The 121,896-nt window shown below is 44.0% G+C and overlaps 1 protein-coding gene across 3 annotated transcripts; it reads right to left on the bottom strand.

The window, feature by feature from the left end:
- Positions 1-540: 540 nt before the first annotated feature.
- Positions 541-102,133, bottom strand: DPYSL3 (dihydropyrimidinase like 3). Of its 3 annotated transcripts, XM_040976017.1 has the most exons (15): positions 101,875-102,052; positions 101,661-101,832; positions 27,640-27,728; positions 25,236-25,420; positions 21,868-22,032; positions 19,575-19,636; positions 18,647-18,727; positions 14,123-14,191; positions 11,018-11,138; positions 8,138-8,294; positions 7,337-7,478; positions 5,779-5,949; positions 4,585-4,764; positions 2,230-2,392; positions 1,164-1,282 (listed from the first exon to the last, which is right to left on the bottom strand). In XM_040976017.1, exons 1-15 carry the CDS (start codon positions 102,045-102,047, stop codon positions 1,194-1,196), a joined length of 2,019 nt encoding a protein of 672 aa, XP_040831951.1. In that variant the 5' UTR covers positions 102,048-102,052; the 3' UTR covers positions 1,164-1,193. The 3 variants fall into 3 exon arrangements, with proteins under 3 accessions (XP_040831959.1, XP_040831951.1, XP_040831941.1); XM_040976025.1 differs by lacking the exons at positions 101,661-101,832; positions 101,875-102,052 and adding an exon at positions 54,206-54,385 and having other exon boundaries at positions 541-1,282; XM_040976007.1 differs by having other exon boundaries at positions 101,661-102,133.
- Positions 102,134-121,896: the final 19,763 nt, after the last annotated feature.

The following is a 121,896-nucleotide window of genomic DNA, read 5'->3' as shown; positions in this document are numbered from 1 at the left end:
CGCACAACCTGCTCCCTCTGCTCCCCGGCTTTCCCCAGGCCCTGTCTCTCCCAGATGAGCCAAGATCGCCTTTTAATGCTACATTTAGGCAACACTCAAGCAAGCCAGCGTTCCCAGTTGATCCTGTACGTGCCCAGATCACCAGTGATCAAGAGGAGTGACACTCACCTCTGGTAAGAAGCCTTCCGTTGGGTTCTACCCCAGCTAAAACCCCAACGCGGGACGCCCGGCATGTTTGCGCCTCTTGCTTTGTAGCCGAGAATGTGCAGCTGGCCTCCCAATTACAGGAGGGCGTATTTAAGCCTGGGCTGCCCCACCTCAGGGCCTTGCGCTGTGTTCTCAGCTGTTGCCTTTTAAGAGCACCACCACGGGGCCAGGTTGGGCAAGGCGTGGCGGTGGGGGTGCAGTGGTAGAGAGAAGCGTGTCTCCTCCCTCCACGGGTCAGCCTTTCCAGCCCCAGAAAAGAGAACGACTGGAAAGCAACGCTGAGTAAGCCGCCCCAGTAAAAGTTGGTACCACCATGCAAGTAGGAAGACACGGTTGGGTTTGGCAATTTCACAAGTGTTCTGAGAAACAAAATCCACTGGTGGGAGACATAACAAGGGCCAAGACCCAGAAACTGCCTGCTTTGTCTGCAGGCAAGGGGGCCATGGTGAAAGGACAGTGACCCCCAAGTAAGTGGCTGTCCTCCGTGGACACACACAAGACACAACATCCCTTTTTGCTCATCCCACCCACCCGCCTCCCTTGCACAGGCCCCACCCCAGTCCCTTTTTACCCTCCACCTTGCTCTCGGTGCCCACCACCCCACTCGCCCCAAGTAACCTATGTTCATTTATTTCCCTGACATCCCAGCTTGTCAGTCCCCTTGTCGTACGACGCGGCACTACACACGCTCTCAATACTATAATATAGCAGACCCCATTACCTTAGCGGCCTGTCTGACTGCATGCATGTAAATGGGGAGAGGGGATCAAATGAATGAGGGTTATGCTTAAACAGAAAACAAAGCAATATGCGTAAAGCTAGGCAAGCGAGCTTAACATTGGAGAAACATAAGGCTTGAGGCTTATTGATTCTTTAGGTCGCAACTGTTTGGATTCATTTTCCTTCTTAAATATCGATGTACCATTTTGGCTTCGGAAAAAAATCTCTTCTTTCTTCTTCAGCCCCCCTGGTTGGCCAGGGGTGGTTTAACTCAGGGATGTGATATTAGAACGGCCTCCAGGGGGCGCCACGATGCGCTTGCTGGCAGAGCGGACCCCCTCATCCACTTGAGTGCCTGAGGTTTGGACACAAAGTCCCAGGGAGAGAAAAAGAGATGGGAAAGCGAGAGATGGGTTTTAACACTGTGAGAAGTCAAGTGCCTTCCTGGCCTCCTCTCCCAAGAAAGTCCCATTCCATTCAGGTCTTTTAGATTGTTCATACCCTACAATCCCCAAAACTCCCTGCTAACAGGAAGAACCAAGTTCCCACCTGGAGTTCACCTGACCCTTGGCACAATGGTGACAGTGGTATCTTACGTTCACTGTGACAGATCAAGTAGCGGTGGGGAAATTTTTTTCTGTCTAGGGCCATCTGGATATGCATAGTATCATTCGTGGGCCATGCTAAATAATCAGCTTAAACATTAGCCTGCTACAGGTACAGCGAAGTTCATGTCCTGCTGCAGTTGCCTTGGATGGGCCAGACCACATGATTTGATGGGCTTCACACAGCCTGCAGGTCAGCGGTCTCCCCACTCCCGTGTGCCAACTATGAGGCAGTGTCTTAACTTCTCTGTTCTGAGGTCACTTGCCCCAGGCATCGTAATTCCAAGTGTTGATATCAGAGCCCATGGCTGCTCCATGCCCGTGGCTAGCAGAAAGCAACCACAGAGCTTAATCATAAAGGTACCCAGGGAACAGCAAAAAAGCAGCAAAACACCAACAGAATGTCCTGCCACCAGTGCAATGCAACCTACCTCCTGCCCTCTTTTGCCAAGCAAGTCTGATCTGTAACTTAAGCCTGATCATTCCTGGCCGTTCATCCTAACAGCCTTGCCTTATCTGATCATTAGGACCCCTTGTTGATTCAGCAAGGCTTCCCATTTGCCCAGGGACTCCCCTCAAGATGCAGCCGGGATGGGCTGCAAAACACATTCTGGATCAGCAGCCGGAGTACCCAAGTTCACAGCCTCAGTCTGATCTTTCCACTTATTCGCTTACTGCAGGAGCTCACCCCACTCACCGGACAGGCTAAATCCTGACTGATGGAGATTCCTCACGGGTGGGGTCGGCCGCGTGGGAGAGCCGCGGGTAGAGCCTGCAGGGGTGCCCCCCTTGGGGGTAGTGGTCAGGTCAAACACAGGCCCATCATACATACCCCTCGGGACCGCATGCAGGTCTGCCATCTGCAACCAGAGAAACAGATTCATTTACTCATCAACATGGCATCTATGGCAGGTGACACATGACTGTGTGTGAATAGGGTGTCAGGAAATAACAATGAAGCTACTTCAAGGCAAGGTGGATGTCAAGATGGTAAGAATGGAGGTGGTCTGTGAAGGCCCCTCAAAACCTGAGCTTGGTTTGCAAGAACTGAGGGACCCTATTATGGGGTTGAGTGGGGAGAGAAAGAGCTGAGGAAAGCAGAGCAGTGGTGTGGATGGCAGCAGATCCAGTGGCACGAATGGCTAATGCAGACAGCCAAAACACTACAGACAGGAGAGCTGTCAGTGCGTGAACAGTCCTGGAGGGCAGCCGTCTGAGATGAGGCCGGGGTGCTGGCCAGGCTGAGATCGGGGGACCCACCCTCTTGACCTTTACAGATCCGGGTTGGCAGGATCTGAAGCAGGTGCCTGGAGTCTGACCCACTGACCTGTAACTGTGGCTGTGAACTTGTCCCAGCACTGTGGAGCCAGCCAGCTAGCCAGCAGCATTACATGTCAGATGAGTGTGTGCTCGGCCTCCTGCCCAGAGCTGGGGTTTGTGGTCATGTGAAATATGGTGCCTCCCACAAAGGGGCTTAGAGTCTCTTAGCTAGACCCTACAAGACCACCCAAGGAAGTGGCATACAATGTCCACCCATTGCTCCTGATCGGCCAGAGGCAAGACAACAAGGTCAGGGGCCTACCTGTGCAGTGCAGGGGGGTGCCTAGCTGTGCAGTGCAGGGGGGGCCTAGCTGTGCAGTGCAGGGGGGGCCTACCTGTGCAGTGCAGGGGGGGCCTAGCTGTGCAGTGCATGGGGGCCTAGCTGTGCAGTGCAGGGGGGGGGGGCTAGCTGTGCAGTGCATGGGGGCCTAGCTGTGCAGTGCAGGGGGGGGGGCTAGCTGTGCAGTGCATGGGGGCCTAGCTGTGCAGTGCAGGTGGGGGCCTAGCTGTGCAGTGCAGGGGGGCCTAGCAGTACAGTGCAGGATACATTATCACAAGACTCCAGGGCTGTTCTGCTACACAGCCTGCCTTCACTGTTAGTGACTTGGGCAAGGGCCCAAAAGCAAAGCTTCACAAATCTGCTGATGCTGCCGACACGGGGTATTAATCCTATCTCTACCCCTGCCCCCACCCCCAATCCCAAAACCCCCATATTGTCAATAGTTCTGGAGTGAGACTCCAAGTCCCAGTAGTGGAAATAAAGAAGTGATTCCAGGAAAGCTTCACTGTCATTTTGTCTTTATTAGGTCAAAAATGGGGCTTGCAGTTGAAATTCCACAATCTCAAGTCTGGTCTAAGTTTGCTGTGTGGAGTTTCAAGCTTAAGCAAAGGTGACTCCTATTGGTTAGTCAAAGAAGAAAAAGGACATGGAAAGAAAATTCTGGGCTTATTCTGGGCTTCATCCCTCAATCAACTACAGCTACTCCGTGTGTGTGTCTGTTTGGGGGGGGGTGTTATTAGGAATAAATATAGGGTTTTATTTGAATCTGAGGGACCAAAAGTTGTGTTTGCCTCCTGGAGAAAGAGCAGTCACATTGGGTACTTCTTAATTTAAGCCTTTAAGAGTGATTTATTTTTATAAAAATATACTGATACTATTTAGAATTACATTTGAAAGGATTTTAAATAAAGGCAGTGTAAAGTAGGGGCCCAGCACAATGGCTTGATTGGCTAATCCTCCCCCTAGAAGTGCCTGGATCCCGTATGGGTGGCGGTTGGTGTCCCAGCTGCTCCACTCCCCATCCAGCTCCCTCTGCTTGTGGCCTGGGAAAGCAGCGAAGAACGGCCTGAGGTCTTGGAACCCTGCACCTACATGGGAGACCCAGAAGAAGTTCCTGGATCCTGGCTTCGGATCGGCTTAGCTCCAGCTGCTGTGGCTGCTTGGGGAATAAACTAGCAAATGGAGAAGCTGTCTCACCTTCTCTCTATATCTTTCCAATAAAAATAAATCTTTTTTTTTTTTAAGGAAGCAGTATAAAATCATTTGGAAAAAAAAAAAAAGCTGGCTTTGGCTGCAAAGTTTTCAAACCCCCTTTGCACGGCATATGCAGTCCACAGTGCTGTCTGCCGGGGCATGAGTGCTGCTGCAAATTTCTCTGTGAGGGTCCAGAGAACCCAGCCCCCTCCTGAGTCTGAGTGGAACTTGAATGTCTCCTGCCACCCAGCTGCTCACCTTCCTCCTGGCTTTGATGCGCTTGTAGACATAGTCAGAGAACGGGCCGCAGGGGATGAAGCGGCCGGCCCCCTGCGTCACGTGCAGGTTGCCATCTTCCAGCATGATCTTGCCCTGGCAGATGACGACCAGAGGAGCCCCACGCAGCTCCATCCCTTCAAAGATGTTATACTCCGCCGCCTAGAGACAGGGTGGGAGCAGAGTCATCAGAGTGGGGCAAGGAGGCTGCTCTGCCTACTCAGGAAAGCCTGGACCTCCCAGCGAAGAGCTGTGTCCACAGATGAGAGGCAGTTGTGTGATTGGCACTATTCATGGCGAAGCTGACCAGCTATGAGGGATACATGGAATCTTGTATTGAGTGGATGGGAGGTCTCTGGAGTCTCCACTAGCTCAAAATTAAATAATGTGAGATAACTCTATGCCTAAGTAAAGGCCATTACACACAGAAATGGAATTCTGCCCCACCTCCCTTACTGAATAAGCAAAAGGCATGAATGCAAAGTGCTTAAGACATCAATGAGCAGACAGGTTGCTTCGCCTGCTACGAGAATTCTTAACTTTTCTGCTCTTCTGTTTCCTCGGCATGAGTGTAGTTACCTTGGGAAGACTGTCCTTCGAGTCAGTGAATTAAAGGCACAGTGCCTAAAACATCGATGTGTTAAGAACACTCACTATTCTTACTGCCAAGCATGAAGTCCTTTTGTGTAGGTTCTGGGCTTGGTGCTCATTCTCCACGTGAAACTCCTCATAAGGAAACGGACAGTGCTGTTCCCCAGCTATTTCCTGTTCTAGTTCTTTCTAAGCGCAAGGTTATCATTGTGTCTCTTGCCCCTCAACGTCAGGCATGGCTGCAGGACTGACTGGACAGGAAGTGTCAGGGAAGCTTCCAGAGCAAGGACATCACATCCTGTCCCCTGAGCCTCAGCTGTCCTGTGCAGAAAGCCCAGAAACCATGGGCACAGGCGGTGCCTCCTCCCGCCTCCAGACCTTAGAGAGCCAGGATGGGCAGAGCCTGACCACTGTCCCACCCACTCGAGAAAGTGGGAGAGAGAACCACTGACAGCGGGGCATGGACTGTTACTACAACCCATCCTAGTCTAACTACCCTGGCTCGCCAGCTGAACACACCTCTTCCGCCCCAGCACACTGCCCATGTTCTCCACTCAGCCCCACTGGCACCAGTGCAAGCCTTACCGACTGGTGGTTCTTGGCAGAGACGATCTTCACAGCATCTGGATCCCAGATGACCAGGTCGCTGTCAGAACCCACAGATATTCTTCCTTTGCGGGGATACAGGTTGAAGATCTTGGCAGCGTTTGTGCTTGTTACAGCCACAAACTGGTTTTCATCCATTTTCCCAGTGGCCTATTAAACACACACACACACACACATACACACAAAATCTGTAACTGTATCTTTAAATTTACTTTCAGCAATATTGATCAAAGTAGGACTTCTGAGCTCAGAAGGATCGTAAATACAGAGAGGGATCTAGGAAATGGTGGTGAGTAAAGACATGCACCTTGCTGGGTAAACGGGGCAATCAGCTGAGCTATCCTGGGTGCCCAGGCACTGGTTAAAGGCATGCCCTTCAGACAGACGCTGCTGTCGGGTCCCATGGCCCTTCTCCCTGGATAACCACATAGCTGCTCATCTATCCCTTCTAATTCCACAGGATGATCACAAGTTCATAGTAAATACAGATGTATTTAACATGATCCCATTCTTTAGACAGGTGTCTGTCCACATACATGGTTAAATTATGTGAAAACTTCACCCAAATGATAACAATGGTTATCCTTGGGCTGTGGAATTATAAGATATTTTTACTTGCTTTCATGTATGTGCTTGTCTGTGGTTTTTAAGTATTCTTTAGGGAGATGGTGTCACATTGATAATTTAAATTTTAAAGTAATTTCAGATAGTGCCAGTATAAATATATAACAAATTCATAAATATGGAGTGGTATAAAAAATGACAAATGCTAACCATGTGATAGCAGAGACTAAAACATAATTTTATACTTTTCTTCTTTTTAAAGTCAAAAGAAAAAAAAAATCACTAAATTTAAATTGTAGTTTTGAGTTCCCTGGGAGCCGAGAAGAAAAAGAAAAACAGAAAATTACAGTGCATATGTGAATGAAGAATTGATTCATATACATTCTTTTTGGCTCTAATGTGAATGTCCCTAAAGTTTTTAAGATGAAACTTTAGGAAGTAATAAACTTAATAATGAGTTTACTACTAATTTTACTAAAATAGCCATGGGTACATGGCTATATTTTTTCTATTGTTATTTTCCTTTCATGTGATCCCATGAAAATCAGGAAAATAAAACCAGGTGTCTCTGGCGGAAGACAGTGCCAGACAAGCACCGCTAAGACAAACACACTCTCTCCATGTCGGGCATCCCAGAGGAGCAAGCTGACTGTGGACTGTGTGTCATGTCCAAGGGTTCCATCTGGGCCCGTCAAAACAAATCACTGAACTCTCCAACCAAGAAGACTAGTTCACTGTTATTTTAAGCACAGGTCATTCTTGCCCTCCGAGATGAGGGAGCTGTCTGTGTGGAGCCCAGTCCTCGCAGCCCACATGAAGTTGCCTCTGGGAAATCAGACATCAGGGCTTACCACTCGAGGTGAATTCCTGAGCCACCAGAGTGGCCTCGGCAGGAGCAAGAGCTCTGATCTGCTTCCAAGGACCCTTAGGCCCCGACCACCCAGCCCACACCCCCATGCCCTCAATCCTTTACCACGGCCTTGTCCCAGATGACAGACATCCGCTCCTCCACGCCATTGGTGCCCTCTGGGATAGCTGTGAAGTTGTCTTTCCCAATGGCCTTCTGGGCAGTGCTGAAGGTGCAGTGGGCACTGCCTGAGAGTTGCAGATCCCCACTGGCAAAGCAGAAAAAGCACCGTTTGAACTGGGGAGGCGGCTGCAGGTCCAAGGGAGCCCCAAGCCCAGGTCTAGAGCGAGTGTCCGGAGTTGGACTCCTTGGGGCAAAACTTCCCTCTCCCTCTTCTAAACATTATGTATGAACTTGAGAGAGTTCTTGCCCCTCTGGGCTAAGTTATTGTACCTGGACAGTTGAGGAGCTGGGGTTAGACCAGACATTGTGTAGCAAAATCAAAGGGGTTCAAGAGAGGGAAGACATGATACTGCATGTCTGCAGTGACAATGAGTCGTGTCATTGTGACCAGTTCTTTGAACTCAGGTAAATGATTTGGCCTCTCTGGCACTCTGTTTCTTAATCTGTAAAATGGTGATAATAGTGCCTCATTCATAAAGTCGAGATTGGGCATGCCGTCTCACCATGGAGCTTGACACGTAATAGGTCTTAACTGTTATTACTATCATGAATATTCTTACTGTATTATCACTTAAAAGACAACAGAGAGAGCCTGTTCTCTGTGTTCAAAACTACAGGAAGATCCTCACTGTGTTCTCTGCACCCTGGTCTAGTTGGTGAATAGGACTGCTGCAGCCCTCCGGGATGCTGGTTCCAAAAGGTCTCCCGCAAACCCTGCTTACTGCTCGGCGTTCCAGCACCAACCTGGCCAGCAAGGAGTTGATGTAGTCAGGAGTAGTTGGATCAGGGCTCAGAGGTGGGGATGTCACAAATGCCGCTGCCTTGGCCCAGTTCTTGCTCCAGTAATGGGTTCCATCTATGCCAAGACTGGCAGTGATGGGCTCGCCAAAGACCACATTTCCTAGAAAGGGTAGGAATAGGTGACAAATCTGTGCAAATATATGCTGTACTATGTCCTGTATATTCAGTCACAGTTCCTAAGATTCTCCAGAACTATGGCTCTGAAGCCACGCAGATCGGGTTCAAGCCCATGGTGACATTTTTCCTAAGTCTGCTTTTCTATATGCTACCTATGGAAAATTCTATAGAAGGAACAGTTGTAAGATGCAGTATTAATTCTCAAATTCGGAGGCAAGGTAAAACTTTAAGCAAAAGAAAAACACCCGTTTATTCCAGGATGCATCCTTATTTCAGAAAGATTCAACTGTGAAATGTCCACCTCCTAGAATTGCTGAGACAAAAGGATGCGACCTCCTAGGCTTGTGAGAAGTAAAAAGATCTGGCACACAGCAGGTGCTTAGTAAAAACGTAGAAACAGTAGTTTGTCATTACACGGGCATGAGATATAGCCATGGTACTGGGGACTGCTAGGTCCTTAGAGGGCATGCTTTGCTCCCACAAAGCAAAATCTATTCCTGCAGATCTGAGGTACTTGTGAGTTTTTCCCTCTTTTAAGTTTTATTTATTTGTCTGAAGAACAAGAGACAAGTACACGAGAGTAGGAAAAAGAGAAAGAGATCTTCCCCATGCTGGTTTACTCTGCAAATGCTTGCAATGGCCAGGTTTTAGCAAGGCCAAAAACAGGAACTTGGAACTCCATCCTGGTCTCCCACATCTTCCATGGCCCTCCCAGGTGCGTCAGCAGGAAGTTGGATCAGAGGCAGAAGAGCTGGGACCCCCACCTGCCCTCTGATATGAGATGCCAGGTTGGGAAGGCACAGTTTCATTAGCAGTGCCACAGGTCAGCCCCTTTTGAATTCTTCATTATGTTTGTTACTTCTTAACCCAAAGCAACCCAGTGGGTAACCTAGGATACATCTGTTCCCACATTTAGGCTGTGTCAGGAATTGCGAGCTTAACTGCCCCAAACACAAAGTGCGAATGATACTGGAAAATACATAAGCTCCTGTTGCACTTCTTAAAAATGACAAAAAGAGTGACATGTAAAAAGGAAGTGCTGTCCCCAAAAAAGTCAGTTTGCACCAAATTTCTAAGTGCCAGCAACTTGGGCCGAAGGTACTCTGTTCTGCCCTGGGCTTCTTGAGTTCTGCCTTCTATCTTCCACACTGAAAGTTCCCTGAAGCAGGATAGATCAATAGGTTTTGCCTTGTTTCAAGCACAGTTCACTGCCAATGGTAACCTAGCATTCCATGTAGAAGACAATTCTAACCACATTCTTATCTCACTAGAAAAGACTCATCAGTTATTAGCAATGTATGTTATGAACCAAAGAAGGCAATGATCCACACAAGATAGGCTTGACCTTTTGAGGTGGCAATAGAAGGGATCCACATGTAACTGAGGAGAATTTCAGGGATGCTCCAGTATTCTGTTTGTTACTCCTTTACCCAAGACATGGACAGTGGGCTTGTTTGAACAGATGAGGTGGGCGATGTTCCTGAGCCCAAGCAGCCAGGAAGGCTCTGCATAGACAACTAAGAGAACTCTTTTGCAAACACAGGGTCACCACTGGTCAGTAGGCCAGGCAGCTGTACCCTCAGGTCAGCAGATTCGCCTGTGACTATTCGTAGCCACACAAGTCACTCTTGTGGTATTTTACAGACCAGTCGGGTAAATGAATCATCCATTGTGGGTCTCTCCCGAGCAGGAGGCCCCTGGTAGCAATGGTACAGCCGGGTCTCATAAATCTTCTTTTATGGCTATTCCCAGAGCCCAGTTTCTCAAGAACACTCTGCTCTTCAAAGCAACCTCACGACTGAACCCATGGGTCTGTCTTTGGGGACTAGAGCCAAGATGGAAATAGGACTCAACAGCAGCTAAGCACGAGGCAAGCAGATGAAGCCCAGCAGTGGGTAAAAGGAACAGGAGACAGCAGGGAGTGTGCCCTGTGCCAAGGCAGGGTCCCTTACCAGGTGGGCGGACACACTTTGGGGACCTACACAGCCCTTCCTAAAAACACTTGCGCTCACCTTTGCAGTCTGACTGCTGTGGCCATAACCTGCTTCCTGCCCTCCATCTTGCCCAGATCATACCATCACAGGGCAGGCACAAGGATGAGCACCTGACCCACCAATGACAGTGCTCCTGGACACTGCTGCTGCTGGAGTTCCTGCTGAAGACATATTCTATAGCCCTATGGTGCTCCTAAGAACTATGGACAATGGGACCCTCCTGGCATTTATTGTTGTCCATATCAAAATGAAATATAAGGCACCAGAGAGGAGAAGAGGCAAAAAAGGAATAACATTGTTGAAACTCCTGATCCAGCCATACTTGAAATACCCACAACCTATCATTTATTTTTGTTTGCGTGGGCTTTTTCCACTGACAATAATCTGGACTAATATGTTCACTCATTACTCACTTAATATATATGCTTATTATCACTTAGATGATGTGAGCTGAGAGCAACAGGTCAAAGGGAGCAAGGAAGAGGGCCTCCAAAACTCAGAAGAGTGAATCAAGCTGTGCCAGGGTGGGCAAAGCACCTATCCTTCATAAGCCTCAGTTCTAGTAAGTGGGAGAAAGTTCCAAGATCCTGGGTATTGAAAGGGGCTTCCTAGAGACCAAGGCAAGGCACCATCTGTATTTCATAGGATATCCATGGAGGAAAAGAGTCACATAGCCCATTGGGGGCACTGAGACCTTGGCAACACAAATCACCTTTCTTCCTGGCTTGTGAGATGAGGTCAGCTGCACTCTTGCTCATGACCTTTGTGATGTAGAGTGGGCAGTTGGTTTGACTGGCAATGGTGATGGCACGGAACACGGCCTCAGCTTCCAGCTGCAAGAAAGAGTTCCCAGGAAATATTACATACACAAGCCTCTCAAACCCATCATTCCCTCACCTGCACAAGCTGGTTCAAAGGCGACATCAGGACTGGTAAACCATTTTCACTGCTGAGGGCCATTTGGGTACTCACCACATTCGTCAGACATATAAAATTATCAACCTAAACATTGGCTTACAATAGACTTATCCAATTACAAGTCCTTCCTGTGGTTGCCCTGGCAGCATCAGACCCAATGGCCTACAGGGTGTAAAATCAGATAGTTTGAGTCTACATCCGAGATCCACGGGTTCTGAGCTGCATCGTTAGCTTCTCAGTTTGCTATCCCTCACCCACGAGATGGACATAAGAAGAGAGCCATGTCTGAGAGCCATAGTAAGCACACGTCCTTAAACACTGTCGGCTACAGGTTACCCCAGCCTTCCCCGAGGACTTTGTGCCCCAGTCTTCTCAGGGCAAGCCCAGTCACAGCACCACCTTGTCTAAGGCAGCTCTGACAGGTAGGCATCACAATCCCACAATGCTTGCCTGGAGCGACAGGTGACTAACAACAGCTGGCCTCCTAATGCCAGGAGGTGCCATCTTTGTAATTCTCAGGCTTTTCAGTACAATGACTTCTTATGCTATTGATCTTTTCCATCCCATCCTGATATAAAATGCCTATTTTCAAAATAATGCTAACGAACGCCATTGTATTTATTAAACAAGGACTGTGTTTTCCCTTATTTTGGTAGCACCGTGTAGGGTGAGGAACTCCAGGCCCTTTCACATGGCCTAGATCTGATTCCTGGTCCCACCCTTACAAGCTCCGTGACCTCAGGCACGTTATATAACTGCCCCCAAACCTCCTGCGGCTTTGTCTGTGAAGTGGAGCTGACACTAACAAGATGTGACACTTTGGGCTCTTGTGGGCATGAAATCAGTTAATCCTCCTAAAGCAGTCAGCCCCAAGCCTTCCCTGAAGGGTGGGCCCTGCTCTCATTTCTCAGGTTTGACAGCCGAGACCCTGGAGAGCCTGTGTTCCTAACCCAGGGCAGAACCAGCCCAGTGTAGCTCAGGGATCCTGGCACATTTCCACTCATTCAACAATGGTTCTGTTTTGTGTAGCTCTGACTTTCTGGTTAGTCTTTGCAGCCTGACACTTGAAAAAACAGCACAAATAGCTTGCAGATGCCCGAAGGTTGTATAATACAGTCACTGCCTGTGGCAGTGTGGCTCAGTGGACTGAATCTAAGAACTTGGACGGCTGAGTGCGCAGCCCTTTGTTCCGAGGAGGATGGCCCTGGAGGGGAAGGCAGCTGTGTGCCACCCCAAGACCTGTGCGCCCTGGACAGGCTCTCCTGGCCCTGAGCCTGGGCTGCCATCTCTCTACACAGCATCACTTGAGTGGTATCCGTGGATGCTTTGAACTGAAGAGGGGCTGGCTGCTCCCAGGCTCCCCTCCCCCTTCATACCTACACTGGCCACTTCAGCTTCCCCATGACCCCAATGCTCTACCTCCCTCCCTCGCACCCAGCACTACAGGTTTTTCAGCCCTTGGACAGTGTAACTATCTTTAGAAGGTTGTGTCAGCCTCTGGCCTCACCCAGAAGGGCTTCCAGGGTTGTGGCGGTCTGCAGCTTTATTATAATTTTTTTTTAACTAAAAAGGAGACAGGAACAAGGACTAGAGGCTGTGGTGGTTAGGGGTTGGTGAGCAGGGATGAAAAAACAAACCAAGGAACAAAAATAGACTTTGCTCTGAAATCCCCTGGCTGCTATTGAAGCCCTTGCTCCTGCCAGCACGTCTTTCCAGTGTACAGCATTTAAGACACTTTGTAAACAGGGCTGATCATCCTGGCTGGCTCTCACTGTGAGAACGGTTTTCCCCCATCATGCAATACAATCAGCAGCAGCCCCACCTGGCAGCAAACGCCGCTCACCCCAAGCAGCGGCTGGGACGAGCCGGATAATGCATGCTGTCGGTTGGCGTAGGGTTAGGTAAAAGCTTTACACAGAAAGGCTCCTGGCATCATTCAAGAGATGGACATTTCAGGAATGTACTGTGTAACCAGAACACCAATCCCCAAATTACTATTGCAAATGTTAACCCAACTCTAAAAGATGGGCAACAGTAATGTAACTTTTTCAATGCTAATGTGGTCTTCTACCTATTGGTAGAGGGTAGCATGTCACAACATTTACACACAGGCTCTACTTCATTGCCACCAAAGGCTGGGAACTTGCTTCAGCTGCCAGACCCAAGTTGCTCCCCCAAAGCCAACCCTGTTGTCAGCTCCATGGGCAGGCAGTGTCCAGCTTTGTGCCCCAGGTCAAGCTAATGATATCTGAGAGACCTGGGATAGCCACCAGCCACTTTTTCATCACGTTGTTAAGTCCAGTGGCATATTTGTTCTTCATTTCACACATAGAGAACTTCCACACCAGGAAAGCACCCACACTGAGGGGCATAACACCTATGCAAAACACATTCATCCTCCCATGGGAATGGATTATGTCTGTGGGACTCAGCACACTGGATGATGTGAGGGAGTTAGTGGAAATGTCTCCAAGACGCACAGATTAAGAAAGGAATGAGGAATGTTAACACTCGTACCAAACCACAAGTGCGCTCTAAAGTGTGCTATCTTTAGAGAGATTAGAAGTCAAAGGTGAACATGTACCTTACATTCCTTTTGGATGTTTCTCACGGGCCCTTGAGCCAGGGTCAGTCAGAAATAGTCCTTGAAAGAAATGACCCAGTTCCGCTGAAATGCATGGATTCTCACTACCTGTCAGCGAGGTTTATTTATATGTCTATCCTGTGTGCACAAAGCTTGTAACCCAGGCCAGACCCAAGTACCCCACGTGTGAATGAGCAGCATGCCACGGCGCACCTGCTGAGCTTGTATTAACAGGAGCCTTCTGGAAGGTTCTGGTGAGGAAAAGCCCCCACTGCTGCTGCTTGCCTCTCCCTGCCCCCACGCCCTGCAACTCACCTCCTCTGGTCTGCTCAGTACATGTCCTTCTGGGCCAGTTATTCCCATTTCCAACATCCGGGCTTGCTCCTAGAATGAGAAAAAAGGAACAAAGAATTGTTGGGTAAGCTGAACTGAGATCCGGGAAGGCAATACTGGCATGCTGTGTTCCAAACATGTGTTCAAGGGAGAAAAAAAAAGATGTATATTCTGGGGGCAGGTGTTTGACCTGGTGGTTAAGAAGCTGGGACACCCACATTTCATAGAGTGTGGCTGAGTCTAAATCCCCACTCACTTCTGCCTTCAGCTTCCTGCTGGTAATGTGCACCCTGGGGCTAGGTGATGAATAGTTGGTCTCTGCCTCTCGTATGGGAAACCCAGACTGGATGTTTTGGCTAAGCCTGGCTCTGCCCAGAACCCTAGCAAATGGAAGTTCTGTTTCTCAACTGAAATAAATTAACAACATTTTATTAAATGTGGATGTTGAAAAAATATGGTAATTTTGTATCTGCAGTTGTACTGTAGAGTAAGGTCTGAACTACAAGGAGGGATAAAAATATTCAAGAGTGGTTTTCTCTTATTCAAAAGAAGACAGTTCATTTTTTGGTCTATAGCATCCATCAAAAGCCAGGCCACTTATTCTTCTCGTTCATATTCAGCTGCCTCTGAAAGTACAAATAGCTTCATTTATTTGCATGTTCATTCATGTATTTTTTAACATATTCATTTAACTCAAAATATGGGTATTTGTTTCATGTAAGCCTCTGGATTAAGTACTTGACTTAAAGCAATGTGGTCCCTGATCCCAGAGCCTACAATTTAGGTGCTGCGTTCCCCAAAGTCTGTTCCATCCACTGCCTACATCAGAATCACATGAGCTACTTTTATAGGAATGCAGATTAGTGGTCCCCATCCTAGCCTCCCATATCAGAAGGTCTGACATGAAAGCCCAGGACTCTGCATTTCAATAACCTTCCAATAACCTCCTCCAGGGTTTTAGACTGTACATCTATGGCTTCGATGAAGAGATTCAGAGCTTATCTAGACAATATGTCTCTGAACAGCATCACCTGAACTAGCATTTGGTCAAATTCCATTTAACCATGTAGACATGGCAAAAGAACTGTCAATCTCTCCTGGATGGTGGCTAAATTCTTTTGATGGTTGGTCAGCTTTCTAGAAGAAGCAAGTGGCTGGGCCAGGGCACACATGGACTAATTGAGACTGGTAGAAATCCTAAAGCACTGTGTTTGAAATTTGGCTAGCACCTCTGACAGTGTGAAGACCAGTCCCTATGAACGTTTATACCCTTTAAGCCCAGCCTACTGGCTTGGCAAGACTCTGATGATAATGAGCTCCACTCTAAGCTATAAAAGTTCTTAAATTCTAAATGTATTGACACTCAATTTGAGAGACAGAGGAAATCACCTACTGTGTTTCCCCTCCAGACATTCCCAACCACCAGGGTTGGGCCAAGTCAAAGCTGTGAGCCCAGTACTCCATCCGGGGTTTCCACGTGGGGAGCAGCTACGAGGACTGCTGCTTTTCAGAATGCACATTGGCAAGAAACTGAATCAAAAGGGGAGGGGCCCGGACTCAAGCCAGGCACTCTGATAGGCGATGTGGCATCGCAAGTGCCAGCTAAGCAGCCGCACCAACCACCCACCCCTCACTTGGAAGCTAAGAAATACCGAGAAGCAAAACAGTCTCATCACCTATGCCACCTCTAATAATGCACTTTGAAAAGCACAAAGACTAAGAAGGAAAGCGCAAACATTATATGCAGCCACACAGGGTAAAATGGTCATTGTTTCCAACTCTACAAAGGTTCAGGAAAAGGTCAGAGACTGATTGTTCCAGCAAAGCGCCTCCACATTTCATCCTACTGTCCCCATGTATTCAAAGTTTGATCCTTTGAAATGTTTTCCCAACTGCCGTGAGCATCTATGCTAGGCTGCCTGAAGTCACCCAAGGTTAAGGTCTCCATGAAAGCATCTTCATGTGCATCAACTGTGCCAGAACAAAGCTGGATCCCTCTGTGGTTTCGGATCACATTCAACTCTCCAAGGCAACTTCTCTAAACACACTTGCCTGAACTCTATGACAAACCTAGTCAATCAGGACTGAAGCAAATCAGGCCAGGATGACAAGTCCTAACCTGAAATCCACCGAGTTCCTACAGCTGAAGATTAAGAACGGCTCAGAAGGATCCCAGGCAATGCCTTCCTGACACAGAGGGCAGTGGGCACTTTGAGGCCCTCATCGCGGCAGTGACAACATCCCAGGCTGGACCATGGCATCAGTACCATTAGTTCCCCAGTCCTTTTCTCCTCTCCTCGCCAAGGCTTACACAGGTGCTCAGGGAGTCTGTTAAATGACTGGCTGAGGATGTTCTTCTGTCAGACTAGCTTGCCAACTTGAAAAATTTGGAAAATGGATCTTGATTGAACCTAAAGGACAGGATATCTTCTTCTCTCTCTTCAGCAGGTTTTGTAAACAGTCTGGCAAGAAACTCAGGACAGCAGCTGCCTTCATTCAGAAAAGGTGATAAAAATCTTTCAGCTCAGGCTGAACCTAACAAACACAAGACACTCACCCAAGTGGAAAAATACCCTTATTCTTGTCCTGCCTGGGAACAGATCTTCTCCAAGTGGGAAAAGTGTACAGAGGAACCAGAGAAACGGTGCCGAGCACCCACAAGGGGAAGGGAGCTGCTCATAGGGGCTCCAGTCGGAACCCATCTGCCTCCCCAGAGGCTGGAGCACCAAAGCACAGCCTGACTTGCAGGCAGCTGCGTGGAGGGCTGGGGCCTCAGGCTGCTGCACTGAGAACCTGGGGGAGGAGGAGGGGAGAGTGAGAGTTCACAGGCGCCTAGGGTGTCCCCAGTCGGAGCAGGGCATGTGGGCCCTCCGTGGAGAATGACTTCATGTTCTGTAGGTGTGTGGGAGACATGGGTAAGGCAACATCAGCGGCCTAATTAGCTTCCCAGGAAGAAACTGCATGCTTCCTCCCACCTCTCTTCCACCAGTGAGACAACAGATTTTGAAGTCTCAACAGCTGAGGCCCCTGCAGCACTGGGAGGGCTGCCTCCCCAGGGCACTGTGGCTTGGTCCCTGATCCACCAATCCAGGGTGAAGAAGTCAGGATACAGAGCAGTATGCATCTTTTATTCCCAAATCAAAGATGAACTCCCAATGAAACTGTTAAATCTTGACAAGTGGATGCTGGACCTTCCACCACTGTCTATACCTACAATGTCAGGATACACTTTAATAGCAGAATGATGTACTTATGACTGTTGCTGAAGGACTATACTATTATAATAATATAGGGGAAATCAGTGAGGTGGGGGGAGGGTAGTTGAAGAGGATGGGAGGGGAAATCCCAGAACCTACGGAACCATATGATAAAAAAATATATATTAAATAAATAAACCTTTAAAAAAATAGATGAGCCCTGAGGCATAATCTTTGAGGACTGAGATATGGTTGCTCATGGCCAGTGACATGAGGCTTCAGAGCCTTGCTATTCTTGCCTACGAAATAGGAATGACGGTAGCCTGTCCAGACAGCTCAGAGACAACTGCATGAGAATACACCAGCACACAGTAGTATCTGTTTGCCAAGTGACACCTGCTACTGGCCATAGCAAGAGTCTGGGGTGAGGGCTGCCGGTCTCTCCAGAGTTCCCACGCCTGTCAGGCACACTGACCAAGGCCCGGACAATGGAACAGGGTGCAGGCACTTGCGAGGCACATGATGCATCTGTGTGGCTCACCGCTCTAGCCGAGCATCCAGCATGCAGTACCCCATCAGGCAATATGCCTTGGAAGCATGAATCATGGTGCTCACTTTTAACGTTATCAAATGGACCAGGCAAGCTGCCTCTTCTTCTCCGCCCGTCTCTTCCCAGCAGAGGTCTAGTCCTCAATATCCCTGAGATAAACAAAAGCCTTCTGGAAGACGCAGCTGTGCAACTCTTCCATTAAGGAGCCCAGGAGACAAAGAAAGAGCACTGCTCTCTGCTTCCCAGCAAATGATGCATCTGGGCCTTGGAGCCCTTGCTTTCATCACTCTTGCCTGGAGTTTCTCAATGTGATTTCTAGGAAGCCAGTAAGATGTCCGACCCCCTGGGGCCCACATTCTTTATTATCTAAGGCCGTGGCTTCTGCAAACTTGCTTCCAAAGCCTGGCTTCTGAGAAATGCTGCTTTAGGGTTTTTCTTGAGGACAGTGGATGGCACGTTGCTTTGATTAATTTCCAGAAGAAACTCAGCACTGCCCTCCCATGAAACGGCCCAAGCTTTAACCTCTTCTCACCTTGTCTGGGTCCCCAGAACAACCTGCCTAGGCCCATTCTACAGCATCTTCTCACTTCTCATGGCCCCTAGCTTATCCTTGTTTTCCTCACGCTTTATTCCTTCTAAGAGGTTCTGTTCTCAGCACTTACGACAGAGCCTATACAGATCATAAGTTCAAGACACAAACAAAATGGGAGACAGACCCAAACCCAAGCAGGGAGCACACTCCTGGAGGGCACCTGTTACCTGGGCAATGATATCCCCATTCTCAGCATGGACTTGAGCAATGGCCCCCAGTTCTCCGAGGCAAGTGAAGATTTCATAGAGCTGAAAGAGAGGTCAGTCTCTGTTAATGAGAGAAAAGCACTTTTAGCTATCCTACTTACTGTCAATTATAGCACAAGACTGGAAACAACAGAATAAACCACAGGAAAGAAGGGGACAGGGCAGAAACAGAGACTTAAATGTGCAAAACCAAACAGGAGCGTGAGTCCAAAGAAACAGCATCTGTCTGCACAAAGACCCCATCATGGCTTCCAGGCAGTCAGGGCAAATACATACGAGAGTGCTACCAACTCTTCTCCATGGCCTCTAGCATACATTTTTAATGAAATTATTCCCTGTGTACGTGACAGATGTGATTTGGGAATCCTTCTTCATGAGTGCTCCAGGAAGCTGGGATAACCCAACCAGAAGCCAGCACAGAAGCAGAAAGCCTCCTAACCAAGAGGCAGAGGAGATAGTTCCATATAGTTCCTCTGAAATCTTGAGATTTCTCTGACATAAACACATGCTGTATGCACCTCAGAGCACCAGGGGAAGGACAGTCTGCCAGGTCCACAAAGCTGAGGGCACCCCGGAACCTGGAAGCAGAAATCCTCGTGCTCCCACTGAACTGGCAAGGGGTTTTGCACGTTGGTAGGCGCAGACATCAACACACCCTTCCTCTCACCTAAGAAAGATGCTGCCAGGGAAACTAGCTCCCGGTCAGCCTGCTATGGGCACCCTACCCATTACCTTATTTAAAAGCTAGCACTGACAACAGGGCTTCAAGAAGGACTCTGGCCCAGTGGTTTCCCGCAGTGACTGCAGGGACTCATGTTACAAGAGCCAAGATCATCAGCAGCAGGAAAACCATCCAGCTCCCCAAACCACACAACAAATGGGTCATTACCTCTGTGTTGGACACTTGATACAAATCCTTATAGGCCATGTAAACCATGAAGGAGTTAACCCCTGCAGGAGAGGAAAGAAAGAAGACATGGTCATGACACCCTTGATCCTTTGTCTCCAGTTGTGTAGCCTTTGGAATGTGGCTGTATCACTCAGACTTCTGTGCAATAAGAACACTAAGACTTCACATTCTCCAAGATCGTTTTTCTATTCCTCCTCTACCCTGGGGATTCAACAAGTCCTGAGTGACATGACAACAGGATGGTCTCTTCTTAGGCACCTGTTTCTCACTTCCTCTCTGTAGCATCACCCAGCATGGAGTGATCATGCCTGAGGTGGTAGGGGCCCCCATGCCTTATCTGGAATCTACTAAAGTCACTGATCTGGGAGCCCTCAGCCTTCCTGAGCTGACACTCTTTCGACTTCCCAGCCTAGTTGTAAGCACCAGGCTTAGCACATATTCCATCTCCACTAATGAAACTCCTGGTGTCAGTTTATTTCACTCTTTGAAGAACTTCTGTTCTACCCCAGACTGCACAGAGTGTTGGACCTGAGAAGGGAACTAGCAATAACCCACTCTTCCCACTTCCAATCTCTACAATTTGTTTAAAGAATGAAGTCCAAAGTTAAATCTGGCCTTAATAGTCTAGACATGTTTCTGCCTCCTTTCAAATACTCAATATGACTTTGAGAATAAAAGTGTCTTGACTCTAAATAGAGTTTTAAGAATGGTGTATCGGGGTCAGAGCTGTGGGCTAGCACACTAAGCTTTTGCCTGTGATGCCAGCATCACATATGGTCACCAGTTCAAGTCCCAGCTGCTCTACATCTAATCTAGTGCCATGCTAATGTACCTGGGAAAGCAGCAGAGGATGGTTCAAGCTCTTGGGACCCTGTACCCCCAAAAGTGAGCTGGAGGAAACTCCTAGCCTCAGAGAGGCCCAGCTCTGGCCTTTGCAACTACTTAGGGACTGAATGGGTGGATGGAAGATATCTCTCATTCTTTTCCTCTCTCTTGCTCTATCGCTGCCACTCTTTCAAATAAATGAAATAAATCTTTTTTTAAAAAAAAATTATGTTAGTTTTATTGGAAAGTCAGATATACAGAGAGGAGGAGAGACAGCGAGGAAGATCTTTCATCTGTTGATTCACTCCCCAAATGGCCGCAATGGCCAGAGCTAAGCCGATCTGAAGCCAGGAATCAGAAGCCAGGAGCCTGGAGCCTCTTCTGGGTCTCCCATGCAGGTGCAGGATCCCAAGACTTTGGGTCATTCTCGACTGCTTTCGCAGCCACAAGCAGGGAGCTGAATGGGAAGCAGGGCCTCCGGGATTAGAACTGGCACCCATATGAGATCCTGGCACCTTCAAGGCGAGGACTTTAGCCACTAGGCTACCGTGCCAAGCTCTAAATAAATCTTAAAAAAAAAAAAAAACGAAGAAAGAAAAAGAAAAGAACTGTGTGTCAATTTAAATTTCAAATGTTAAAAAAAATGCATGGAACCTATTGTTGTGTAACTAACAGAGCTAACAGCCAAAAAACAAGTTATACCTTGTGCTTACCTATCTAAGCTGTAAAGAGTATAAGGAAAGAAATGTCTAATTTTCATCCAAAATAAATTATTAATGCATCAATCTACAGAAACACAAGTGGGACAGGGAACAGAATCATTTTCAGGAAAGGATAATTGTGGTCTGCAACCATTAGGGCCATCTCAGCCCATACTATTCCAGGCCAAAAGTGGGTTATAATTTGAGAACTTGCTTGCCCAGAGAGTGGTTCAACTCAGGGTAGTTCTTTCTAACACTACCATTCCCAAAAGTCTCTGGATTGACCAAGGCCCCTTGGCAAAGGCCATTCGATTTTCTATCCCAGTAAGCAAGCCCAGTCTCCAAAGAAACAGATACCAGGGCAGGGGTCCATCTCACATTCTGTGTGGGCAGGGCTTACGGAGTGAGGACAGGGACAGAAGCAAAAGCTCATCTCCTAAGAGGCCATCTTTGCCCTTCAGCTCAGGGCACATAGTCTCCCTGTGAACTCCAAACTTCCGTATGTGGACACTCAGCTGCCCACTCATTCCATGGTCCCAGGCCACCTGGACTGAGACTCGGTCTTTCCATTTGGTGGGACCCTCTGAGGAGTGTGTGAGGATGCACACAGTGCCTGGGGCACAGCAGCAGCCACGCCTCTAGCACTTGTGCTCCAGTGTATAGGCTCTAGACCGGAAAAAGGAACTCAGATGGAAGGACAGGCAAGGGAAGCTGCGGTTAGAAACAGGAGGATTTGCTTGACTCACCTTTATCCTTGATGAGGCTCTGCACCTCCTGCTTGACACTGTCATTCCAGTGGGTGATGTCCACGTGCAAGGCATAGTCACAGCAGCTCTTCCCGTCAGCCCACTCACGCCACTTCTCATAGGCCTCGGTCAGGCTGGACTCCGGCTCAGGCACCACGTGGTCAACTGAACAAAAGATCACCCCACCACCACAAAATGGGTTGACTCACTGGGCAGTTTTGCTCTCCTCTTCTCATGCCTGCCTCTACTTGCTCAGCTATGACTGCACAGCTATGACTTCCATTTCCTGATCATGGAACTCACCTAAGAAAATGTTGATTGGTAGTTTCGGGGATTTCAGTTTTACTTTGGTTCAGGATTTGGGGATTTGGGGTAAAGTGATTAGCTTCTCTAAACCTCCATTTACTTTCTTTAAAATGAGTGCCTTCCTTCTGAAGTTGTTGTAACATTAAACAGGAAAACACACATAAAGTACTTCATCTAGTTCCTGTCACATAGAAAGGTTCAATAAATGCTAGTTATCAATGAATGCCTGCATTACACTGTTATTACTAGGCTGTGGGGAAGACATTGCTAGGGAAAGTCAGATTTTCATCCAAGGACGGAAAGAAGAATACTAAAATTGTGTCAGGCACAAGAGATGAAGCAGCCCCCTCCTCGCCCTGCAACATTATTACATCCGGGAAGAGTTGGCACTAACATTAAGCAGATATAAAACTAAGTCTATAGTTTTTATTTCCATATAAGCTCTATTAAAAATCTGGTTACTTTTAGCCCCAAACCTACTTGCTACTTCATGTGCAATCATAAGAATAGAAGTATATATTTTTTTAATGATAGCAACAACATCTAGTGAAAAGAAGGCAAAAGTCATACTTTTTAAGAGAATCTAAGGCTAAGTGGACAGCTAAAGCAAAAGTAGGTTGAACTTCTCTGACAATGATTTCAAAATATGAGGGTATTTCAAAAAGCATGTGGAAAATGCAATCACAATAAATGTGGCTTGGCACACAAACTTTTTGAAATCGTGTGTACAAAAGACAGTCAAGAAGGTCATGCCAAGAACCCTTCCCTGTTGTTGTGTTGTCCTCACTTACAAACAGGCCAAGAGTAATGGCAGGATTGTCAGTCCCACTGTGCACTTGCACACTGCGGGCTCTCAGTATTTGTTAAACAAATAGATGCTGGAAAAGACAGGCCCTAGATGGCTCAGGATGGAATATTCTTTACTTTCTGTAGAAACCTCAGAGAAGCACTCATAAAATGATATGACTTTCAATGGTCTGTAGAAATTACATAATGAAATGCTTTTCAGATGGCTAATATGTTTTGTTTTTACAAAACCACAGTTGCTTAAATACAAATTAGAATGCAAGATCAGATTTAAAAATCATGAAAATACGCATCGTAAGAAAAGCAGGAATAGCTTTTACAAATATATTTGCATGAAGTAAGCATATCTTTCAATTCTACTTTCTATAAGTCATCATACATATGAAATACTGGGCATTTTTCATACTTTAACTCAATAATTTTTCTCACATCTAAGAATCCTTCTGAGAGAGATACATATGGCTGCTTGCAAAGCTTAGGTCTTAACACACACCAACGGACAACCCAAAACAAGTGAAGCCTTTAACAGCAGGGAGGTTTGGTTGAAAACATAAATCCTGATGTCCTCATAAAACAGATGACCAGGCACCCATTTTAAATGCTTTTTGTAGAATAAAAATAAGTAAATAGAAAGTTATCCTTCACATGCTATTTACAAAAAATTACACGGCAGGATACTGTGCATATACTATGACACTGTTTTTATTAAATAGGAAAAACATGTATAAAATACATGAGAACACTTCAAAAAGTTCATGGAAATGCAATTAAAACATAACTTTGTTTTGATGCAAAAAAATAATTCAAAATCCAGGGATGGTTTTTTTTATAGCACCCATTTCTCGTGAACTTCTTGAAGACTTCTCCTTATGTATGGAGTTTCAAAGATTTTTGCATTACATTTTTAAAAATTCTATTTCCCATAGACTTTTTGAAGAAATTGAGTACAGCTAAAGTTTAACAATGATAGTGGAATCACGAGGTGTCTTTTTTTTCGTCTTGCAAATCTAGATTATCAAAATGATCCACAAAGGACACAAACGCTCCTGTGGTATTCAGTGTGCTCGCCTCTCATGTCACATGCAACTCTGACCTTCCTGGGTCTTACTGAGGCAGATCAAGCAGCATGTGCATCTCCAAGCGCTAAGCAGTTCCAACTGCTCACCCAGATGGCAGACAGCCAAGCCAAGATCACCCATTTCCTCAGCCTTCTCTCCAACACAGCTCAAGTGCACTTATCGGAAATTAAACACACAGTTACATTACTAATGTCTGGAATGACACCAGGGCTTTTGTGAACAGGCGATTGCTGAGAAGTCAGCTGGATTCCTCCCTTCCTCCAGAAAAAGGCTTTGTTCTCCCTACATTGCACCTTTTAAGGCCTTGATGCTACTTTCCTGGGCTTCCACTCCCAGAAGCTGAAGCTGAACCCTGCTAAAAGCACTCCCATCCAAAGACGTAAAGGGTAGCGGATAACTCTCTGCCTGCTCCATGCTCTCCGGTGGACGTATACGGTGTTAAGATAAACAGTGTGCTGGCTGACCAAGTTTGGGACCAGGGTTGGAATGGAAACTGATCCATCAGGCTGCCTTTGGGACAGGAGGGACTGCCCTGGAATGCTATGGGTTTAGGAATCCAATGGCAGGCAACTCCCTAGGTTTCTTTAGAATTGCAATAGTTACCAGAAACAAAACAAAATAATCATAATAAGCAATGGAAACCACTCCCAGCACCTGTGTATTGTTAAAGCTATGAACTGGTCAGAATAGAGCAGAGACCAGCAGGCGCTAAAGGCTACCAGGCCCACTAATTCCCAGAGAAATGCGAGCTGGCATTGTCTATCATTCTGTGACACTTCTTAGCGACACCCATACTGCTCTGCTGGTGTTCTCTCTTCACATCTCTCTCACGGTCAACTTGGATTTCTGAAATTGCCTTGTAACCACCAGCCCCTTTTCCCAGTGCCTGGCCCAAAATTTCTGAATTCTCCATCCATTGCAGGAGCCCACCCCGGCTGCCCAGGCAGATGTGACAGGTTGGCTCCTCTGTGGCCGGAAGCCCCATGACTCTCCTCCTTGCAGTCAAGCTGAGCTGCCCATTCCCTTGGGACAGCCTTCTTTGCTCAGCTTCCACCAGGCACCAAGTCTGCAGACTGAACTACGGCAAGTACAAAAATTAGGAAATAGTGCAGCACTTGCTATATTCATTAAACATGTGCCTCTCGGGAAGAGGAATGTGTGAAAGCTAGTACTCACTGATCATGGTGGTGCCACCAGCTAAGGCTGCCTTCGTCCCCTGGAAGAAGTCATCCACGGTGGTCATCCCCTTGTATGGCATCTGGAAGTGAGTGTGGACATCGATGCCTCCAGGAATCACCATCTTCCCATTGGCTTCAATGGTCTTCACTCCCCCAGGGACAATCAGGTTGTCTCCAATTTGCCTGGGGAGACAGCAGGACAACTGGATGTTTAAAAGGGAAATTTCTAAGACAAGTATAGTACACCTGCACTTGGCAAATGGGGAAACTGAGGCACGGGGAGGTAGTCGAGACACTTGCTCAAGAACACTTGACAAGAATCTTGACCTGGGGGCCCAGCGTGGTGGCCTAGTGTCTAAAGTCCTTGCCTTGAACGCACCAGGATCCTATATGGGTGCTAGTTCTAATCCCGTGGCCCCACTTCCCATCCAGCTCCCTGCTCGAGGTCTGGGAAAGTAGTCAAGGACAGCCCAAAATCTTGGAATCCTGCACCCGCATGGGATACCCGGAGGAAGCTCCTGGCTCCTGCCTTCGGATCTGCACAGCCTCAGTCATTGTGGCCACTTGGGGAGTGAAACATCGGATGGAAGCTCTTCCTCGCTGTCCCTCCTCCTCTCTGTATATTTGACTTTCCAATTAAAAAAAAAAAAAAGGCCATGAGGTTACATCTAATTGTTGGGTAACTGGAACGGTGCAAATTTCAAACACAAAACAAACAAACAAAAAAACTTTATCTGCACCAAGGTTTCAAAGATAATAGCTCTCTTACAACTAGCATCATATAGCAGCCGTACTAGCTATAACAGTTGCACAGCAGGAAAACAAAACTGCATAAGGCCAGAGATAGCTAATAGGAGGGATTGCAGAGCTGAACAGAACATCTTAAAAAAAAAAAAAAAAAAAAACGTGTTGTAGATTGGATATTTGTTAACAGAAATGAATACGTGAAAGAAGAGCTTGGTAAATAAGGTGAGGCCCGAGGTGTAGACTGTAGACCACGGGAGAGGGAAGCAGGTTGTGAAGAAGACATGAGCAGTCTCTCGCACTCAGTGCTACTCCCGCGTGTGAATCCCCTGCTACTTGCAGATGCGTGACTCTCAACAACAGTTTCCCACACCCTCTTGCCAGTGTGTCAGTGTACCTCGCTTTCAAGGAGGAACAACAGTGTGCAGACAAATCCTCCTGGAAAATACACTGTGCAAGGAAGCCACACGCACGACCTGGCTGGGCAGCTTACACGCATCATCCAATAGCAAACCAGGCTACTGTAAATTATTACAAAGTAAAAAAAATATCATAAAGTAATTATACATCCCAAGTGAACCTGTTTGAGAATCTTGCTGGAAATCCATGTCCCATCTGTGCGTTGACAATCCAAGTCCTATCCTTTTGTAAAGAACCAGCTGAAATACCCTCTTTACCCCCAAACCTTATCTTTCAGTGGATTTCCTTTGTGTACCCATTTTTTTTAGTATCCATAAGAACTGTGGTCACACTGTTGTTAAAAAATTTTTTCAGGGCCTGGTGTAATGGCTCTGTGGCTAAATCCGTGCCTTGCACATGCTGGGATCCCGTATGGGTAGCAGTTCATGCTCCAGCTGCTCCACTTATCATTTAGCTTCCTGCTTGTGGTCTGGGAAAGCCTAATAGCCTAAAACCTTGGGACTCTGTGTCCGCGTGCGAGACCAAGAAGAAGGTCTGGCTTCCAATCAGCTCAGCTCTGATCATTTTGGCCACTTGGGGAGTGAACCAATAGATGGAAGATCTTTCTCTCTGGCTCTCTTTGTTAAGTCTGCCTTTCCAATAAAAATAAATAAATCTTTTTAAAAAATCTGTTTGCTTGTTTGAAAGTCAGAAAAGACCTAACTGGAAAAAGAGAATGAAAGGAAATGAGAAACAAAGTGAGAGCAGGAGAGAGAGCGAGGGGAGAAACAGATTTTCCATTTACTAGTTCACTCCCCAAATGGTTGCAACAGCCAAGTCTAGGCCAGGAGCCAAGGACTCCATTCTTGGTCCCACGTGGATGACAGCAGTCCATGTAATTGTACCCTCTTTCACTGCCACCCCAGCTGCGCTAGCAGAAATGTTGCATCTGAATCCGGAGAGCTGGGCCTAGACCCAACAGTCATGTGATATCTGTGTTGTAAGTAGTGGCTTAACCCGCTGCACCATCGAGCTGGTCCTAAAGAGTATATCTTCCAATTCTCCCATTATTCATAGAATGCCCCCTCAATACATTATCCCAAAGGCCCTTGGCAGGATTTTATTGATTTTAAACAATCAATGGATTGACTGCATGTTTGAAGGTTGTTCAGTTCCTTTACATCGTCCATGCTGCTTCAGGAGCATCTAGATGAAAAGAGGAAGTACACGAACCAGAAGGCAGGGCGCTGTATACGTACTTTATTAAGCCATCCTCCATGTAAATGTCAGCATAGAAGGACTGGTCATCGTTGACGATCCTGCCTCCCTTGATGAGGAGACGATCACTCTAGAAAAGGAGGAAAACAAGAGTCACTTTCACCGCACGACCGCAGAGAGCAGTCTGTTGAGGCCTCCCAATTCACAGCTTCGGCAAGCTGATAGGAGCACATTCACAAAGGCATCTACGCACTCAGAGCTTGAACTGGGTGTACGTGTTGCACATTCGGTTTTCTTGTTTTCCCCTAGTACAAACACAATTTTACCACTTGCTTCTGCGAGTTCTCCACAGTCTCTTGGAATTACATAACTGTTGAGCAGAGCTCTACAACCATCCTCTCTGGTGGGTAAAACACTCAACTTCTAACGTGAGATAACAGACGCCTCAGTGCCTGGTGTACTGCCTGGTGTTTCGCTGACACTCAATGATGACTCCTGAAAATGGAATTTAGATTAAGCACACGGCAAGAAAGGCTTTTAAAGTGACATAAGGCAGGGATCATGCTGTTTAAAATTCAGGACACTTAACGGTTGCATACACACATGGTTGGGAAATTTATACAGGTAAGGCAAAAAGGTCACGGGAAATGGGAGGGCAAGATGTTTATTTTAGGTTGAAAATTTAACAATCCAGGAGTTTTTTTCATAACAAGCATTTCCTCAAACTTTCTAAAGAGCCCTCATATGCATCACTTTCCAACTCCTTTTACACCAAAATAATTTAATTCCATTTCCCAAGAACTTTCAGGAATGCCCTTGCATAAGAAAAAAATACCAGATGACAGAAAGATGCAGAGTATTTAGAATTTAACTCAGGGTAAAGAAATTGTGTGGATTTATTCGTGATTCATTAACTCACTGCTTCTCACATTTCCCAAGTGTTATTTCTTTTCTGCTTTAATTATGAGAAAGATAAAGCCTTTTTTTAAAAAAATTATAGCTTAGATGAAATCTGAAACCAATCCAACTGTAATGAATGCAAACATACTCCAAGGTTAATTACAAAGTAAACATATATTACATATATGTCAGTGGAAAAAATCAGTGTCAGCTCCAGAGTCAGAATTCATTAAATGAATAGGGCTTAGATTGGAGTTTGAGAAAGGAATGCCACTTTGTTGGATTCATAGGGGAGAAAATAATTTGCAGAAGTCTGAGTGAGAGTTACAGCGTGAATAAGACAGTGAAAGGCTGGCTTGTGGAACACCAACCACACTTAGAGAATCCGTCTATCCGCCCATCAATCTGTCCATCCACCCAACCATCCGTCATTGCTCTACTCACTGAGCAAATAACTACTACATTATCATCAGTACAAAGGTAGAGAGGATACAGGTGTGAGCAGGGTACCCAGGCCATTCCTTCTTAAAGAGAAGTCTGGCGATAAAAGAAACACAGACAATCAATGAAACACATAAACAACATAAAACTGCATCAGGTGTTAGAGAGTACAGAGGAGTGGGGCTCTTTGGAAACTGGAAAGGGGACTCCTTAGGGAGAGGCATTTTACATTGTAGATGAAGAAGAGGTAGGGAACTGTCTGCCTTAAGAACTGGAACAGACACCTTGAGGTAGGACTGAGTTTCATTTTCAAAAACAACGAAGAAAGTAGTATCAGATGAGGAGTTGGAGTGGGCAGGGTAACCATGTTGGGATAGGTGAGAGTTGAGGGGTTTTTTTTTATTTATTGTTAATAACATTGTATTATGTGAAACAGTTTTATAGGTACTGGGATTCCCCCCACCCCTCCCACAACCCTCCATCCATGGTGGATTCCTCCACCTTGCTGCATAACCACAGTTCAAGTTCAGTTGAGATTCCTTTGTTGCAAGCATATACCCAGCATAGAGTCCAGCATCCTATTGTCCAGACAAGCCCCGTGGCCACTTGGGGCGACCCTCCCTGGTCTGAGGGCAGAGCTAACAGAGTAAAGTCCCGGTTAGTTAAAGTTCAGGTTTGAATGGCAATATCCTGACATACACGGAAAGACTGCAGCAGGGGAGTGAAAGCCTGCACAGCAAAGACAGTTCTGGAATGTTCCATATGGCCACTTGACCGTAGAGATTAGGGTCATTTATCAAAAAAGTCTAAGGCAAAAAGCACCCATCAAGGTTAACACACTCCACTTTCCCGTGGTGCTAATTCTGTGGACCCGGTTTGGGAACACCAGCTTCCCAAGAGATTATAGGTTTCCTGGAGAAGGAAGCCCCATAGGCCAGTCAACATCTGTCCTCAGAAACGAAAGCATGTGACCAAAGCCAGAAAATCAGAGTAGAGGGTGGAGTCCCCTGTGGGACATAGAAAATTAGCACTTAGCTTCTCTTGTTTGTAAGGTATCACAGGAGAACAGGAAATTTCATCATGTCCTATTATCAGGGAAAAGGATTTTTAAATAGACACAGCTCTGTGAGGTGTTTACAAAAGTACTACCTATGTGGCTAGGAAGATTTGCTACTGAGGTCAAATACAAACTCGTGCCGTACATCATCCACAGGCCTGCACAGCTGGTGTGGGCCAGTGCGTGCACTCTCAAGTCTCCCACATGTCATCCTGGATCTCACACAAAGAGGTATTGCTTCTCCGTATCAGGGTCTGGAGGCTGAGCCTTCCTGACAGCATTCTCTCTGCCTTCTCACGTGCTGGTCTGGCATCAAGCAACCATCTTCTCCTTTGTCAAGCCTCCTAACAAAGGGTTTCTCTCTCAGGATGCACTGCTAGACAGCCCAGTAAATGGCACCAGTATGATTAGAGTGTTCCACAATAGCTTCGGGTCACTTTTCCCTGGAGTACATCTGGCTCCTTTAGCCTTGGAATGATTTTCTTTTTGACTGTTTCTTACTTCCTGGAGCTCATCCTAAACAGGGCTGTGTAGGACAAGACATAGAAGCTATATTATACCAGGATGACAGGAAGGCATCTGTCAGAAAATTACGTAAAGTAATTTCACAAAATTGGACTTTCGGGATGGGTATTGCGGCACAGTGGGTTAAGCTCTTCTTAGGATGGCTGGAACATATAAAGGAGATCTGTTTTGAATTTTGGCTCCTCCACTACTTTCTTCTTTTATAATTTGCTTTTAATTTATTTTATTTATTTGATGGTGATTACAGGGTTGACCATGGTGGAAGGCTCGAGGAACAGGAAAAAGTGGTGAAACCATTGTTTCCTAATTCTCCATTTCTTCTTGTCTCTGGGGGAAGAGGAGAAATAAAGGGGGAAGGCAGACCCAGCCTTCCAAATATCCCAGTACCCAGGAATGGGGAACCGCCACCTGATATCAACCCAGAGTCTTGCTTTGTGATTTTTCTGAGGGATCTGATCAAGTGCTTTGCACAGTTCTGAAATGCTGTCAATTTTGCCAATCCAAGGGTAGCACACTTACAAAGAAAGAAGGAGAGAGGGCTTACATTTCTGGTTAACTCCCCGAACAGCCACAGTAGCTGGGAAGGCCCAGGTGAAAACCAGAAGAATGGTACTCCATCTGGGTCCTGACATGGGTAGCAGTGGGCTATGTTCTGCTGCTTTCCCATGCACATTAGCAGGGAATTGCATCAGCAATGGAGCAGGTGGGATCCAAAGCATCATTCTGATACGGAATTCAGTGTTGCAGACAACTTAACCCTGCGTACTACAAGGCTGGCCCTGGATTCTCTACTTCTGCCCTGGATTCCTAACATACTTGAGGTGCAGCAGAGGGTGGCTCAAGTGTTTGGGTTGCTGCTGATTTTGTGGGAAACCTGGATGAAGCTCCTAACGCCTGACTTTGGTTTGGCCCAGTCCACACTCCCTCGGGCATTTAGAAAGTGTCTCAATGAATGGAAGTGCCCTCTCTCTGTCTCTCTCCATTCTGCCACTCTGCCTTTCAAATAAATAAATAAACAAACGCCTAAATAAAATTAAGAAAAAGAACACAACAAGTTGGGCTTTTAAGGGAGAGAAAAAGGAATATCATTGAAATGTACAGTTCTAATAGGACTGTGGAGTTATTTAAGGCAATCCTTAGTGTGTGCTCCTCAACTGGTGCACACCCCAGGGAAAGACATGATCTGAAGCCCTGCTTTAGTCCATCAACTCTATAGGAATTAGTTCATTGGATAACTCTTACACAGCCATCAAGCTAGCACAGCAACCAGTGACAGACCAACGCAGGAAACAACTGCACCATACAGCATTCTGGGTGCTAAAGAACATCTCCAACAGGAGCTTCATAATTACATCATTTCGTTAACTGCAAGAGTTTCTTTTTGCATTGCAGGGCTACTATGGTGTTCTCTATCTTGCCAACAAAGAGATTATCCACACTGGTGTTTGGGAGGGGGCCAGTTATGAATTACGACCAGCATAAAGGCCACTCATCCTGCAAGCAGGCTGTGATCACCACTTCCTTCAGTAAGCAAAGTCAGCAAAGAAGCAAATGCTAACTCTAGCCTCTACATCCTTCAGGGAGATAGCAGGAGTTGGTCCAAGTTGAATTAACACCATGAGATGCTGTTGCTGGAAACTCATCAGATGATAATTAAATAAATCTTTTGGCTCCTTGATCAGGAATCTAAACAGAGTGCACAGATAAATGACAGGCCTATTATAGGCTTCAGAGGCAGCAGCAGCAAGGTTTCTGCCCCATGGACCATTCAAATCAGCTTGAGAACAGGCCTTGAGACACATCCGTTCTGAGCTCCACACTCAGAATCAATGCCATGTCTCCCAGGAAGAGACAAGAGACAAAAGTGGAAAACGAGTTTCCCAGCATCCAATGTTCCTTTGCCTTCATTCCAGTCACAGAGCCCAAAATCCAGAGAAAGGCACAGGTGGAGAGTCAAAATAAATTCCCACTTGGGTAACTACTTCTGACTTTCCAAACACACTCCCGCTGTTAGGAATACATTGGCGTGGGTGGACTGCAGGGGTGAAAGTGTAAATTTCCTCTCCCAAGCAGTGTCAGAGAAAATCAAGCTATGGTAGTCAAACTGATCAAAGGTGATATTCAGACAAGGGTTCCAAGTAAGCCCTGAGTAGACCAGAATTCTCATCTCAGCTTTGCTATTTATTATGCAATCTTGAACAGAACATACAGAACCCAGTTTAGATCCCAGTGTCGACACTACCTGTGTTCAGATAAGGATGTCACCTCTCTGAGGACAACAATGAGGATGATGGGCACACCATGCATAGAGTTGAACTCAGCCTGACCTGTCGTATGTGCCCCCACACATGTGAACCACCCTCATTTTTTTTTTAATTTCTCACCATTATAAGCAGCCACTGTAAAACTCCTTACAAATAAGAACTGAACTAACACTTTGTTCATCAAACTCCGGCAGGCCCTGCTATAAAGGGAACCCTCAGCAGCTGCTCAGCTTCTGCCACCAGTGGCCAGGCTCAGCCAAGACCTTCCCTTTGAAATCCACCCCCTCAGGTCAAGTTCCCATGGCCGTTCCAGGTCATTCCTCCTCTGAATATAAAGCCACTTGAGGAGATAGCAATCTGTTCTCTGGCATGGAGAATGCAAAGTGGGTGGTGGGGTCTTAAACCTCCCTTCCCCCAATCACAGGACCGCTCCATACTCATCCTTCCATCCATCCTTCGCTAGGACTTTCATGTTAAGTGTGCCACTCAAAGAGAAAGTAAAAGGTCCTGGAAAAGACATACATCTGAAGAAGCAATGCAGTTTCTTGCCCTTCGGTCTTTATTGAAACAGGACAGAATTTGAACAGCTGCTACAAACCCCTCAACTGCTACAGACTAAAGTCTCAGAGAAATTCTTGTTCTATTTCTCATCACTCCAACACATTAATGACCACCCAGAGGTGCTAGATAAAGGATAATTTGTGCTGCTTCCTTCAAAACACAGGCCTGTTAAATGGGATGTTTTTTTGCTTTGTTGTGTCTGCTTTGGCCCTGAAAACGGGAAAACACCAGACAAGAGGACTCAGTGGCCAAGGGCAACTGCCGGGTGTTCTGAACAGGAACATCAAAGCCAGAGGTCCACATTCTTCCCACCGCAGAAGCCCTCCTTGTCCATTTCAAGGATGTAATTATCACAGGGTCTGACATGGGATAGAGCCTGCCTTGGGTCACAACGGATGGGAGAATGAACTGTGGATGGCACCTTCCTCCCAGCCCCCTGATAAGCGTCTCTCACTTGTTGACAGGGTTCCAGACACAGATAAGCCCAAGTGGACAGCCCGGCTAGAAGCACGATGATGATGGGGATGGGGAAGCAGCCCAGCACTGGACAACAGAAACCACAGGCTCACTGCTTTGTCAAGCAGGGAAGTGCAGATCTCAAGCAAGATGCATGCAGCTCACAGCTCAGGCAGTTGCATCTCAATTTCATGGTATCCAACAAATCCTGCTGCAAGCTGTTGTTATTTGCCTAACATTATCTTTAAATAAGTGTATCGTAAAATTAAGCAGAATCTGATGTCCATAAATTCTAAGCCAGCACCACTTGCCAAAAAAAGACAGTAAAGTTTGGAATGAATACAATAAAAACATCACTAATGTTTGACTCCTTTCTGCTGCCTTCAAAAGGGTTCTAAAGGACAAGCTCAAATTTGCTGCTTTGTAAAGGAAGATCATCAAAGCATCCAGGCAGGTATTAATGAGAGTCTGGCATCAACCAAGACTTCTTCCTTGAACTACTCCAAATATTTAAAAAAGAATGAGGTGATAAAATTTCTTATTACATGATTCAACATTATTTAATGCTGTCTTCTGGAACTGCCTAAAATGATCTGATGTAACTACAGCAGCTGTGAGACCAGGCGCCTGCCAGAAGCACAAGTAAGACCCCAAGTGGAGTGCCAGGGACCTCCAAGATAGAGGGCAGCACAACAGACCAGGAGATAACTAAGAATCTTACTCAAGAGTCAGAAGAAAGAGCGGAAGTGTCAGGTGCGGGAACAAGCATGCCTCATCAGAAAATAGGGTATACCAGATCAGGGGAAGGGGTGAAATGTGGCATATCTTCATCTAAGTTTTTGGTTGGTAGAAATGGCAAAGTTGCTGCTTGGGACAGAAAGCACCACTGCGAGCAGTTTGCAGAACCTCAAGGAGCCCTCAACCAAGTAGGAAACTAGGGCTGAAGAGCAAATCTGCCGCAAGCCCTGTGAGCTTAGGCAAGGCACTTGATCCCTCCCAAGGCCTCAGCTTCCTCTGATGAGTGAGGTTATACCTCCCTAAAGAAAGGCCCTCTTACAGGTTAGGTCTATGGTGCAGGAAGCTAAGCTGCTGCTGGGGATGCCTGCTTCCCATTCCATGAGTTGGGCTGAAGTCCCAACCACTTTGCTTTCCACCCAGCTTCCTGCTAATGCTTCTGGAAGTAGTGGGTGAGGCTTGGGTTCCTGCCTCGGGGAGCTTTGAAATGGAGTTCTAGGCAGACTGGGCCAGCCCGCTGTTGCTACTACAGGCATGTGGGGAGTCAACCAGTAGATGGAATCAATCTCTTAATCTCTCTGTCTCTCTCTCTCTCTGTCTCTCTCTCTCTCTTTCTTTCCCTCTTCCTTTTAAGTAGAACAAAGAAAGAATTTTCAAAAGGCCTACATATTTCATATCACTACTACTGTGAGAATTAATGTCATGAAACAGAAACTTGCAAAAGGCTCCTAAGTAGCAGACATTACAAGTATGACAACAATTTCTGGGCTACAACTCCTATTTTATTGTTCTTATTACACAGATGTACAATGAAGGTCAAATCCCAATTATGGCACAAATGTGAGGCAGCTATTATTATTTTACATGAGCTGCCTGAGAAGCAAGGTACTTAGGACCAGAATAGAAAGCTGAGTATGGGCTAAAGGAAGGTCAGGGCTTCAGAGAGCTGAATCATGCCCATCTTTGGTCTGGATTTAAATGACCATTTTGTGTTTTATTGATGTTTTACTTTGTTTTGCAGTGTTTCCTTTCAGACTTCAACTCTGTGTGCCATGGGTATATCCTCTCTGTACTCAGGCAGACTAGAGAACTGGGATCCAGTTTCCATCAACCATGATCAAAGAGCATCCTCTGTCCCAGGAGCCCTCCAGCTTCTGCAGAAGTCACTGCTTATTCCAGCAGAACAGTGTGCCTGAAATTTCAGCCCAGGCCTTGATTCTAAGGATAAACCGCTTTAATAATTCACTCCTGAAACACACACAGTGCAGCTAATGGCTGTGGAGTTCTAGGTCAGATGTCCGTCCAGAGAAGCAAAAACGAAACAACAAGAAAAGCTAGGAACACACAGAAGAACATGAAGTAAAAAGAAAAAAGGGGGAAGACATCAGAAAGAGCAAAATGATGAGGGAGTGGGCAGCTGGGCAGGAGTGAGAAGGACCAGGGTGAGCACTGATGGATTTTAGGGCAGTGCAACTATGCAGACAAAAACCAAAATGGTAGACACATGACATTATGTTTGTGGAAACCACAGACCAAGGAACAGCATTGTGGTGTCGTTGGTAAAGCCCCTCCTTGCAACGTCAGCATCCCATATGGGTAGTTTGTGTCCTGAATGTGCCACTTCTGATCCAGCTCCCTGCTAAAGGCTTCAGTAAGCAGCAGATGATATGGGCCAAGTACCTGGTCCCCCGTACTCATGTTGGAGACCCAGAAGAAGTCTTGGATCCCAGCTTTGGACCCACCTATACTGGCAGCCATGGCTATAAGGGCAGTGAACCAGCAGATGGAAGAAACCCCTCTCGGTATACTGGAGCTTTCAGTGTGCGTTCTGCCCAGCTTTTCTGCAAAGTCAGAACTTTTCCAAGAATCAAAGGTCACTAACTGACAGAGAGAGGAGGCCAGACTGGAAAGAGGCAGTGGAGAAAGGGAAAAAGAGAAACAGAGAAAGGCAGGGAGGGAGGGATGGAGGGAGGAAGGGAGAAGTGAGAAAGAGAGAGAATAGAGGGGGAGGGGAGAAGAGGGATGAGGCATAGGGAGGAAGGGGGCAGAGGGAATGAGAGAGAGGGAGAAGGAAGAGGCAGGTCAGGAAGAGGAAGGATGGAATAGAGAAGGGAGAAGGTGGGAGAGGGTAGGGGAAGAGGGAGAGGACTGGTTCATTCCTTAAATGAGTTCTAGGTCTACATAGCCCTTGCCTGATGTAGGCATTGGGAATGAGGCTGACCTGGGCCACAGATATAACCAAAGTTCATTCTGACAGCAGAGAACAGTAATTCATAACTAACATTCACTCAACCTAAGTGTGCAAACTGTCAGCAGCTCAGTTAATCCTCGCACGTGGCTTTGAATGATCTGTTATGATCAGCCCTGTTGAACTGATAGAAACAGAATCTTAGGGAGGGTGGCTCGAGGTCCAACATCACGCCCATTCTCCTGGAGAGCCAATGATACCACCAGAAATGCATTTCAGCAGGACATGGAGGAGCTGAGGAAGCCTGGATGCTTGGGATACTGGGATGAGGGGCACAGGAAGCAGGGCTTAGGGAGTTTCACCTTTGTTCTTTGGGGGACTAGGGAGCTCCAGCATTTTGAGAAAATTAATGAAACTCAGAGTTAAAAAGAAAATTAAACTGCCCAAAAGGGCAGGCTGTAGATAAACGAAGAATGGTGCTGAAAACTAACAGCAAGTGCCAGGGGATACACACACACACACACACACACACACACACACCCCACAGCAACAAACTTTAGTACTCAGGATGCCAGCTGGGAGCAGACGGACCACTCAGACTGCATTATCAAAGAGGGTTTCTAAGGGGGGTTATTTGACCACGGTGGGCAGGGTTCTGGAAATTCAACGAATAAGCAGCCTGCAAGCCTTTCCAACAGAAGGGAGCCATTGCCACAGGGCCCTACAGAAGACAAGGTTCAGGAACTTGGAAGGGCAGTTATCAGGAGGGCTACCATGTGGACCATGATCTGCTATCCCTCAGCAACCTGGCAGGAAGGAAATGGAAAAAAAAATACTCTCACTTCACTGATTATACTGGGGTTCGTCTCACCGGTGCCACCTGATTAAAAGCAAGCAGAATCCCAGGGGCTCAAGAGTCCACCGATGTAGCACACACAGGTGGAGGGCATGGACAGACGTAGGAGAGGGGATTCGGGAGACTAGCGGAGAGCATCCTGCCCTGTCCCTACATCTCCAACCACGGGGCATGGTTTAGCAGCACGTGGTGCAGCCACGGTCCGGATGACTACAATGAATACTGTTGAAATGGGTTAAACCCAAATCTGGAACTGAAGAAGCATCTAAGTAAGCTGTAGACCAATATGTTAAATATGACCTGATTTTCTGCCAAACAGAACAAAAAACTGCAGGGAAACATGCTTATTATGATGTTTTTTGTGTGGAGAAGAAGGCTCTGAAAGGATGTATATCAAATTAATTAGTATGGTAGGAGGAAGAGGTGAAGGAGGAGGAGCTATGGGAATGATCTTTCAGAGATAACCTTACATATATGTATAGTTTATATTATTCATGAGTAAGTGTGTGCACACATGCATTATGTTTGATCTTAGAAAACAAAGGGAGAGGAATAAATAATAGACACACAGAAAAACCCCTCATCTGCTGGCTTATTCCCCAAATGCACAGCTGGAACCCAATCCGGCTCTCCCATTTGGGTGGCAGGGCCCTACCGACTTGAATTAACACCAGCTGCCGCACAAGGCTCACATTAGCAGGAAGCTGGAACTGGGAAGGAGGTAAACTTGAACTCAGGTACTCTGTATAGAATGTGAGCATCTCAACCAGACGTTCAACTGCCCACCCCTGGTGAACTCTTTCCACTTTATTCTTCCCCTTCTTCTATTTACTGATTTACATCATTTCTCTAGTTGCAGAACGCATATGGTATTCTATACGTTTGTAAAGATAATTATTAGGGGCCCAGGGCAGTAGCCTAGCGGCTTAAGTCTTTGCCTTGCACATGCTGGGATCCCATATGGGCACTGATTTGTGTCCTGACAGCCCTGCTTCCCATCCAGTTTCCTGCTTGTGGCTTGGCAGAGCAGTCGAGGATGGCCCAGAGCCTTGGGACCCTGCACCTGCATGAAAGACCCAAAAGAGGCTCCTGGCTCCTGGCTCCTGGCTTCAGATCAGTGCAGCTCTGACCACTGTGGCTGCTTGGGGAGTGAATCAATGGACAGGAAATCTTCCTCTTTCTCTCTCCTCTCTGTACATCTGACTTTGCAATAAAAATAAAATGTATCTTTTAAAAAGATAATTAATAAACAAAAATATTTAAAGGGAAAGGTAGATTGCCACAGTTCAGTGTGGCATCAAGCACATGGATTAGAAAACGCATGGCAAACAGCAGAGGAAAGCTTGAGTTAACTGAGCAACTAAAGCTGTGCTGGCCAAAGCCTGCTAAAATCTCAAAGCAAGATACCTCAGCAAGAGTCACTACCAGAAAAGGAGTAAAGAGAGAACAGCAAAGCCAAGGTGCACTGCAGGTAGTGGTGAGTGGTATAACCATGCTATATGGACGACTAGCTTGGAATTCAGAAGAGTCAGGTGTTGAAGGACAGACCCAACCCCCAACCCCCAAAAGGAGCCAGACCACCAAATGTCTGAGGACCCTGATTCTCAAATGTTCTTGGCAGTTTGAGAATGTTGCAGCAAGCAAATTTCCTGCTGAGATTCCTGCACCTTGCTGACCAAGTGTGCCTGAACAGGTGTGAGGTGTCTTCATTATCATCTTCCTCTTCCTAGTGTGGCCTGAACATATCTGAGCTCAAAGTTCTGTTAGATTCTTTTTCTAGTTAGATCTGTTGGTTGACCGGTATTGGTTTCTGTAACTCATGTTTACTTATCCTGTTACCTGAGACCTGACCTGGTGATTGTTTTCCAAATCCCTTGTGATTTATCATTGGAGTAACTTGTATGCTCTTGTTTAGTTAACTAGTAACTTTCATCTACCTGCTTGCCCTGCAAAAAAAAAACTGGTATAAGTTGCTCCAGAAAAAATTCAATAAAGTGTACACTGGTTCATCTCGCCTTTGCATTCCCTGTTCCCAAATTTCTTCTTGGCGTGGAAGTCACACCTCAAGTCCTGGTCCCCACTAGAGGGACCCCCGAGAGTCAGGTGCTAAGATAAATTTGATTGATACCACAATTTAAAATGTTGATGCCAATTGAAAGGCAACATGGGACACCAGAATGGATGCTGGCCATTCTGTGCCCATCAACAAGTCCCGTGGCTTCGGTTGGCTGCTGTGTGCCTGAAGCACCTACCTCCCTCTGAGGAAGCAGTTCTCGCTGATCAGGTCTACGTGACGGTTGGCTTTATCTAAGCCTTGACAGTGACAGGGGAGCCTAGTTAATTTCCAGCCTGTTGCTTCTCAGAAACAAGAAACCTTTTCACTCAGTTTGAAAGCCAGCCAAAATGTAATTCCCAGAAGAGGAATGTGGGCTCGGGCCTCGGAATGTGTGAGTGGCACCCTCAAATGACAAGCAATAGCTCCCATGAATCTGTGGGAGCCACAGGGACTCTTCCCCAAGTCTGATGCTGTACTTTTCGAGCTGGCGGAGCTTGCTTGGGGCTTGCGGTTTTAAGCACACAACCACTGACTTAGGCAACTTCCTAAAACCATCCTAGGATGGACACGCGTCAAAGGACTTCCTCTAGCTCCTGCTGCACTGCTATGCTAGGAGCCAATGGAGAGGGCATGTGGCAGGAAGGGGCTGTTTCAAAGACCAGAATCAGTTTGCTTGGGGTCCCTACAACAGGGTTAGGGCCTAGCATACAGATAAGCGAAGATGAGTTTTCATCACTCCCTTTGCAGTCCCAAAAGTCAAGTGCTGAGTCACAATCATGTTAGCTGATGGAATGGTAAAACAGAGAAGGGACATTGCATCCTGCCTGGAAAATGAGGAAAATGCTCTTGTCCTGAAAGAATTGTTATGAGCATTAAGTTCGGATAAGTTTTTCCTATACAGCAGGTGCTCAAAAAAGGCAGATTCCTCAAAGGGTAGAGTCCAAAGCTTCTCCGGTCACTGCCTGGCTCCTGGTTACCTCCACCTCCTTCCTGGGTCCCTGAAAAGCAGTTAGACTTTTCACTACTTCTTGGTTCGGTTTAGCTCACTTATCTACGACTTCAGTACCTTCCTACTGCGAGGATACACACTGCCTAAAAGTGTATTTTAGAGGACAGGAAGGAAGAGTTTGCTTTCCTTTTGTCTGGTTGTTTCTTCAGCGAAGAAGCAGATGACGCAGACGACCGAGTCTCCATCAATTTTTCATCTGCCGGGAAAGTTTATACACCCACAGCTTTGCTTTCATTTGACCATGATTATCAAAGCGGTGGCTGCTTTGGACTGTTAAGCACCAATATTCCCTAAATTACAGGGACAGGGAAGAGTGCTGGTGCCGTGAGTCAGGCAGACGCTGCTTAAGTGAATGCCTAAACTAAATACAAATAGTCACCACTTTACAGCTACCACACCTCAAAAAATAGTGTCAAATGGGAAGTTAATCCCCTAACAAAAGGTTTCTTCACCTTCAACAAAGATCTAAAATTTGACACATGGCAGGCACTTCCCGGGAGCTAACATTATAAGGACAGGTGTCTCTGCTTAAAGGCCTGCAGGCCTCCTCTCTACCTGTACAGCCGGGAACCTGAGCTCTTACCCATGACTACAATTCCACATGCTATGGTTTGAACACTAAGAAGATCACATTTTGCGGGGCTAGCTATGAAGCAGACTGCTCTTTGTGACACAGCTCTGCTTAGAATCGGCAGCACGCAGCTGCAGATGGAAGTCGTGGGTTGCAACATGGAGAAACTGATTGAGAACCGTTGCCAGTCACATCGGACACAGCACAGTTTTCACTCACACATGCTTCCTCTTCTCTTTATCTTATATCAACTTTCATGTGTCATTGCACTCAGCCGGGGGCAGTCTGAGCCAGGCCTTGGTGACATAGTGTGGGGATGGTCACAAATGTGGCCCCTTGTGCTATGGAGCTGATAGGCTGGCAGCTTTCTGATAACCTTGTCCCTTAACACCCACTCTCCCAAACCACATAACCCAGGAGAAGCACTTCAGAGTAAAGGAGCAATGTCCCTTTCCATTCTTGTATTTATCCATCCATTCTTCCATTCAATGTTTGCAAATCTCTGCTGATCACATACCAGTGTCTTAATGCTGAAAAAAATACATTCCCTGCCACTTCAGACACTGAAAAGGCAAAGGACAAATAAGCTACTAACAGAGTCATTTCAATATATCCCATCTAATTAATTAACTGGATTCCAGGCCATAAGAATTTTGGAGGATATTTGTTCTGTCTGTCTGTTTGTTCGTTTTAGATGAAGTTTACACAGTTGATCAGGCTGGGAAGGATCTAGGGAGAAGTGGATGTGATCATTGTTTCCAAACTTTCTATTTCTTCTTCCCATTTCTGGGGGAAGAGAGGAAACAAGCAGATAGGCCACACCCAAGCATCCCAACCATCCCAGTACCCAAGGATGACGAAAGGCCACCCAATATCAACTCAGGCTCACAATGTGGTGCCCACTCCGAGGGTTCTGTCCAGGTGAATGCAATAGTTCTGAAATGCTGTCGATCTCACTGATCTACGGATGAGGAATCCCTCCCAATGTGTATTGGCTGACACAGTCAACCTTATAGTCTCCATTCACCCAGATATTTGCTGTCATTGTTTGGCTGCAGTGGTTGTCCACATGTTCCATTCTCCATTCTCTGCTCTGGTACTAGATGTCCTCTGCAGGCCCCAGTGGATTGCCATGCCTCTGTGTGCGCCATGGCTTGCCATCCAGCACTCTCTCCTCTACACTGTTCCTCCTAGCTTTAAACAATACAACAAGCAATAGTTTCTAAACAGCTAGGATTAAATTCTTCATTTGGAAGTAGCACTGAGTAGTAAGGGTTTTAAAATCAAGAAGGTGATTTTGAGCCAGCTTACTAAATATGTAACCTGATGTGAGCCAATTTTCTGAGTCTGTGCAGTGAGGTTCACGGTAAATATAATCTAGTCAAGACTTGGAATGAAAGGAGATGTCACATACAACATTTTGACTGAAACTCAATGAGCATGGGCTCTGGCATGGCATAATTATAAGCAGTAATTATCTGAGTTTCCCTTTTCTGTTTGTTAACAACTTATCAAATTTAGAGTTTGGAAAACTTTAAATCTCAATTCTTAGCATTCCTTCATAAGATTTTGCTAACAAATACCACAGACTTGGTGGTGTCATTAATGAATTTATCTTCTTACACTCTAGGGGTTGGATATTTGAGGTCTCAGGGCAGGGGTGGCAGTGAAGAACAGGTTTCTTCTGGGGCTACTCTCTCCAGGGCAGATGGCTCTCCCCTCTGGCCTGTGCCTTCTCCTGGTCTTCCTTCTGTGTGTGCCTGTGTTCCAAAGTCTACTTGCTGGATATGAGTCACCCTGGAGTAGGATCCACTGAGACCCCATCTATTCAAATCATCTCTGAACACAGTCACATTCTCGGGAGCTAAGAGATTAGAACTGCATTATGAAACATCTGAGGGGGGGTCCTCCAGCCTAGAAAACCCCCTCTTCACCTACCCCAAAAATACGATTAAAAAACAAAACAAAAACTCACTTGACTAGAGCACAGGGAAACAAGTCCTATAATCACTTTTTTTTAAAATTGATCTGAAAAGCAGAGTGAGAGCAAGAGAGGGAGAGAAAGAGATCTTCCACCTGCTAATCCAATGCCCAAATACTTGCAACAGCCAGTACACCTGAAGTAGGCTGAAGCTAGGAGGTGGGGACTCAGTTTGGGTCTGTGATGTGAGTGGCAAGAACCAAAGTACCTGAGCCATCCCCTGTTTGCTGTCTCCCAAATAGTGCATCAGCTGGAAGCTGGATAAGAAGTGGAGCAGACTCAAAGCGAGGCATCCCCACACGCGATGCAGTTGCCCCAGGCAGCTTCCCCCTGTACCCCTTTCTTGGTCTCTATGCTGTATTTTTAAAATAAAAATTGAGCTTTCTTATATGAGCTCTAACAGGATTGCTCCTCTCTAACCCACACTGTCTTAATGAAGGGGTTGGAGTAACAGACCCCCTCATTTCTCTTCCTTTCCTTAACCAAGGCAAGTTAAGTTTTTCCCATGAGTTTCCCTAGCAAAGGGGATCAGGATGGAGCATGCCCTGAAGAGTTTGCCATAAAAACAAGACAAAACATATCCTCTTTGTGGAATCAACCCAGGATAAAGTCTCTTAGAAAGAGAGGATTTTACCCAATTGCCTAAAAACCTTTTAAGTTCCTAAAAAGCCCTTTCTCTCTGTAAGGCTGTAATTTAAACCAATTTAGTTGGATAAATTAGAGACCCTGTTCTGAACTGATCAATATCCCCAAACAAAGTAATCTCATCAAGATCTGGGGCACAGATTGGATTTGAGGGAAAGAGTGCATTTTTTCAAATAAAGGTCTCCTTGGAAGAATTAAGGGGAGCGGGAAGTTTTAAAAACAAACACAGACACACACAGAAAACATAAAATTAAAACCAGTTCCAGGCTTCTAGGTTAAGCCATTAAGGAGAGTGCGGGGAGGGGGAAAGAACTGGCCACGTTTCCTCTCCAGCTGCATGGCTTCAGGTCCCAAGTTCCCAAGACACTGCACCTCCACAAAAGTCAACGGGCTGCCCAAGACAGGAAGGCAACAAAGCCATGGTAAGGAAACACAGAGAAAAATTAGTGTGTCATGGAAAACGGCACGGCTGACAAAGGAACTGAGGTAGTGACAAGCACACAGGGCTAAGGGTGAAAACCTTGGGAATTTACTCTTCAGTCTGGGGCGGGCATTTGGCTCCAAGGTTAAGCAGCCTCTAAGAGCGCCCTCCTCTCTTAGCAGAGTACCACACTGCTCCAAATTCAAGTTTCCTATTAACATACACCCTGGGAGGAATGGCAGCCCGAGAACTGTGGTCCTTCCCACCCACACGGGAGATCATTATTGAGATCGGGGCTCCAGGTGTTGGTCTGATCCAGCTGCAGCTGCTGTGAGGATTTGGGGAATAAGTCAATGCATGGAAGATCTTGGTCTCTCTGCTTCTCTCTCCTCATCTCTCTGCCTTTTAAGTAAATAAAAATAAACAAATAAATCATCTTCAGTCTGATACTTGTCAGCTGAGTGAATCTGCACAAGTTACTGAACATTTCGTCTCAGGGTAGATTTTGATTTTCATTAAAAAAAAAAAAAAAACCTGCAATGGGAAGCAGAGAGGGGCAGCACTATGGCACCGCAGACAAAGACACTGCCTGCAATGCCGGTATCCCATATGGATGTGTTCCAATTCCAGCTGCTCCACTTCCAATCCAGCTCCCTGCTAATGATCTGGGAAAAGCAGTGAAAGATGGTCCAGCTGCTTGGGCCCCTGCAACCCACGTGGCAGATGGAAGAAGCTTCTGCCTCTCAGTTTTGGTCTGGCCCAGCCCAGGCCATTGCAGCCATCTGGGGGAGCGAACCAGTAGATGGTGATTTCTTTTTCTGTATCACCTGATCTTTCTGGCTTTTGGACAAAAAGCTGCATCATTAAAATAAATAGATAACTGCAACTGGAAAAATGAATCCGTAACTTAATTTTTGTTACTATAAAGATCTTAGAGACAACCAAAAATATGCCACCCCCAAATGGGATCCATTTAAATAGATTCCTTAAGCAAAGGGATAATACACAGCTAGTTAAAATTACGCTATAGAAGAATCTTTAAAATATAGAAAAGTGTCATAGTATACACTGGGATGAAAATCAAGACATGAAACAGCATAAATAATAAGTAGTACCATTTTAATAAATGCCTATACAGACAGAAGAAAAATATCCCAGATGGAATAATGATGAAACACACAATACTATTCCTGAGCAACCTGACTGTAGCTTATTAGGTTTTTATTGACATTATTACAACATTTTGTGTCAATTTTTCTGTTATTATTATATTTTTTTTCTTTTAGTAATAGAAAAAAATGTTAACTTTAAAACCTCAGTGCATCACAATAAATCACACAGAAGAAGCCACATTCATTTGGTGATGGGTGGGTCTCGTTTTTCTCATCTGAAGGGGGAGGTGTGCCTTCAACACAGAGCTCTCTCAGGATAATATGCTTAAATTCTGCACAACCACACCCAGCCAACCCTTACCGAATTATGCTTGGGATTTAGTTCAGAGTATGAGTGAGCACTGTTGGAAATGGAAAGAGAAGATGACATTTATGTCAAAAATTTTTCCCAATTTGATACAAAGTAGGTTTGGTGTTGAGTGTGGTGGGCACCATCCTGGCAAGCTGTGTACCCCATTGCGTGGCACGCTAGGAGGTACAGCCATTCCCGTGGGGGGAAGGCCAAAGAACTTTCTAATGCCAAGCGGAGTTGATGAGCCCAATCCCTGTGCAAAAGGCACCAAGTGGCTGGCTGGCCATCTCCAGAGCATAGCCTGTACCATTCAGGCCTTGTGCAAGCAGGTGCAGGGGAATTAACCCTGAGCATTGAGCAACTGTCTTGCTGTGACTCTGAAAGTGACAGAATTTAAGATAATACTGTGTGATGGTCTAAGAAAGGAGACTTTAAGATAAACTTTAGTATGAGTTTTAATTCTACCAATTTAAGACGCTGCTCAGACAAATTACTGAATTTCTCTAAATTTCCTTATCAATAAAATGGGAAGACCGCATTGGAGACTCATTTAATTGAGTTGTTTTGAAGCCTCAGATACTGACTTACAATATTTAACACAGGTTACAATGTCTGTTACATATGAGCAAGATTAGATGCTGTCTTCACATTGTCAGGTCAACAGCCGATGGTAAATAAATACTTCTTAGCCATTGAAAAAACAGTAAAATGCTTTTATTAAGCCCAATTGTGCGTGTGTGTGTGTGTGTGTTGTAAAACACCATTAACATACACATAGTATTTCAAATGCTGTCAAAACAAGGGTTTTAGGTTCCAGGAATGTACTTTAATTCTCTCATTTTCCTTTCTCTTAGAGTTGCTCCCTTTAAAAGAAACTAAAAACTTTTTCATGGAGACCCACCAAGGCCACAATCTGTACCATTTCTACCCAGACAAGAGCGTGATGAAATCTGCTCTAACTGACTGTACCCCTCAAAAAAAACAACAGCTCCAGCAGCAGGCATCCAGCTTAGTGGCTGAAGATGCACACTACATCAGTGTACCTGGATTCAAGTGGTGGGTCAGGCTCTGGGCTCCCACTTCCTGCCAATGCTGATCCTACAGGCAGCAGTGATGGCTCAGACAATGGGACCTTGCCACCCACAGGGCAGACCTGAATGGAGTGACTGGCTTCCAGTTGGCCCTAATCCTATCTCAGCCATTATGGGCATTTGAAGTGAAAATTGGAAAGTAGGAGTTGGATTTTTTTTCCTGTCTCTTTGCCTCTTAAATAAATTTATAATTATTTTTTAAAAGAGAATAGAACAAAATACAAGTCCTGAGAAAGCTGACGAGTACAGCAGAGTGACACACTGAACATCTGAGAGAATACACACATCAGTATAAAACATTCCATCTAAATAGCCAGTCCTCAAAGGCAAACAAAGAGTTATGAGCTGCTCCCTAACCCCCATTCCTAGAACGCTGAATTTGCTGCACAAATGAAGACTGCCCTGTCTAATTGCCGCTAATAACTTTAATGACTGTGGTTTCTGTGCAGAGGCAGAAAGAAGCTTCTGTGAAGATCTACGTTGCATCCTGGTTCAAACAGTGAGAATGGTAATTTCCTCTGTTTGGAAGAAGACATAATCCTACATTCATCCTCTTAAACCATTTGCAGTAAAAGAACTGATGTGTCTGCTTGCAGGCAAACATGAAGGTCTCTGATATAAGCTCAGAACGAGCCCCAGATGCAGGGTGGCCAGAGAAGAAAGAAGTAGAAATGATAGATGAGCACCCTGGCACATTTGCCTAGGTCAGGTCCCGGAAAACAATAACTTCCTTGTTCTGCTAATGTACTGCCATGCTTCTCTTGGCCCAGGGATCCCAGTGTCTTAGAGACAGGCTTTTAAGTCCTAAAAATTAATGTTCTAAAAAGTTGCAAATGGATGAGAGGAAGATATACAAGAACAAATCTGCATACTTTCAGATCATCTCTCTCTCAAATAATTGTTAAATATGCCCAATCATTCAACAAATATTTACAGAGGGCCTTATATGTGCTAGCCAAAGTGCTGGAGATTCAGTGGTAACAAAACAAAGACCAGTTTTATCTTCATGGAATAGCCATAGCATTATTAGGCCTCAAGGGGTACATCGTTATTTCCGTTGGATGTCAGCCATCACCTGTAACACTGGCAGGAAGCGTTGACGAGAACTTGGTGAGCACACAGAGACATGGAGTTGTCTACTGTGTCTTTGCCTGGTTGTTTGAGTGGTCTAGGTTTAGGACAATTGCTGCTTCTGTGCCCTTATCAAACGTAGCCGCATCCAAAACAGCGACTGAATATGACAGCAAGTGAATCACGGTGTTACTTTAACTAATATCCACTTTCATCAGCACTAAAGCTTTGCTAAGGAAAAGACTGATCAATCAACATTATTCCATTTCTCTTCTGCACAACTATACACAAAACCCATTCTGTGGATGAGAACAAGGCTGGAGTTTTTAGGGTAAAAATCAATGTAACTCTCTTCTTCCCAACACAGATGTTGGCCGTTCCTGCTGCACTGTAGGCAGCATGTGCTGCTACATCCCCTTTCTTCCAGCTCTCTCTGCCTTGGAAGAACTGCTTAGAACAGGGTTCCAGGCACTCGCAGCCACTTTGGGGATCATCTAGTTCAACATCTTTATTGTACTGATGTGAGTATGAGAGGGATCATAACAGCTTGCCCAGGATCTCGAGTAAATAAATGAGAGGTAAGGACAGGCCTGAACCACAACACGTTGGTGCTCCCTCCAGGGTTCTCTCCCTCACACTGCATGATAAAACACATGCAAGCTCCTTTGGCGTATTCACCAGAAGAACTCCTTTCTTTAAGAATCGTGCGTCAATTGATCCTTAGAGCTCCTGTCCAACACTTCCACAGGCAAGGGAGCAATGTGTCCTCAAATTTCAGCTGTGCAAACAATTTTCCCATCTGACTTAGGGTACTGGGTGTGTCCTGTAAACGCTTCTCTGCTTGGCTGACTGTTAAGAAGGGGCCTGGCACCTAGTTTCTGGGAAAGGGGTGTGGACAGAGTCAGAAATGGTGGTGGACCCAAATCTAAACTTAAGGCAGAAGAACAGCTTCTAGTTTTCTGCCCTGCATTCACACATTCTGGACAGAAGCCAGAAAAGTTAACTCAAGCGGCTGGCAGGAGCAATGCATGACTAACTGCTAGCAGGACATACACTCAGTTGTCCAGCAGGGGTATGGGAGGTTTGGCCAGACCACCCCCACTCCTTGTGAGCAATGACCACATGTGTGAACTAAGAAGTGTGGACAGCTGAAGAGGACAGGCCCCTGCACACATAAATCTGTGCATCCCAGAATCTGGCTTGATTAGCTGTCAAGTACTTTATTCTTTCTGAGCCTTTGGTTCTTCAGTCAAGTCACTTACGCCCCCAAACCTCTCTCCAAAAGGTAAAATGGTGATTCATTACAGCAAGAGGGTGGGTATTTGGTGCAATGGTTAAGGCACTGCTTGGGATGCCCATAACCCCTGCTGGAGTTCCATCCACTCACTTTTCACACATATTCCTGCTAAAATGTACACCCAGGGAGTGGCAGGTGACAGCCCAAGGACTTAGGCTTCTCCCATCCAAATGGGAGACTCACACTGAGTTCTGGGTTCCTGATTTCATTCTGATTTAGTCCTGGGTGCTGTGGGTATTTGGGGGTAAACAAGAGGATGGCAGATTGATTCTGTCTCTCTCTTCCATTTCAATTAAAACAAACATAAACGTAAAGCTAAAAACTAATAGATTCAATAACCATAGCCTTAAGAGTTAAGATAATCCGCGTAGCTTGTGTTGAAGTACTGAAAACATTGAGCTATTATTCATGACTGCTCCACTCTAACAGTTCTTATCTTTCTTAACTCTGGCATCCCTATAGACCAATTAACAAAAGAACTTTTCCTCCAGAGAAATAGTTTACATACTCACATGGGGACTGGGACCCAAAAGAATCCCACTGAGGGACTGACTGTATTCTAACTAATCTGTTTTCCGGTAGAGGAGTCTATTTCCATACACGAAATCAGAATTTGACTTGAGAGAGAGGGGGAGAGAGGGGGAGATAGATAGAGAGAGAGAGAGAGAGAGAGAGAGAGAGAGAGAGAGAGAAAGAGAAGCGTCAAAAAAAATCAGGGGAGAATGTTCTTCTCGGTCCAGGGTCTTTCTTACTTGTTTCCCATTGGCTCACTGGAAGGAAACAAGTGAGATTCACCTAAAGCCCATGCCTAAATGTTTGATTTTTTTTTTTCTGATGTCTTTGACTTTGGAATGTCCCTTCTGAGATGCCTTCTATCAATAGGGCTGGTTTGGGGTGACTCCCCTTTCTATGGTCTCTCAAATTCCAACCTTCCACCTCCTAACATTTCCCCTCTGAAGTGACTGCTATTGAAACAAGTGGTATGCATAGCCCTGCCCTGTTCTCCTCCCCAGATCCTAGCATACTTCTAGACCACCTGATCTGTTGCCAAAGCCATTGTGTCTTCCATTCACAAGATCCCTTCACCTTCCCAGATAGAGACAACAACTTCTCATGGTACCCATAATGTTCGCATCCCATCCTTTCACCTGAGATCCCAGGGCTCTGACTAACATGCCCAGGACTGAACTGTCTAAGTTGTATTCCTGAAGATGCATCTTCAGCAATTCCCAAACACGTCAGATAACCCAACCTTAAATGCATCAGAAATGCATCCTCTGCAAGACGCTATTTACAGAAACCCAACTGGTGGTTCTCTGCAATGTGACTCCTAAAGAGAATTCTGGAACTCTTTCGCCACAACTTTCACAGCTTGCGCGTGCCTCGGGGAGGCAGCAGCTATGCCAGGGCAGCTTTGGCTTTGAGTTGGGTAAGATCTGGGTTTAACCTCCAGCTCTGCTCCAAGATTCTCACTGTGAGTCTGACATTGCCGGCCAGTGTTTGAATTTAATGAACTGTGAAATCCTGTGTGTCAGGACTATAATAGGAAAAGACAGGCCACACACCAGAATCTGAGTGTCAGGTCACTGCCCACTCCTGCGGCCACCTTCAGGTTTTAGCTAACATCAACAAGAAAGCAAGCATTGTAACTATCAAAGCTTTCTACCTTCAACACCAATCATGGTCACAACCATTCCAAAAACCATGCTTGCATCTGCTTGCTCTAAAAGGGAAGAGGAATCACTTTATGAGGTTTATTGACAGGAGCAGGGGAAAAAAATCTTGCCTCACAGGTCCTACAAAGAGTGGAGGCCATCTCTAACACCAGGGTCTGCCAAGGCCAACAGTGACAACAAGAGCAGAGGCTGGGGGACAAGCAGCAGGCACCATGACTCCGTTAGGAGTGTAGTTGTGAGCTCTGCCTCTAACACTGCATCTCAGACCTCAGAAACAAGCACAACTGACTTAATCTATAAACAGGGATCATCCTTGCATCTCTCTGGCAAGGAGTCAAGGATTAAATGAGACAAGGCATGTCAAACATGTAGCATAATAACACGATGCACAATCAACATTCAACAGGTATGAGCTATTATGACCAGGGATTCATTCATTCATTTAACTGATATTACTGGGTATGTGTATGCCAGGAGCAGATGCCGTGGCCTCTGCTCATCGGCTGACCCATCCGGAGCAGCCAGCTTCTGATGTTTAAAGCAGGCTGTAGTGTCAAGGTAACACAGGTGGATTCACAAGATGACCTGAGTAGGAATAATGACAGGTCGATTCTCAGAACCAGCAGAGAACCCAAAACAGGTGGGGTGCCAGGGTGGCATGGGTAAGGTGTCGCCAAAAACCTACTCTGGCCCCAAAACAGTGGCAGAGGCTGGTGCCTAGGGAGGGAAAGGGTACAAGGCCATGAAAGACTGCCCCCGTCAGTCACCAGATTATAGTGACACTTCAGCTATTGGGTGGGGCAGCCTTCACAGAAAGAAACCGGGAGAAGGCAGAGGGGCTTAAATTCAAACTCCCTAACAATACCATTTAAAGACGCACTAGAATTTTGACAGTAGGGGATATACATTATATTTACATTGTCAACAGTATTTTCTGTACCCATCTTCCTGTGTCCTTTCACATTTTCAACTATATTTAGGGATAGTTCAACAACCTGTAAGGATGCAGATGCTCCAAAATACTGTATTCTAAAATGGAATCTTCATTCATAACAATTTACAACCCATGAGAAAAATCTGCACATGAATTCCTTATCCCCAAAGACCAACATCCCCTCCTGCCGTGCCTCCTGGCTTTTGACAATAAATGCAAGACAGCCTGGTTGGAAGAAATCTGCAATCACTACCCACTCCTGTGACATCTGCTGGAACCCCGGCCTCCCGCTTGGCGGCTGAGGCGGCACTGCAGCACCACGCCCCATGCACCGAGAGAAAGGATGGAAGCCACGCTGAAAATGAAGGCTGTGCCCCAGGGGGGATCACCTGAACAAAGGGGTTCCTCCTGTGAACCCTGAGACCACAGCACAAGCACCCTAACTGGGCTCCCAAAGCATGTTGCCAAGGCTAAATTTCCCTATGTTTCCTTAAAGTTGGGTTCAATGAAATTTAGAAGAATGGGTGTGGTCCTCAATGCATGGCACAGGCTGAAACCGCAAGAAGCATCCTTGCAGCCTAAGCATGAGTGGGGAGGGATGTCAGTGCTGTTTATCCCCACAAAAGCATTGAGCAGATGCATCCTGGAGTCAGGAGCAAGTGGCTTGTATAGGCATGTAGTAACCCAGGAGCTGGGCTTCATTCTCCCGGGTCAGGGCAATAAGTGTCAAACTGAGCTTTTGTCCCGCTTGCCCTTTTCTTTCTTTCTTCTTCTTTTTCTATTTATTTAGTGATACCTTCCACAGCTTTTTGCATGGAAAATTTGCACCGGAAATACACCATACATTGTAAAAGTCCAGCAAACCTTCTCTGATGATGTGAAGCGAGTGGTATCAGCTAGTGATAGGTAAGGACCAGTTTAAATTCTCAAAGCTTTTATACCTGCCCTCACAGTTCCCCCTCCAAAAACATTCCTAGCAATCGCAACTCTGTCTCTTAAGGAGCATTTGTTACCCTGGAGAAGCTGGACAGCTGGTAGGGGTCAGGCACATTCACATGGAATGCTCAGGTACATGAAAAAGGTGTGATGCTGCAACAAGAAAACACTTGACAATGAAGTGCACGGGCGGCAAGAGCCAGCAGAAGGTCCTCTGGGCAACTGCAAATGCCTAGGATGTGCCAGGCATAAGGAACAAGTGCAAACAGACCGATGCCCACAGTAAAACCTGCAGGTCCTAGTAAGGTGGCAGGTAACACTTTGTCCTGGGGCAACTGCAGAGCTTCCCAGAGCCAGCTGATCCTTTCCTTTGTTCGCCTTGCAAAGATGGAGTAGCCACCCATTCCCACACTACACACACACACACCCTACTCTCCACAGACAAAGCATAATTGTCATGACTGTGCAGCTAGACTAACAATTTGGACTTTTTTTTTTTAATATCCACTCCAGCCTGTACCGAATCGCTACAATTTGCAGAGCATCCCTTCAGTACATTACCGAGGGACGCCAGACTGAGGCGGGATACCTTGCCTGGGTGAATGCCTTGCTGGACGCGGGGCAGAGGAGGCTTCTGGAGCCGGTAAAGGCAGGGTCTCTCTCTGCCCGGCCACAGGAGCACGCCCTGTCCTCCTGGCACTGCCAGCCATGCAGGGCTGGGTCTCCAACACAATGCCAGGGGGCGTGGGGTGCACACAGCTTGTGCCTCTGACCGCAAACAAAATTCCGGATTTAAAAACTCAGTCTTGGAATGAGAGAGAGAAATGACACGGAGAATGTTGGGGGTAGGGGGATAGAGGGACTTGATCGTTCCAATTCCCGTTGCAGCCACGTTAGGTGTCCAGTCCCAGTGAATGCAGGCAAGGTGCGGATGCGGTGGAGACTCGGGGTGAGGACGGGAGATTCATGCACTCCATCACACCGTCCCGGTGCGAGGGACAGAGCCACGGGGCCCGGGCAAGGAGAGGGGCGCGGTCGGGCAGACAAGCACCCCGGGGAAAGGTGTCACCTAGTCACTCCCTGTGGCCGAAAGGATCCTTGGGGAAAAAAAAAAAAAGGCACACCTCCGCCTAGGCAGCGCCCGCCGACACCCGGACAGGGCAGGGGAATTCAGCCGGGGCGCGCTAACGGAGCTGCCGGCGGTGGGAAAGGACAAACCATCCCAAATTCTCGGCGCCATGGTCTGGGTTTCTTCTTTGTTTTCTTTCGCCCAAGCCCCAGGGTCATTCGGTTTGGGTGGCGCCCGGCGCGCCGGCGAAAATGACCACTGTTCCCCCTATTTTGCCGAGACGGCGGGTCCCCAGCCTTTCCGGGGGACTCAGCCAGGGAAGTCCGGAGGGATCCGTGCGGTCCGCGTCCGCAGCGCGGCGTGGCGGGTAGCAAGGGAGGGCAGCGGCGGCGCCGGGACTCACCGTGATCCGCGGGATGTTCTTCTTGCCTTGGTAGGACATGGTGGCGGCGGCGGCTGCAGCTGCGGCGGCGGCCTCCCTGCCTGCTTCTCGTGCGCCCGCCCGCTCGCGCGCTGCGTCCTCGGCGCACGGAGCCGGAGATCAGGTGGAGCGAGTGGTGCGCTGGCCGCGGCCGCCGCCTCCCCGCGCCTCCGCCCCCCTGGCGGCCTGCGCCGCGGCTGCCAGACAATAGTAAATCTCCGCCGTGCCCTCCTCGCCCCCGCCCGCCAGCCTTCACGCCCAGCTCCGGGCTGCGGGGTGGTTTTTCTCTTGCTGTGCCAGCTGGGACCCCGTCAGACAAGAATGGCTGATCGGCGGCTCCTCCCCTCGTTCTTATTCCTATTGATTTTCCTCTTTGCATCGGCCTCACCCACTTTGCCTTTTTCTTGCCTTTCTCAAGGCAGACGGGCGAGGCCCGCGCGGCCAGCCTGCTCCAGAGCCACCAGAGGGCGCGAGGAGGCTCCTCGGGGCGGGGACGCTGCGGCTCCGGGGCTGGGCGCGGACCCGCGTCGCGCTCCCGGCCTCCAGGACCACAGTCCACCCGCCGGCGCCTCCGACTGGTTCCCCGCCCGCTGTCCCACCCACTGCACCCAGGTTTTAGAAAGGAGAGGACTCGGGACTTGTCTCCGGGAGCCCGCTGTGCTCCACCACGGCGCGGGCCGAAAGCCGAGGTCTCCGCCTTTGTTAAGGCCGAAGGCGGTGTGGGTGGTGTAAGCCTTGCTACTCGGACCACCGGCACCCCGACCCGCCTCCTCGGCGTCCCCCCATCGTGAAAAGATCTGTTAGAAACTGTCAAGCCGTCATTGGCTTTTCAAGGGCTGCCAAGGGCATGGTATCAGTGAGCATGATTGTATTTTTACAATATTCTCCAAGTAGTATTGTGCAAGGAAACTCCACCAGTCAGAATCAGAGAACGCGCATTTGCACTGAATAAAACAGAGAGCACCTGTGGTGGAGGGCGCGTTAATGTGCAGCCGTGGCTTTTTTTTTTTTTTTTTTTTTTTTTTTGTGGCACTGCAGTAGCCCCGTCTGCTTCGACCGCCTGTGCTACTCAGAATCCTGGGTTTAGTTTACACTAGACTGATAGACAAAGGTCTACAGACAAATGTCTTATAGACATTTGCAAGAACAAACACGTGGCTTTTCAACCCTGAAATACGCAGTCCTTCAAGGCACCTGTGCAAAGCAAACAGACAAGAGAAACCAACTTGGAGAGCGCAGTGTGGGTGGAGTCAAGGTGGTGGTGGTGGTTGGTGTTAGGATTTCTGAAAAACAATCCCAAACGCACCATTTAAATAACAAAGAAATGCCTTGCTGTGCAAAATTCATAAGTTCCCTTTAATTCCCTGCCATCTGCACTCCCCAGTTGTCAATCCTAATGCCCCAAGAAATAGAATTCTGTATCTGCCACTAGGAATGCCCGAGTCCGCTAGGATTCTGTAAGGCAGTGCTCTGACCACACTTGTGGACATCTTATCATTAACTTGGAGGCTCACTTGCAGTAGAGCTATATGAGGCATGCGTGGAGGAGGGTACGTTGTACTCCAGGGTGGCCTTTCCATAAGCTGCCTGGCCACTTGAAGGGCACACTGACAGTCACACCCCCGCCCCCTACACACACACACACACACACACACACACACACACACCAACACTCCCCTGCATAGGCAGAATGAATGCAGCCATCACTGTCAAGGGCAGTCTCCGTTTCTGTGATGCTAAGGCAAGGAGCAGAAATGCCAAGAAAAGGTCACCTCCCTGTTGTCTTTTTGCAAAGCATGGGGAAAAGAAAGACTGTGCCAAAAGGCACACCTGAAACATCTTCGCTTTCTTCTTCAAGTATAGAACTGAGACTTGTCGCCAGGCCTTGTGAAATTACAAAGCATTGGGGGGATTAGCATGCAAATGAGCAGGATTATATTTAGAAGAGTAAAAGGAGAATGAACTACAAACCCTGAAAAATGTAACATTTCCGTGGATATTGCTTTCCCAAACTTGCTGAAAGAATCTTGCAGATTTAGAAAGCAGAAATGTGTAACATTTACAATGCTAAAGAAATGCCACTGCCTTTTTTTAACGCCATGGATTTTTTTTTCTATCTTACATCAAGTTATCTCCTCTAACTGCTACTATAACCCACAACAGTCTTTTCTGAGTAGGTTTATTCCGTATTTTTGATCACTTGGTGATTGTGTGTTGTTTCAAATTACAAGACTTGGCGCAGCTTTTCTGTGGTCAAGTTTGCGTGCAAGAGATCAGGCAGGATAGGAACTGTGATGCTTTTCTCCAGATCTGACTGCCTTGACAAACCACGCACAGGAATGCGTGCTGGACAGTTGATCATTTCAAGCTGTTGTCATCATCAGAAATATACAACAAACACTATTATTTGGCTTTACTGCCTTCAATCATCTTTCACCTTCTAAAATTCAAGTGTCTCACATCAAATTGAAGGAAAAAGCCTTGCCAGGCCATGTCACGCTTCCTCTTATTCCAGGACTAAGAGGGGCGCCGGTGGACACTGCAGGCCTCTGTGTCTGGCCAGGAAGCAGGAGGAGGGGAAGCAGCGCCGCTTTTTGCCACAGTCCATTGACTCTGCATGGTTTTCCTTGGAAACTCAGCCCTGCGGGGTTCTGGGGAACCAGAGATGGGCAGCAGGAGACACAGAGACTTGACTGAGTTCCTGAGGAAACTTCACTTTGGCCCCCAAATCTGCCACTCCAGCTTCCGAATTGTGGTGATCAAGCCAAAGACTTGCCTTCCATGGCCCCAGCCTCGGATCTCTTCTCTCATCTGCCAGCCTTCTCCCTGTGTCAAGCCACTGTCAGCTGTCACCTGATTACAGCAGTCAGCTCCAACCTGGGCTTTTCTTCACCTTGTCTCCTTCCTTTATTCCCGCAGTAGTCACACATTGCTTATCCTCTGCTCACCACGTGTCTAAGTGCCAGTGTGACAGAGGCCAACAGTAATCATGAATGCCCCTTCTCAGGAATTTACTTTATATCCTTAAGCAAGAGTCCTACTCATTACTTGGCAGTCAGCTTCCCAACTTTATTTCCACGGTACTTTTTGTCATACGATACATTAATTTATTACTGGATGTGATGTTTTTGTTTTCCCCTAGCTAGTATGTAAGCCCTCTGAGGGCAAGAATATGTCTGCTTTATTCACTTAGTGCCTGAAATAGAGCTTCAGCCACAGAAATTGTTTCATAATTATTAGCTGAGTGAATCTGACCAAATTAAAAAAAAATTATGTCTAAAGAAATACTAAACAGGTGGAGTAAGAGCTTTCCTGTAACTAAAGAACATACATCAGAGTCTGAATTTTAAAGTGTCTACTTTGGCATCTCTGTGACTTACTATAGTTTCCCAAGTCTATATTTCAGAACAGGTGAATTTAAGATGATGAAGAAACACTTTGCTAACCTAATCCAGTCTGGAGATTCCACAGCACGTGGGCCCAGGAGCGGCTTGGTGGAACGGCCAAGCAATGATTAGACAGGGCACTGCCCTCAAAGCATGTGGGGAACATTGGGCTTTGTAATTACAGAACTTCTTTAAATTATGATCATTGAGGCTGAGTTGCAAAGGAGAAGCATGAGCTAGGATCCAAACCCAAATGGTGTATTGTTTTAAGGCACCGGACTTGAGAGTGAAAGGGACCTTGTCCGTGTTCCAACACACTCACTGTCTGCTTTGATTTCTGCTTCAACTTCCTGAACCTCGGTTTCTTCATGTCGAAAGTGAGTGAGTGCTTAACTGCCTCATAGCATTTTGTGATGAATTATTAATCCACTCAACTAACAGTTGTTAAGATCCTGCTATGGGGCCCGGCGCGGTGGCACAGTGGTTAAGGTCCTCGCCTTGCACGCCCTGGATCCCATATGGGCGCCGGTTCTATCCTGGCAGCCCCGCTTCCCTTCCAGCTCCCTGCCTGTGGCCCGGGAAAGCAGTCGAGGACAGCCCAAAGCTTTGGGACCCTGCACCCGCGTGGGAGACCCGGAAGAGGCTCCTGGCTTCGGATCAGCATAGCATCGGCTGTTGCGCTCACTTGGGGAATGAATCATCAGACGGAAGATCTTCCTCTCTGTATCTCCTCTCTGTATATCCGCCTTTCCAATTTAAAAATATAATAATAAAAATAAATCTTAAAAAAAAAAAAGATCCTGCTATGAGCATCCAGACATTAGGGATATGAATATCTGAACAAACTGGAGAAATTCAAGGAAGTGAATAATACGAAAAAAAGAGTTAAAATCTATAGTATTGAAATTTTGGGAAGTGCACTGGTCATAGAGCCTCTGAACCTCACTTAAATGTATTCAGAAGGGGATGCAGTTTCAAATACAGTGGTTGCAGAAGGTCAGATGAGCTGAGAGCACCTTGAACCAAAAGTTAACACTGCGAGTAGCAAACAACAGCCAGATTTTTAGATGTACTGCAAGGCAAAACCAATAATACTTGCTGACAGATGTTCCCAGGATATAAGAAGAAGGATCGAGGATCACACTATTTTTTTTCTTCAACAACTCAATGAAAGAAAAGGTGTTGCTGGGGTTCAGAAAATGATATCCCAAAGACTGTTGCTTTGACATGCTGAGAATGAAGGTCCCGCCAGCCTCCCCTGGCTTCTGCCTTCACCCCACCCCAGGGAGAGGCTTGCTGCAAGGTTCCTCTATCTAAAGGAATGCATGATCCAAGTCTGGAAGTTGTCCACCATGATGAGCGCTTCAAAGCAACAACCTCAGACAAGACCATCAGGAATTGCGTGGACAGCAGCTGCTTGGGAGAGCTAAGGAATCAAGAGGAGACAGCTAAGAGAGAGCACCATGACATGGTGTTGGGGGTTCTGCAGGTCAGGAAACAAATGGACTTTGTGTAGAATGTGTTTCCTTTGCAGGGTCAAGGGAAATAAGAAGCAAGAATTTGCCAACAGATGGAAGTGCAGCTGAGATCATGAGGATCTCGACCCGAGCAGCTATAAAATGTAATCCTAATTTCCCCCTCACAGTGTTTTCTGCGGTTTGGTGTATGTGTGCTTTTGTGTGTTATTTATTCAAGCAGTCATTTCCAAGCACATTCTACTTGTGCTGTTCCTCTTCTAATCCAGGTTCCTGTAATGTACCTGAAAAGGCAGAAGAGTTAGGCCAAGTCCTTGGGGTTCTGCCTCCCATGTGGGAAAACAAGATCGAGCTGCAGGCTGCATTCTGTCCTAGATCTTGCTGTTGTGACTAGTTGGAAGGTGAACCAAAAAACAGAAAATTATTTTCTCCTGTCTCTTTCTGTTTCATTTTTCCTGTCTTTCCCCCTTTTCAAACAAATAGACCTTTTGTCCTTTTTTGTTTTTTTAAGATGCATAAGAAGTGGACTAGCCAGGACTTGAGCTGGGACCCATATGAAATGTCCTCACTCCAGGTGCATAACCTGCTATGCCACAGCAGTGACACCATAAATAAATCTTTTTAAAAATTAAAACAAAAATGCACAACTCTTCCAAAGGATTCTGTTGTCAGCAGAGCAGTAGCTAGCAAAGAAAGCAGAATTTAAGTCAAGAGAAATAGCAGCTTGGTTATATGCCAACAGTGCTGACTCAATAGAGAAAACTTAATGAGCAGGAGAAAAAATGAAGCAACTGCTACATGGAAGTCCTTGGACAGAGAACATAGGGGCTATCTGGTGTCCAGAGGGGCTTGCCCTGAGCTAGAATAAAGAACCGAACAGGATAGTAACACAGCCAGACAGCTGCATTGATCTCATGGAGGGTGTTGACTTCTGACATCTACTTTCTCTTCACTCTGCTAAGATACTGGAAATCAGAGGGGACAGGAGTTGGTATGAAATCGTTTTCCAGGAGATTAGAGGGACTCTGGAAATACCACTCAGAGTGGCCATGAATTTAAGGAAACAGAAGTAAGCATGGTATGCATGTTCCCCAGACCAAGTACTGTGTCACACTGGACAGGCGTGTAGGATCAAGGGTATGCAGTTTCACAAGGATTTTCCAGGTGAGTTCTGGGAAGAGACAAAGAGAAACCCAAGGGAGCCGGGCATGGAGCAGGAATCTAAACTGATTCAGAGCGAAGTGAGCACACAAGTGAGTAGGGGCGTAAAGAACAGTGAACACACTGAAGAATAAATGAGATTATTCATGTAAAGCTCTTAGCACAAAGTAAGTTAATTACATGGTAATAACTTCTACATTATGTTTAATGCTTTGATGATTATTTTCTAAACTTGTTTATGTCAGGAACAATGTCTTATTTATCTTTATATTCCCCAGCTATTTTCTAGTGCTTAGAATAGAGTAGAATAAATGAGGAAACAGCAGCTAACTGAACAGATCAAGGAAAAGTCCAGAATATTGGTGTTTTCTTTTTAATTTCCAAAATATCTAAAATAATTGCTTACTCATCTATACAGCTTTGACCATTATTTCCTACTTTTTAAAACCACATATATTTTTCTGTCTTGAAAGATATGTGTCAAAGGTGTGAAAGAAAGATTTATATTCTGGGACTTTGTGAAATATGCATTGTTAAATGATTGATAAATGCATATTAGCTAAATGATAAATATTTAACCTTAGAATGGTCATTTGGGTTCACTAATTTTAATTACCCACAGTTTAAACAAAGGAAATCTTAGTCTCATACTGCCAGTGGTCAGAATGAAAAAGTGGTTATTCACCTACTTATTGTTAGATGTTTACATATTAAAAAACAAAACTGGCAAACAACCTTATCTTTGATATGCATGTCATGAAAAAATATAGACACAACAAAATATTCCCATAGGTTGATTCCAAAATCAAATTTGTAACCACTTGAACAAAAGTATGCAAACCTTTTATTTCTCCCTAGATGGAATTTCTATTTCCTTTCTTCAGTCATTTATAAAAGTTTCTGACTTGCTTGAAAGAAAGCTCATTTTAAAATAATATATATTAGTTAATAATTATTTAATAATATATTAATATTATATATATATGCTAGAATTACTGGCTGAGTCTGGGAGCACAGGATACATTATGTTATGTTAAGGCAGGTGCTTGACCTAGTGGTTAAGATAATGATTATGAGGCTCCTGGCCCTGGATTCAGCTCTTACTGTCAGCTGCCAGAGGCCTACTAACACCCAGGAGTACTAGCCTCCCCCAGAGGCAGCAGGGACAGCTCAAGTGGTTGGGTTCGTGCCACCTACATGGGAGACCTGGAGTTCCTTGCTTCTGATTTTAGCCCTGGCCCAGTCCCCACTGCTGTGACCATTTGGACTCTCCATTCGTCTCTTGAAGTGCGTGTTGATCTGCATTTCTGCCTCAGCACAGGTGCCTCACTTATAGGTGGGGTTATATTCACACTATTAGAAAAAGTCCTATCAGCTTTTCCTTGCAGTAGTGAGAGAGATTATGGTCTGAGTGACTTGCTTGAACTTCAGAAAATGTCTCAAGGCTGATTTTCCAAATTTGCCTCTGTGAGTTCCTTTTCATCAACAAATCACAGATATCTCAGTTATGGATGCACATGGGGCTGGGAAAGAAAGCAGCTCAGTCAATTTCACTTTGATTTTTAATATCTAGGCACAGGTATGAGTATAAGCTTGTATATATTCAGTCCCCCCTAAAAGCAATTTCCTTACTACTGAAATCATTTTTTACCACGCCATTCAGCTGAAATCCTACTTAAAAAAAAAAACCATGAGGCTAGAAGTAGTTATTATTTTCGCAAAAAGACTTGAATTTGGAACATGACTAGAATTCACACTTGTATTTTGTATATTTATTGGTGTATGTAAAAATTCAGTAGAAACGGTTTCATTCCTCTTTCAGGCAGGGATAACATTAGGAAATGATTCACAAACTATCCCCTGAACAGAGGCAGGTGGCAACACTTAACTGTCAAAAGCCAGGGTGTGCAATTATCATGCTAAGTGCCAGCCTCACGATGGCAGCCAGGAAAACACAACCTCAGAGTTTCTGAGTTGCTTAATACATGGCTAATGTTCCTGGGAATCAAACAAATGGAAGACACCCAGAAATGTGTCATGGTAGACAGAATAATGCTTCCTCGCCCACCACCAATTGTCCATGTCTTAATCCTCAGAACCTCTGAAGCCCAGTGTAATCACAAGATTACTCATTAGGAGGAGATAGGAGAGTTAGAGAAAGAGAGAGAAAGGGAGAGAAAGAGAAGGGGAAATTTGTAATAAAGGATATCAGAATCACACCCAAGGATGTCAGGATGCAGTTTGTTAGCTAAGGGCTATGGACAGCTTCTGGAAGCTGGAACAGACAAATATGGCATTTAGCACAGTTCTTAGCTTGCAAATAAATGTGACCAAGTTGAGAAGAACAAATAGAATGCTCTAAACCTGACCCACAACTCACCCACCTTAGGACAAAAAAAAAAAAACTTTATCCCAAGAGAGTGGCAGAGACAAGCAGCATCTGAAGGATCCAAGGCTCGTAGTCCCCTGAATTCACTTGTCTGGATACTAGAAAAACTAGAAAAACCCCAGAGCATGACTTGAATTAAACAGCTGAAACCTCAGCCTGTGTAAGAATTTTCTAAAGCAGGCTGTCAAGGCTTCAAGTGCATTGTATAAAGCCACTGAACTAGCAAATAAGGGCTTTTACATCCAACAAGGGAGTTAAAAGCAATGTGCACACACCTGGGATAAACAGCAGTCCACACGAACAGCCTTCGTCACAGACTATGCCGATTAGCCTTCCCTGCATCATAACGTAGTCTGAAAAATCCAGAATTTCTGGATACCTTGCCTAGTATCCCAGTGGCATATTCTATTCATGACATCATGCAAATCAAACTAGATGACCAAAGAATGACTAGTACGTTTGCTGTGGTTTAAACAGGGTTTGGATCTCCAACTTCACATACATGGTTAACCTCAAAGTCTTATGTTAGCAGCTAATGGAATAATGGTCCATGCATTAAGCCTGGAACTTAATCCAATTATGGTATCAAAAGACAGGGCTGACTACAGGGAGACTCTGTTTATGGGTCATACTACTGCTATAGCAATGGGTCCATGAGTGAAGAGTGAAATACTAGAGACTAATGAGGAAAAACCAAAGTTCACCCCCCAATGCCAGTCCTGAAACTAGTGCCAATAAGTGTCCATTATGCCAGCAACATATGCCATATGACACACCCAACAAAGATACAGCCACTTGGAAACAAGTTCAACATCCTGGACCCCTTCTCTGCCCCCACAGGCAAGGGGATTCCATTTTCAGAAGGGAATATATTCTAGGCATTCACTTTTCCTGTTTCGCACCTAGTATCAGCAAACCCAGTGTCTGGGGACTGGAAGAGTGTTCAGTGCACTGGCATGGAATCTCACAGAGCACCACATCCGACCAAGAGGCCCACTTAATAATAGATGCTACACAAAGAAGACCATATGACCATGGGATCCACAAGTTACATCAAAGACCATACTGCCCAGAAGCTAAGAATGGGGGACTAGCCCCATGAGGGCACAACGGAAGCACTAATTCAAAATTGCTTCTGTGTGACATGGGGCACCAACCTCCAGGATGTTGTGTACATTTTAAATCAATCCCTTTACATGGTTCTGGCTCCTGGGAGGAAGAATACATGGAAATAAGAACTAAGGAACTAAGGGGAAGACATAGGAATAAGTGACTCCTTTAACCTTCACTGTCATGGTCCCAAGTGGGTAATACATGCTTCTGATCCCTGAAATTCTAGATTATTTAGTGCTTCCACCAGGGGGCAGAGAAGAGTCTGATCAAACTATAAGTTCTAGAGGCTATCAGGGTACTTTTGGTGATTAGTGTTCACAATCTAAACAGACATGGAGAGTCAGCATCCACACTGGAGGAGCTCAAGGAGGAGACCACCTTGTGGTCTACATGGGTTCCGTCAGGTACTACCTTGCCCAACTTAGAAACATGGACAAGGACATCATTCATCATGTACCTGAGTCTGGAAAGGGAATGGTGACCAGGGGCTCCAAACTCCTTCCATTAAAACGGGTAATACAGGTCAACCACTTAGACTGCCAGAGCTGATGAAAGTGAGGGAACTACAGAATGATTTTAGGAGGACAGTGATGAGTATTATCATAGTCTGAAAGCCAGCTGCAGAGCTGAGGCTCCTAAGAGAAGAGGCACTCCATACTGTGGACATGCTGCTCTCTGGCCTTGCATCAGAAGTGACCCTGAGCAGTGTGAAGAACAGTTTGTAGCTGGGCCCCTCTTCAAGACTGAAGGGCCTATTCTCCAAGGAGGTCCCAGCCCTTCATCATCTTCCCTTCCTGAATAATCCCCTGATCTCAGGCATCCCCAGCAACATGACCTGGGAAAGCCTGATCCTATCGCCGGTTCAGGTGAACACATAAAAGCATCTAAGGGTAACAAGTCTAAGGGGGCTATCCCCATGTGCGAAGACCACATCACAGTTGAGCCTGTCCCAGTACCAAGGCTTCCCTTTCCTTTCCCTTCAACAGATACTGAGCACATACATACTCACTAATACCCTTCCTGCATCCAGTTCTTCTCAGAATCTGCTTCCCAGCCAATCCAACCAGCAACAGTAAAACTGACGCTAATTATTTACTTGGGGAGGTATTCTATTTAGTTCACATTTTAAAACTTGTAGAAATTCGGTTTCTTTACCAGTTAGAGAACCTGGCAATTCTAAGCTTGTAAGACACACACTTATACTCGGCTGGAATCAAATACCAGCTGCCTTCTGACAGAACACATATGCAGCAATGGGCTATAACGTTTGCCGTGTATTCTTTCTTGATCTTGGATTTGCCCCCATTTATTTATTACATCTGTCTGGCTTAAGGACACTTGGATTTCATCCTGTTTGGAGACTGAGTTATTAGATATTTGGAGAGTAGGTACTCTGTATCTGAAACAGAAGAGTCCTATTCCAAAGCAGGTGTCGGTGCCTGCTCAGTACTGAGAGGACAGTGAGTTCTTGCCAGCACATTCCCCCTTTCCAAGCCTACTCCCACCTCACTCACCCTGACCCCTGAACCACAAGAGGGAATCTCTGGACGACCAGGCCCTCTGTAAAAAGCCTGCCTGAGAACATGCACTGGGGAGCCCCTGGATCCAACTTTACTGAAGTGCAATCCATTTCACCTTGGGTGAATGGAAACACATGTGGGTGGATTAGCTGTTTGCCAGTACTGTGCAACAACTCACGCCCAGATGAAGTCTATGAGACACTCCGGGAGGCCAGGATAGCCAGCCAACCCCCAAATGCAAGGCTGTAACAACGAGTTTGTATTTTCCAGGTTTCCCATCCGTCTCCAGGAAGTGACTTTGGCTCTGTGTGTGTGTGTTTTCTCTGTGGTTTCTTGTACTCAGCCAGGGTCTTCGGGCCACACCAGCCTTTGTGTTCCCAGCTTTTCAGAGAATTAGGAATGGCAGAGTCATTTGCCTGAGGGTGCAGCCACAAGCTGCACTGTGCAAATTCTCCAAGGAGTTATGAACTGAAAAACAGGAACCTCCAGGATGTTAACTAATGTGTCAATAAATGAGTGCTTCTTTGTCTGACCGGTCACCTCCACACACTGAACCCAAATGAAACCATGCATTTCTGACCTCTGGAGGAACAGGATCAAATAGTTATTGACCTGGCTCCAAGAGTTCTTAGATAGTTTGAAAGGTCCAGGCACTGAGTCTTCATTAAAGACATAAACCTAAAAAGCAGAAAGCACAGACTGAAATAGATTTTCATGATTCACTGCTGATTATCTGACAAACAACGATCTGAAAACTCTTCTAAGCCTTATGGCTTTATCTGCAAACTCTGTCGGAGTAATTTCTCAGCGGGCATGCTGACACAAACATGAGGGAACAGGTTTGAAGAAACAGAAAGAGGCGTTGACTCATTTAAAAGGAGTTGGCCTGGGCCCGGCGCGGTGGCGCAAGTGGTTAAAGGTCCTCGCCTTGCACGCCCGGGATCCCATATGGGCGCCGGTTCTAATCCCGGCAGTCCCGCTTCCCTTCCAGCTCCCTGCCTGTGGCCTGGGAAAGCAGTCGAGGACGGCCCAAAGCTTTGGGAACCTGCACCCGCGTGGGAGACCCGGAAGAGGCTCCTGGCTTCGGATCGGCATAGTATCGGCCCGTTGCGCTCACTTGGGGAGTGAATCATCGGACGGAAGATCTTCCTCTCTGTATCTCCTCTCTGTATATCCACCTTTCCAATGAAAAAATAGTAAAAAAAAATAAATCTTAAAAGGAGTTGGCCTATGAGAGTATTTCAAAATGTGTGTTGAAAAATGGAATGAAAAGTATGTTGAATTTTTGTAAAAACTTTTGAAATTCATGCAGTTTCTTATCATACGTGTTTTTCATGAATTTTTTGAAGACCCCCCTCACATATCATTATAGGATAGGTTGATTAAACGAATAGATTTTAGAGTCCGTGTAGCACAGTATTTGGAAAAAGAGAGATCTAGACTGATCAACCTAGCCTCTGTAGAAGTCCTAATCTTTTCTCAGTGGTACAATCACATGCAAATAGACTTCCTGGACTTAAAACACAGCAGATCAAGTGTCTTCCCAAAAGACATGATATTTACAATTAATTAACACATATGTTAGCAAATTGTCAGGTCCTATCTGCATAACCTCCCAGCCACACATTATTTACGTGGCCTTCTAAAGCCAATAGGCATTGTCGGCAGTCTAGATGAACCACTTTATGTTACCAACACTTGGTAAGCTTATATTTTTCATGGGAATTGCCTTAGTATACACATCAGAAATGGCATAATCTTAAAACAACAGGAATTTGCTTCTCACAATTCTGGAGGCAGAGAAGTCCAATGTCAAGACACCCACTGAGTCAGGGTCCAGTGACAATCCTTTGCTCGCAGACAGCACCTGCTGTGACCCTGCACGGAGGAATAAACCAAGTAGCTCATCTCCGCCCCTGAGAAGGACACTGATCCCTTTCATGAAGGAAAAGCCCTCAGGATCCAATCAAAGTCACAAGCTCCTTAGACAACCTCACTCAGGAACAGGTTCCCACAGGTGCACTTTGAAGGGACACGGACATTCAGACCACAGCAGGGACATGCCACTGTACAGGCAGTGCACAAAACATGCCGGCTAGCATGATTCTTTGGTAACGAGGGTGCTAAGCTGATGCTTCTGTGGAAAATAACACCCACTTATTTCAATTCAGCCTCAGTTAAAACTACTAAAATTGAGGGCCACATTCTTTTTCTTGTGGAAAAGAACACCCATATTTTTATTCAGCCTTAAATGAAATTACTATTAAAATTGAGGGCTACATTCTTTTTCTAGGCAGTAAATCAGTTGGAGACATTACTTCTAAAGATTTACAGGGGAGAGAGAGAATGCACAAGAGAGGGATCTTTGACCTGCTAGCTGATTCCCCAAATGACTGTACCACAACGTCCATCCTAGGATAGTTTGAACAAATTATTTTTTCAAGTAATTCCAAGAATGCCATGCGCTGATCTAGCAACTTGCCTTGTGTGTTTTGAAGGGAAAAAAGATGAATAAATTGTCATATATTTACTACCCAACTGAAGTCAAATTTATTCTTATTCTCTACTTTATCCCAATCAAATGGTTTTCTAGCTATTTTCCTTAATTAAAAATCACAGCAAAAAAAAAGTCCACAAACAACTTGCCATGTGTTGATATCTTTTCCTACTGGGATGTGAAACCCGTGAGTATATTCTGTTTATAAAAACTAGGAAAAAAACAAAAACAAAAACAAGGAAATAAAGAAGGAGGCCAGGCAGGGAATGCAAACAAGAGAGGTGGGGGAAATAAAATCAAACTCCTAAATCCATATTGCAGTGTAAGTGAAATTTGTCTACTTCATATAAACAGTATATACACATATTCACACAGAACTATTTGTAATGTTGATATTTTAATATGTCTAAGTTCTTCTGCCCTAATACTTTGCAACTCTGAAAGTTTAGCGCACAAGAAACTAGACTAACACAATGTTTGTCCAATAAAGAGATAAAGTCTGTATGCCACAGAACAGTGATCCACTCAGTTACAACTCTTTTGCTACCACCTTACTAGCCGAGTTCTCTTGATGGCATAAAAATAGCAAGAGCTGGTAAACAGAACTAATGCTACTTATATTCCATTTTTCAAATACAATAGAAAATAGCTCTTTTCAAATGAACTATTTTCAAACAACTATCTTCTCCACAGAGAATACAATGGAGGTTCTCTTTTTCATGATAACACCAACAAGACAAAAACACCCAAGTCAGCTGGTCACAACCAGGCACAGAGTCATGGACTCCAGCAACCTGGGCACCTTCAAGCTAACGCCACACCCTAGTGGCCTTGGCTACTCTCCAGCTCTGGGGCTGTCTGCCTGATGCCCATGCCAGCCCTCTTCCCCTGTAACATTTAGCCCCCACTGCTGGCTGCTACAGGCGAGTGGTCATAAGAACCACTGATGCTGGCCCCAGAACCTTTGCTTTCCTCCCTACTTGGCAAGAAGCCACTTGCTGCCTTGAGAGGGTCCACACTGGAGCTCAGAAATGGAATTCCATCTTTTTGGTCCCAAAGACTAGACAGGTACTAAATTCTAGCTCTTCTGTGTAATAGCTGTGGCATCCCTGTGTGTGTGTATGTGTGTGTGTGGTGCATTTTTGTGGGGAGATGCCTTTATACAGTTTTCTCATCTATACTATGGGAGTAATATGGTACCAAAAATAGTAACATGATGAAGAGTTTCTCATATTCTATGAATGCTCCAAGAAACTAGCAGAAATGCCTAATCAATTAAAATATGAAATGATGACACCCACAGTACAGAGTGTTATTGAGTGAATCCAATCAAAAGCATCCAAGGGTAAACTTCTAGAAATTCTAGGGATTTTTTTTTTCTCCCACACCTTTTCTTGTGACTAGGGTCTTTAGTTTTTCTTAGATTTTCAATTGGTGTGATGTCAAAAAGTTCATGCAATCCTCCCAGTGACATGAAACTCCCCACTGACATAAAACTCCAGCCAACTACAGGGGCTGGGGCAGGCTAAAGCCCACACCGAGCTTCTTCCAGGCTTCCTGCATGAGTGACAGGGGCCTCAACACTTGAGCTACCTTTTGCTGCTTTTTCCAGGTCGTTAAAAATTATCTAGATCAGAAATGGAGCAGCCGGAGCTCAAAGAAGAGCCCATATGGAATGCTGGTGTTGCAGACAGTGGCCTTACCCACTACACCACAATGCTGGCCCTGGAATTAATCTTAAAATGCTACTTCCTCATTTATCTGTATAGGATTTGCCAATCATCCCGCAGTACTCTCAGACTAAAGTCCTGGATTCGTCACATGATGAAGGAATCTCTACATACTTGATCCTGGCTTATATCTTCATTGTTGCACTTGATGTTCCAGTAATCCTAGGAGCTAGAAGATCCTTTTCCACACTGTGGTTTTGCTTCTGAGTGCTTGCCCAGTGCATAACCTTTGTCTGCAATGATCAGAACTCTCCCTGACCTGGGAAATTCCAAACAGCCTTTTAGGTCAGACATTGTCTCTTCTAGACAGCTACTTTCACATCTATTCAGAGTCCCCTGGTATTCTCAAGGGCCTCTGCCAACTTTCAGGACTGCCTATAAAAAGTCTAATCCTTTATTTTGTTCACCATTCCCTTGGATTCCTTAAGAACAGGGCCCTGTTTTTTCACCATTGTATTCCCAGTCCCCGGCAAAGTGCCCGGAGTTCAGAAGAAGGCACGCCTGGCACACTTTGAGCAATTGCCTTAGATGAATATATACAAAAAAGACAAATACGACATGAAGGCACACATACACAAACTCAAACCAAACATTAGCCGTACAAGGAGAGCGGAATCCTGAAGCAGTACTGGGTTCTTGTGGGGGAAAACTTCGGCTGGTCCCACTTGGTAAAAACCTAAGCATTTTAGTTAGATTTCCTATTGGTTTAATGAAAACACTTGGTTTAAAAAGTTAGTAATAATAGTCTCAATAATGTACTAATTTTTTTTAAAATGGAGTCTGTGATTAAGATTCAAGTATAAGTATCTGTAAGCCCTTCTGAGGCCACACACATCATTGTCTTGGCTCCTCTATTTATATTAGTGATAGGTTTTGCTGCACACATCTGGTCCCCCCACATTTCTGCATTTTAATCAGAAGGAGAGATTGCAGTGAGTGAGTATCTCTTGGTTCTAATTTCCATTCGGAAAGAATCTAATTGGCTCCATTTTGGTCAGTTACCACGCTTCAATTTAATCTCCTATGGGGAAGTACTGGAGGACTCCCATGCCGTGAGCCTGGCTGTGAGGTTCCCACCCCTTTGGATACAAGCACATTCCTCAGAGGAACGGGAACCATTCTCACATTGTCAGAATCCCAAAAACACATCCAGTGCCCCAGTTCTTATCTGCTATCCACACAAAAGGAGAAGATAAGGGTGGACAGGAGTTCATCTATCATCACCAAGGAAAGGCAGAAAATGGATAGAGTCAACGTTAGATCCAAATTCTGTAACAAGAGCATGAGAAAACACTGAGATAAATTTTGCAAATGTTATCTCTGAAAACTTAAAACTGACCATACACTAACAAATGTTTTCAGTACAAGGACTCGTGTCTGTCTGTGTCTCCTCTTCCCTCACCTCTCTCAGACCTCGTGATCTGGCTCCGATTGTGTTTGCACAAGCTCCACTGTTCTTTTAAATCTTCGAAAAAGGTTAGCTTTGTAAGATCCCTCATAGACTGAGAGCAACTGCCTCAACCCTATGGCTGAAGTGTGTGTAAGACAAGTAAAAGCGTATTAGCACAGGGTTCTGACTGGTAACATACTACACACTGCCTCATTCATCCTAGAAAGACGGAGTGGGGGGTGAAGGGAAAGCATTTACACCCCTGTTCAGAAGCTCAATAATAGTTAAATTCTGTTTCAAATGAAAAACTATTGCACACAATATCAGAGAGAGAGAGAGAGACGAGTAAATGCTGTGTCTGAAACAGTTACTGCCCTGACATCCAAAACAAAGCGACAGGTGCCACAGTGAAAAGAGAAAAAAGAATAAGTCAAGAGAACCACATTTTAGCTGTATCTGTTTTCTTAACAAATTGTTTGACCTTAAGCAATTCATTCAACATCCTCTTAAATGAGGAAAAAGTCCTTTCTTCTAATCTCTTTTAGCTGATGACTGCATGATATGGAAGTGCCTCTGTTTGAATAAAAGGGTTTCAAAGGCAATATGAGCATCAACTCTTATTTATCTGTCATGTTGTAAGCATATCCAGGAGTAAGACCTACCCAAATGCCTATTTGCCATTGTGGCGTTCCAAGTATGATCCTGTCTTTAAGCACTTCTCTGTTTTTCCAATTACGTGTTTCTCCAGATGCATGCACTTTTCCTGGCTGATTTCATTTGTTCATTTCCTGCCCATCTTTTTGATCTCTGGGTTGCTCTGCACTATGTCGCTCCCTTGCTAGTGCCTAGAACACCATCCTATTTACCCTCATCTGCAGATATAATTACCGTAATAGGCTTATGGCTTCCTTCCAGGCCATGGATAGCAATGCAGAATGAAACAGATCGGAGGCTGCTCTCTGTAGCATCCTCATGGAACCTGCAGCCTCTTTTCATTGTTGTTCGGCCTTTCAGCCAATGTTGAGGTCATTTCTCATGGTTCAGAGAATCTCCTGACCCAACCCAACAATGTCTTTTTTTTTTTGTTTCTTTTTGGCGTTTTTAAAAATCATATGGGAACCAGACCTTGTTTCTCCTGCTCACGATAAAGCAAATAAAGTCAAACAGAGCGAGTTGCAGCATGCCAGCACATGAAAGAGGACACTGCAAGGCAAGATGTCCTTCCCTATCAATGCGAGAGTGATCATGACTCTGCCGCTTGTGTTGAACCGGAAATTGGAAGACTCAAGTTTTCCAAGTGGAATTCCAAAGCTTTGTGTTTCTTTCCAGCAGGGACCTGCAGCCAATTTTCTAAATAAACCTGGGAAATGGGATGCATCATCTTTGAGGCTCACTACAAAGAAAACAAATTTCTTTGTTGTTTTCCTCAATAAACTGGCTGACCAGAGTTTCTTCTTTACTTCCATCACAACACTTGGCTCTTTCTAAAGAGAAAGCAGTCTGAAGAAGAAGAAAAAAAAAAAAAAGAACACGAAGGCTATTCCCTGGCCAAATAACCTTGAAAAATGGATTGGATGACTTATTATTGCAAACAACTGTCTTTGTTCTGAGTTTGAAATTTGCTTTAGCTTTTGTTCTTAAAGTGAACTTAGTATGGGTATTTTATCTTTTAATCTCAAAAATATACTTTTCATTTTTTTTCTCAGCATTTTTGGCAACTGAATTTCCCCCGAGATATGCTTTTTACAGTAACAGTGTGATCAATGTCTAAACAATTGGAAATTCAGGTTAAATAAAAGGAGCGGGGCCCTTTGTGAACTATTATGCAGATCTCCAAACATTTTTTTGTAAAAACATATTTAAAATATAACAACATTATGCATGCTAATTTTCAGTTCCTTGATAAAGAGAAAAGCTGCAAGTCTCTTAATATCCTGAGTTAATTACAGGGTTGGAAGAAAAGTCTGACTTATCAACTCCTTTCAACTCATGTGAAAGATAAAAAAAATTTTAATCATGGACACAGGAAAACCAGGTTTTCCATTCTGACTACACATATACCCTACACTTGCTTTGTAAAACTGGAAAACACTCTGGACCTTTCAGAGTTTGCTTCCTCTTCAATCAAATGAGGATAAATAATATTCTCCTTCGGTAGCACTGTTGGGAAGAAACAGGCAAAATGATGGTGAGTGGTTTCTGGGGCATAGTCAGGGACCACTAAACGTCAGTTGCTTCTCTTGCTTTCGTATGCACACGACGACAAACTGTCATCTTTTATTCATACATATGGTTCATTTTCTCCAAACACTATTACCATGCAGTACAAAATGTCTCTGCATTAATTTAATGATGATGACGATGATGCTATGAAGGCTGCGTTCTAAGGACTTTTATATGCTTGACTTTGTGAAATCCTCATTCAGGGAGGTATCTTTACTCTCCTCTTTTATAGACAGGGACTTGGAAGTTGGCAATGGTTAAATAACAAGCTCCATAGTGAATGGGTCACAACTTGAAGTCTAGAGCAAGGCAGTACCACAACTTTACCCTCAGTCATTTCTTGGTGCTATTTTCTGATAGAATCGTGTTTATTACGAATGGGAGATAATGATTAAATGGGGACTACAAAGAATAATGCCTGCCACATGGTGAATTATTAATGAATTAAAATTTAGTGAAGCAATGAGGGGGTTTTTTTTGGGGGGGGGTGGTAATATGATTAGATCCTCTTTGGAAATCTGCTTTCAAAAACATCTTTAGTAAACTCACACACCATATAATAAACTCATCTAAAGGGTCTAACCGGGTATTTTTTATACTTTTAAATGTATCAATATACAGAGAACAGATTTCATTATTCCGGAGACATGATTTTAAGAATATGATACTACAGCTTTTACCACAATCTAAGTATAGAACATTTCATTTCTCAAACCATTCTTTTTTAAACACCTCAATTTTCAGATTAGATTTTTAAAAAGAAGGTGTGTGTATGTATGTGTGTGTATACTGAAAACTGATATTCCTCATATATTTCTGGCGGAAACATGAAATGGTATAACCATGTCAAAAATTATTGGAAAACTTCTCATAGACTAAACAAGTACTAGCAATCTGGCAGTTGCATTTTGGGTCATTTATCCCAAATAAACAAAACTTCAGTTTCCTACAAGAACCCTTACGGCAGCTCTATTCATAACAGCAAAACACCAGAAATAACGAAACCTTCAAAGGGTGAAATGACAAACAGAGCCTGATACATCTGCACAATATAATGCTACTCAGCAACAAAATGAAAAATACAAGTGCTACATGAACAACTGGATGAATCTTAAGAACATTTTCCTTAATGAACAAAGGCAACTAAAAGATAAGCTTATTTTGGTGCAAACATTTTGGGAAAATCCATGTACAGCTTTCTTAAACTTGATGATGTATAAACTTGTTGAAACCCCTTTGTACTGCATGATTTCATTTATATAACATCTTTAAGGTGATTACGTTACAACTATGGAAAATGAATTGTGGTTGCCAGGGAACAAGAGACAGATATTGATGTGTGTCGATTAAGGCACCATGAAGGGACCTAGTGCGATGACCTAGTGGTTAAACCCTCACCTTGTATGCATTAGGATCCCATGTAGGCACCAGTTCATGTCCTGGCTACTACAGTTCCTGTCCAGCTGGTTGCTTGTGGCCTGGGAGGGCAGTTGAAGATGGCCCAGAGCCTTGGAACCCCGCATCCACATGGGAGACCCTGAAGAAGTTTCTGGCTACTGGCTTCGGATCAGCTCATTCAGCCATTACAGCACTTAGGGAGTGAAGTAGTGGACAAAAGTTCTTTCTCTCTCTATCTCCTTCTCTGTATTAATAAATATTTTTTTAAAAGACAGCATGAAGAACTTCCTTTCATTTGATGGACCAGTTATACATTTACATTATAATGGTGGTCACAATATCTACAGATAGAGAATATTACATAGAATTATATACACAGAAACCTGCACTCACATACACACACATATTCAAAAATTGTTGGAAAGAAATAAAGTCCTCAGTCTGCTGCACATACTGGCAAGCACAGGAACCAGGGCTGGCGGAAGGCCTGGTAGGGGTTACAGTCTGATTAGACTGCAGTTCCCACTGCTGTCCGTGAGGGCCAAGTGTGTAATGGGCTAAGTTTGTATGGGCCACAGCATCCATTGATTTGTGTAAGAGATGGAACTGGAGACAGACCTGACCCAGCAACTGAAACTACCAGTGTACAAGCCAATGTGGGAGATGGACACAGCCAGATCCCATACTGACAAGCACACACAAGAGTCAGGTCTGGGATCACCTCAGACGAGGTCTCTTTGAAGATCCCCCAACAGAACCACTAAACTCAGAACTCCCATGATGGGGAGAATTGCAGAACCAGTGGGCTGACCATAGAGTGCATGTGTCAGAACTGGGCCCCCTCAGTGGAAAAGACAGAGCAGTGACTGGGATGCTCAGATACACATGGAGGAAACAGCAGTTCACTGGGCCTGCAGAGGACATCTGGTACCATAGCAGAGGAAGAAGGGCAAAACAAATTGGACAACTTCTCCAGCCAAGTGTTGACAGCAAATATCTTGGTGAACGGAAATTTAAAGCAGACTACGTCAGCCCTTGGACCTTGGAAGGATTTCCTCATCCTTGAATTGGCGAGACTGACAGCATTTCAGAATCATTGAAGCCACTTAAGCAGAACCCTAGGAAAATGCTCCACCTGGGGGACCCTGGGATGACACTGGGTGGCTGTTCCCCATCCCTGGGTACTGAAGCGATTGGGAGGCTGGGTGTGGCTTCTCTCTTTATCTCTTTCCCCAGATACAGGAAGAAGAAAAAGAAAATTTGGAAACAATGGTGTCACCCATTTTCCCCTAACCCTCCATCCTGCCCACCCTGATCAACTATGTAAACATCATAAAAAATTGAAAGGAAAAAGAAAGAAAGAAAGAAAGAAAGAAAGAAAGAAAGAAAGAAAGAAAGAAAGAAAGAAAGAAAGAAAGAAAGAAAGAAAGAAAGAAAGAAAGAAAGAAAGAAAGAAAGAAGGTCCTGCCACATAGCTAATTGTACCATACCAATGTTAGTTTCCTGATTTTGATATTAAAATGCATTTAAGATGGGGCCATTGGGAAAATCTGGATGAAGCCTTCACAGGCTTGCATTTGTTGCTTTTACAGCTTGTCATGAATATACTACCATTTTAAAACAGAAAAATTAAGGGTTGTCATTTGAATAGTGGCCAGAGCTTGGGAAGTCAACATCCTATGTTGTAATGTCAGTACTCTGTTGCCAATGCAGTAAATCTGGGACGCAGCACGTGAAGACTCAAGTACAGGCGTTTTTCCCACTCACTCAGGAGACCTGACGGAGCTCCAGGCTCCTGGGTTGGCTCACGTGCCTCAGAGGGCTGTCGTGAGAATCTGGAGAAAGAACCAATGAGTGCTGTGTGTGTGTGTGTGTGTGTGTGTGTGTGTGTGTGTGTGTGTTTCTCTCTGACTCTCAAAGAACATGAGTTTTGCTTTTTTTTTTTAATAACAAGATAAAAAAAAAATAGAAATGTGAGCTGGCATTGCAAAGTAACAGATAAAGCCAAAGTCTGTGATGCCAGCATGGAGTCCCAGCAGCTCCATGTTCAAAATAGCTCCTTGCTAATGACCTGGGGAAAGTGGGGGAAGATGGCCTAAGTGTCTGGGCCCCTGATACCCACAGGGGAGACCTGCAAGAAGCTCCTGGCTCATTCCTGTCCTTTCATTCCAGGAGTAAACCAGCAGATGGAAGATCTCTCTCTCGTTCTAACTCCATCTCTGTCTCTCTCCCTCTCTCTGTAACTCTGACTTTCAAATAAACAAATAAATATATATTTATACCTTTTAAAAAGATTGAAATGAGAAACTGTGAAAATAATCTCATGTAAAAGATTGGCTGAACAAGTCATCACAATGAGGAAGGTGAGTCAAACTCTTGAAAACATCCATAAAGAGGGGAAAACTGAAACTTAAAAAAAAAACAAAATTAATTTACCTGATCTAAGAGCATAATCATAAAATAGCATTAATGAACACATGTTCAAAATGACTCTATGCCTATTATATTGCTTCCATTGTTAGCAGCCAGCAATAATAAGGACAATGAATAAAATAAGGTACTATGTGCCCAAAAACTTTTTAAAATATTTTGCATGTATTAAATTATTTAAATCTCATGATAATACACTAAGGTTGTCACTATTACTACAATCATTTTTACAAATGAGGAAGCTGGGATAGCATAATCCTATCACTCCTATTGCAAGCCAGTTGAGGCACTAAACTGATCCAGGGACACACGTTTTAAAATTTAAAGCTAAATAAAGAATGTGAATTGATCTGTAGTTTCACCTTGAAAAACTGAGACTTTATGCTAAGTATCTCTTCAACCACCTAGCTAAAGAAGCAACAAACTGATTTTACTTGATTTGACATAAAGTTTCAGTTACACAGAGTCCAATAAGAAGACTGTTTTTATGACTACAAAATAATTGATGTTCATAAAGATGTAGGAAACAATGGCGTGGTTAGATAGTCCAGCCCTTTCAAGTCAAAATATATACATGCCCAATTAAGTGCAAGACTGGGGAACAGAAGTTAAACGGAAACAGGGCAGCTGACATTTCAGGAGATTTACTCACCTAGGTAACCAAAGGCTTGGGATTAAATATTCCAGGGAGAACTCAAGATGAAGTTCTTTGGCCCATATTAAAGGACATGGAATTGGAACAAAGACTTCATAAAAACTTTGGTCTCTCAGTAAAATAAGTGAAAAAGGAAAATCTGAAGAATATGAGAGGCAAAGGCTTGTAGTGTATTTACCCTGGCTCATGTTCTTTTTCTCTCGTTTTTGAAGAGTTTTTACAAGGGAAGAAAATGTGGTCATAAGGTTGAGAGTCAAGTTACAAAGACCATTTGCTAGCATTTGGGGGCAGACAGAATGAGAGACTGGATAGTGAGAATTTCCTTTAGGGTACATCCAAAATGACTCGGAATTCAAGGTTGTGCTAAACTTGACTGGTGGTTCCGTAGCAGTTGAGTCTTATCACTTAGGTGTTTAGATCTCAGGGAAAGGTAGGTGAACTCTCAAGTTACTCCAGTGCAGTCTGAAAAGAACTGATTAATCCAGAAAGATCCTGAAAACCTAGTCTCCAATGCAGAGAGGTGAAGAAATGAGCCAACCAAAAGGTCTGCCTCAACAGCCTGGCAGAAATCAGATCGCATTCCAGAAGCCCAGCAGGAGGCAAGGCATAAGGACATGGTTCTCTAAGAAGAAAGAAAGGCTGGTCAAACTGAGGTACCTTTGAGTGAACAGATACTCTCAGCTTAAAAAAAGTACAAAGAAGCATTGCTCTTAAGAGAGTACAGGATCAGGGGCTGGCGCAATTGTAGGGCAGGCCAGTCCATCTGTGTCACCAGCATCCCACCTAGCCACTGGTTTGAGTCCTCGCTGCCCCATTTCCCATCCAGCTCCCTGCCTGTTGCCTGGGAAAGCAGCGGAGGATGGTCCAAAGCCTTGGGACCCCACGCCTGTGTGGGAGATCCAGAAAAAACTTCTTTATCCTGGCTTCAGATCAACTCAACTCTGGCTATTGCAATCATCTGGGAAGTGAAGCAGCAGAAGGAACATCTTTCTGTCTCTTCCTCTTTCTCTCTTTGTGACTGACTTTCCAGTAAAACAAATAAATCTTTAGGGAAAAGAAAAAAGGAACCTACGCAATGATTCAAGAAGTGAGCCATTCAAATGTTGCTACAGTTACTGCCTGCATTGTGGATGGGATCTTCCTGAAAATGCTAGGGTAGGAACTGATCATGGCAAAGAGCCAGCTTAGGCATAAGCCTATCCGTGCACTTGGTTCTTAGTGGTAATTTTATGTAGCAGTTACAGAAAGCTATTTGATCCTACGATAGACTTGTCTAGCAATTTTGATATTCTATTATATAGGTTCTGCCACATCTTTCCCTTACTATGTTGTTACCAGTAATTTATATGAAATCTGTATTTGAATGACTTCCAGTATACTTCTTTTTAATTTGACCCAAAGAGGAAGCACCAATAAGTTTTAACTATTCCTATGTGCTTCAGAAGCCTGAAGCCAAGTTGAAATTTAGCACCAAGCACTGATGTGTAACATACCTTTTGGGGAAGGAATGTAGAGAAAACACGATATTTGGGATATAGAATAAGAATTAGGACCAGTAATTTGTTTTGGTTTTCAAATGTTTCAGTTGCATTAAAAGAATATTTTGATGTGCTGTTTCAATTTTCAGTAGCAAATAAATGTATAAATAAATACATTTATTAAAAATAAGTATTTGAGTTTTTAGTTTTTAGAAAAGATGTATTTTATCTCTTCGAAAGACAGAGTGACAGAGAGAAGGAGAAGAGCAGAGAGAGAGAGAGAGAAAACGTCCACCTGCTGATTCATTAGCAGGATAAGCCAGTTCTAAGCCACGGGCCTAGATATTCATCCACATCTCCTCCCACATGGGTGGCAGGGGTTCGGTACTTGGACCATCTTCTGATGCTTTCCAGCCACATTGACAGGAACTGGATCAGAAGCAGACAGCCCAGAACTTGAACTAACGTTCTGATATGAGATAGTGGTGTCCCAAGCAATGACTTAACTCCTGAGCCACAATGTGAGTCCTATGGCCCCTGTTTCTGATGAAATATTTTGGGGGCAGTTTCCTTAAAATCTATAACAATGAGAAGATCTTGACAGAGGGCTGGACCATTGTTTTAAACCTCCAGGACTTCCTACAGTGAAATATTAACATTAGCAATGGTCCTGGCAAAGCTATCACAAAGTTATCTGGCAAAAGGCAAAATCACACACACACACACACACACACACACACACACACACACACACACAAAGCGTGGATCTGGGTTCACTAGATCTTTTTCAGCAAACATACAATCTAACATAAACTCACAATTAAAAATTGTACAGCGAGAGTGTGGGCATCATCATTTGGCACAGTAAGCCACCACTGGCAATGCCTGCATCACATATAGGATTCTCTGGTCTCAAGCCCTGCCTCTGCCTCCAGCCCAGTTCCCTAAGGACTTGAGAGGCCAATGTCTCAAGCATTTGCTAGACCTGCATGGAGTTTCTGACTTCTAGCTTCAGCCTGGCCCAGCCCAGGTTGTTGTAGTCATTTGCAGAGTGAATTAATGGACAAAGGATGCCTCTCTCTTGCTCATCTCTCTGTCCTTGTCTCTTTCTTTCTCAACTAAACAATTCAAAAATGAACAAAAACTATAAGGCACATAACAAAATTTTACCTTGAGCAAAATTTAGTAGACACAATAATTACACAAAATCCCCATAAAACTTCATGAAACAATCCAATACATAAAATTAAATTCAGTATGTTTAAATTGATGAGATCCCTGTGTAACTGTAAAGACAGAGAAAAGAAATTAAAGCAGACAAAAGGAAGAAATCTAGAAAAGAATAATGATTCTGAAATTGTACCTGATTTTAAAAGATCACTGACATCTTTAGGGAATTTCAAACATCATCCAGAACGAGGCCAGTGGTAGCATATCGTATTTATTTTAATTCTAAGTAACTAAGCATATGAAATGAATAATAATCTTCCTTTTCCATACAGTTTACAGTTTTTCCAAGTTTCTTTTCTGCAATAAATTTAGTCTAAAGAATTTGGTCTTCGGTTCTGGTGTCAAATAGTAGATATACTAACATTGTTAGAGGCTTCATAACCTTGGGTAAATAATTGATCTCTCTATCACATTTCTCTTTATGCATAGATAACAACTATTACAGATTATCATAATATTAAAAATAGTATGTGTACAATGCCCAAAACAAAGTCTGAAATACTGGAAATGCTTAGCAAAAATATCAATTTTTTCTTATTATTTCTACAGTTCAACTGATCTTCAAAATGGCATTGTAATAGAGGCTTTGTTTGTTTCCACCTTACAAATTAATTTTATTATTTCATAGTGAGCAGCTCATACAACATCACGATTAAACTTTTTAGAACTAAGCCCACAATTCATCTGGCTTGTATCCTGCCATTTTTAGCTATTTTTAGCTACTGCTCTTATAAAAATGTTTTTCACTGAACAATTTATCCCAGCTAAGCACCATCTAAGATAATATAATCCTTGCTCTCAGTTTCTCAGAGTGCTAACCATCTCCTTTGTATTCATAGGTTTGTTAGAAGTAGTTCATGCATTTTAATATAGTCTGATATTTTAATTTGTTTTTATTTTATTTGAAAGAGAAAGAAAGAACCAAACAGATATATGGACAGATCTTAAATCTGATGATTCATTTTCACAAAGGCTCCCCCAGCCAGGATGTGCAGGGCTCACTCTGAGTTTTCCACAAGGGCTGTAGGGACCTAACTACCAAGCCATCAGTTGCTGCCTCCCAGAATGCACAGCGACAGGAAGCTGGATTGAAGTGGAAGAGCTAGGACTTGAACCAGGCACTACAATACAGTATGTGGTTGTCTCAAATGGCATATGAACCACTGTGCCAAACATCTGCCCCGACACCCTGATTTTCCACATTTTACTTCATTTCCAGACAATGTTCATCAACATCACATGAGACGTGCAATCCCTTGTTCATACCCATATCTGTAACTGAGAAATGCCATTTTTCAATGTGGGCACATTGTCTCGCTCAGCAAAATCAGAGTTGTCCTATTAAGAAAGGTGACAACTGATAACTGGTTAGACAAATGGCATGACATCTGAGGGAGGTGTTCTGAGAAGCAGATGGAACCTTTAGAAAGAAGGCAGCCAAGATTTGTGACCCTGCACCTGCCATGAAAGGCCCTGTGAGATCAATCTGGCTTAGATTCTTGTCCCTGAGTTATGGCCTCACTCTCTTCAGAATTTAAAGCTCCTGAGTCTTACAGGATTTATCTTTTTTTTTTTTAAATTATTATTACAAAGTCAGATATACACAGAGGAGGAGAGAAAGAGAAGATCTTCCTTCCGATGATTCACTCCCCAAGTGAACTCAACGGCTGATGCGGGTCTCCCATGTGGGTGCAGGGTCCCAAGGCTTTGGGCCATCCTCAACTGCTTTCCCAGGCCACAGGCAGGGAGCTGAATGGGAAGTGGAGCTGCAGGGATTAGAACTGGCACCCATATGGGATCCCGGCGCGTTGAAGATGAGGACTTTAGCAGCTAGGCCACGCCGCCGGGCCCTTACAGGATTTATCTTAAAGACCCTCTAACTTAACTGCCCCAATTGACACAGACACACACAGCCACACAAGAGCATATATCACCATACCATACATGCATATATTTCCAGAATATCCCATACATGCACTGAGGCCATGAGGAGCCTTCCCTATTCTCCAAGTCCTGGTTTGGTTAACTGTCCCGGAGGCTGTTGCACACACCGCAAGTTACCAGTGATCCCCGAGAACAGTACTGTCCTCCTTTCCCCTTCACCCCTGCACTGTTCAGCATATTAAGTGCAAGGACTTTCAGTCTTCTTTCAGCAGGTCAGGTTTGCATTTCACTCTTTCTTCTTCACCAGTTATTTGCACAGTATCTGACATCTATAGGTGAGAAAAAGGCATTCATGCAATGCAGAGTTAATAAACTCTACTCTGAGCCTCTCAGGGGTCAGTGAAAGGAAAACGACAGTCTAGATAGACAGTAACGATACCTATCATTTACTGAGGAAGTTACAAAATGTGAGACAAGCTGGTTGACAAGGTTACAGGGAATCTTTCATTTTTCTGACACCTAAGAGTTTACATACAATCATCACAGTTATAATTTAAATAATGGAAGTGAGGGTCAGAGAGGTTCTTTGCCCAGTATAACAGGGCTAATAAGATATTGGGAAGGGACCTGAACTCTGGTTATGGCTGAGTCTACTTCACAATCTACTTCACAATCTCCAAGGTCCCGACTGTACTGCTGAAACCCAAGTTTCAGAGTCTGGCTGTAGATTTTGAGAGTGTTACCGCATCAAACTCCAGACCTCAGAACAGCTGTTGGGTGGTATGAATCTCACCAACTGCAAGAATGACATTTCGTCTTGTCAGAAAGGAGGATGAAAAGGGAGAAGGGAGAGACGAGGGGGCTTTATTTTGAGCAAGAGAGGAAGCAGTATAACAAATGAAATAAACTGAGAATCCCACATCAGAGCAACCGCAGATCCAATGTAGGAGCAGCATTTCATCAATCAACACTGTTCTGACAATCAGCTCATTGGCTCTCTCTGGGGAGAGAGCTCCCTTCCTACCCACAAGGGCAAGTGCTGAGGCCTGAAGCCTGTTTTCCACATGCAGCTTTGCCAGGCCAGCTTCCCAGATGGCCTGATAATTCCTGAGGCAAGCCTGACACCCAAGCCCCACTGGAAAACAAAGGCAGCAGCTTATTCACGAAGCAAGCTTAGCACAATGAGAATAAAAAGCTTACATTTGTTGGGCACTCACGGCCAGTCTCCAGCGACTGAGGGACACTTTTCTTTAACCCACCAGACGAATCTGGTAAAATGGACGGATCCCCATTTTATGGGCATGCAACAAGGGGACACTGGCTGTGCCTGTCACTTGCCTCCATGCCCATCCTTCTTACCTCCCTAACTTTTGCAAACAACATGATTCAGGGTTTTTAATCTGATAGCTTCATGTTAGGTGTCACAGACAGAAAGCAGAAAAAGCAGGACAGAAAGGAAAAAAAAAAAGAAAAGGGAATAGAGCCCCCTTCCTGTTCACATTACTCCTGTGAGCAGAATTCAGGTAGAGACCTGCAACTTTTACGGACATGCCCATTCCTGGACTGCCACATCCTCTCAGGAGCATTGCTCACAACCTGCTGGAGATCCTGCCTCACGTGGATAATATCAGCTACATAGAACACATCAAGAAGTGTACAAGATGGCAGGGGTTGTGCAACTACAGGTATTCCTGCCACCTGCGATGCAAGCACCCCATATCAGAGACAAGTTCCAGTCCTGCCTGCTCTGCTTCTGATCTAACTCCCTTCTATTGGACCTGGGAAGACAGTGGAAACTGGCCAAGTACTTTGTTCCTGCCACCCACATGGCAGAATCAAATCGAGTTCCAAACTCCTGGTTTCCACCCTGGCTGAGCACTGGCCAATGTAACCATTTGGGGAGCGAACCAGTAAACTGAAGATGTATTGATTATTCATTTTCTCTCTCTTTCTCTCTCTGTCTCTCCTCTCTCTCTCTCTTTCCTTTCCTCCCTCCATCTTTTTCAAAGGATTTATTTATTTGAAAGGCAGAATTACATAGAGAAAAAGCCAGAGAAGTAGCAATAGCCATTCAAAGCCAGGAGCCAGGTGTGCTATGTGAACGGCAGAGAACCAAGGACTTGGGCCATCTGCTGCTGCTTTCCCAGGTACATTTGCAAGGGAGCTGAATCAGAAGTGGAACAACTGCGATTCAAACCAGTGCTCCAATGGTTTGCTAGAGTCACAGGCAGCAGCTTAGCCCTATGCCACAACGCATCACCCTCTCTGTGTATTTCCCTTTCTGTTTCTCTACCTTCTATGTGAATAGGATAAACAATTTTTTTAAAAGTATGGAACCCCGAATTTTTTCTTTTTTCCCCTTTTAAGTCTAACAAATCACCCTGTTTTTTTTTTTTTCGTGCATGCTGACAGAAGACTAAGAACTCCTGAGTCAGACACAAACCACTTTATCCCCACAAAAGCTTCAGCCAGAGATTGATGTTAGTTTTCATTGGTACATCCCAACCTCTGCAGGGATGTACAAAGATGCCTTTGTGGATGGCTGTACGCACATCATGGATGTGAGCTGTGTTACAGTGTATGTTAGGACAGCGAGCTCCCCACTACTGCGCTAAGCTGAAGTAAGACTATGCTGCCTACAGAAGTATTACCTCACCCCTCAAGACTGCTCAGTGGAAAAACTACCTAGATGAAGAGTGTCGGGGCCTCGTGCTTTTGACGTAGCAGCAGTAGCCTGTGAAGATACTCAAATCCCACAGTGCAGCCTTTCCCATCACAACTTCTTTAGAACTCAGTAATTACAGAGTGAATAGCAACTTTTATGATGAATCTCATAAACTCAATCCTGAAAGAATATTTTCTCCAACATAACAGATGTGGAAACCGGCTGAGAAGAGAAATGATGGTTCTGGGTTCAAAATCAGGCCTCCGAGTCCCACACGTGTTCGTGATGTCTGCTGGCAAGCGATGGGGGACATTAATTGTGGGGTTGAGTGCCTATATTTCCAGACCTCTTGGACTTCAGAGCTAGATGGACCAAGAATAATTCATTCCAGTGGGTTCCCAGCTGTGCTTCTCATTCATCTTCCACAAAGGGTACGAGGGGAACTGGAAGGGAGAGCTTGGGAAAGCTACATTCAAGCAGTTCGTCTGTCTCCTAGAATTATACATAGGATTATCTCAGACGGTTTTTAAAACTGAGGTGTTGCTAGAAAATCTCATATTTAACTCAACTAAAATTTTCTTTTAAAAACTCAGAAACCTAAGATTCAGAAACGTGAGGGCACTGGGCCACATTTACACAGTAAGATAAGCACATTTCCCCCCTCCACTTTTGATTTTCAGACCCAATTTCTTTCCACCAGGCAGCACATGGTCTCAGGAACATCTCTAAGCTGCTTTATAATGAGATGCATTTCTAAAAGTACAAATAATGTACTTCTTAGATGTACTTCTAAAAGTGACAGTACCAAGCCACAAGCAGGAAGGTGAGCCTTTGGGATGGTCTGGCACAAATAAATCACTTTTAAAAATGTATTTACCTATCTTTTTAAAATAGTTGTTTCCCTAGAAGTTAGCACAGTGTTTGACAAATGCAGATCCTCAACAAATACCAGAATTAAAACTGAAAATTCATGAACATCAGTCAGTTCAAACCAACACATCAGGAAGCCACACAAAGCCAATCTCAAAAAAGGTAGATTCTTAGGAAGTTATTAAGTTCTTATTCATGAACTCAAAAATATATGTATGGGGGTAGGGTTGTGGCATCATGGGCTAAACTACTGCCTGCAATGCTGGTATCCCACATGGCCACTGGATTGAGTCCTAGCTGCTCCACTTCTGGTCCAGCTCCCTGTTAATGCTACTGTGAAAGGCATGGAAGATGGCCCAAGTCCTTGGGTTCCTGCATCCAAGTGGGGGACCTGGATGAAGCTCCTGGCTCAGGTCTCAGCCTGGCCTGATCCTGACTGTTGTAGCTATTCAGGCATAGAAGATCTCTCCTCTTTCTCTCTTTCCATTTCTCTCTGCCTCCTTCCCTTGCCCTCTCTCTCTGTAAATTTCCCTTTCAAATAAATAAAATAAATCTTCGAAAGCATGTAGGCGTGCTACCATGAGCTCTCAGGCTAGTGGCAGATGGGCTAGCAAGCATTGATGTTACAGAAGGTTAACTAGCAACCAAAGACAGCCTCATGGACATTTCCACTATTAACCAGCTATAAGGGCCTACGAAAGGTCCCAGGAACATTTCAGATGAAGCTGAGCCCTGAAGAACAGGAGTGAGAGCAGCTGAGGTACCCAGTCTGTAAAACAAGAAACCCGGGGTACTAGCAAGATGGAGTGAAAGGTCCAGCCTGGCACACCACGGTGACTGCTAGACCTTACTTTCTGACCAATCTTCAAACACACAGGAGCTGACCATAACCTTAAATCAGTCTGTCTGGGGCCGAAGCTTTGAGAAATCAGCTGTCTGTAGAAGAAATCATAGACTCCAATCTCACTGGTATCAGGGTCCCAGCCACCAGCCTTGGAAATGAGCCTGCACTGCTGGCCACGTCATTTGGGAATTTCACCCTGAAGCAAATACTGCTGGAACACAATTCTTCTCCTAAAGTGGTTTCCTCCCTCACAGTCTCCCCCCTTTACCAAGTGATTTATGTCTCAACAAGGGCCTTTTCCCTTTCCTAACCCATCTGGCCTTCCTGCCTCCGCCTGCAGGGAGGGTGTAATCCTGTGTCTGTGACTTTACAGATGGTTTCTATGGAAATATAACAATATTACAGCTATTGTGACTGAATGAGCAGACATGACTTGAAAGGGGAAATTTGGAATCAAACATCAACAACCTATGTCCTTGGAGACAATGACTAATTTACACAGAGTCATTTTGCAATTAGCAATTCACAAACAATAACAAGAGAGTATTGCTTTGTATTAACAATACCAAGAAGGGCTATTTCCCAAATCCTTTGTGAGGCTCGAACAGTGCAGACAGAATCAGATCCAAAACAAGTGCTTACTGGCAACATTCAGAAAGAAAAGCAAAGTAACATTTCGGGTGGGGATCACCAAGTATCTGAATCCTTCAAATCTACACTGTGTGTCACAGATGATCAGGCCTCCACTGCATATGGTCGGTGTGGTTTGTTAACTGGTCTCCCAAATCATCAGAAGGATTTTGCAAGGAATCTGGGAGACAGAAATGCTTATTTAGGGAAAAGAACTGGTCCCTACACATTAATAGTTCCCAAATGTTGGGATGCCAAAGAAAAAAAATCACACAATGGGCTCTGTGGAGTCTTTCACTGGCAATGGTCCCTGCTTATGCTATAGCCCATATTTCTTAACATTTGTCATGTTTGTTGTGCCTCCAGAGAGGTTTCATCCCCATTTTTGGTCAAGTCTGTTTTGATGTTAATTTGAGCAGAAAATCTTGTTTGTAAGAGAAATGGTATTGTCTTTATTCAATTACAACAGCAACACCAAGACACTGGGGGAAATGTGGGGGAAGTGCAGCTGAAGGAACAGGAGAAAGCATGGTACTCATTATCGCTTTGCTCAGAATTACACACTGGCTAAATCTGTCAAATCTCCATCGAGTTTGTTTTTTATTGTGGCAGAGGGTATGGGTTTGGGGTCGCAGATAGAAATCTGCCAACGGGAGGTATTTCAACTGAGGCAGGTTATTCCGTCATGTGACACACGCCACCCCCATCCTCAAGTTTGCTGCCAATGCCCCACTGAAGAGGAGCCAAATAAGCTAAGAATACTTGGTTCCATCAGTGCAGCACCCTCTCTCATGGCTCTGTAGTGTGCCTACAGATGAATATGCCCCAATTTATTTATAACATTCTGCTCCTGAACATGTCAGTTATTTAACAGAGGATGGCACCTGGCAAAATTTCATGGAAAAAATGAAAACAAAAGATAAGTTTAGGGCCCAGGATGGTAGCCTAGCGGTTGAAGTCCTCACTTTGCACGTGCTGGGATCCCATATGGGCACTGGTTCTAATACCAGCAGCCCCGCTTCCCATCCAGCTCCCTGCTTATGGACTGGGAAAGCAGTCAGGGATGGCCCAAAGCCTTGGGACCCTATACCTGCGTGGGAGTCCCGGAAGAGGCTCCAGGTTCCTGGCTTCGAATCAGCACAGCTCTGGCAGTTGAGGCCGCTTGGGGAGTGAATCAATGGATGAAGAATCTTCCTCCCTGTCTCTCCTCTCTATCTGACCTTCTAATAATAATAATAACAACAACAACAATAATAAAAGGTAAGTTTCTTTGTGTGCAAACATTGTTGAAATCTATGTGGTTTACTTATCAGTTCTCATGGATTTTTTTTCAGACCTGACATATTTGCTATTAAAATGAGGAGGGATGATTTATTCTTAGTCTCCTATCCCTCCTGTTGTGTCCGAGGTATTACTCAGCAGAGGAGCTTCATCTGACAAATTTACGCCAACTTTCCAGGGCACCTGGATATGGACAGTGAGGAACACCGAGGAATGAGACGCTGGTCCTTTCCTAATACAACAGTTCTTGATCAGAGTGAAAACAGTGTCACAGAGGGAAACAGGAAACTGGGACTTGGCCCCACAGCTCCCCCACACACACTTGCCTTAAACTAACTGTATAAGTTACATAGGCCATCTAACTTTCTCCTGCCAGCTGTAACAAGGGTAAAATGACAGCTCCTCGACCCAAAGATTTCTGTGGAGATCATCAACTTACTAAGTGTAAAGAGCTTTCATAAATTCCTGGCATCCCATTGTTTATAAAAAGCAAGAACTGAAAACCATCAAAGAGAATCAACATCTGATACAGCCATACAATGGGACTCAGAAACGAAAGGCAATTGAACAGCACAGATGAGTACTGGAAACAGGCTGCTGCTTGACTGAGAGAAACAACACAAATGCCCCATATCGCATGATGAAGTTCATATAACATACTCAGAATGGGTAACTCCAGAGACTGAAAACAGATGAGTGGTCATCAGAGGTTAGAGGGAGAATAGGCAGTGGCTGTTAATGAGTACAGGATTTTTTTAGAGTGGAAAGAAAGTTCTAGGACTCAGGAGTTGTGGTGGGAGAACAGTATTGTTAACAGATTTAATACCAATAAACTATGCTCTGATTTAAAAGGTAAACTTTATGAGTAACTTTATGAGTGATAATATCTATGTACCCATCACCACAATTAAAAAGCAAAGCTCCTGGCACAAAGGTACTCGGTAATTTTTAGTGTTCCTCTTTCTGGCCCTCTCAAGGCCTCTGCTTCCTTAAGTGTTGAGTGAGGTTGCTTCTAGCTCAAGTCTTAGGTGGCTGTATTTTCCCTGTGATGGAAAGATCTATTCATGAATATCCATTTTCTGTCTTCTCCTTGGCTTGGAGGGGGCCAGGATCCTTCTGGTTGTTCAATTCTGAAGCTGCCATCTCTTTTCCAACATGGTACCATCAAGTCTCAGACAGATCTCTGTGCTGATGACCATGAAGAAGCCCAGGTGGGCACTCAGGGCATCTCTGTTGGATCCAGGGTCAGGTGGAAGAAGAAATGACTGAACGTGTGAATGGAGAGGCACCGGCTCTCAGTGAATGCTCCTGCAGCCGTGGCCTGGCTAAGGCCTGACCTCAGCATCCCTCAAGGTGAACACACGTCATCCCAAGCAATTCTTCATCACCCTCTCGTGTGGGACAAATCCTCAGGCTTTCAGACCCCCAAACTCCACATATTTACTCTGTGAACAAGTCTTTAGATGGCTTCACTTTAAAAGGCTACACAGTGCACCCCTTCGGGAGGATTTCTTGCCACTGCTAGGGATCCTCTGGGCAGCTTCAGTCTGTATACTGCATCCGGTCTCTCCTTTGGCTAGCAAGCCAGGTTTTATTTCCAGCCGGACCTTCTTCCTAATCGGACTTCCTTTATTTGTTTCTTTCTTCCTGTCACTTCCAGGTTATCCCCCTCAACCTCTCCCCTACCCCCAAGTTTGTTCTTCAATAAACCTCGCTTCTACTTTATAAATTTACATTCTCTAAATATCTTGCATTGTTCTCCTTTTCAATGTTGCCTTTGTGTTTATTTTTAATTTCCTCCTCCAACCTCAGTCATCCCGAAAGGGAAAAATGTGTCCCTCTGCTTTTCAGATTATCTACTTCAAATTTCTGAAACACACGCTAACACAAACTTCTGCCTCTTTTTTCTTTTCTTTTCTTTAAGCATTGTTTTCTTTTTTGGGGGGGGGGTTGGTTTTGTTTTATTTAAGGAAGAGAGACTAACAGAGATCTTTCATGGGATGACTCAGTGCACCAAATGCCTGCATCAGACAGGACTGAGCCAGGCCACAGGCAGCAGCCTGAAACTCTAGTCAGGTCTCCTACATGGGTGGCAGGGACACAGGGACTCAGGTCTTTATCTGTTGTATCCCCACATGCACATCAGCAGGAAGTTGGCCAGAGTCAGAGCTGCAACCCAAACCGAGATCCTCTGGGACATGGGCATCCCAAGTAACATCTTAACCATGGCACCAAACACCTGCTCCTTTCCCCATTTGTTGTCTGCAAGACCAGAGACTGACAAACAATGTCACAAACCAAATCCGGCACACCGCTCATTTTTCTAAATATAGCTTCATTACCACACAGTAGCACCCATCCACTGACCTGTTGTCTGCATCTGCTTTTGCTGTGCAGAGTTGAGTAGTTAGAATAGGCACCCATAAGTCACAAAGCCTAAAATACTATCTAGCTCACTATGGAAAATTTGGTTTCCATTCTAGATCACTGATACACATCTATTCTTTATTTGCCAACTCTTATCTGACAGTATGCGCCACTAGATAAATCACCTTCGTTTCAAACACCTCGCACCTATTTTGAATTTCCTATTTTGCCTGACCCACAAGAAAAACTATATGGTTCTTGACTTCTCCAGGTGATGTATAGGAGAAAAACATTATTTCTTCATAGTCTTCCCTGGCTACCAATTCTGTGAAGTATTATCATTCATCAACAATATATTTTTCCTTCCCACTAATATCCGTTTCTCACGCAATTTTCCATTTAACTGTTTTATTTATTTCTAAGTGGCAGGATGTGGAAATAATAGAGCAATAAAGCCCCTCTCTAAACCCTCTTGCAACTCCCCTAAGTACTGCATCTTTTCTCTTTAGACATCATTTAGTCTTGGAAACAAACCAAGTGGTTCTGCCTTTGATGGAGATCATCCGGCATAGCAATGTGTGCTCCAATGTCACGTGAACTTGGATCTTGGATCTGAGCCCTATCCTACCACTATCCTTCAAATACTATCTGCTCTTAGCAGACGCCTTTGAATCGGCCTGACCTACCCGCCAGACATAGTAGTCAAAAAATATATTCATAAGACAGGCAGGGCACATTGTGACAATTGTCTGGGTCCCTCCACACCCCTCTTTCATCTCCAGTCTCTTTCTGGGGTCTCCTAATTCCTCATTCTTTCTATTTCAGATTCTAGGGTCCCATTCTGCTTTTCTATTTTTCTTCTTTGAGTTTTATGTTCTCACTTTGTAGAAATTTCTGCTATGAGGAATTTTACCTTGGATAATTTTCTTTGTTGAATCAATTCCAGATTCTGGTTCCTCTCCAGCATCAAGGCTTAACTGCCACTTCAGCAGAAACCAGGGTAGTGACAGAAAGCAAGAGAGTCCCTCAGCCAAAATCTGAATTATGTTCACATCTCATTGTATCACTTACAGACACCTGAATCAGATATCCAAGACTCAGTTTCTTTTCTAGGTTTTGTCGCTAAAGTAATCCGACAGAAATTCTACGAACCCATGAGGAATACTGGAGATCAAAAGCCCTGCACAAAAAATTGTAGAAAGCTTTTGGTGAGCTCATCAGTAGACTAGACATGGTTGAAGAATATCTGATTCCAAATACATCAATTAAAAAAAATCCCAATACTCAAAAAGCAAGGAGGAAACCAAAAACAGAGAAGGGGAGGTATTTAGCACAAAAGCTATGACAACATTTGGGATGCCGTAATTCCATGCCAAAAGTTCATGACCCATCTCTGCTTCCAGTCCCAGCAGGCAGCAGGTAATGCCAAGCACTTGGGTCCCTGCTCTCCCCACATAAGGCTGAGACCTGGCTCGCAATGTCAGGCAGGTCCAGCCCCATCTGCAGGAGCATTGGAGAAGTGAATCAAACAGTGAAAGACGTCTCTCTGTCTTGAAAACAAACATACTGTAAAACTTTGGAAAGCTAAAACTTAATAAAGTTTCAGAATGCCCCCAGAACGGTGGGACAACTACTAAAGGTATAATCTGAACATAATGGAAATCCCAAGAAGAGACCAAGGAAAGGAAAAAAAAAAAAAACTACATTTGGAGGAATAATAAGTGAGAATTTCCTCAAATCAGTGGCAGATATCAAACCACAGATCCGGAAGAACAGCTGCCCAGAGAACTGCAAGTAGGACACAGGCCAAAATACTTGGGCACATCACATGCAAACTCCTGAACACCAAAAACAAAGAAAAACACCTTGACAAAATCCAGAGGAAAGACATACCTCACCTAAAGGAAAGCAAGGTCAGAACTGCAGCAGGCTTGCTCTCTGAAACCAGAAGAGAGGAGTGATACATCTTAAAAAGTAACTTTCAAAAATGAAGGAGACATAATTACTTGCTCAAGTAAAAACTGAGAGGACTTGTTCCCAGTATATCAGCTTTACAAGAAAAAAGTTCTCTGAAAAGATGGAAAATTACATGGATCACCAGTTTACATCTAAATGAAGAAACAAGAGATATTAGAAAATAAGCAAGCAAGGATGAAATTTTCAAAATTATTTGTCTTCGTAGTAGATCTAAGAAATAATAATTTAGGCCCAGTGCGTAGCTTGGTGGCTTAATCCTCGCCTTGCATCTTCCGGGACCCCATAGGGATGTCAGTTTGCATCCCAGTCACTCCATTTCCCTTCCAGCTCCCTGCTTGTGGCCTAGGAAAGCAGTAGAGAAAGGCTTTGGGACCCTGCACCTGCATGGGAGACCTAGAAAAGCTCCTGGCTCCTGGCTTCAGACTGGCAAAGCTCCGGCCATTGCAGCCATTTGGGGAGTGAACCAATAGATGGAAGATCTTTCTCTACGTTTCTCCTTCTGTCTGTATATCTGCCTTTGCAAAAAATAAATAAATAAATAAATCCTAAAAAAAAGAAAGAAATAATTTGCACAAATTATAATGGCAGCCATGTATTTGATGGTAGCCATGTATTTAATGGTAGCTATGTATTATGTATGCGTGTGTGTGTGTGTGTATGTGTGTAACTGAAATGATAAAAACAATGATACAAAGAATGGAAGGAAGGAATTAAGAATATTCTGTTGTTACGTGGTATTGTACTAACCATGAAAAGGTTAACTGTTCTTTGAATGTGAACTTTAATCAGTTTTAAACATATATTGTAAATATTATGACAATCACTGAAAAAGTAAAAACTCAAGTGTAATCGATATGCCAAGAAAGAGGAGCAAGTGAAATCATGTAAAATGCTAAATCCAAAATATCAAAAGACAAAAAAACATATGGAAGACAAAACAGGAACAAACACAAAGAAGACAAATAAAGAAAACAATAAAATTATTAATGCAACTACAATAAAATTAAATGTTGCTGTTCTAAAAAATATCAAAATAGTATGTACTAGATTGGGATCAAAAAGCAAGATCCAAATGTCTGTTGACAAGAGGAATCCACTATAAATATAAAGACATGTAAAAGTCAAAGTAAAGGGATGAGGGAAGATACAGTCTGCAACCATGCAATCAGAACAAAAACAATTACAAGTGGCTCTGTTAATTCCATGCAGAACCAATGTCAAAGCAAGGGAAGTTATTGGGAGGTAAGCAGGGAATCACATGACAAAGAGGTCAATACTCCAAGCAGATGTAACTGTGCTTGGTGGTCATGTGCCTAACAGAGGCATCAAAACACACGAAGTGAAAACTGCTAGAACTCCACCGAGAAGTCAAACCACCATCACAGATGAAGACTTTAACATCTTTCTATTACAAATGGGCATATTCAGCAGACAGAGAAGCAGTAAGGACATAATTGAACTGAACAGCACTATAAAACAATGAGATATAATGGGCCTTTACAGATAACACCATCCAGCAACATCCGGTTACATATTCCTCCGAGGCTCATAAGGAAGACTCACCAAAGAGGCCATGTTCTGGGCCATCAAACACATCCTACAAGATTTAACAAAACAGAAATCATACAGTGCCTACTGTCAGAAGAAAGGAATTATACCAGAAATCAATCATAGAATAAAACCTAGGAAATCCCCAAATTCTTGGAGATTAAAAATTGCGATTTGTTTCTGATTTGAGAGACCAAGAGACGGACCGAGAGACAGCCACTGGTTCACTTCCAAGATGCTTGCAACAGCTGTGGTTGGGCCAGGTAAAAGTCAGGAGGCAGGAAGCAATTCAGACCTCCAGCATGAGGGCAGAGGCCCAACGTCATGAGAAAACAACTGCCTCTGAAGGTGTGCACTGGAAAATGGAATCTAGAGGGAAGCCAGTATGCAAAGTCAGGTACCCAAGACAGGATTCACGCATCCCAACTGGCTCTTAGCAGTTCAAATCTGTTCCAATAAACAATTTTAAAGAGCTTATGAACCAGGGAATAAATCCCAAAAATGCCAGAGCATCCCTAGGACAGTGACACTCCTCTGCAGGACACTTCAACAGTAGACACATATCATCGGTATTAGCTCAAAGAATGACCCCCTAACATTCTGGGTGATGCTTACACGTCAGTGACACTTGAATCAATTCAGTGCATGTACCACACTGGTACATGATGGTAGTGACAGATGTTGTACACATACGGGGCACAGGATGTATGGGGGTGCCTCGAATTTCCTATTTAACTTTGCTATAAGCTTAAAACTGCCCTAAGCAATAAAATTTATCACACTCTTTTTCAAGTGCTATCTTACTATTTGGGGGGCTTATAACAAAATATCCCACAGTAGCTGACTTATCACAATAGAAATTTGTGTCTTGCAGCTCTGAAAGCTGAGAAGTCTGATACTAGGGTGGGTTGAGTGTGGGTGAAGGCCCACCTGCTGGCTGGAGAGCACCATTGGTGTGTTCTCACACGGGAGAGCAGCAAAGCACCTTTTGTGAAGTTCCATTTCTGAGGTCTCTACCCACTCAGCCCACAAAGCCCCACCTCCTGACCCCACCTTCGGGAAGGTCATAAACATTCAGACCATTGAAGTGAGAAAAAAAGTTCAAAGACAGGACTACTGCATCTTTCTGTGGATTGTTTAAGTGCACTGTGTAACACATGCGTACACACAACATACCACACAGACACACAAAGAGAAGAAATAAACACAATGTCAGGTGAGTGGTGATTGTTCCTGAGAGATCATGAGGAGCTAGAGTTTGTTTTCCTGTTGTTTATCTGCATGGTTTGTCTGGTTTCTTTTTTTTTCTGACACTTGCTTTTGATTGTGTACCTACATGCCTGGAGTCTAAGAAAAAGCTTATAATAAATGAATAAAGAAAAATTAGGGGTGAAGGGAGATTTGAAGACTCATGATTATTTTACAATATTCTTTCAGCATGCTCCAGTGACTTTACCCAAAACATTTGCTTATAAAACGAGCAGTTGGGGCATCAAGCATGACCAAGCCTAACGCAGCATCTCAAATCTCCAACAATTTTGAACCTTTCTCCTAGAAAGTGCTAAAAATAAAGAGCATATATCCCTGAAGATCTCAAACTGATGATGATCTTATTAATCAATATATTATCAGAACAACATATTCTTCTCTCCTTGGTTACACAGAAACCCCCAAAAGTCCAAGCATTCATCCAGCTGGTAAGCAAGACAAGTCACTGGGTCCAAGAGAGGGAAGAGTAGGATTTATATTACAATTTTTTTAGGACACACATTTTTATACTTGACTTTTTTTAACTTAGAGGTCCATTCTAACAGAGTTTGTTAGTGTGTTATATATATATTATATATACACAGATAAACACACACATATGACACATTCAAAAATTTGGGTGGCCCAGCATGGTAGCCTAGTGGCGAAAGTCCTTGCCTTGCACACACCAGGATCCCATATGGGTACCTGTTCATGTCCCAGTGGTCCCACTTCCCAACCAGCTCCCTGCTTGTGGCCTGGGAAAGCAGTCCAGGACGGCCCAGAGCCTTAAGACCCTGCACCTTCATGGGAAACCCGGAAGAGCCTCCAGGCTCCTGGCTTCATATCGGCGCAGCTCTGGCTGATGTGGCCACTTGGGGAGAGAATCAGCAGACAGAAGATCTTCTCTGCCTCTCCTCCCCTCTGTATGTCTAACTTTCAAATAATAAATAAATAAATCTTTAAAAAAAATTTGAGTAGTGATGTACAACCAAGAGCGTTTATAGACCATGACCACAGTGATCAGAAAGGAGGAAACTCAGAGAGAAGTCAGGGACTTTCCCAGGCTGCACAGCAGGTGAAAGAGTCGGGTCGGGTAACTGAGATGGCTCATACTTTATCCAAGTGTTTAGCTTTTTCTGACTCTTCTCATTGTACTTCGATGGCGCAGTAAGAGTTCAGATATATTTAAACATTACTTTTTCCTAGAAGCTTAATTTAAAAAGTGCTTACACACCTAAAAGGACCTTCTGCCTTCTCCAGAGCAAAGGAGGGCTGAGTCTGCAGTCACGTGGTACAATCTCCTATTCTTAGGGAGCTTCATCCCCAGTCTCACCGGAACACATTTGGAGGAATCCTGCCCAGTGGAAATTAATCACCCAGAGCACCGGCTACAGGAGGCCCGACAGAAGTCATCCCGGGCAGGGCTCTGGCTCTTTCAAACATTACTTCCAAGAACTGTCAGCACCACCCAGTCTCTGGGGACCATTACTTTGAGGGAACTCTGCCAATCCCACCATTACTTACAAGGCACATTTTTATGTTCCTTGCATGCTGACTGTCAAATTAAACCAAAGCTCTGTGATTTCAAACACTTCCAAGTTTGGGTAAGGAAATACACGCTGTGATTCAAGTGTGGTCTGCAAGCCAGGTAAGCAGAAACCTTTTTTTTTTCCCTAGTCTATGTACAAACATTTGTCAGCGAGGTCTTAAAAAACATATTTATACTTCAGGTTTTGGGTTCTCATAACTAAGAGAGGCCTTTCTAACCCCAGAATTCTATCCCCAGCTGTGTTTCATTGTAAGTGTAAGAAATACCATGCTGACTTGTTGTAGTAACTTAGGAAATTTTAGCCTAGGACCAAGAAAAAGAAAAAAAGTAAGAAGTTAAAGTCACATCTTATTGCTTTTGAATTCTCTCCCTCTCCACCCAGATACCCTGTCCATTTTACAAACAAAATATATTGCACAAGAAATGCTCCCAATGGGGAGATGTCAATAAACCCACATCAATTGCATGTCAGTACTTAAGCTTTCTTTGGATGAAGTCCTTACAATGTTCTTCGCTCTTGGCCAACCAAATGTTATCAGTACCCTCCTCCTACAGAGTTCTCCGCCGCTAGCAAAATTTGGTGTGCATGGAAAAGCATCTTGGGAAATGGTGAACAAATATTTACTTTTCAGTTAGTATGGCTCCTCTAGGCACTTAGGATCAAAAATTATAAACAAAACGTTGTGTGAGTCTACCGTGGAAAGTTCTGGAAGTATGAATCCCTATCATAAGAAGACTAAACACTTCATTTAACAATTTGTTCAAAACCACAATATTAGTCCCAGTAATACCTAATACCTCAAACCTGGAACTTGGCATTTAGCATACAACCCAAGACATTTTCCCACATGTGTTCTGCCATCCACTTATGTAACCTCTTCATTAAACCTATTTCCTTAAGACGAGAGGCAAAAAATCAGGTGTACTGGAGACAATGCACCTTTTAATCTTTTCAAGACATTTTTCACAAGAAAATCTCTTTCGATGGTGTCACATTCAACTTGGAAGGTTCCTATTTTTATAGCAAATGTTCTCAAAGGTTGAACGGCAGAACTCAAAGCTTCCCTAAACAATGGGATGGCCAGACGAAGGGGAGTGTCTGTAGGTAAGGCAGAGAAGATTGGTCTGTCCCCACATTCTATTAACATCGGAAGCGAAGCAATGGTCAGGTTGGCTGAACTAACGTAAGGAAGCAACCTCCCAAACTGGAAAGTTGTAGATTCTGGATCAGAAAAATCAGTCAGGGTTCTGGCTTTTCCCTTTTATTATCCACGTGACTTGTGGCTAAACACTGCCTCTGTAGAATCTTTCTCTGTGTAGGAAAAAAATGTTTCTTAGGACACAAAGGAAAAAAAAACTAGTATTTACAATAAACGATGCAGATATAGATGGTTTAAAACTGGAGGAGGGAGCGCTGTATCCCAGAATTAAGCTTTAAAGCTCTTATATGATACAATAGAAAGATGAGCTAACAGACTGATGGATATTGTAAAGAGAAGAGAAATAAAATGTTGCAGTGAAGTTTTATTATCTTTACGTTGCATGTTACATTCAATATCGTAGCAGCATAGAATGAGGACACCCAGACCTGAACAGCTTACATGGAAAAGTTCCTTAAAGCTTGAGTGACAGGGCGTTTACTATAAGGATAACAGAAGGCCATAAGGATAGCAGGTATAATCTCGCACTACATAAGCATACGTGGTGCACAAATCCAGAAAATTAAGTAGCCTAACGCACTTTGCAGCCATATCCCATCTGGAGCACCATTTTTAGAAGAATGTTTACAAAACAGTAATACTCTGAAAAGTCAGTCAGAACTGCAAGAATAAAGGAGTTAGGGAGAATGTGACAATTACTCTCAAACATATAAAAGGCAGCAAAAATTGAAGAGTTAATAGTAATAATTATTGTGCTCTCAGTACTTATTATATGCAAAATATTCAGCACTAATCTCACTTGGCAGGAAAGGAAACTGAGGTACAAAGAGGCTGAGTTACAGGCTAACAGAGAAGTAAGGATAGGGCCTGGTTTCTCCCCAGCAGCTCTGAAAGAGATATTAGAGGTATTATCCAAATGTGTGTTGCCTGACAAGATCATGGCAGGATTGTACCTCTCCAATGAAATGAAGCGCAGGCTTGTGACTCGCTTTGGCCAATGAGACACAAGCACACACCACACTCATCATTTCAGCGACCGAGTTGAAGAATCTGCATACAACTTGCCACATGACTTTTCCCAATACTCCTATGGACTGAAGGAGCCTTCATCAGTCTAGGCCTCTGAGGGGCAATGACAACCAGGGTGCCCTTTCTGACACATGTAAGGCAAGTTACAGGAACAAGACATAAACTGTTGTTTGAATTAGCCACTGAGATGTAGGAGCTGTTTGTTACTATGGCAGAAATCAGCATTTCCTGGCAGATACAAGAGCCATATATTTAAAAGCATTCAAATATCTAAAAACAAAATAAACATATTTACTCATCTCTCTTCAGAGCTTAGACCCAAGAGTAATTTGGGGAAGCTACAAGATATGGTTCTAAGTTGTTCCAAACTTGCTTCATGAGGCAGTGAACTCACTGACAATGGCAGTATTTTAGTGAAAGGCCAAATGATCTGGCTGCACCTCTGGCTTAACCAAGGGGGCTTAAGGTCTCAAACTATTACTGACCACTTCCCATGTGCTCGGAACTCCAGCCACAGAGAGAAGTCCACACAATCCTATTCTCAAGGAACTGGCCATCAAATATGGCTCTAGATAACCCCTGTGGGCTCCTCTAGCAATGTGATTCAACCCAATTAGAGATAATACCATAGCACAGATGAGGCTGACAGCAAGCTCCAACTTACAATCATGTAGCCCTAGGAATCTTGCTGATGCTTAAGCTGTATTATTATTTTTCAATTAGGACCCGAAAGTACAGGGTTTGCAAAAGGGAAGAAAATCGGAGAATTGCTGGGTTTTAAGGAGGAACATTCTGCCTTTCTTCAGTTACCATCCTTTGATTTTGCAAACCAGGCATATTATCTGGCTTACATCAGTGGCGTTTCACTACAGGGAGTAGCACTGACTCATAGCAATGGTTACCGACCTTTTCCATCACTGCTCTCAGGAAGGGAACATTTCCATATTAATCAGCTCAGATCCAAAGACCGGGAGGGACCGTTATACGGGACCAGGATGGTGTGAAAAATCTCAACGAGAGGAGTGATTGCAAGGGTCACTGGTGTGCCTTTGTGAATAAAGCCTGAAACAGCGCTCACTTCAGGACTCGCGGTTCCTGCTGGCATGGGTAGTTTATTCAAAGTTCATTTCAAACTTTCAGAAATCAAACCACAAGTGGAGAGAAAGGCTGTCCTTTCACAGGCTCACTGCGTGTTCATGGAAAAACAACCAAACTCTGGATAAGCATCAATTGTAATTGTTCCGAGGCAGACATTTCCATTTCAGGTTATTATTCATGATGGTATTAGGACAGAATAATACATGCCAATGGATTCAGCAGCCATGACCTAGGCAAGGGTGAGGGCAGCTAATGACTATTGTTCCTCAACCCAAGAGCCCAGTGGGAACTTTGAATCATCCAGCCCTGCTCAGGCCCTGGGTCTTTTGAACTGTGGCTCTGATTTTCTACAAAATAAGGACATAACTCAGGGCAAGCCGGATTTCAGTGCCATCCCTGTAGCAAGTGCAGTGTGACATGACTGCCTTAAAAACACATATTCACAAGACACTGGCTTTGGCACACAGTAAAAACAGCAGGGAACTGGCAGCTCCAGCTAGTTTAATGTGCACCCTTAATACCCTCGTCTATTCAAAAAAAAAAAAAAAAAGAACAATATTCTTGTGGAACAGCTGGATTCCTGTGATACCCAGTCTCGTGCCAAGCTATGTACACAAATACACTCTTTGCAAACACAGATGTGAAACGCCGAGCTAGTACCCAAGCGAGGAACGGAGATTTGGGCATTCAGTCCAATGGCTCCACACCCAAAAGTTTCAGGAGCGAGAAGAGAGACCACCCATCCTGTTCTTTTCATCCCAACACTATGCAAATGATCCCATTTTCCTGGCATGTGTCTGCCCTCTGCCCTGGTGACAGGGTTTTCATCCAGGGCCAAAGCAGGGCCAAGACAGAGTAAGCCTGGAAATCACCTCAGACTTCCCGGGCTGGGCTGACACACCCACCCAGAGAGATGGCCCAGGCGTGAGACAGAGACGCAGGGGTAGGGACGCGGTGGCTCAAGGCTGAGGGGGGTGGGGGTGGGGAGCATGCACCCTTGCGCTGTGTCCAAGATGCTGCAACTGGGACAAATGCGAGTCTGGGGTCCCCGTTAGGAGGTCAAGCTGTCCTAGCTGCGGATGCCTTTTTCCTCCTTCTACTCCCCCACCCCCTTGCAAAGTGAGCAGAAGAAAAGTTGCGCGTGGCCATGGCGGTCAGGGCTGAAGGAGGAAACTAGGGCAGGCAAAGAAGAGACCCGGGTCCCCTTACCTTGTCCTTGGGACCGAGATTCTGCAACACCTCCTTGCCGGTGGCGCTCCGGATCTCCACCCCAGCGGGCGCGGGTGAGGCGGGCGCCGGCGCGGGCTCACGGTTCTCCTCCCGGCCTTGACCCCTGCGCGGGGTGTCCACCTCCACTGCGGGCCGGTTCCCCGAGCCGCGGCTGCTGCCCTGGCCGCTCCGGGGCGTTTTGGCGCCCCTCTGCCCCACGCTCAAGGCATCAAAATCCAGCGTCTTGCTCTCGAAGGCGCCTTCCACGTTGCAGAACATGCCGCCGTACTTCTGCCGCGGGACCTGGTCGGTAGTGCCCGGCCGGGCCAGGTACACGGGCAGGTCATCCTCGTGGGAACTATCCCAGCCCCTTCGACCCGAGGCCATGGTTCTAGCGCAAGGGGCAGCAGGAGGGTTTTCTTCTCCGGAGGCAGAAAGGGCAGCCGCCGGCAGCGTGCGCCGAGCTACAGTGACTGGGGCGGGAGGAGGCGCCTGAGCCTTCGCGCCAGAGGCGGCAGTGCTGCTCCGATTGCTGCCTGTCCCTAGCCAGACAGCCAGCCAGCCAGTGTGCGTGGCTCCCGGGTTCCGGGGGGTAGCGGAGCGCTCCGTTCGCTCGCTGGACCTCGCGTGGCCCGCCTGCCCGTAAGAAAGCGCTGGCCGCACCTCCTCACGCACCCACAGTCCCAGGCTGACGCGGCGGGGGTGTCCGCGGCCACCACAGGGCCAAATCCAAACTTGGCGCGCGCGCGCACTCACGCACGCGTCCGGCTCCCGCCACCGCTTTGCCTTGTTTCCTACACTTAGAGGCGATTCACGTGTCTCAGAAACCGTCACGCTGGAGAACTTGACTCTCACACGGACGTGTGCCCTGCGCTACCCACAGCAACTTTCAAGTTCTCCTCACAAACACCCATCTCTTTGACTTCACTCAGAAGCAAGCGCGCGCACACACGCACACACAATTGATCCAGGCATGTCCATCTCAAACCCAAGTCCTGATTTACAACTAACATACAAACTCAGACTCAATGCAACCTCACAAGCCCGGTCATAGACCCAGACTGGCTCGTCCTGGGCTTTGTGGTCTCGGAATGAATCTACACCACTACCATTTGCCTCAGAATCCCGCATCTTCATATAACAGATTCCAGAATTAGCTTTCATACACGCACAGAGGTAACCACTTCGTTAGCCATCACAAAAGCTTTTCCCAAAAGCCTCGAAGTGACTCCCATGAACTCACTTCATATACAGTGTTCTAGATGTTTCTGTTAACCAGCCTTTAATTTGCCTCATGCACAGACTATGGATCCCTGACAGGCACACACCTCTAGACCCTGCCTTAAGACGTGTGCTTCAGGCCCTGATTTTTCAGGCACAGGCCTCACATCCTCACTCACACTCAGGTTTACTCCAGTCCAATCCTACTGAAGGTTAACACACAAGCCCAGAGGGCTCACCCGGCACACACTTTTCTTGTGTGTACACATGTGCTTGTTGCTTCATCCTCTTCACACCTCTCACCCACCTTCATGAACCCTGATCCAGACTTTACCTTACAGAGTCCACACAATACAGGAGTGACATTGCATCCTAACAGGGAGCTTAAACCCAGAATGACCCCCAACTTCCTCTTGGGAATTCACCCACTGTTTCATTCATTCAACCAATGCAAATCAAACAGCTGCCTGGCAGCGGTGTTAAACAATGCCCAAGGGCTTGTCCTTACTAAGAGGTTTTTTTTAGCCATCTACCTAAGTAGCAAAGCCATTCATCCTTCTCCTTTACAAACTGAATTTGATTTGTTTGCTGAGTCTCCCTCCTCTGGGAAGCGCCAGGGAGACAGAGATCTGGTTAACCCAGGTCATCTTTTATGGCTTGTGTCCAAAACACCTACAAGCACATGAAAGATACTCAAGAAGCCCTTTTCGAATAAAAGGATGACAGTAATTATGGTGGCAGCAAGCATTTATGGAGCTCTTGCCCCATGCCAAGCACTACCGGCATTGTCTAGTGGACACTCGTGTCTTCAATATCCATAAGCATGTGACCGTGTCTTGGTGCATGCAGACACACTCTTTGAAGGCATTGGTGCAACACTGGACAAACACACTCTGCCCCAGTTTTAGAGTGGAACAATGGTACTGGATCCTGAGTTCATGGGGGCAGGCCTGTGATGACCACCATAGTCTGGGAGCGGAAATTGATCTAAACCACTCAGGTCAAAGACACTAGCATTTGTTAACGTAAGACATACCTGCCCCTGGTGAGGAACAACATATATGCTAAACTGTCTGTGCTCCATTTTAACTCCTTATTAACATATGCTGAGTGGTACCAAGCCTGAAATTTTGAGTAAGAAATCAGTAATCCATCCCACACGTCAGAGAGCCATCTTTCCCATGGCTCTTCATCTCATCTCCACTCACTCTCATTCACAGACACCTAGGGAACATGAGCTGTGTATCCAGCACCAGCCCAGGTCTCCCCAGTCTGTAGAACATAGTTATAGCAGTGGGAAGCAAACACTAAGTAAGAAACATCAAAGTAGAGAAGCGTGGGGATATGAAGTTAGTAAGAAATTAGGATAATTATCTAATGTTCAGTAAAGATTTATTAAGGCTAGGGTCTGTGAAAAGGACCATTCGTGGAAAAATCTTAATGTATATCTTGATCAACCTGCCAGTCAGGTACTGTTATTATTTCCGTTTCCGCTAATGAAGACACTGGGGCTCTGAGAATGTGCCCAACTTCTGACAAAACTTGAAGCAAGATACATGCCAACAGTCTAAAGTTCGCTTTGAGAAAGGACACAACGTGAGTGTGGACGTGTGCTTGTATGAGCTCACGTGTGTGGGCACGTGGGTGATTTTCTAGTCATAGGTAAATTTCATTGTTACAACTGTGTTGCGTTATGTTGGTTGTGATGCCCAATAATTGCATTTGTTCACACATATCACTTTTAATAGTTGACAGCTGCATATATACATATGTGTTTAATCAAGAAAGCACAGTAACCCATGTAATAAAGGACTGAAAATTAGGCTAGCTATTCAAACTCCAGAACCACAGCTGTGTGGTCTGGGGCACGTGTCAGACTTGTCTCCTTTAAGATTTCCCTCTCTCAGCTAACAGGATCATTAAGGACTCCATTCCTTAAGCAAGATATCGTGTTAAGAACCTTATTTGTAAGGACTTAAACTTAAGGCCCCATACATCTCATATGATTATTATTCTCATTTTCAGCAATACAGAATATGAGGCTTAGAGAAGTTAGGTTCCTTATCTAAGGTATCACAGCTAGGACTCCACTTTTAAAAGAAAGACTTACTTATTTGAAAAGCAGCACAGCACAGAGAGAAGGGAGAGAGAGAGACAGGGAGAAAGAGATCTTCCATCCACTGGTTCACTCCCCAAATAGCTACAACAACCAGGGCTGAGCCAGACTGAAGCAGGAGCTAGGAACTCTATCAAAATGAAACTCCCATCAGAGTCCCAGGCAGGGACTTAAGTACTTAGATCATCAACTGCTGCCTGCCCAGGCGCATTAGTAGTAAGCTGGACCTGAAGTGGAATAACTGGGATTCCAACCAGCATTCCTATGGGGGATGCTGACCTCACAAACAATAGGCTGCTTAACCTACTGCAGCCCATCGCAGGCTCCTCACTGGCAGGATTCAAGCTGGCACTCAACCTTCCACGCTCTGACTCAGACACCTGCATGACAAGCTTTAGCGTCTATGGAAATCATAAAATGGAAGACGGAAAGTAATCTGTTAGTGAACAAAATGATTCAAAGTGTTAAGTTGTTTGGGGCAAACATTAATTTTAACTAAGAAAAGTAGAAGCTATGTCCTATCACTCTTCTCCTAACACAGGCATTAACGCTAAAGGCATATGGTGATTTTTCCCTCTTTGTATTAAGGTAGAAGACATATTATGTGTTGCCAACCACAGACATAGCAACAATAGCACATCTGTAGATGCTTTAAAGTAGGCTACCTCGGGGAGGGTTTATCCAGAACAACAAGTTATTTCTATAACAAGAGCAACAAGATATGACGTTTGACCTACTTGTCACATTTGCATTTCCTGTAACTCTGCAGTCAATCACACGTCACTTTGCATTGAGGTGATTTGTGATGTGATCCCAGTGCATATCTGATTACGCCTGTAGGAAAATGTGTCCTGACAGCAAACAGAGGCACACACAGAGCACTCGGCCTACGGGAACACAGAGACTGCATTTTACACACAAAAAGAGGTTGCGCTGAATTCTTCTGCATCGAAAATCTCAACAGAAATAACATTCTAATATTTCGTTTATATTTTACTTGTTTGTAAGGAATTATACAGTTTATCTAGACTCAAAATGTGAATTGAAATAGTTCATCGAAACCTGCTCTCTGACTTGCTTTTCTTTCCTTGAGCTGCAAGTCTGAGAGCCTACATCATCTCTATTTTTTCCCGTGTTATTGGCACTAAATTTAAAAATCTCATTGTTCACCCACAGATGGCACGTATGAATAAGGCAATATTTGTAAAAGGTGCACCACTGTGCCTGATACACAGAAAGCAATGTAGTACAGCTACATTAGTAATATCACATGGAGGTTTGCAGCGAGTTTGACCAAGTCCTCTGACTTAACATTGTGGTATTTTATGGAGCCCATTAATAATACTTTCCTTAGCACCCTATGTATTTTCCTGACAAGCCACTATTGAGTCTCAGCTCAATATGTGGTGACAAAAGTGTCAATTAGAAATCTGAAAGCAAATAGATTTTTAAAATATGTGTTAAGACAAATATTTTTCAATAATCCTAATTGCAGGCATGGGGAAAAGCCCCAGTGGTGAAGATGCCAGCTGGAATACTCTAGTGCCACGGCAGAGTGCCCACACTTGTCTCTGGCTCCAGCTTCTGACTTCAACTTCCTGCCAGTACGAAGCCTGGGGATGATGTGAAGGCTCAAGTAGGTGGGTCCTAGCAACCCGTGGTGGGAGACCCAAACTGTGTTCTCTGCTTGTAGTTCCAACCCTGCCCCAGCACCACCCACCACAGGCTTTGGAGAATAAATCAGCACAAGGGAGCTTTCTTTCTGCGTGTCTCTCTCTTAGGTAAATAAACTTCCCACTCTTACGTGAATAGGCATAGGTAAGTGGAAAGACCTAGAGGAAATATTTATTTCTTCCTTCTTGAATGTCTATAGTTCCCAAAACTGCTATAAGTATGAATCACTTTGGTTATTCAATGAACATTATTTTCAAATGTATATCCAGGATGTTATTTATTTAAATATTTATTTTGCTTATTTGAAAGGCAAAGTTAAAAAAGAGAGCTTATATCTGCTGGCTCACTTGCAAAATGCCTGCACTAGCCAGGGCTGGGCGAAGTTGAACTCTGGGGCCTGAAGCCTCTTCTGAGTTTGCCAGGAGCTCGGCAGGAGCCAACTGCCACTGCTTTCCAAGGTGCATCAGCAGGGAGCTGGATCATAAGTGAAGCAGCCGGCACTCCAACTAGTGCCCACATGGGCTCCTGGTGTTGCAGTGGAAGCTTTCCCTGACACACCACAATGCTGGCTCCCAGGGCATTATTTTAGATAAAAATATGTGTGTTGAACATGGGAAAATTGTTCATGGAAAATTACTGAACCAAGCTGCTATCTCCCTGCTCTATTAGAATAATCTAATACGGAAGTTCAAAATGCAATAAAATTAGACTTCCATCAGAGTCAAATCATCCCCTCACACACAGCATCTCAGGATTTGGAAGGCTGAGTGGGAAAAGGATTGTTAAGGTGACGGTGTGAAATGAGGGCTTACATATGTCCTCCAGTTACAGCCTTCCCACCCCGGGATTAGTTAATAGGACATGACATAATCACCTTCCTGATGGGGAGCTATTGGTATTTCCTTCCTACTTTTACACACTGAGTCTCTTTATGTTTATCATGCTCAAATATTCAAAAGCCAGAGCCAAACACAGAATATCCATGACCCTTAACCGTAAAGCAGAAAAAGTTTAAAGTAGTTGCTGACCAATATGATAAAACGCTCAATTCCCACGCTGTGTTGCTTTAGTGTCCCAGATACAGGCTCGCTGGTGCAGTTCTACTAAATGGAAATGCCAGACAATAATGCAAGTTATAGAATGCAACAAAAAAAGCAACAACAAACCTCTGACTTCGCAAATATCTTTGCCAGACACAGAGGTTCACAAGTTTATTTTTTAAATGTACTTATTTTTGTTCTTTTTCCAGGTACTTTTCATGCTATGATTTCTGCCCATTTAAGAATCTCCTTGCTTTTACGTTACTGCTGTAACTTCCTCTTGCTGATTATGGAAAACAAAATGATTCTCACTAGCTTTCACTATTCAGGATAAAAATAGCAATGATGGATTCCTTGTTTATCTCTCTCTCTCATCCTCTCTCCCTCCCTTCCGTCCTTCCTGGTACGTGAAAATCTCAAAGCACAGAAAAGCAGAGGGTAATTTAGCAAGCATGCACATACTCATTTTGAAATTTATAAACTTTAACCTTCCACCATAATTTTTCATATTTTTTTAATCATAAAACATGGAGTTAAAGTCCCTGTGTTGCCTTTACTGCTCTACTTCTTTTTAAAAAAAATTTTATTTTTATTGTTTTAAAGATTTTTCTTTATTTTTATTGAAAAGTCAGATATACAGAGAGGAGACACAGAGAGGAAGATCTTCCCTGTGCTGATTCATTCCCCAACTGGCTGCAACACCCAGAGCTGAGGCAATCTGAAGCCAGGAGCCAGGAGCCTCCTCCAGGTCTCCCATGCACGTGGGTTCAGGGTCCCAAGGTTTGGGCTGTCCTCGACTGCTTTCCCAGGCCACAAACAGGGGGTTGGTGGGAAGCAGGGCTGCTAGGATTAGAACCAGCAACCATATGAGATCCTGGCATACGCAAGGCGAGGACTTTAGCCACTAGGCTACTGTGCCAGGCCCTCTACCTTTATTTTAACTCTTAAAAAGAATCACCAATCGGTACCAGCTCTTTGCTTTAGCACACTAATCCTCCACCTGTTACTCTGGTATCTCATATGGGCTCTAGTTCTGGTCCCTACTTCTTCACTTCTGCTCCACCTCCCTGCTTATGCTGCTGGGAAAGCAGCAGATGGCTCAAATCTTGGGCTCCTGGAGCTAGGTGGGGTCCCCAGGAGAAGCTCCTGGCTCCCCACTTTGGACTGGCCCGGCTCTGCCCATCGAGGCTGCTTGGGGAGTGAACCAGTGGATGGAGGATCTGTCTGTCCCTCTGTGTAACTCTTTCAAGTAAAATAAATAAATCTTTAAAATCACCCATCTTCATTAACCACTTAGATTCTTTTACAGCCATCTATTGGAAGCTGGCCCTTCCAGTGGAATTTTAAACCTGTTTTCCTTATCAAATAAATCACTATCTTATTGTTAAATTATGATTTTTCTTTTCCTAAATTATTTTCTTTGTAAAAACTGCCCTTGTCCTGGATGATTTAGAGAAGTCCTTCACACCTCAAAAGCTGAGACTTAAAATAGTCAGATTTTTCTTATCCAAAATAAAGAGAACAAATATTTTTCCACCAAAACTTTAAGGAAAAACTGTATACATTTCAGAATCAACTCATATTGACTGAATCAAACTCAAAAAGCACCTATTTTCCTCTTAATGTGAATATTTTTATTTTTATGGCAGCTTCAGTGGTTTAAGAAACCTGACATGGGGCCCGGTGCAGTAGTGTAGTAGTAGTTAAAGTCCTCACCTTGCATACGCCAGGATCCCATATGGGTGCTGGTTCTAGTCCCAGCAGCCCTGCTTCCCATCCAGCTCCCTGCTTGTGGCCTGGGAAAGCAGTCGAGGACAGCCCAAACCTTGGGACCCTGTACCCACGTGGGAGACCTGGAGGAGGCTCCTGGCTCCTGGCTTCAGATTGGCTCAGCTCCGGCTGTTGTGGCCGCTTGGGGAGTGAACCAACGGATGGAAGATTTTCCTTTCTGTCTCTCCTTCTCTCTGTATATCTGCCTTTCCAATAAAAATACATAAATCTTTAAAAAAAAAAAAAGAAACCTAAGAAACCTGACATGAACATTATACTTAATGTCTCAAAGGTAACATTTATTTTAGTATTCATTTAAGCCTAAACTAAGCAACGCACAAAGACGGCAGGAGACAACAGTGTGAAAAAAAAGGTTCTTTCAGTCCAAAAAGGGCTATACTGTCTGTGAGCCTAGACGCAGGCCCGGTGTTGTGGCTGTAGAGTTAGTGCATGCCGGCTCAAGCTCACTGATGACCGGCTGGGAGACAGCAGAGGTTAGCCCAAGCTGTTGGACCATGCCATTTACATGGGAGATTTGATGGAGTTGACTAAGGGCTTTGATTTTGCCCAGTCCCACTTGTTGCAGCCATGTGGGTAGGAACCAGAGATAAAAGCTCGCTCTCTCTCTCTCCCCTCCTCGGTCTCTCTCCCTCTCTCTTGTCCTTTCTCTCTGTCATTCTGCCTTTCAAATAAAGTAAAAATCTTAAAATGACAACAACAACAAGATGACGTGAGGACATCCTGGCTCCAATGGAAACAGCCAGCAGGCAGAAACACGAATGATAGATATTAAATATAGAGCAGAAAAAAAATGATGATTTTTTTTTCACTGAGAATGTTATGGCTATGTGTAGATTAGGATACATAAATGCCTGGCTATTGCCTTCCTACCCAATGCTTTTGTCATTTCTTGTATCTGTTAATAAGTAGATGTATGTCTCTGCAGCTCCCTGGAATCCTTTATTCCTCTGTATCTTTCATAATTAAAATGAATGAGTAGGAATCAGGATCCCATGTTGCCAAGATTTCAGAATAATTTATATTGGAACATGAAGAAAAATATCTGCTGACAATTAGTCCAATCACATTACCCTAACACCCATGTCTGTGTAAGTAATATCAGAATAGTTATGTGGATATGACTGAAAAAGAAAGCATAAGATTTGAAGTTATACACTCTAGACCACAATTCTGGGTTTACCACTGGCTGAGTAAATTGGGAGAAATTACAAAAGCTATGTCCTTTCATCCACAAACTGGTAATAAAAAAGTCTGAAGCTGAAAAAAATTAGAGGCTTCATGCAGCGATGCAATTGCTTCCTGCAAATGTTATTATTTTATTTTCTATAGTAAGTGGCCTCAACTTCTGTTGTGCAGTAGAGAAATAAAAGTCCATGTTGAACCAAGGATATTGGAAATTTTTGCTTTTAATAGTGGAACCATTTGTCATATGTATCTGATAACTACTACTTAGTCTAAGGCATCACCAAAATAAAAAGCAAATTTTGCGAAATCAAATCAGATTATCTTCCATGCCGACTATAAAGCTTATTGTATTGCCATATTTTTTTAAAGTTTCATTCACAAACAAGCATATTGCAGTCTTTTTCCATAAGACAGGTTGCTTTTAGGACCTAATGGAGCATATCAAGATGGACCAACTAATCTAAAATGTTTAATACCACACATGTACTTGATAGAGGTTAAAAAAATTTCCAATACAAAATACGAGGTTAAATACCACATAAAAAGTTGTACTGGTTTATCTGGGGTAGCTTTTAGATTTTAAATAAGATAATTTCTTCAATTTAGCTTTTAATAAAAACAAATTCTCAAACTAAAAAAAAAGAGTGACTTAAGAGATGGATAGAATTTCTAAAATGTGAATAATACGGTAAGGCTGATGAAGGTAGATCTTGGCAATTGCCATTTTACAAATGAAATAAAGATATAATATTGTTATCTGAGTTATTCATTGTTATGGATATAATTCTTGACATTGCTTGCAAGTTCATTTTTATTTATGTAGAAATTCAATAATCAGCTCTTAAAATATAATCACAAGTCATATAATGGTGATTAATTTCACCATTTGGCTTCTTACAAACAGTAATTTTTACATCTGGATCCTGAGAATTCTTTAACTGAGAAAAACACATAAATGTAAGCTCCCAGTGGAGAGGGCAGACCTAATTTTTTTAGAAATATGAAGGAGCGTCAATAAATTTGAATGCTTATTCTGGTATAAAAATTATTTTGAAGTCCATGCACTATTTTTTCATAATATAAATTTCCATGAACTTTTGAAGCTATAATATTTACTTTCAAAATTTCAGTATACTTGATAGTATACATAGCAAGTTTTTGAATGTGTTTCTTTTACCTTTGAAGACATTGAATAATGTCTAAGAAACCACTTGCGAGATTATTATATCAAGCTTGAACTTTTGAATTAGCTTTATTCTTTTTTCTTTTTCCATGTTTAAAGACCAGTTCTGGGTTTTGTCCTGAAATAATCTAATTGCTGAAAAGACAGTATCAGCCATGCCAAACCTCCCTCAGCTAAGACAGGATGAGAACTCTGCTGGAGAAACAGAAGGGAACTATCTGCTTAATCAAGTTAACTCATGTTTATCCAGGATTTATTTGAGATGTGGGTCAGTTTGCAGACACGAGATCAGCCAAATATTCAAATTGAATACTGTTCGGACTACAGACTGCGACTGCAAGCGGACAGGAGCTATGGATGAGTCAAGTCCGTTTCACAACAAGCAGCACGTGACGGAAGAGGAACATGAGAGAAGAACAGAGAGCAGTGCTGCTTGGTTGAAAAGCTGCAAGCTTGCAGGGGAAAGAGGCTTGGAAGTTTGCTAATGTGGGGGATCCTACGTAAAAAAGCAAAGGCAAGACATTGTCCTCTCTTGCGGTAGGAAGATCTGTATTAGATCCTGACCTCAATGTACACAGTGAGTTGCTAAGTTTGGTTTCAGTTGTAACAACCACTTCTACCTCTGCTCCCTGAGGATTACAGATTTCCCTTGTCTGTAACTCCAGATTCATTGCTTCTGTAAATTACAAAATCTCCCAGCAATAATCACACCACTAGTTCTCACTATGCACACGTCTGTCCATTGTTGAGTGGATCTGGCAGGTTACGAGAATGCTGGAATGCTAAAGTCTGAAACTGTAACATAAGCAGTTTTTGAAACAAGGTTCAGAAGAAGGAGAGAACTATCCCCCAGGAGCTGAAAGCGTTCCTAAAGGAGGCTGTGTGTGCAGCCGGGGTGGATTCCACTCGTCTAGCAGTTCAAACAGAGAGTAGCTGCTGGGAAAGCTGTGACTCCATGACAGCATAAAGCTTAGGGCCATGACTCATGAAAAGCTGAGCACATTTCTCTCTTCCTGGCATGGGGCAGCAAAGGGTAAGAGGTATGATTATTACCTTTATGTGAAGAAAAGCTCTAATTCCATCCCCCCATGAGAATGTACTGATTTTCTATTTTGGGTGACAAATGTAGTCATTTGAAAGAATTAAAAAAATCATCATCTCACCTTTTCTATGGACTGGAATTTAGGTACATCCTAGGTGGATCCTCAGCTCACAGTAAAATCAAACTGGATGGTGATGTCACACAGAGCTGAGCTCACACCTGACTCTGTGGGTCCTCTCCCAGACACAATGGTTAGAGAATTCATTTCCTTGTGGATACGAGAGTATTGTCCGTCTTCTTGTTGGCTGCCAGCCACAAGCCAGTCGGGAGCTGGAGTCCGAGCTCACACTCACACTGTAGTGAGCCCCAGGGTAGCTCGTCGCAAGGAGAAACGCACTGTTTTCAAGCTCTGACTTCATTTCAGGATTTGCCAGATGAAGTCAGGCCACAGAAGGTAATCTCATAACGACATTCACAAAACCATTTCAGGACAGCACCTGTGGTAGTGCTCATTTGAATACTAGGACTGAGGTGTCTGGGACTCCTGCAAGCCATTTTAAACTTCTGTTTGCCACAAAGAGAAAGATGCCAGAATCATCAATGTGGAAGGCTTTTCTATTGATGCTTGGGGCAGGCAGAGGAATGACACAATCTTGCATCTACTGGTTCATTGCTCAGATGGCTACAATAGTCAGGTCTGAGCCAGATCAAAATCAGGAGCCAGGAACTTCATCATAGTCTTCCATGTGGGTGGCAGCAACACAAGTGCTTGAACCATCTTTCAGTGCCTTCCCAGACAGATGAGCAGGAAGCTGGATCAGAAGTGGAGCAGGTAGTACTGAAACAAGCATTCCTTTATGAGATGCTGATGTCACAAATGCCAGTTTAGCTGGCTGTGCCATGGTGCCAGCCCCTGGATGATTGTATTTCTCTTATGCCTATATAATCCACTTCACAGCTTAGCACTTCTTAGTTAAGCAGTTAGTAAATATCAAAATATCTACTGTCTATGATATTTGTCAATGATTACACAATTATGATGATGATGTGAATCAAATTTGTATTTCGATAGAAGTATTCTACTGTATGATATTTGGAAAATCAGCACAAATGCCAAAGTAATGCATGGCATCTTGTGATATGCTATAAAATATAAACTGAGCTAAATTTTAAAAAAATCTGTCTTTTGGTTGTGTTATATTCTTTGGAAGTCCTTACAGAGTACTGGAAAGCAGCGTTAGGGATTCTAGTTCATAGTAGAGAACACTCAAGCTAGCTACTTCAGTCCTCTTTTCCATTGGAATAACACACCTAACAGACTTGTCTGGTTTGTAAAGTTACTCTATGGATCGAGCAAGGATTAAAGTTGTAGGGCTATATAATGTGGAAATTCATACAAAAATATACAGAAAGATTCTTAGGCGAAGTCTTATTGTGTTATCCATTAAACAGTGCCTTCTAACAAAGTCAGAAAAACCAAATATTCAACAGCAGAAAACTCTTGGTTTGGGTGAGATGATTCTCCCAAGTGGACAACACTGAACAACTGCTTGTAGCGAAGCTCCTTCAACTTCATGTGGCCTCAGAAGTTCGTGTGAAGGGGTTCAGAAGTGGGCTAAAGCTGAAGCCTAGAGAACTTCAATATGCACAACCAAGTCAGCTCTAGCTTCGTAAAAGTTATTTTTGCAAGGTAAGTGGAAAGAGAAGTTTCTTCCTTCCTATACCTTCTTAAATAAAGAATTATGAAAGTGCACAGTGGCTAGATTCAGCTGCTTTATCTTTTCTATAATTGTTGTAAAAATTCTCTACTAGTCAAAAAGATATCTCTATGATTACTACTGCAGCTGACTAGCATTTGTACTAACAGAAAATTACAGTCCATGGACACAGCCAGTTCAATACCAGTTTCTCTGTGGCACAAAAGGTTAAGACTGTTCTTTACATTTGCAAAGTGTTGCAAGCCATTTAAAAAAAAAACATTTCATGACTGAAAAATGATACAATTCAGATCTCAATGTCAATAAGCAAAGTCCTACTGAATTATGATCCTATGCATTGGTGTGTTTCTGTGTTACCTACAACTGCTTCCAATACAAGAGCAGAGGGGAATCAATGTGACAGAGATGACAAAATGTATGATCCAGAAACCTGGAAAAAGTTGCCGTCTGACTGAAACAAACACATTTGCTGATCTTAGATCCACCCTGTGTATAGTTTGATGCATGTATGGCACAGTAGATTCCACTTCCATCGTTTCTTGGAGTTTATACAGTGCAGCATTTGAAGGACAGTTTGATATATGAGTATTTTTTACAGTTCATGAAAATGGAGTTAAAAGGCAATTCCATCTGGTGCAAACAAAGCAAAAACAATACACAAACCCTGAAATCCATGTATATCAGCAGTTTTCAGAAACTTTATGGAAAAATCTACATTATGAAAAACCTGTGGGGACTGAGAAGTTTTTGTCCCACAATGAGCATTAATTCCATTAATTCCATTTTGCCAGAAACTTTCTTGAATATTTTTAGGGTAATCATGAGTCCACACTTGGAAGAAATCTCTGTGTTGAGATGCATGCCCTGGGCTTGTTTTAGATGTAGAGTCAGAGTTTCCTGACTCTGAAATCCAGGGTTCCTGCTGCCTCATCTGTGACTATCTCAATGCAAACTCCTGCTGGGGCTTCCTGACTTGATTTCCAGGTCTCGCTTTCCGGTCTTAAGAACCGTGCTGTCAGCACCGCCTTCTTCAGTTCTTTAAAACGCGGTTCATACTTCTGAATGCATTTGGAGAATCTGTGGGTCCCTCTCAAATGTGCCAAACCTCAGAACCTCCTAATTCTCTATTGTGCATGGTGACAGCCTCGTATTCATTACAGATCACACCACTGTGGGCTTTCCTAATTCAATGGAACGCTCAGCCTAGTTTTAATGCTTTAGGTCTTCTTTGAGGACTGTGTTTATACCCTATTTTGGGAGCCAAAGACTTCCCGGTGAGGAAAAAAAGATTGTTCAAAAGTTCTCATGATATGTTACTGTGTCTTGGCTTTGTTGTTCATTAAGCCAAAAACTTTGCTTTAATTATTTCCAAAGATCTGGATGTGTGTTCCATGTGTTAAGGACATAAAGTTGGCAATTGAAGTTTTCAAATGATCCTGATTTCTGTTTCTAAATCTAAAACAAACTGATACTTGGGTTAATGTTTTTGTATTTGTAAAATAAAATAAAATAAAATTTGAGAATATTTTGGTGCAAATGAAGAGAGCTATGTACATTCTTGCCATTCTGTAACAAGTAATGTGGTTTTACTCCCTAGATGTTATGAGACTAAAACGGTGGTATATAGGCTAACATCACATGTGGGTACCAGTTCATGTCCTGACTGTTCCACTTCTGCCCCAGCTCTCTGCTGGTGGCCTGGGAAAGCAGTGAAGGATGGCTTAAGTCCCTGAGACCCTCCACCTATGTGGGAGAGCTGGTGGAAGCTCCTGGTGCCTGACTTCAGATCAGCCCAGCTCTGGTCATTGCAGCCATCTGGAAAGTACACTAGCGGAAGGAAGACCTCTCTGTCTCTTCTTCACTCTGTAAAAAATCTGCCTTTCAAATAAAAATAAATCTTCAAAAAATGTAGAGACTTAAAATTATGTGATGCTCGGCCTAGGTAACACAATGTCAATTACAGAAAGCACAATTCATTACATTATTTTTAAAGGTAGTTCCCAGGAATTGACTCTATGTGAACACTCTGTCGTGTACATCAGACACGTCATTTTTGTGCAGGAGCTTCTGACACCATTGGGAAACACAAGAAAATAAATTATAAGTGAAGTACAGTCTGTTAAGTGCTACCAAAGCTTGAGCCTGACATAGGACAAAGAAAGCCAACTTTGCATGGTAAGGGAAACTGAGTTCTGAACAATGACACTGAATCCTGAAGGAGGAAAGTGGTACTAAAGAAGCCCATTTCAGAAGAGAGGCTTTACACAAAAGACTCAGGGCAAGAGGCAGCTGGCTGGACCTTGAACCTGCAAATCATTTCCAAACAATAGAAGGGGAGGAGCAAACAGTATGGAGGGATAAAGTGAATAGATACCATATACTCATATAAACACAAGAATATAATTTTGAATGTGCAAAATATTTCATTAGTTTAAGAATGAAAAAAAAATTTCTGGAAAGTCTAGATAAGGTGATCCAATTAAAAAAAAGCATTTGCAGTTCATAATACCTAATAACTTCTTGATAAAGTATCAGCTGTGACAGTAGCACAAATACTACATTTAGATTTCCTGATAGGATACCTTGTGTATTTTCTGATGGGAGCCAAAACAAAAAGCGGAATCTGCCTAGGACTTAATGTGTCTTGTGAATAAGAACGGTTAAAAGCCAGGCAGACTTGGCCTCAAATTCAGGTGTTACTATTAGCTCTGCGTCCTCAAGCAGATTTTTCAATCTCTTTAAAGCCTGTTTCCTCATCTGTAAAATGCAGATAATTATATTTCACATCCAGAGATGTTGTGAGAATTAAATGCAGTAATACATGTGAAATGATTAGCGCAAATTGACTGGCACAGAGAAAGCACACAAAAAATGGTTGCTTCTGTTGCAATAAAAGAAGACGCCGGCCATGTGGTGGAGACGGAGGGGCCTTCCTGGGAGGTGCACCGTGCTGAGAAGGACTGTCTCAGCTGGCTGTGAACTTATCCTGCTGTGCTCGGATCTGCTGGTGAAGAGTAATCCCGCGGATGAACAAGCAGCAAAGCCAGGACGGCTGACCCACTGCCTTGGGCTAGCCAGCAAATCCGAGTGTGAGCAGAATGGGAATCACCTGCTTACAGTAAACTAATCATTGTGCACTCGGCACAGTGCAGAAGATGCTTGGTCAGAATTAATCATCTAAAAACCCTCAGCTGTTTAAAATTCATGAGCTATGAATATGGTAATGAGGCATTTGTCACTTTTATAACTTTTTATAGGAGAGAGTGTCTATTGTAGGATGGAAAAGGATTAACATGATTTTTGGAGCATGCGCTCCTTTTTCCTTCCACGTTTACTGAGACCTAATAATAGGTTTGTCGCATATTCTGCGCTTTAAAAATCAGAACCAGGCTTTGAGTTCGAAATGCTTATTTATACATGGATCAACTCATTTGTACAGAACTAAATGTTGCCAAATATAAAGCTATAATCATTTCTGTGAATCCCTCACTCTGTGATATTAATATCTGTTTTAAAGAAAAATATACATACATATGTATATAACGTCTACACATGTGGCAAAATGTTCAAACATTACAAAATAAAAATAATAAAAAATGAAAAAAAGATCAAGATCTTTCTGACTCAATGATTCCCAGATAACAATTACTTGAGTTTTTTAAACAAATCTGCTTATATTATATAATATATATTCACATTAATATATTACATTATATATTTATACTAATAATAATTATATAATCATTGACATAGGAAAATATTAATGTAATCATATATTATATTATGTATACAATATTGCATTATGTTATAATGTATTATATATTTATATTAATATGTAATATTACATATTATGTTTTATACATTTATACCATATATGTACCCACTTATTTAACTTAGCTTACTGATCTCTGGTTCAATCTACTTTGTTGCAAATATCAGGATTCTATTCTTTTTATAACCAAGCAATATTTTTTTAAGATTTATATATTTTTATGCATCATATGTCTCCTTATCTAGTCATCTATTAATTGGCATCCAGGACAAACCAGCTTCTTTTTAAAAGTTTATAAGATATATGAGTCTCAAGTTTAAAATACGAGTGTTCTATCTATCAAAGAGGCAAACTGGAGGATTAATAGAACTCTTTCCTCGTCTGCTTTGTCCAGATCGGGACATAACCAGAAACAGGTTCCAAGCAGGAAAATGAATTCAGCCATTGATGCCCTAATGGGGCTTGGAGGAGGGCACTGTCTTCTGCCCCTGACCTTTGTGGTGAGTCATGGATAACCTTCCTGGGATGAGTTTTCAGGCCACATCAGAGAACAAATCCTCTCAAACATTCTAAATAATAAGAACATTATTCAACGCTTGAATGGATTGGTCCACACCACTTAGCCAGTTGACTTGGGGGCTTCCCCAAGTGAAAGATGAACCAGTTTCTGTTTTGTTTTTTATTAATGTCAGTAAGCAAATACAAATCTTGAAATATGGCCTCTTTGTTATTCCATTAAATTGCACATACTCCTGGGGAGTCACACTCCCCCTGGACTACACTGACTCATATCAATGGTTAGTCTTAGAGGATAGAAGGAACAAAGGATGAATCAAAACCAGTTCTTCACTCACATATCCTGACTGCCCACTGAAGAAATGGTAAAATCATCCAGTTTAAAAAAAATCCCCTAAAGCACAGTCTCCAATTTGGGCTAATTCTAAATCTTATTTGTTATTGTTGTTTCTTATGAGGCTAACCAAAGCAAGACCCCCAAAGGAACCCATTTCGACACATACACAGCTACACATATCAACACATACACAGCTACACATATGTAGAGTATATACTTTAAATGATTGTTGGTTGTGACTTCTAAAGATTCTTGCATTCATAATCGAGAAACCTAACAGGATGTGAAAAAGTAGAGGTTTTCAACTTTTACTTATGGAAAAAGGCACATGATAGAACAGCAAGCAATTCAAAGCAAAATTATGCACCAAAATCGTTTTTGTTCCAATAGAAACAAAAAAGTAGCCAAAGGAAATAAAAAAGCAAAAAAAAAAAAAAAAAAAAAAAAACTTCACCAGAAACAAATAAAAACAACCCTAGCCCTATCCACCCCATGATTGTTTCTCTGAGATCTAAGTTCTTCCCACAGGATGTAGTTCCCAAAGCTCCATCAGTATTCAGAGCAGTGATGCTAACTCAGTCTGGCTTGTCATGTCAGCCCGACACTCATTATCCCACTTTTCTTTTTTCTGGCTACTTGCCCCCCCCCTTTTTCTTTTTTTTTTTTTACCTTCCAGACATCCAAACTGAAATTTCCTTGACGCAGAATGGCTAGCATTTTGCCAAAAACATGAGTGGCAAAATGTGGAGTCTTGTAGGATCCTAAAATGCCCAGGAAAATACCGCAGCAGAAACTAACTACAGAGGAATTCCAGATATTCAACAAAGAGGCAATCTTCAGAATGGAAGAAAATATTTACAAACTATGCATATGACAAAAGATTAAAATCCAGGATCTATAAAGAGCTCAAAAAAACTCAATAACAAAACAAATAATCCAGCGACATAATATGCAAAGGACATGAGCAGGTGATTTTTCTTTTCTTTTCTTTTTTAAGATTTTTCATTTATTTTTATTGGAAAGTCAAATATACAGAGAGGGGGAGAGACAGAGAGGAAGAACTCCCATCCGATGATTCACTCCCCAAGTGAGCGCAACGGCTGGAGCTGAGCCGATTCAAAGCCAGGAGTCAGGAGCTTCTTAGGAGTCTCCCACATGGGGGTGCAGGGTCCCAAGGCTTTGGGCCATCCTCAGCTGCTTTCTCAGACCACAGGAAGGGAGCTGGATGGGAAGCAGGGCTGCTGGAACATGAACGGGTGCCCACATGGGATCCCGGTGTATGCAAAGTGAGGATTTTGGCCACTAGGCTACAGCATCAGGCCACAAGTGATTTTCAAAGAATGAAATAAAAATGGCCAATAGACACATGAAGATATGGTCAGGATCACTAGCCATCAGAGAAATGTAAGTAAAACCCACAAGATTCGATTTTGTGTCACTCCAAAATTAAAAATAATGAATTCTGCCAAGGATGCAAGGAAAGAAAGTAGCTTATCTTAGCCTACTGTTGGTGGTAATGTAAGCTAGTACAACTATTATGGAAGCTAGTATAAAGATCCCTCAGAAATCTAAAAATAGATTTACTATATGACTCAGCCATCTCACTTCTGGTAATTTACCCAAACAAAATGAAATCAATATATGACAGAGTCATTTGTACCCTCATGTTTATTGCAGGTTGACTCACAATATCTAAGCTATGGAATCAACCCTGATGTCCCTCAACTAATGACTGCATAAAGAAAATGTGGTATATAAACACTATGAAATACTACTCAACCATAAAAAAGAAGGAAATCCCATCTTTTGCAACAAAATGGATGCAGTGGGAATCCATTAAGTTTAGTGAAATAAGCGAGTTCCCAAAAGACAAATACCATGCTTTCTCTGATACATAGTAATTAATATAGACATAAAAACACAGGAATGAAAAGGACATCTTGAAATTTGACCATTTTTAGCCCTTGTTTACACTCATGTGGAAATGTGTTTTTCTTTTTTTGCTTGTTGACTATTGTGGTTAGTAGAGCATTAAACCTGTGACTGCTTAGTGTTGAGGGAGGTAGGAGTGAGGAGAATGAGTAGATTGGCCAGTGCTAAATACAGGTATCTGTTAAGAGAAACAGGCTTGTGTTCAAATCGTGGTGATGACTGTGCAGCACTCTGAATTACGCTAAAGACATTAAGTTACACATTTTAATTGTATCATATAGGAATGCTTCTCAATAAAGACTCTTTATAAAGAAGTGTTATCATAATACTGTAATTGCAATGAGAAATTTTGGTGCTGATGAACTTTATTGATTTTGCTTGCTAGTAAAGTAGGTGGGAACTACTGTGGCGTGATCTTAGAGATAGGTAAGCAGGTTTTTAGTCTGACATAAGCTTCTGAAAAACAAGTTATTGTGTCATAACAGGGCATTTTCTGCCAGAAACACTACCTCCAGGGTGGTTCCTTAAACAGCATTATTACATCATCAAAAACAAATGGATTATTCTGTCAAAACATTCCATATATTTCAACCAAACTAAACCAGGCATTGTTTGGAATGAAACTAACACAAGGTAGCATGCAATACTGGTGGGAAAAAATCTCATTAAGAAGCCAAGATTTCAACTGTTACTACTGACATGTCCTTTA

This window comes from Ochotona curzoniae, unplaced genomic scaffold (genome assembly GCF_017591425.1).
Source record: "Ochotona curzoniae isolate NIBS_2020 unplaced genomic scaffold, NIBS_Ocur_1.0 contig_1, whole genome shotgun sequence".
Taxonomy (NCBI): Eukaryota; Metazoa; Chordata; class Mammalia; order Lagomorpha; family Ochotonidae; genus Ochotona; species Ochotona curzoniae.
The sequence above is the reverse complement of the archived record's forward strand: the minus strand, read 5'-3'. Positions and strand labels throughout refer to the sequence as shown.

Coding starts and splice junctions, on each gene's coding strand:
- DPYSL3 (XM_040976007.1), bottom strand. CDS start 102,047: ATGGCCTCGGGTCGAAGGGGCTGGGATAGTTCCCACGAGGATGACCTG. Junction 11,139..14,122: donor TACTGAGCAGACCAGAGGAG/GTGAGTTGCAGG, acceptor TCTTTCTTGCAG/CTGGAAGCTGAGGCCGTGTT. Junction 5,950..7,336: donor TCATCTGGGACAAGGCCGTG/GTAAAGGATTGA, acceptor TGTGTTTAATAG/GCCACTGGGAAAATGGATGA.